Source organism: Giraffa tippelskirchi, chromosome 4 (genome assembly GCF_054371585.1).
Source record: "Giraffa tippelskirchi isolate mGirTip1 chromosome 4, T2T-mGirTip1v1.2.pri, whole genome shotgun sequence".
In the NCBI taxonomy this organism is placed as follows: domain Eukaryota; kingdom Metazoa; phylum Chordata; class Mammalia; order Artiodactyla; family Giraffidae; genus Giraffa; species Giraffa tippelskirchi.
This window is the reverse complement of record NC_137278.1, coordinates 24,116,319-24,260,497: the sequence shown is the minus strand read 5'-3', so window position 1 is coordinate 24,260,497 and position 144,179 is coordinate 24,116,319. Positions and strand designations below refer to the sequence as shown.

At 39.0% G+C, this 144,179-nt stretch overlaps 1 long non-coding RNA gene across 1 annotated transcript; it reads left to right on the top strand.

Annotated features, from left to right (window-relative positions):
- Window positions 1-53,447: 53,447 nt before the first annotated feature.
- On the top strand, window positions 53,448-103,460 carry LOC145545005 (uncharacterized). Its single transcript, XR_014081785.1, has 3 exons — window positions 53,448-53,556; window positions 96,992-97,185; window positions 99,953-103,460. It is a non-coding gene; the product is annotated as an uncharacterized LOC145545005 (long non-coding RNA).
- Window positions 103,461-144,179: the final 40,719 nt, after the last annotated feature.

The window sequence follows — 144,179 nt, the reverse complement described above, 5'->3', positions numbered from 1 at the left end:
ACAGAGAAACTTGGCAATACAATGAAGAGAACTTTCATTGTCGTTTCATTGAAAAGAGTATTTTTAAGCAGTTCCTTACTGGCTATTAAAAGTCATTCTCTTGCATGGATGGACCTAGTGGCTGTCATACAGAATGAGTTCAGTTCAGTTCAGTTCAGTCGCTCAGTCGTGTCTGACTCATTGCGACCCCATGAACCGCAGCACACCAGGCCTGTGAAGTAAGTCCCAAAGAGAAAAACAAATATTGTATATTAACGCATATAGGTAGAATCTAGAAAAATAATGTAGATAATCTTATTTGCAAAACACAGAGGCACAGACATAAAGAACAAATGTATGCACACCAAGGAGGGGAGGGGAGTAGGATAAGTTGGGAGATTGGGATTGACATATATATATTATTGACACTATGTATAAATATGTATAAATAGATAACTAATGAGAACTGACTGCATAGCACAGGAAACTCTACTCAGTGCTCTGTGGTGACCTAAATGGAAAAGGAATCCAAAAAAGAGGGGCTATATGTATACATCTACCTGATTCATTTAGCTGCACGGGAATAACTAACACAACATTGTAAAGCAAATATACGCCAATAAAAATTAAACAAAAGTCAGTCTCTTACCATAGGATTGGTTAAATAATTTATTCAGCTATGTGAAATGGATTGTCTTGTCCTCATAAATTCTTCTGTCTGTAAAGATTATGCCAGACTTAATTGTGTTAAAGATGTTTGTTTTTATGTTTCCTTGATTTTGAAAATATCATTTCAAAAGGAACATGATTTTGATGCATGGCTTTCATAGTGAGCGAGCTTTTTACCTCATCTCTCCTAGACATTACACAGGAGGCAGTTTAGGAGCAGCGGACCATGCTTTAGATCCTTGAGACAAGCTGACTTCAGTAACAACTGAATTCTGGGCTCATGGTGTGATTTCAAGAAAGGTATTGAGCCCATCCTTTTATTGAGGAGGTTAATTCATACCCAGTAAAGGTCTTATGATGATAATATGAAACAAGGTACCTAAAATACTTCTTGAAACATCTGTTAACATAGGAAGCATTAGTTAATCACAGCTGAATTGTAGCTTAAGTAGAAACCAGAGAGGTTTGTCTCTAACCTCCTATAACCTCCCTTAAGTGTTTGCTTTCTCACATGATTCTTTCTTACTAGGTTTCATGGACCAGGGAAAATGACAACAGTAAGTTCTCTTAAAATCAGTTCAGTTCAGTTCAGTTCAGTCGCTTAGTCATGTGCGACTCTTTGTGACCCCATGGACTGCAGCATACCAGGCCTCCCTGTCCATCACCAACTCCTGGGGCTTATTCAAAGTCATGTCCATCGAGTCAGTGATGCCATCCAACCAACTTGTCCTCTGTCATCCCCTTCTCCTTTTGCCTTAAATCTTTCCCAGCATCAGGGGCTTTTCCAATGAGTCAGTTCTTCGCATCAGGTGGCCAAAGTATTGGAGTTTCAGCTTCAACATCAGTCCTTCCGATGAATATTCAGGACTGATTTCCTTTACAATGGACTGGCTGGATCTCCTTGCAGTCTGAGGGACTCTCAAGAGTCTTCTCCAACACCACAGTTCAAAAGCATCAAATCTTTGGTCCAACTCTCATATCCATACATGACTATTGGAAAAACCACAGTTTTGACTAGATGGACCTTTGTTGGCAATATAATGTTTGTGCTTTTTAATATACTGTCTTGTTTGGTCATAACTTTTCTTCCAAGGAGCAAGTGTCTTTTAATTTCATGGCCGCAGTCACCATCTGCAGTGATTTTGGAGACCAAAAAAGTAAAGTCTGACACTGCTTCCATTGATTCTCCATCTATTTGCCATGAAGTGATGGGACTGGATGCCATGATCTTAGTTTTCTGAATGTTGAGTTTAAGCCAACATTTTCACTCTCCTCTTTCACAGTCATCAAGAGGCTCTTTAGTTCTTCTTCCCCCTCTGCCATAAAGGTGGTGTCAAGTGCATATCTGAGATTATTGATATTTCTCCCGGCAATCTTTATTCCAGCTTGTGCTTCCTCCAGCCCAGCATTTCTCATGATGTACTCTGCATATAAGTTAAATAAGCAGGGTGACAATATGCAGCCTTGACATGCTCCTTTCCCAATTTGGAACCAGTCTGTTGTTTCATGTCAGTTCTAACTGTTGCTTCCTGACCTGCATACAGATTTCTCAAGAGGCAGGTCAGGTGGTCTGGTATTCCCATCTCTTTCAGAATTTTCTACATTTTGTGGTGATCCACATAGTCAAAGGCTTTGGGATAGTCAATAAAGCAGAAATAGATGTTTTTCTGGAACTCTCTTGGTTTTTCAATGATCCAACGTATGTTGGCAATTTGACCTCTGGTTCCTCTGTCTTTTCTAAGACCAGCTTGAACATCTGGAAGTTCACCGTTCACGTATTGTTGAAGCCTGGTTTGGAGAATTTTGAGCATTACTTTACTAACATATGAGATGAGTGCATTGTGTGGTAGTTCGAGCATTCTTTGGCATTGCCTTTCTTTGGGATTGGAATGAAAACTGACCTGCAACAGTCCTGTGGCCACTGCTGAGTTTTCCAAATTTGCTGCCATATTGAGTGCAGTACTTTCACAGCATCATCTTCGAGGATTTGAAATAACTCAACTGGAATCCCATTACCTCCACTAGCTTTGTTCGTAGTGATGCTTCCCATGGCCCACTTGACTTCACATTCCAGGATGTCTGGCTCTAGGTGAGTGATCACACCATCGTGATTATCTGGGTCATGAAGATCTTTCGTGTACAGTTCTGTGTATTCTTGCCACCTCTTCTTAATATCTTCTGCTTCTGTTAGGTCCATACCATTTCTGTCCTTTATTGAGCCTATCTTTGCATGAAATGTTCCCTTGGTATCTCTAATTTTCTTGAAGAGATATCTAGTCTTTCCCATTCTATTGTTTTCCTCTATTTCTTTGCACTTATCACTGAGGAAGGCTTTCTTATCTCTCCTTGCTATTCTTTGGAACTCTGCCTTCAAATGGGCGTATCTTTCCTTTTCTCCTTTGCTTTTCCCTTCTCTTTTCACAGCTATTTGCAAGGCCTCCTCAGAGAGCCATTTTGCTTTTTTGCATTTGTTTTTCTTGAGGATGGTCTTGATCCCTGTCTCCTGTACAATGTCACGAACCTCTGTCCATAGTTCATCAGGCACTCTGTCTATCAGATCTAGTCCCTTAAATCTATTTCTCACCTCCACTGTATACTCATAAAGGATTTGATTTAGGTCATACCAGAATGGTCTAGTGGTTTTTTCCTACTTTCTTCAATTTCAGGCTGAATTTGGCAATAAGGAGTTCATGATCTGAGCCACAGTCAGCTCCCGGTCTTGTTTTTCCTGACTGTATAGAGCTTCTCCATCTTTGGCTGCAAAGAATATAATCAATCTGATTATGGTATTGATCATCTGGTGATGTCCATGTATAGAGTTTTCTTTTGTGTTGTTGGAAGAGGGTGTTTGCTATGACCAGTGCGTTCTCTTGGCAAAACTCTATTAGCTTTTGCCCTGCTTCATTCTGTACTCCAAGGCCAAATTTGCCTGTTAATCCAGGTGTTTCTTGACTTCTCTTAAAATAAAATACCTTTTTCATGTAGTGACTGTTCCTTACCACATTGCTCTGGGAGGCTTCCAGTGACCCTCAAAGTGGTAACTTGACTCACAGTTCAGATGATGCTTTTTTTTCTTGTCCCCAGGGACTCTGCAGAGACCTCATGCAGGGAATGGAGTGTTGTCCAGAGCTCCAATGCTGATGGGTACCTGTTGAAACAGATTATCTTTACCCATCAGGGATTGCCAGCCCTGTAGCTTATTAATATTTCCATTTCTATGTTTTATTTCTAGATAATGAAACCTGAAATTGACTCCTACAAAGCAAGTTCAAGAACATTACTTGCATTTGGTAAAATATTGATTATCTCTTCTCCCATATGTCCGCAATCCCAATCCATCAGAATGGGATGGAGGTAATAGAGAAGGGTTATATCTTTCCCTATATACTCATAATGCTGAGGGCACTGAAATTAAAGGGTTATTTTTAAGTCATCTAAGATTATCATGGACATATTGAGAAATAAAAGTAATGAGATACAATGATAAGATTGGGGTTTCTGGAGCCAGGGAGATGTAATTTGCATTCCAGTTCTCATCCTTACTAACTCAGTGGACTTAGACCACAAATGGACTCACAGTTTAAGTTTCATCATAAGCAAAATAGGGACAATAGCTGTGATCTCTCAAATTGATAGGAGGAAAAAAGATAATATGCAAAAGTGAGGAGCAAAGAACTTAACCAGTTGTGAGTGTGTTAAAATGAATGCTCTTATCCCTATATGTCACTGATAGAATAAAAAAGTGAAGGGCTCTGTCACCCTAGACATCATGCCCACTCTTCCAGCACATTCTCAATGCACCATTTGGACTTAAACAAAATCCCCAGGAGATTCATATGCACATTGAAGTTTGAGATGCGCTGATGACGCCTACATGATGGGGTCACTGTGAGGATCAAGTGAAGTGACACCAGTAAAGCAGTTGGAACCTGAAATAAATACTAAGTGATGAGTAAATATTAGCTATTATTTGCTTTCTTTTACATCAAGATACATCTAAAACGACGACTTTCTTTTTAAGCTTTCTGTAATCTTTCCATTATCCTCTTCTTATTTAATTGTTCCATTTGTTTGTGCTCCACAAAAATCTTCATAACTACTTTTGATAATTTTTTTTTGGACTCTTCCCTGTCAGACTCTTTAAGGACAAAAGAGTGTCTTTTATCTCCCTATTCTCTGGGGCCAGGACAGTGCAAGAATAGACCTTCAATAAACGTGAGCTGGATAAATGATATGCAAATACATACACCTAACAACAACAACGTATTGTGACAGTTCCAAGTGGATGATATGAAGAATACTTACCAGAAAGACTCAATGTGCTTTAAGACAAGTCCTTAGTAAGGTGAGATTTAAGCTCTTGAACAATATAGATGTTCTAGAGTTTAAGAGGAAGAAATGATGTAAATTCTACATGCAGGTAGTGATGTGAGTGAAACTTAAAAATGGATTGCAAGTAACAGGTTCACAGGAGCAAGAATCAATATGTATTTCTGAAACAGAAAGTTCTTTGTGAGTTGTGAATTCCCATACAAAAGAATCTTAGCTAAAAAAATTGAAAATGGAGAACTTCAGAAAGTTGTTGAGTTGGAAAGTAATGTGCTTAACATGTCTTTTTAGAAAGAGAAATAAAAAGTGTGTAAATCGCATCTGCTTTTTAAGTATCTCTCAAGAGCAGGACTAATGCCCACCCAGACTCACATAAACATTCTGTAAGAGGATGCATATGGTGGGGGGATAGGACAGCAATGACAGAGCCATGTATACTAGCAAAGCAGAGAGTCACTTCACTGCTGATATGCTGTCATTTGAATTTTTGCCAAATTTTCAAGAGGAACAAACGGCTATCAAGTCCCTGTGCTCGCTCATGAATTGTTTCAAAGTTTTTAAGTTTTAAAGTTTTTACTTGTCTCAGGTGGTATTGCTGTTTTCTGATTTGCAAATGTTCTGAAAGGTTATATTAATAATAATTTCCTGTACAAAGCTACAGTGAAGTATGACTGAGCAATTCAAGGACCATCTTTGGTCCTGAATTTGAGATACTGCGAAACTACTGGATGAATAGTGCAAAAACTGTGTTGGGCTGATGTAAATGGTGTGTGGTCAGCTGGTCTTACTGGCTTGTCTGGTCATTCTCTTTCAGATTTATTTCAGTTTGGTACTTTGGTAAATTTTCTAGCTTCTCCAGGCCATTGGTCAGTAGAGCATGAGAAAAGTTTGTAAATATGCTAAGGGTATTTTTTTCTGGATTTTTCAGGACGAAGTGAGGGCTTTACAATTTTTCCATTGGAGTTGACTTTGCTAAGAAAGAAATTCTAAGAACAACTGATTTGTCCTTAATATCCTATGTTTCCTTTGTGCTATAGATGAAACAGTAAGTCAAAAGGATCAGAACTAAGTCAAATCTCTTTTGAGTTATTCACCTAAACTGCTTATGTCTTTATCCTGTTGACTGACTGATTCTTTTCTGGATTATATTCCTTGCATTCATATGTATGACCTCCCCGCTTCCCCCTGCCCCTTGTTGTCCAAAAGACGTACAGACTAGACCTGAATATACACAAGGAGTTCAATAATAACCTACTAAATAGTTGATGTTCAAAAATGTTGCTAGTAAGCATCCGTTTTTCTGGGGGTACCGATAGTGCTCCTGGTTTTTATGCAAATGAAGCAACTGAGTAGCCTGCATTCCATCTTGGACTTTGAGTCCTTGAGGCTATAAATTTCCCTCCCAGATGCTCAGTTTTGCCCATGGAGAGACAATCTACAAGTTTCTTGGGAATGAACAGAATGACTGAACGACAGTGATGTGTCGAGGAACCATGCTAGAGAGTGGTGGTGAGGGACTCTGGGGTAAAGAATAATAACACACATTATTTTTATCTATAACGCAATTGAATATATTAAAATTAAGAGCTATATCTATTGTGTACACATTGCACACCAGCCATTTGTGTGGTAGTTCACTGGCATTTTCTCATTTATTATTGACAAAACTTTTGTAAGTAGGTATTAATATCTTTCTCAATTTAATGTAGAAAGACCCTGAAATCAGAGGTTATGCAATTCATTTGGATTCAAAGAGCTTAATAAAAATGAATTCTTATTTTAATTTGGATGATTTCTAGTGAATTTTCACAGGGATTCCCATGTACTTCTTAGACTTCTTTTTTCCAGATAAGTGACTTCTAGGATGCTTCCACATATAACATTTTATAATTACTGAAACATTTGCCCATAGGCTTTTCTGGATATTGATTTTTGAGAATGATAGTTCATTTGATAAATCAAAATTGAACTGCAAAGTTCAAGCTGCTTTATCTACTACAGTTAAAGGCCAAAGATATAAGCCTTTGTCAGAGGCAGATCATATGCGTACCTGACATATATATATATATATATATATATATATATAATTCCAGGGAAAAGAGCTAATAGCGAAAAAAGTGGGAATTTGTGTCAGTAGGGAGAAGAGGGTGTTTTAAAACCAGGAAGCAATTCACTTTATTGCCCTATCTTTTCAACCCATACCCATGGATAGTCTATACAGAGGGTAAGAATGTTGGTGAGAAGGGGAGACTTTGGCATATACTGTGAACTACATGACTGAGAAGAGAAACTATGGAAGTGATTGTCAGAACTTTCTGGATTTATTCTGCTTTTGACAGTCTTAAGAGCTTCAGATAAGCCATTTAAATTTCCTGCAACGTAGGTTTTGTCCTAGCAAATATGCCTTAAAACTGTGAGTTATGACTGGCCTTGGTTTAAAAGGAATATTATAATCAGCCCTCAAGTTGAAGTAGAGAGGCAATGCATGATCTAATGCTGCTGTTTTTTCAGTTGATCTTTATCGAGTTCCCACAGGATGCATGGATTTTTAATCTATAATTTACGTAGGTGGAACAGTGTCAGTTTATTAAGTTCATTTACAAAGCAAATGATAACAGCATCCATATGTTTCAAGTGAAGCATTTAATGTCAGTGTAAATCAGCTAGATGCCACCAAAATAGAATAGGAAACAGAGAATAGAAAATTTTTCCTTCTTCTGAAAAAGGTTTAATACCAGCATAATCTAGCTTGTTTTTCTTAGCATGGAATATCAAAAAGACTATAGAGAATCTGTTAGAAGTGGATGTGCTTACAAACAATGATAGACGAAGATTTGTTTCCTTGAATGAAGCAAAACGCTGAAGAAAGCAAAGCATTCAAAACTCATATAGGGAAATAACCTACAAAAATCATATTTGAAAATAATATGATGAAAGATGTACAGACCCTCGATACCATTGCTATTCAAAGTATGGTTCATTATTTCCTCTTTTACTCCTTAGCGATGGATTCGACTTGTTGAAAAGTATGTAAACCAGTTTGCTTATTGTTGAACTTAATTCATAAGTCACATCTGGTGCAAACTATGACCTAGTCATGAATAGTAGTTATGCATATTTTAACCTGAAATCATTACAAAACGAAACTGGTTCTGCATCACAGACACAAAGCCTAAAGAAATTTACTGGGTAAATTAACAAAACATAAATAAGAGCAGGGATAAACTATGCTCATGGGTTGAAAGATTCAGTATTTTGAAGATATTAATTTCTCTCAGATTAGTATATAAAATTAATTAAATTTCAAGTGGAAAAAAATCTTAGCAGATTTTGTATGTGTGTGTAAGTGGGGAGGGAGAGAAAATGACAAACTGAATCTTAATTTATATGGGCTAAAAATAATGAATGCAATAAAAAGAAGAAAAAGAAAACTGGAAGATATAAACTACCAGTTATCAGTATCTAGTATCAAATAAAGTAATTAATATAGTGTGAAAAAGACAATCTAATAATGGAACAGAATAAATACTCCAGAAACAGATTCCATACACACTGTGGTACAGTGGGAAAAGAGTAATCTTTTCAATAAACATGCTGAATCAATTGTTTTCAAAGGAAAAAAATAAAATTACCTTGGCCCTTACTTCAAACCACACAAAAAATTAGTCCTAGATCTATAATAAATGTAAAAATAGATCTATAATAAATGTAAAAGTTACAACAGATGAAAACATAGTTGAACATCTTTATAAACTTGAGGCGAACAAATATTTCTTAAACAGAACTCAGAAAGTATTAATCATAAAAGAAAAACTTAAAGTTATCCATATTAAAATTGATACAGACAGTTTCAGTTCTTCAAAACACAGCATTAAGAGAGTGTAAAAGCAACTCATTCAGAATAGGATAAAACATTTACAGGACATATGTTTAACAAATAATTCATATGCAGGATACATTTTTTGAAGTCCTAGATATCAATAAGAAAGTGACTGACAATCTAATTGAAAATGTGCAGATGATTAAAATGAATTTTCTGTAAACAATGATACCTAAACGGCCAATAAACTAATGAAAAAGTTCTTAACTTCATTAGTCAGAATGAAAATGCAAATTAAAGGTGTAAAATGTCAAGTGTTGGCAAACACTTGGGTAACCTGGAATTTACATGTAATTGCCAGTGAGAGGATGATGCTAGCAAAACTGTTTGGCTCCATCTGTATATCTAAACATGTACATAATCCACGAACAAGGAAATCATTTATTTCAACAAACTAGGCAATAGTAATCTGGGCTCTTCAAAGCCCAAAGAGTGGTTACTTTCAGTTCAGTTCAGTCGCTCAGTTGTGTCCGACTCTTTGTGACCCCATGGACTGCAGCACAGCAGGCCTCTCTGCCCATCACTAATGCCCAGAGTTTACTCAAACTCATGTCCATTGAGTCAGTGATGCCATCCAACCATCTCATCCTCTGTCGTCCCCTTCTCTTCCTGCCTTCAATCTTTTCCAGCATCAGGGTCTTTTCAAATAAGTCAGCTCTTCGCATCAGGTGGCCAAAGTGGTTACTTTAGGGAGAAATAATGACATAAAAGGAGTACCAGAGAAGCTTTTAAAATTTTTTATTTTTTATATTTTTCAAATTTTTTGGTTACATTGGGTCTTTGCTTCTGCGCACAGGCTTTCTCTAGCTGTGATGAGTAGAGGCTACTCTCTAGTTGTGATGCATGGCTTCTCATTTTGGTGGCTTCTCATGTTGCAGAACACAGACTCTGGGGCACTCAGGCTTAGCTGTTGTGGTGTGGAGACTCAGTATTTTTGACACATGGGCTTAGTTGCCCCTCAGCATGTGGACTCTTTCCAGACCAAGGATTTGAATCTGTGTCCCCTGCATTGGCAGGCTGAGTGCCAACTGCTGGACCACCAGGGAAATCCCCAGGGAAACTTTTAAGTGTTGGTAACTATGTATCTTAGGGCTTCCCTGGTAGTTCAGCTGGTAAAGAATCTGCCTGCAATGCAGGATTCTGGGTTCGATTCCTAGGTTAGGAAGATGCCCTGGAGAAGGGATAGGCTACCCATTCCAGTATTCTTGTGCCTCCCTGGTAACTCAGATGGTAAAGAATCAGCCTGCAATGCAGGAGACCTGGGTTCAATCCCTGGGTTGGAAAGATCCCCTGGAAGAGGGCATGGCAACCCACTCCAGTATTCTTGCCTGGAGAATCCCCATGGCCAGAGGAGCCTGGTGGGCTACAGTCCATGGGGCCGCAAAGAGTCAGACATGACTGAGTGACTAAGAACAGCACAACTATGGATCTCGATCTGGTTACACAAGTTTGGTTTGAGAACATTCACCCATTTGTGCTGTCTTATCTTTGTATGTTTTAGAAATCAGTCAATCTATTGATCAAACTCTGTATAAACACACATACAAGCAGAGAGAGAGAGAGACTGAGTTTTCAAATGAAGAAATAGTTGCAGCTTGGAGGAAAAAGTTGAGCAGGTAATAAGTTAGATTTCCAGTTCTGAGATTTCCTTGAAGTTGTGCTAACTCTGAGTTCACTGAATGTGTTTTAAGGGTCATATCCCTTTTAAAAAGAAAGGTATGAGCTGATAGATTCTCCAATGTACCAACTGCATTTTCCAATATAAATTTGGTACGTGTACCTAGCAATACAGAAGAAAAAACAGCAGGGACTCACTGTCAAATATATGAAACATAAAATGGTTCAGCAATTCTAGAATTCCCAGCTTGAATCTTTTTCATCCAAGAAAGTACACTGTTTCAAGCCAAGGAAACACTCCACTTACCACTGTTGCTGGTTTATTACAAGCCAGGGGCAATAGACTCTAACAGGATCATTGAAAGCCTAAATTGAGGCTCCACTTGTGAAGCAAAATGCTCTAAAGCATGAGTTATTTTTGGTCTTAGTTTAAAATGAATATAATACTTAGCTTTCCAGCTGCAATAAATGGAAGGTGCAGAAAAATGCTGTTACCTTAAAGTAATAAGCATATCAATTTAGTTTGGAATAGGTACCAGGATTATACTTCATCATGTCTAAAAATAAAAACCTTTAGAACACTGCATAGAAAAATACATGTATGGGCCAGGCTGATGGACACAGTCCTATGGCTTCATAAATTGCAGAAGATGAAAGGGTGCCTTGCTCAGGATTAGGAGGTGGTTGGAGGTAGTCTGCTGGAAGGTTTCTGCTTCCACTTCATACCTTCTGGAGTACTTCTCTTGATTAATCAAATTTAAGGTGCTCTTGTTAGATATTCAGAGAAGGCAATGGCAACCCACTCCAGTACTCTTGCCTGGAAAATTCCATGGATGGAAGAGCCTGATAGGCTGCAGTCCATGGTGTTGCTAGGAGTCGGACACGACTGAGTGACTTCACTTTCACCTTTCACTTTCATGCATTGGAGAAGGAAATGGCAACCCACTCCAGTGTTCTTGCCTGAAGAATCCCAGGGACGGGGAAGCCTGGTGGGCTGCAGTCTATGGGGTCACACAGAGTCGGACATGATGGAGGCGACTTAGCAGCAGCAACAGTTAGATATTAGCTTTCCCTGGGATAATGCTGTATATAAGCTATGCACTAACTTATTTTTGATAGATATGCATACTAGCTTTTACATGAATTTTACAATCATTAATTCAGTTATTTGTTTATTATTTTTATCATTTATTAATCAGTGACTGATATTTACTAATTGCAATGTATTAGGGGCTATGGAGATTGACAGATGTCTACAAAATAGCCCTTGCCTTCAAGGAGAATGAATACTAATAAAATTTTCATAAATATAAAAAAGAAATAGGATGCAGTAAGAATTAAGACTGGTAAAGGAGACAGGAAAAGACTCTGAAGTTGGGAAAAATTGAGGGCAGGAGAAGAAGGGAGGGTACAGAGGATGAGATGGTTGGATGGCATCACCAGCTCAAAAGATAAGAGTTTGGGCAAACCCTGGGAGAGAGTGAAGTACAGAGAAGTCTGGCATGGTACAGCTCATGGGGTTGCAAAGAGTTGGACATGACTTAGTGACTGAACAACAACAAAAGGAGACAAAAGCTTCCTTTCAGAGAAATTAAGCAAGGATTTGCAGAAGTCTTTTGCAGAAGTTGACTTCCCTGGTAGCTTAGGCAGTAAAGCATCTGCCTACAACGTGGGAGACTTGGGTTCAATCCCTGGGTCGGGAAGATCTCCTGGAGAAGGGAATGGCAGCCCACTCCAATATTCTTGCCTGGAAAATCCCATGGAGAGAGCAGCCTGGTGGGCTACAGTCCATGGGGTTGCAAAGAGTCACACACGACTGAGTGACTTCACTTTCATTTTGCAGAAGTTATGGTTCATGGCCACAAAAAGGAAAATGTTTTGGACAAGCTAGTTGAAAAGAAGTCCTAATTAGAGGGAAAAAGAGAATGAGGAAAAAAAAGTAGGAGATGAAGAGAACTCACCAGAAAATATATTGTTACATAGTTGGTGAAAAATGTAACCTATATATTCAGCATGGATTTTTTAAAATAGAGCAAATAGGATAAGTACTAACCTCTTGTATATGTACCATGATACTTCTTCCCTTTAGAAGACAGAACTTATGAATCTACACCAGAGTAATAAGAGGAGAATTACATATCTCTAGAGACACAAGAGTTGTGGGTTCAATCCCTGGGTCATGAAGACCCTCTGGAAAAGGAAATGGCAACCCACTCCAGTATTCTTGCCTGGAAAATCCCATGGAGAGAGCAGCCTGGTGGGCTGCAGTCCATGGGGTTGCAAAGAGTTGCACATGACTGAGTGACTGAGCACAAAAAATACAATGGAATATTACTAGATACAGGAATATTACTGTATACAGGAAGTTAGTGGATTAATCTATTTATTCAGAGACATCAGGCTGAGATAATAACTCTGCAGTTACATATGGCAAAGGTAGGAAGTTATTTTAAGGACTGAAGAGAGAGGGAGGCTGGTGGGAACATTTATAACTAGTCTCTATCTCTCCTAAGTCCAAAGTCTTCAGGCTCCCCAGTCCTGCAGTCTCAATTCTCACCTTCTGTAAGGAATCTATACATTCCACTACCACCTTCTCCTTTGTTTCTGATTCATAACTCCCTTTATCACAGCCTGAACTCTAGGCAACCTGGAGAATTGTTTCTCCCAATATATATCCACACTTGCCCATTTCCATAAATTTCTCATCCTGTTTCCTACTCCTGCTTCTAATTAGTTGTTAAAGTTTGAGCAAATCTCAGTCTTTAATAAAAATTACTTTTAATTCAGTATCTATTGCTTACCTACTTACAAGGCACTATTCCAGCTGCTGGACACAAGAATGCCCACCCTCCAGTATATCCCCTGGAGACATGGTAGAATTGATATATATGAGCTTGAATTGTTGAAATGGCACTTTTTCTTTTCTGCCTTCCACCTTCTCACGAGTCAGGCCAGAGCTTGCCTCTCAATGTCCTGATATTGTCTCATCCTCAGCCTCATTTTCAGATGACATTCTGGCTGCAGAGCCTGCCCAGTTGGAGACATCATCTGCAGACAGGTGAAATGTCAGGCTGACACCATTATAGGCAGGAAAGTTCACAGTTGCTTCTGTATGTTTTGCTGTCCTGGGAAATTGAATTCATTATCAAAAATAATTTTGTTTCTTCCAAAATATCCTACGTCGCCATCTTATTTGAGGACTCAGGGTTTCCTGAATACACAGCTCGGTGATTCAGAAAGTTCCTTCCTGCCTGCCTTCCTGCCCACCGACTGTTTATTCTTCCCTTTCCTTCTACACATTGTGTTGTTTAGATATTTGGAAATGACACTAACATAATGATTCTAAGCAGCACAATTTAAAATGTACCCAGCTTCAGTGAGAGTCATCTTTGATTAGCAAGAATATATAGTTCACAGATACTCAAAGTCACATGTAAGGGACACTCAGTTGTGACTCATTAAAAAAAATTGTGTCTGAATGTGTCTGTCTATGCTTTAATATCTTGGGGAAAAAAAATGAAAGTGTTAGTTGCTCAATCATGTCTGACTCCTTTTGACGCTATGGACTGTAGCCTGCCAGGCTTCTCTGTCCATGGGATTCTCCAGGCACGAATACCAGAATGGGTTGCCATGCCCTCCTCCAGGGGATCTTCCCCACCCAGGGAATGAGACCAGATGTTTAAATGATCCTGTCAGTGAACTGAGTAGAGCTGCATGGAAGGTAGGAGTACAATCATGAATAGATCTTTCACACTTGGCTGCACCCAGCATATAGAGTTTGACAAAATAAGGTGAAAGCATAGGAAGAAAAAAATCCAGGATAAAAGTACTTAATTAACTTCCTCTGCCTTCCTTTCTTCCCTCCTGTCCCTTCCCCAACATCTGCTCTCAGCTTTGTCTCCGGTATTGGCCCCATCCTCACTCATTATTTTCCTTTTCACGGTTTTTTGTGCTCATCATTAAAGAGGCTTGAAAAATGCCTTTTGTTACTGCCAGCACTTAGCACAGTCCCGCTGAGCAAGCCAGCTCCCAAGGGCCTGTCAACACGTTCTATCAGCAGCCAGCTTCCTTGCACAGTGGCAGTCAGACACATCCTCATGAAATGCAACTCTTCCTTGGAATCAGGACATAGAAACGAGGGAGCTGGACAGTGGGGCAGGATCCCTTGTAGGATTCTTAGTTAATGAGGTGGGCCTCTACAATTCGGATGGCTCTGTGTCAGAGTGGGGCCTGTGAACAAGTGGCGGATGAGGTACTGATTAACTCCTTTGGACTGGTTGATTAATTGGCAAAAAATCGAGACTGTGGGGGAAAAAGTAAGAAATATGGTTTAAAGATATTTTTGGAAAACTATTCTCAATTTCAGAAAATACAGCTATAATCATGGTGCAATAGAACTGGAAACAATTTCAGAAATTAGCTTTTCCAGCTATTTTACAGATGGATATACTGAGGAATGCTGGAGGAGGGCATGGCAACCCACTCCAGTATTCTTGCATGGAGAAGCCCTGGGACAGAGGAGCCTGGCGTACTATGTACGGTCCATAGAGTCACAAAGAGTTGGACACGACAGAAGCGACTTAAAATGCACAAATACTGGGGAAGAAAAAGACGGGGCTTTCCCAACACTATGCATTTTGTGGCTGAGATCCTTAACCTGAAATGGTATCACACAGAGGTTTTCAGCCTCAGCACTTGATAATTCTTTGTAGTGGAAGGCTGTCCTGTGTACAGTAGGATACTAATATACCAGCAGCATTCATGTCTTCTACCCTCCGAATGCCCAGAGTCATGCCCTCCAAAATCATGTTAACCAAAAATGTCTCTGTACTACTGTTTGCTTGTTGCTCACTGAGTTTGACTCTTTGCAACACTATGGACTGTAGCCTGCCGGGCTCCTCTGTCCATCAGATTCTCCAGGCAAGAATACAGGAGTGGATTGCCATGTCCTACTCCAGCAGAACCTCCAGATCCACAGATGGAACCTGTGTCTCCTGGGTCTCCTGCATTACAAGTGGATTCTTAACCAGTTAAGTCACTAGGGAAACCCCCAAAATGTCTCTGAGTATTGCAAAAGGTTTTGGAGGATAACAATCACCCCCAGTTGAGAACCACTGATCTATAATAGGCTGATGCTGAACCTCCTTGAGTAAAGAGTTGATGCAGGGCTTCTGTACTTGGTACTGGTCAGGATGTGTCTAAACTTCTCAAAGAGTCTTTCAACTAGGAGGACTCCAAAGGTAGATTATGATGGTGGTTGAGAAGAATGTCTGTCAAGTCACAATTGTTCATTTCACTTCTCTGTAAGGGCCGGGCTCTTCCCCCAAGACAAAGCATGAGCATGATGCCCTATGTAGAATCTATCTTGTCTCTGCCAGTAACTCATGGACAGGCTGACCTCAGAAATATTATGGGTTCAGGTTCCAGACTATCGTAATAAAGTAAATATCACAATAAAGTGAGGTAAACAAATTTTTTTCTTAGTGCACATAAAAGCTATGCTTACATTATACTGTAGTATATTAAGTATGAAACAGCATTATGTCTATAAAAGAATGTACACAGACCTTAACTTTAAAAACTTTATTACTAATAAATACTAACCATCATCTGAATCTTAAGCAAATCTAAATCTTTTTGTAATAGATTATCTTTTTGTCAAAGATAAGAGAAGGATCATGAGACTTCCCTGGTGGCTCAGACGGTATAACGTCTGCTTTCAATGCAGGAGACCCGGGTTCGATCCCTGGGTCGGGAAGATTTCTCTGGAGGAGGAAATGGCAACCCACTCCAGTACTCTTGCCTGGAAAATCCCATGGACGGAGGAGCGTGGTAGGCTACAGTCCACGGGATCACAAAGAGTTGGACATGACTGAGCGACTTCACTTTCACTTTCAAGGATCACGAAACAGTTTGAAATATTGTGTTACCAAAATGTGAGACAGAGACACAAAGTGAACAAATGCTGTTAGAAACATAGCACTGATAGACTTGCCCAGTGCTGCTGCTGCTGCTGCTGCTGCTAAGTCGCTTCAGTCGTGTCCGACTCTGTGCGACCCCACAGACGGCAGCCCACCAGGCTCCCCCGTCCCTGGGATTCTCCAGGCAAGAATACTGGAGTGGGTTGCCATTTCCTTCTCCAATGCATGAAAGTGAAAAGTGAAAGTGAAGTTGCTCAGTCGTGTCCGACTCTTTGCGACCCCGTGGACTGCAGCCTACCAGGCTCTTCCGTCCATGGGATTTTCCAGGCAAGAGTACTGGACAGGTTGCCATTGCCTTCTCCGTGCCCAATGCTGGGTTGCCACAAATCTTTAATTTGTAAAAAATGAAATATCTCTGAAGCACAATACAGCAAAGCACAATAATATGAGGCATGCCTGTAATTGCCAAAAGCCAGTCCTCACCACTCTGAGTACCAGTTTTCCTCTTGCTAAGTGAGAGTAACTGGGGAAAGCTTCCCACAACTCATCTAGCTTTGATTATGTCACCCATTCGTCTTCCAAAAATGAGAAGTAAGCAGTGGCTTCCAAATCAAGAGTGAACCTGTTCTCCATGCCCTTCTACATGTCAAGTCCTGAGGACTTTCCATCTCTGAATTGAGCATACTTTACCAAGCAAGTTTTAGATTTGGTTTCTGTCTAGGGGTCAGCTGAGCTGGAAAGAGAGCTGAGAGCTATTAGGTGTCCAAATCATTCACTAAAGCAACAAGCCAAAAACAAAAGTATAAATGAAGTCTTTAATCACTTACTGTTTCCATTCGATTTTATACTGATTATTTAGCTTAATTTTCCTCACAGGCTCTATTAGCTAGAAATATCAAAGCTGTGGACTGTAAGTGGTAATGTAGGAGATCCTTATCTTATTTCTGCTTTTAATGGAAGTAGCTTATTGCACCATTTATGCCAATATTCATTGCTAATGTTTGAAAATTGTCAGCCTGTGAGTTAACTTACTTAACATTTTTATTAGAAAAGGTTGCTGGATTATTTCAAGTCACTTTTCAGTATCTATTGATATGATTTTATGGTTGTTCAATTTTATGTAAGGCATTATGTTTATAGCTTTTTCTGATAGTAAACCATGATCGCATTCGTGGAATAAACCCTCTTAGTTTGATATGTTATGCTTTAATATGCTGTTGGATTTCATTTGAAAATATTTTGTTTAGAATTATTGCCCCATACTAGTAAGTTACACTGAATTGTAGTTTTTCTACTTTGCGCTCTCTCTATTATGTTCTCATTATAAAGGTACACTATCATCACAAAATGAATTTGGGAGTTCATCAGTTTTTCTGTGGTCTGAAATAGAATAATACTGAAGTTATTTATTCTTTATGATTTAAAGAGAGGTCAATGTACAGTTTTATGTAATCTCTGTGTTTACTGTCCAAAGATATTCCATGGAGTTTTTATAAAGGTGTTATTGATTGTAAGAAGCCCCATTATTTCATATACTACTAAGAAAAGAAAAAAAAATCCCATTATGTTAAGCTTTATTATAATATATGGTTTCCATTTTACAATCATTGAAATTTTTTAGCGATACAGGAAAAATTTTATCATATATGAATTGTATTCATAAGTGAAAAGAAATTGAACATAAATAATTTGCTAAAATTTATCCTAATTACCCTTCACATTCAGAGGTGACTGTTCTGAATCTTTATTTTTTATCTTGTGTCATTAATCTCTGTGTTGACTTATTAGCAGAGTTTCTTATATCCTTTCTTATTTCATTTCTATTTACTTTTTTTTCCATTTTTAATTTGCTTGTTCTGTGTAATACTTGGGGCTTTCCAGGTGGGTCAGTAGTAAAGAATCTGCCTGACAATGTAAGAGACCCAAGAGATGAGGGTTTGATCCCTGGATCAGGAAGATTCCCTGGAGTAGGAAACGGCAACCCACTCCAGTATTCTTGCCTGGGAAATCCCATGGACAGAGGAGCCTAGTGGGCTACAGTCTATGAAGTTGCAAAGAATCAGACACAACTGAGCGCACACACACCCTCCCACACACACATGTACTCATAATAGAATGCTTAGTAAAAGGCCATACTATGCTTGCTTCTTCTAAACTACAAATTTCATCACCATTAGTATTTCCTATTATACCTCTCTAACCTTCACTCAGAAAATAATCTCTAATCAGTCATTTTTATTTCTCTATGATATTTGTATAATAGTCTCTTCCTTGAAATTTGCCTTTAAGCTTAGATTCTCACTAAGACTTTATCACTTAATAAGAGGATTTCCGGCTTTAGTCAAGAAGACTTTATCTGGGTGTTATCATCCAAAATCAAATAAATGGAACCCATTTATACCTCTCCTTTTCACCCATGATGATAGCCAGCATATCCTTGCTTTTCGGTCTTTCTCAGATTCAGGTTCTCACCAAGTAAAAATAAGCTGTCATATTGTCTGAAAAAGAGATCAAGGTTTCCATGAGTGAGGAGTGAATGAAAGCAGAATATTCCATCTCCAGAGACTTGGTGGATTCTGAGATGCATGATGGATTTTTCCAATCCACTCTAAATCTTCTGTCTTCATGAAAGGGGAAGCTGGGGACACTGTTGTCTGGAATCCATTTTCCTTCCTACCATCATAATTTGCTGTCTTTTGCCAGCTATCCAGAGTGTGGAGATCCTGCCCATATCATCATGCCATAAAATAGAGTTCCTTTTCTATTTGCTGTCCTCCTTAAATTGTGTTGATATCTGAAGGTTATAAATTCAACAGTGGCAAGAAATAAAGGCTTACCTGGTGGCTCAGCAGTAAAGAATCCACCAGCAGTGCAAGAGTTGCAGGAGATGTGAGTTCAATCGCTGGGTTGGGAAGATCCCCTGGAAAAGGACATGGCAACCCACTCCAGTTTGCTTGCCTGGAGAATCCCATGGACAGAGGAGCTTGGTGGTCTACTGTCCATAAGGTCACAAAACGTTGGACATGACTGAAACGACTTAGCACACACACACTCATAAGAAATAAATAAGTCTAAGGTGACTATCATCAGAGCTCCTTCTACTCAGAAAAGAAATCTTCAGAGCCGTCACTATTTTGGGGAATTGCAACATGTAGGGTGTGAGGATATTCGGAGACTGCCCCATCCTACTCTCAGGATCAGTTTCCTATTTCCAGCAACCCCCAACTGGGGTTACCATGTTCACATACCTCAAGGTATGGCAGGAGTACTGCTTAAATTTCCTCACACTCAACTTCCTGAGAAAAGGAGGAAGGACAAATAGTGGCCTGGGGAGGTCAGCAGATGATGGTATTGGCTTATTCCTCAGGAATGTTTTCATGCTCAGAAGTGAGGAACCCGTCTTTAAGCATCCAAACACGTCTGAAGTACATTTACCTCTCAGGACATACGGTGTCTGCTTGGCAAGTGAGTGTGAGTCCTCTTTCCTCTCCTTATCCTAAAGTGCTTTACGTCTTCACGCCTCAGCTTCCTCCTGCAAACCGGGTCCAAGTCTGTCAAATGAAACAACAGAGAGCTCTTAAGAAAACAGACCTCACAGAGAAAGGAGTGAAGAAAATCGCCAAAAACAAGAAAGTCTGACCCCATGTGAACCGTGAGTTCACACTAGTGCTTTGAATACAAACCCAACACCATGAGCTTCCTTCTAAGTTTCACCCTTTCCTTCCATCTGTTGTTGAAAGTGGAAGTTGCTCAGTCATGTCTGACTCTTTGCGACCTCATGGACTATTCAGTCTATGGAATTCCCCAGGCCAGAATACTGGAGTGGGTAGCCTTTCCTTTCTCCGGGGGATCTTCCCGACCCAAGGATCGAATCAGGGTCTCCTGCTTTGCAGGTGGAATCTTTACCAACTGAGCTATCAAGGAAGCTCCATCTGTCATTATTCTCAACCTATTCACTTATTTGCTTTTCTCTCTAAATGTAATCAGTCTTCTGAGTCCACTGGGTTTCTGCCTCAATGGTTGCCTCCACACTTGGTCCAAGCTCCACCTCCCCACTGTCTTGTCTGGTCATTTTCCCTTGGAGCCCTGAATTTCTTCTACTCAATTGTCTGCTGGACAGGTCCTGGCCTCCGCTGGGACAAAGCATTGCTTCTTGCTCAGCCTAAGAGAACTTTTATCACCCCAAAGTCTTTGACACCAGAGAGCCAAGAAAGGGACCAGCTCCTCTAAATGTTGGTTTAAGATTAAATAATATGATTTTTTAAAAGACTTATTCTTAAGATTTTACCTGTTGCTTCAGAGATATGAAGTTGTGATTTACTCTCCAAGTTAATGCATATTCTATTTTATTACTACCATTTCTATAATGTGATTTTATATACACAAATATACATGTATATTTAAAACTTTAGCTAAAATTTATTTGGTTGTGCCAAGCTGGGAATTAGAATTTTTTCTCAATTTGTTCTTTAAATATCACTTAGTAGATAACCTTTCCTATCTTGTTTCAGTAAGATATTTAGCTTTTAGAAAGTTATTCTATTGGATAGATTCTATTTATAGATTTTTCTCTTCTGTTGCACCCATCTATATTTCTATTTTTAAGCCCTTACCACATCTTGATTTGTGGTCTTTATCATACCATTTAGCTATTTGACATTTCTTTTTCTAAATGTACTTTTATAATTATTTGTTAAGTATAATTTTCCTAATTAAAATTAAAAGCTTTTGCACAACAAAGGAAACTATAAACAAGGTGAAAAGACAGCCTTCAGAATGGGAGAAAATAATAGCAAATGAAGCAACAGACAAACAATTAATCTCAAAAATATACAAGCAACTTCTGCAGCTGAATTCCCGAAAAATAAATGACCCAATCAAAAAATGGGCCAAAGAACTAAACAGACATTTCTCCAAAGAAGACATACAGATGGCTAACAAACACATGAAAAGATGCTCAACATCACTCATTATTAGAGAAATGCAAATCAAAACCACAATGAGGTATCATTTCACACCAGTCAGAATGGCTGCTATCCAAAAGTCTACAAGCAATAAATGCTGGAGAGGGTGTGGAGAAAAGGGAACCCTCTTACACTGTTGGTGGGAATGCAAACTAGTACAGCCACTATGGAGAACAGTGTGGAGATTCCTTAAAAAACTGGGAATAGAACTGCCATATGACCCAGCAATCCCACTGCTGGGCATATACACCGAGGAAACCAGAATTGAAAGAGACGCGTGTACCCCAATGTTCATCGCAGCACTGTTTACAATAACCAGGACATGGAAGCAACCTAGATGTCCATCAGCAGATGAATGGATAAGGAAGCTGTGGTACATATACACAATGGAATATTACTCAGCCATTAAAAAAAATACATTTGAACCGGTTCTACTGAGATGGATGAAACTGGAGCCCATTATACAGAGTGAAGTAAGCCAGAAAGAAAAACAACAATACAGTATACTAATGCATATATATGGAATCTGAAAGATGGTAACGATAACCCTATATGCGGGACAGAATGAGAGACACAGATGCATGGAACAATTTTATGGACTCTGAGGGAGAAGGTGAGGGTGGGCCGTTCTGGGAGAATGGCATTGAGACATGTGTATTGTCATATGTGAAACAGAGCACCATTCCATGTTCGATGCATGTGACAAGGGCTCGGGGCCGGGGCAGTGGGATGATCCAGAGGGATGGGAGGGGGAGGGAGGTGGGTGGGGGGTTCGGGAAGGGGAACACATGTAAACCCATGGCTGATTCTTGTCAATGTATGGCAAAAACTATTACAATATTGTAAAGTAATTAGCCCCCAAGTAAAATAAATAAATTTATAAAAAAAAAAAATAAAATAAAATAAAATAAAATAAAAATTCCTACTCTGATATTAATATAAAACTGGTATAACACTAAAGAAATATGCAGTAAAATAAATACTATAATAATCATTTTCCCTATTCAGCAACAGGATTCTCTCTCCTTTTATTCAGATGGTCTTATAAATAGTATAACTCAAGACTATAGTTTTCCTCTTAAAGTTTACAGGTCTCTCTTTGAGTTTATTCGTAAGTATTTTATATTTTATTTCTTTGTTATTTTTTATTGAAAATGAAATCTCTTTTCCATGATTCATTCCCATTTAAGTTCTAGCATTATTTAAGTTCATATTTAATTTTAATTTTAATTTAAGTTCTAACAATATTGACAAGGAGTTTATTTCCTAAAGAAAAAGCAGCTTCTGGGCAAAAGCCCCAAGCAGTGCCTGTCACATAAATAGCAAGGCTAAGGAGAGAACCCAGAGAGCCCACTGCAGCTTTGAACTGAATCTTCGCACCTTAGTATCAGGATTTTAAGGTCTGTCAAAGCAATGGTTTTTCCAGTAGTCATGTACTGATCTGAGAGTTGGACCATAAAGAAGTCTGAGTGCCGAAGAATCAATGCTTTCGAATTGTGGTGCTGGAGAAGACTCTAGAGAGTCTCTTGGACAGCAAGGAGATAAACCAGCCAATCCTGAAGGAAATCAACCCTGAATATTCATTAGAAGGACTGATGGTGTAGGTGAAGAATCAATGCTTTGGCCACCTAATGCAAAGAGCCAACTCATTGAAAAAGATTTTGATGTTGGGAAGATTGACAGAAGGAGGAGAAGGGAGAAGGGACAGAGAATGAGATGGTTGGATGGCATCACTGGCTCAATAGACATGAGTTTGAGCAAATTCCAGGGAATAGTGAAGGACAGGGAAGCCTGGTGTGCTGCAGTCCATGAGGTCACAAAGACTCAGATAGGATTGAGCAACTGAACAACAACAATCAGAATTCTAACCACCAAGTTCAGGTTTTACTTTTTATTATTTGCAAGTGGTTTGCTGCTAACATGCAGCAACTTCTCTCATGAACAATGCCAAGAACTGGGCACTTCCCAGTCCTCTCAGCATGCTCATAGCTGGGTGGCACTGGTGACTCTTGAAGGTCCCACCCTCATGACCTTATTTAACCTTATTTACCTTGCGAAGGTCCCATCTCCAAACACCCTCACATTGTAGGAGAAGGCTTCGGAGAAGGTCCCCCTTTGGGGGACAGAAACATTCTGTTCACAACACCAGGCATACAGGCTAGCAACAACCTCTCTCCACCATCCTCTGAATTTTTTTTTTTTAATGTTCATGACTTTCCCAAGCCAGTCCGTCACCCTGAGAGCACAACAATTCACTCTGCACAGTGATGACAAGTCCATGAAATGATTAAGATTGGAAAGACAGAGAACATGCAGAAGCCATCAAGTAAAGGCTTTGCAGAAGGACTTGCAAACAGAGACCAGTTTGAGCCTGTAAGGTTGTCTTTTCACTTCCCTCATGCTGTTTAGGACACAGTCTCAGATGCAGAGAAAGAGCTTGTTCTTCCCTCGAGCTGTGATAATTAATGTCCTGTCTGCTAATTACAGAATGAGGGCTTGGCTGGCCTCCCGTTCGGGAAAATTACCTGGCCAACTTCCAAGACTCTTCTAGCATTGCCAAACTGAGGTCCACATGGTCCTGTAACTGAGGGAAAACCATGCAAAGCAAGCTTGTACCTGATGGCTATTTGCAGGATGCCCACTCTTGGATTACTAACTCCTTCACCAAAAGAGCCATATTTTTCTCTTTAACATCAAGTTACAGTGAAATAAGCCCAGACTTGGATCTCAAACAGTTCAAACCCCCAACTCCAGCAATCAAAAGCTGTGCAATACTAGTCAATTTGATTTATTTCTCTACATCCCAGTACTATATTCTGTAAAGTAGGAAAACTATATCTAACAAATGAAATGATTTATTTTAAGCATTTGGTACATAGCAGCAAAACCACGGCATGGAAAAATGGTTGGAAGCTTCTTAATCCCTTTCTTTTCATCATTCTCGTATTACCTTGTAGAAAATGTGCATGCATGTGTGTATGCTCAGTTGTGTCCAACTCTGCGACTTCATGAACTGTAGCCTGCTAGGTTCCTCTGCTCGTGAAATTTTCTAGACAAGAACACAGAGTGGGTTGTCATTTCCTACTCCAGGAGATCTTCACCATCCAGGGATTGAACCCAGATCTCTTGAGTCTCCTGCACTGGCAGGTGATTTCTTTCCTGGGAAGAAAATATGTATGTAGCAAATATTTGTTACTATATTTATATAGTAGGAACCATCACTGTGAACAAAGCTGGTAGAGGTGATGAAATTCCAGCTGAGCTGTTTCATATCCTAAAAGATGGTGCTATTGAAGTACTGTACTCAATTGCCAGCAAATTTGGAAAACTCAGCAGTGGCCACAGGACTGGAAAAGGTCAGTTTTCATTCCAGTCCCCAAGAAAGGCAAGCAATGCCAAAGAATGTTCAAACTACTGCACAATTACTTTCATTTCACATGTTAGCAAAGTAATGCCAAAATTCTCCAAGATAAGCTTCAACAGTATGTGAACCGAGAACTTACAGATGTACAAGCTGGATTTAGAAAAGTCAAAGGAACCAGAGATCATATTGCCAGCATCCGTTGGATCATAGAAAAAGAGAATTCCAGAAAAACAACTACTTCTGCTTCATTGACTACACTAAAGCCTTTGACAGTGTGGATCACAACAAACTGTGGAAAATTCTTAAAGAGATGGGAATACTAGACCACCTTACCTGCCTCCTGAGAAACCTGTATGAAGCTCAAGAAGAAACAGTTAGAACCGGACATGGAACAGAGTCAGGCACAACTGAGTGACTCAACAACAAAATATTTATTGAATGATGAGAACAGAATTGGGACAGGAGGTAGGAATATAACAAAAACTAAATAGAAACTCCAAGATCTCAGTTGTTAAAAACTGTCTTTACTTTCTTCCTATCCACATACTTTGGATACAAGTTAGTTCCCTTTTGGCTAGAAAGCAACATCTAAGAGGCTGTGCATACCTTCTCTTCATTTTAAAAGAAGACATCTTACTACCCAAAGCAATCTATAGATTCAATGCAATCCCTATCGAGCTACCAATGGTATTTTTCACAGAACTAGAACAAATCATCTCACAATTTGTATGGAAATATAAGAAACCTCGAATAGCCAAAGCAATCTTGAGGAAGAAGAATGGAACTGGAGGAATCAACCTGCCTGACTTCAGGCTCTGCTACAAAGCCACAGTCATCAAGACAGTATGGTACTGGCACAAAGATAGAAATATAGATCAATGGAACAAAATAGAAAGCCCAGAGATAAACCCACGCACATATGGACACCTTATCTTCGACAAAGGAGGCAAGAACATACAATGGAGAAAAGACAATCTCTTTAACAAGTGGTGCTGGGAAAACTGGTCAACCACTTGTAAAAGAAGGAAACTAGAACACTTCCTAACACCGTACACAAAAATAAACTCAAAATGGATTAAAGATCTAAACGTAAGACCAGAAACTATAAAACTCCTAGAGGAAAACATAGGCAAAACACTCTCCGACATAAATCACAGCAGGATCCTCCATGACCCACCTCCCAGAATATTGGAAATAAAAGCAAAAATAAACAAATGGGACCTAATTAAAATTAAAAGCTTTTGCACAACAAAGGAAACTATAAGCAAGGTGAAAAGACAGCCTTCAGAATGGGAGAAAATAATAGCAAACGAAGCAACAGACAAACAATTAATCTCAAAAATATACAAGCAACTTCTGCAGCTGAATTCCAGAAAAATAAACGACCCAATCAAAAAATGGGCCAAAGAACTAAACAGACATTTCTCCAAAGAAGACATACAGATGGCTAACAAACACATGAAAAGATGCTCAACATCACTCATTATTAGAGAAATGCAAATCAAAACCACAATGAGGTATCATTTCACACCAGTCAGAATGGCTGCTATCCAAAAGTCTACAAGCAATAAATGCTGGAGAGAGTGTGGAGAAAAGGGAACCCTCTTACACTGTTGGTTGGAATGCAAACTAGTACAGCCACTATGGAGAACAGTGTGGAGATTCCTTAAAAAACTGGGAATAGAACTGCCATATGACCCAGCAATCCCACTGCTGGGCATACACACCGAGGAAACCAGACTTGAAAGAGACGCATGTACCCCAATGTTCGTCGCAGCACTGTTTACAATAGCCAGGACATGGAAGCAACCTAGATGTCCATCAGCAGACGAATGGATAAGGAAGCTGTGGTACATATACACAATGGAATATTACTCAGCCATTAAAAAAAATACATTTGAATCGGTTCTACTGAGATGGATGAAACTGGAGCCCATTATACAGAGTGAAGTAAGCCAGAAAGAAAAGCAACAATACAGTATACTAATGCATATATATGGAATTTGAAAGATGGTAACGATAACCCTATATGCGAGACAGAATAAGACACACAGATGCATAGAACAATTTTATGGACTCTGAGGGAGAAGGTGAGGGTGGGACGTTCTGGGAGAATAGCATTGAAACATGTATATTATCGTATGTGAAACAGAACACCATTCCATGTTCGATGCATGAGACAAGGGCTCAGGGCCGGGGCAATGGGATGACCCAGAGGGATGGGATGGGGAGGGAGGTGGGTGGGGGGTCCAGGAAGGGGAACACATGTAAACCCATGGCTGATTCATGTCAATGTATGGCAAAAACTATTACAATAATGTAAAGTAATTAGCCCCCAACTAAAATAAATAAATTTATTAAAAAAAAAAAAAAAGAAGAGATCTTTGGAAAAGATTTGAGATAATTCTGTTCCCTCTCTCACCTTCATAGTTTCGAAGACACCAAAGGAACTTGTCAGAGAGACCTCATAACAGTACTGGACATGTTTCATGTTTCAGAGATGAAGGGATGCTGAAAGAAATGCAAAATATATTTGTGGAGGACATATTATCATGTTGCTCTCTCTGTTCTAGGCATGGGGAATAAAAGATAAATAAGGCTTGGCTCCTGCTCTGTAGAATCTCACAGTTTGCAGGGAGACAGTTAAAAATATAAAATAAATGCAAAATAAGATGTGCAATGTGCTGTGACAGAGATACATATAAAGTTCAGGGGCAGCAGAGAGAACAGAATTATAACAGCCTTGGGCTAGGAGGGTCCATAGAGGATGCCTCACAGAAGAGACTGCCTTTGAGATAAGCCTGGCAGGAGGAAGAGGAACTTATCAGAGAGAGGCAAGTGTATACTTGGGCAAAGGTTCCTTTCATTTAAGAGGGTTTAGGGAATGAGGAAAGGTAGGAGGAGGGAGTGTTTTTTTTTTTTAAGAGTAATGTTAACCCGACCAACTGTTATTGACCAAACAAAGTTCTGTAGTCATTACAAAGGTGCTACTTAGAGTAGGTTTCAGACACTATTCATGTTTTTAGTTTTCTGGATCTTCATGTAGCTCTTTGGCTTCAGAAGCTCTTTGGAACAAGTGGAGATGATTTCATCTCATGAGGTCTTTAAAATGGACCTTTCTAAAAGTGATTATATGAAAATCAAATCCATGACATATATCAGTGATACTACCAAGAAACACACCGTGAGACCTTGAACTAGTCCTTCGGCTTCTCTGTTCTTCTGGACCACAGGAGAAACTTAGTAAGACTTGCTAAGTCCTTTCCAAGTCTAAGATTCCATATGAATACATTTAGAATGTGTATAAGCATGAGGGAGCTTCAGGAATTTGGACTCATTGAAGACGGAACATTTTTGAATTAGTGAAAGCAATAGGGAAAACACTTTTAATAAAGTTTTATTGCTTTCAAGTACTCCAAGGAATTTCAAGAAGGCTAACCATGTAAGCAAGTGCTTTCATCCAGAGAATAAGCCTGATTTTGAAGCTCAGTTATTTATATTAATACACTGAAAAATTGTCTGAATCTGCTTGGGATGTGCCAGATTCCTCAAGTAAATTAAATCTCTAACAACAACAACAAATTCATCAATTGAGCTAACTCCATTTTTATAAAAGATCCAAAGAAAAGTTTTTCCCTAAATATTATGGATTTAAAATCCATTAATAGGCTATTTTTGGATAGTTTTAGACAATTTTAGAAAGTCTCACCCAAGAAGTACAGAACAACTGGTAGACTTAGTATCTTGTGAAGAAGGTATTCTTGAAAACTCATGCCCCTATCCTAAAGCAGAGCTAGGATTCAGGCTACTCTAAACACTCTGAATTAGCAGTGCATGTGATGACCATGCCTCAGGAACCATTGTTGAGTCCTGTCAGTTAAAAAGAATGGAGCGATGGTTCCATGCTGAATACCACACCAGAAAGGAACAAGAGACTATTTGAGAGAAACATACAAGGATGGGCATCAAATTACAACCACCAGTTGTGGGTTCTGGTCCCGATTCTACCACACATCACTGCAAGCCCTTGACAATTTTTCTCCTTCATTGGGTCTCAGTCTTCTCAGATACATGATGAAAGAAGTGGACTCCCACCTCTGCATTGATTCCCATAGCTTGTGGTCAGGAGACTCAAGCAAAATTGGGCTGGATTCATTCTTGCCATTAAATTCCCAGTGGTAAAACTATTTGGCTTGTCTATGAGGAAATAATATAGAATAATTCATCCATATCCCTGAAGTCAATATTTCTGATAATAGAGCTTTTCATGATCTGTCCAATGTCACACGACAGGTTGTGGCCAGAGCAGAAATCCTGTTTCATTCTCATTCACCTATCAGGTGGCCTGCTCAGGGATGTCAAGGTAATTGACTGGATCCCACAGAAATCACAGTAGATGAGGCAAAGCTTGCACAAATGATTTGGTTCTGTTTCCTCAACTCTTAACTTTTTCTTCTTTTAGTTTTGTTTTGTACTTTTGATCTCTCTTGTCTCAACAAACCTAGCTGCAATGTAAACTCAGTTATAGAAGTTTTCCAGAAATAACAATGACGGCTTCTTGATATGACTGTCCACAGCTCCAGTGACCAAATATCTGCTTCCTTAGTCTTATCCAGGAAGCTGTTTGTGGAACTATATACTATCCCTGATGGGTAAAGAACAGAGAGAGCTCTCATCTCATCAATTAGTGAGAGTTGTGAGCTTTTGGGGGCCATATATTTTTCATGTTGTCAATTTGATTTCTCCCTCAAAAATGGAACATCAGCAGGAATAAAGGGAAAACAGGCTACATACTGCTATCAACAAAGAACACAAAGAAAACACAAAAAACCCTAGTTTAAAAAATACAGCACTATAGAACTAAGTCAGTTTCAAAGTTCTGGAGTGCATTTATGTTGGATAAAAATAATGCAATAAACACCCCTGCCCCAACTCAAACAGCAAGTCAAAAATATAGAATGAGAATTGGCTATAACAGTGAAAAGAGAGAAATATATAGGGAGAGACTGATATGAAAGAATTGATGGAACTTGGAACTAAATGAGGAGGGCATGTGTGGGTATGAAGATAATAATCAACTCCTTCACAATTCATAAAGCAAACTTATCCATTTAGTCATTCTTTAGTTATGCATTTACTACAGGCTCACTGTGAGCCAAGTGCTCTTTTTTTTTTCTAGCTCTGTGTACAAATGTATCAGTTCACAAGATAGACAAAATCTGTGCTTTTGACCTAATGGTGGGTTGAAGACAGCTGTTAAGACAGCTATCAAATCCATAAACAAATAGATCAACAAGGTAATTTCTCATAGTGAAAAATGCAATGACACAGCTAAACTTAGAACAGTGACAACACCAATTGCTGGCAAAGATATGGAGCATCAGAAATTCTCATTCATTGCTGACGGAAATGTTCAAAATGGTTCAGCCAATGTGGAAGACAGTTCGACAGTTTCTTAGAAAGCTAAACATAGTCTTACCATATGACCCAGCAGTCACACTACTCGGTGTTACTCAAATGAGTTGAAAACATATGTCCACATAAAAACCTGATTACAAGTGTTTATAGAAATTTTATTCTGCTAAAAACTGGAAGCAACAAAGTGCCCTTCAATAGGTTAATGGATAAACAAACTCTGTTGCATTTGTATAATGGGATATTACTCAGAAATTTAAGGAAATAAACTACCAAGCTACAAAAAGATATAGAATAGCCTTAAATGCATATTATAAAGAAAAAAAAAGTCAATCTGCATAGGCTACATATCGTATGATTTCAACTATATGATTTCTGAAAAGGTGAAACTGTAGAAATAGTAAAAAGATCAGGGGTTACCAGGAGTTGCAGTGGATGGAGAGATGAACAGGTGGGACACAAAGAATTTTAAGGGCAGTGAAACCATTCTACGTAATATTGTAATAAAGGATATATGGCATTATGCATTGGTCAACATGTACCAAACCGATATTATTTCGTCAGTTGTCACAATGTTTGGACTCATTTAGATATGCTTATTAGTGAATAATATGCAGTGTAAATATTGATGATAATGAGTCTTAAACCTTAATAAAAATTTCTGAAAGCACCCTAGAGTTTTGCTGCTGCTAAGTCGCTTCAGTCATGCCCGACTCTGTGCGACCCCATAGATGGCAGCCCACCAGGCCCCGCTGTCCCTGGGATTCTTCAGGCAAGAACACTGGCGTGGGTTGCCATTTCCTCCTCCAATGCATGAAAGTGAAAGTGAAAGTGAAGTCGCTCAGTCATGTCCGACTCTTAGCAACCCCATGGATTGCAGCCTACCAGCCTCCTCCATCCACGGGATTTTCCAGGCAAGAGTACTGTAGTGGGGTGCCATTGCCTTCTCCGAGAGTTTTGCTGCTATCTGTGATTTTTATAGGGAAAGCAAGCCAGTGTGCATTAGAGGAGGAAATATTTAGCTGGAATCAGGAGACAAAAGTTCTTGTCCTGATTCTGACCCTGATTTGATGATTTTGAATAAGTCATTTTCCCATCCTCACCCCCAGTTCCTGAATCAATAAAACAATGGATTGGATCAGGTCATTTCAATGGTATTTTGCAGCTTTATCACTGAATATAAATCATCTATTTCACCACTGCTGAATGAAAATGAAGAGGTGATCAATAGACTCATGAATTTATTACACAGTGGAAATCAGCACACCCAAATGTTGTGACCTGTTCAAGGTTATGCAGTGACTTGTGGCTGAATAGGGATATGGGCCAAGGTTTCCTCAATCCTAGTGTTGTGTCACTCCCTACGTCACACTCTTGGAAGACAGTCATTTAATATCCACCTAAGTAAAATATGGTGGTGGCTTAGTCGCTAAGTGGTATCCGACTCCTGTGACCCATTGGACTGTAGCCCACCAGGCTCCTTTGTCCTCTGTCCATGGAATTTCCCAGGCAAGAATACTGGAGTAGATTGCCATTTCCTTCTCCAGGGGAACCTTCCCAACCCAGGGGTTGAACCTGGATTTCCTGCATTGCAGGCAGATTCTTTTCTGGCTGAGCCACCAGGGAAGCCCAAGTAAGAAATGAAATTATCAAAATGTGCTAGCCTCTGATGGATAATCTTCAGATTGGGACATTTTTTAACTGCAGAAACACTTGGATTTCCACAAAAGAATAATACATAGAAATTTCTAGTAGAGAGTAAAATTTAAAAGAGTAACATGTATTTAATTCTCTCAGCCAGGCATGATGGGAAATAAGGGGACAGAATGGATGAGCACTGACTCTGGTGACAGTGTCACTTTCCCCCTCTGTGCTTCAGGTTTTCCACCTGACTAATGGAAATAATGATAATGTGTTTGGTGTCCGGTTATGGGAAGTAAGGAATAGAACATGGAAGGCACTTGGCACAGCAGCCTGGCGAGATCATGCTTAATAAGTATTAGCTTTTACTAACCCAAGTTTACACATGAGAAGACAGCCTCACAGTGGGGCTATGAGTCCAGGAACTCTCAGTGAAGTAAAAAAGAATTCTTTCTTTCCAGAACCTTCTACCCAGTCACAGAAGAACTAGGGTGCATGAAGAAAGCATACAGTTTGGATCTAGAAGACCCAGGTATGAATCCCTTTCCTTCTCTGTCCTCAACTTGTAACATTGAACACATTACTTCAGTGCTCTGATCCTTGTTCGATTCATCTATAAAAAGAGTTGACGGTGATATCTGTTCTACAAGTTGGCTATGAGGATCAAACTGCAAGGTTCCTATTACAGTGTCAGTTATTGTCGTCATCACTGTTAACAGTCTAACCGGCTTATGGAGTCAGACGTGGTGAAGTGAGGGTGTCCCCTGACCTGGTGGCCATGGAGATGACTCAGTAGAATAGCCCTGCCAGTGCCGCTGGGTACAGAGGGTCCACAGTCACCAGCACAGTCCCCAGTGTGAGCGTGCTCTTCAAAGCACAGGGGAAGGACAGCTCAGTTAGGCAGGGAGAGGGACTCACACAGACAGATAAGTTATGAGAGATCTTTCAGCAGCTTTCAAGTAGCTCAAACCACCCGGCCTTGATGAAAGACATCTGAGGCTTGTGTGATGGGGCCGCTGCATTCCTGGGGTAGATCCTTGAAGATCTATAGACAGTAGCAGGGTCTCCAGTTAGTTCTCTATGATATAGAATGATTTTTATGTAAATTTGCCCAAACACCCCTTCATAGAACTCTTCAATGGCATGTAGGGGCTCAAGGGATAAAGACAAACTCTTTCACAAGGAGTACACAACTGACTTTTCCAGCATGTTTGAGGCCCTGCCTACCTCTCCCCTTGATCTGGCATCTTCCTTCCCTTACACTCTCCAGACAGTCTGTCTTAGCACTTCCTCCATCACAGCCCCTTTCATGTTCTGCTTTCTCTGAAAAGCAACTCTCCTCTCCTTCCCCCTTCTTGGTTCACTCCTGCATTACCCTGACAACTCAGATGGATCATTACTTTGTCACTAAATGTTCATTTTTTTCCGAGTTATAGAATTGTGGATGATTTGTGGCTTTTTTATTTTTACATTAATGTATTTATTTTTAAAAATAAATGATACAGTCATTTATTTATTCAATTTTATACAGTAAATATTCATTGTACACCTTCTTTGGGATAGCATTATTCTAAAGCATACAATAGTAAGTATAGAAAGGGACAAAACAAATATTTGCTTTTATGACACTTGTATCCTAGTGGAAGAAACAGACAGCAAACAGTTAAAGGAACTAAAATATCAGGCAGTGGGAATCAGGAATTTAAATACTAATTTATTACTGAAACCAGAAAAGAAAGGCCACTGAACAACTAACACATTTTGGCTTCCGTGATAGCTCAGCTGGTAAAGAATCCACCTGCAGTACAGAAGATCCTGGCTCGATTCCTGAGTTGGGAAGATCCCCTGCAGAAGGCATAGGGTACACTCCAGTATTCTTGGGCTTCCCTGGTGGCTCAGATGATAAAGAATCCGCCTGCAATGGAGGAGACCCAGGTTTGATCCCTGGGTTGGGAAGATCCCCTGGAAATGGAAAGGCTACCCACTACAGTATTTTTGCCTGGAGAATTCCATGGACAGAGGAGACTGGTGGGCTACAGTCCGTGGGGTCGCAGAGAGTCAGACATGACTGAAAGACTTTCACTTTCACAACACATTTAAAAGATGGTTGTACAAGACAGTTTACTTGAATTATGAGTTTTTATGAAGCAGTTCAAAGATCTGAGAAGGTTTATCTTGGCAAAGAAGAAATATGTTGTTGTTTAGTTGCTCAGTCACGTCCAACTCTCTGCAGTCCCATGAACTGTAGCCTGCCAGGTTCCTCTGTCCGTAGAATTCTCCAGGCAAGAATACAGGAGTGGGTTGCTATTTTCTTCTGCAGGGGATCTTCCTGACCCAATACTAACTGAAGAGTCATCATTTGAAGAAGTAGAAACTGATCTTTGCAAATCCAAAGAGCAGATTTCAAACCATGGGTTCCAAGTTTCAGGAAGACAATATTTGATTCATAATTTAGAACAGCACAGTGATTACAGCCGTTGGAATATATAACATCCTGCCTTAGTAATGAGGAAACTTAATCATAAATGGAATCAACACTGGGGGCAAAGTGGTACAGGAACTCATATGTCTTTTGGACACTCTCCTGGATAATACGCCATACTTATTTTCATAAGAGTCTACCCTTCCATCAAGTAAATCCATATCCTGTCACATAAGAATTCATGGACATGATGAGAAGAGAAAGATATTGATTATATATCCATAATGTTGTATCTATGAAAGTATTATTCTACAAGTGTTGCACATATACCTAGGATTTATGTGTATTTATTTTAGAATTAACAGCAACAAATATGTATTTTTCTGTTTTAAATTGAATTAGAGTAAAAATCCAGCCCACAGCTGAATTGCTTTTTGTTTTCCTATTAATCAACGGGGTGTAGAACTACTTTGATTTTCACCAATAATTTAAATGACTTAGGGTTTGCTAAGAATTTTTTTCTTTTTTACTTTTAACTGTAGATTTCAAGGGAAAGGTTGTTTTTAATAATGAAAGTAGCTTAATTATTAAAACAGTCTGCTCTTTGCCACAAGTAGAACTTCAGCCTTGGAAATAATTGTCTTTATTCTTTTTAGTCCTCCCAAAACAAACTCAGAGAAATACCCTACAGATTATAGAGAATTCAGATCGTTGTATTCAGACTCAGCTATGCTTTTTTTAAAACTAAATGTATTTATTTTCCGTTGAAGGATAACTTCTATACAATGTTGTGTTGGTTTCTGCCATACATCAACGTGAATTAGCATAGGTGTACAAATGTTCCCTCCCTTTGAAACTCCCTCCCACCTCCCACCCCATCCCACCCCTCCACGTTGTCACAGAGCTCCAGGTTGAGCTCCTGGTGTTATACAGCAACTTCCCAGTGGCTATCTATTTTGCATTTGGTAATGTGTGTATTTCAGTGCTACTCTCTCAATTTGTCCATAATCGTGTTCTCCTACCCCTGCTGTGTCCACGAGTCTGTTCTCTATGCCTGAGTCTCTATTTCTGCCCTGCAGATAGGTTCATCAGTACCATTTTTCTAGATTCCATATATATATGTTAACATATGATATTTGTTTTTCTCTTTCTGACTTACTTCATTCTGTGTATCTGGCTCTGTCGACAGACATAGACTTAGTCATTCTTGAGACAGGAGAAAAATAACTTTTAGCATTCCATCCTGTCCATCTTCTCACATATACTAAGTGGTAGGCTTAAGAGTTGGAGTCCTGCCACCTGGCTTCCTGGCCAGGATGTTGCCCATTTCACTTGGCCAAGTAAAATTTTACTTGGCCAAGTAAAACAGCTAAAGGCTGTTGAGTTTAGAGGGCATGAGAGGAAGCTTTGGGGTTTTCTCATGATCAGTGCTTGGAGGGTCAGCCTATAGCTCGTCTTTTCTCTCCTCCAAGGTGCTAGCAGAGGGAGGGTACAATCAAGGAAAACTAGCAGGTATCAGAAACCATCTATATTAATGGCTGGTAATACAAGATAGCCCATAAATGTTTGTCTCTCTGGAAAAAGCCAAAGTGGAAAACAGGAGTTTTCCTGGGATTGATGTGGATTCTCCTTCTGTACATTGTAACATGCAGTCCTTCATACAAAGGTAATGAGAGGTCCATCTGGGTCTAGAGCCCAAATGTAGTTCCCATATTGCTGCATGGACTGAGACAGAAGTCGGCTTCACACCAGTCATTGTCAGGGCAGAGGCAGGAGGAATGGTAACTTCATTCCAAAAAGAGCCACTGCCTGAGCTGTGGGCAAATGTGGTCGGTCAGTGACCCTCCCCACCTTGAAAAGAGACTGTGAAAGGGAGGAAAATTTGAGTGTGGTATGTGAAATGAAATATTGTCTGCTCTACTCTCTACCAGTAAACAAGTCTATTCCAAATGCAAATTTCTGAGCCCAGGTGAAACAAAGCCAGCTATCTGGAAGCCATCAGCTACTTCCTCCCCTTAAGTGCCAAGGAGCTGGGGGGATGTGAGAAGCTGCCATTCACCACATCTGTCGTCTCTTATGGTGAATGAGAAATTAGTATGTAAACAATAAAGAAAGCATTACTGGCCCCAGATAGCTAGATGCATATGAAAGAAAGAATTTCAGGAAGCCTAGAGGCTTGCACCTTCCCATACATAGAAGATCACTAAGTCTCTTCATGTGGGAGATTTAGTTTTCTCTTACTTAGCAGTAATCTTTTCATATTCAGATTACCTGCCCCTTGCTGCAAATTTGTATATAGCCTGGCTGTTCCCTGCCTCCTAGGAGTCAGCTTTCTCGGGGTCACCTGAGATACTGTCTCCTGGGCTCCAGTCCTAACATTCTCACTGAATAAAAACTCTCAACTTTTAGGCCTCGCGTATTTTTCAGGGGTCAGGTAAGAGCAAACCCAGAGAGGGAAGGACTGGCCCTCTCCTTACATTGCTGTTCCATCCCTGAATGGATTATTGGTCTGAGAAATTATCTTTTGGGAAATTAAAAAGAAAAAGAAATGCTAACTTTTCAGTAACAGACCTTTGAATCCCACCAAAGTGAAAAACTTCCATCTGAATAGATGCATTTTTAAAAAATGTTTTGTTCTGGCTGGAAAGAAAAGCTTATACATCGCAAAAAGGTATACAATGGAGCTTTAAAGGAAAGGAGCTTTAAAAATATTTATTTGAATTTGCTTTTTTTGTCCCCTTTGCATTTTAAAAATGAGGAAACTGGTCTAGATGGAAAGCAACCTGCTCAGTGTAACCAGTTAATTAACATCAGAGCTGGATCTAGACCTGGGTTCTTTCTAGACAAAATTTGTAAGCTCTGGATGAAATCTTTTCATTAGAGAATACCTAAATCCACATTGATCCTGATGACACTGACCTCCACTTGTCATTTTAAACCATGCTATTTTTATTTCACTACAAAATTTCTCATTTCCAAAATAAATAATTTATTAACTGAGCAGAGCCAAAACAAAATTCTCCCTGATTTAAATGCTGGCATGACAGTGACCAGCAGATAAGACTGGGTTTCCACTGAAGGATTGAGTTTCCTTTTCCAACTATAAATTCCCCTTTTCCCCAAGACTATTTAATTGCTCAGTCCAGAAGTTCAGATGACAGAGTTTATAAGAAATATGGCTCTGGGGTATAATCTAGTGAAGCTTTTTTTCTCAAGGAGAACTGAAGCCTGTTATTAAGCTGTGAGAAGACTTATGTTGAAAGGCCTTTCTTTTTCCCCTAATGAGATCAGGAGCTTCTTTTAGGGCCCCGAGTATCCCCTAACATAAAACTTCAAAGGGATCAATTACTGATATTCAGAGCTTCTATCTCTTTTTTTGTAGTTTCAGACTGAGTATTTTTAGCTTTTGGATGCCCTTTTTCTTTTATTTTCCCTCTTCAAGCTATAAGAGAGTAGGAAACAGGAAGCCCCACAGTAACCACTGTAGACACATCAATCAAGAGAGGGCTGCATGGACTCTTTTCTACCATCAAACCATTTTTTCTCCCAGGTTACTTATGCCTCGGTTGTCAATCTTTACATTACGCAATGAAATTCAGCATTGCATGTTGAAAGTAAAAGAGATTGTCTATATTTTCCCACTTATTTTTGAATCCCAAGCATCTTTACTACATTTATAATTATGAGGATGTTCAGAATTACAAAGAAAATGGCAACACAACTAACATTTTCATACTGTTTATGTATTTGGGGACCAGGAAAAGGCTTTTATTCATTCATTTCATCGATGTGTGCTGAGGACTGGATGTGTGCCAGGCAGGGTCTAGGACTGAAAGTAAAGCAGCAAATAAAATGAAAATAAAAAGTGCCTTCCTTTTTTGTGGCACTTACATTCCAGTGAAATCTGATACATGTATGACCTTGTTTATTTGAATGAATATACTCATTTAGGTAAAGAATCTTCCTGCAATGCACCCACCCCCTGGGTCTGGAAGATGCCCCGGAGAAGAGAATGGCTACCCATGCCAGTATTCTTGCCTAGAGAATTCCATGGAGAGAGGAGCCTGGTGGGCTTCAGTCTATGGGGTCACATAGAGTAGGACATGACTAAACAACTAATATTTTCACTTTTTTTTTCACTCATCTAGTCCCTACCAGAAAGTTCAGGTGCAGGTATGACTGTTTCTTCAGTTTTATAGAAGAGGAAACTTAGACTCAAAGAAGCTAAATACTGTGTCCAAGATTCCAAAGTTAAAATGAGATCAAGCTGAGATTTGAGCCCAGAAATAGGATTTTACAGCCTATGCTCTGAACCACATTTTCTCCTTGAATCCTCAGTATCATCTTCCCCGTGATTGCCTAATCACTACATTTTACATATGACAAAATGAAAGGTTAAGTTACTATCCCAGAATGACACATCTAGGATTTGATTACTATAGATTTGTAGTACAGTCTAAAGTCAGGAAGTGTGATACCTCTAGCAATGTTCTTTTTTCTCAAGATTGCTTTGGTTATTCGGGGTCTTTTATGTTTCCATGTAAACTGCTGGATAGTTTGTTCTCGTTCTGTGAAAAATGTCATGAGTATTTTGATAGGGATTGCATTAAATCTGTAGATTGCTTTGTGTAATATGAATATTTTAGCAATATTAATTCTCCCAATCTATGAACACAAGGTATCTTTCTATTTCTTCATATTATCTTCAATTTCCTTTAACAATGTTTTATAGTTTTCAAAGTATAGATCTTTAATCTCCTTAGTTAAGTTTATTCTTAGGTATTTATTCTTTTTGATATGACTTTGAAGGGGATATGTTTTTGTTGTTTTCTCTTTCCAATAGTTCAACATTAGTGGGGATTTGAATTTAGGACTTCTGTGGTTTAATCCACTCATTATTCCATCAGACATGTAGGGGCACACATACACATGGGCACACACACACACAAACAGCTTCTACCTCTATTATGCTTTTAACATATAAATGGTAGGGATCAGGAGGAACATAAATTCTTTGTGAAAATGGCTGGGGCTATCATTTATAAATGAAGAAAACAATCTCCCTGTCCCATTTTTCATATCAGAGATGTTATTTCTGCATGCTATATTATTAATTTGAAATACAGTAGGATTCATTTGCTTATGTTCACATTTTTAGATTTTTTTCTTTCATTCCAACTTTTTTGATTTCACTGTATGTATGTTTTAATCTATAGAGCATTCAATTCCATTCAGTTCAGTCTCTCAGTCCTGTCCGACTCTTTGTGACCCCATGAACTGCAGCATGCCAGGCCTCCCTGTCCATCACAAACTCCCGGAATTTATCCAAACTCATGTCCATTGAGTCAGTGATGCCATCCAACCATCTCATCCTCTGTCGTCCCCTTCTCCTCCTGCCTTCAATCTTTCCCAACATCAGGGTCTTTTCAAATAAGTCAGCTCTTCTCATCAGGTGGCCAAAATATTGGAGTTTCAGCTTCAACATCAGTCCTTCCAATGGACACCCAGGACTGATTTCCCTTAGGATGGACTGGTTGGATCTCCTTGCAGTTCAAGGGGATCTCAAGAGTCTTCTCCAATACCACAGTTCAAAAGCATCGATTCTTCTGTGCTCAGCCCTCTTTATAGTCCAACTCTCACATCCATACATGACTACTTGAAAAACTATAGCCTTGACTAGACAGACCTTTGTTGACAAAGTAATGTCTCTACTTTTTAATATGCTGTCTAGATTGGTCATAACTTTCCTTCCAAGGAGTAAGCGTCTTTTAATTTCATGGCTGCGGTCACCATCTGCAGTAATTTTGGAGCCCAAAAGAATGAAGCATTAACATGTTCTAAAAGTCAAAACTATGCAAAAAAATACATTCAGATAAACTCTTCCACTTAGTTTTTCTTTCATCTCCTGCAGATAACAAATTTGCTTTTTGGGTATTTGTTTGTTTATTTGTTTGTTTATTCTTTCTATATTTCATCTTGCAACAATAAGTAGATATGTGATCTTATTTTATTTTACCTTCTTTTTTACCCCAAAGTTATCACATTATACATATGTTGTGTTTTTTCACTTAAGAATATATCCCAGAAGTCACTCCATATCAGTTCATAGATTCCTTCCTTATTAATCCTTACAGCTGTGTAGAATTCCATCCTGTAGATGGAGCAGTGTATTTAATCAGTATCCTATATATGAGCATTTAGGTTAATTCTAACATCTTGCAATTACCGATGATATTGCCAGTAGTAGCCATGTGTGTGTGTGCTCAGTCCCTCAGTCATGTCTGACTCTTTGAAACCCCATGGACTGTAGCCCACCAGGTTTCTCAGTCCATGGGATTTTCCAGGTAAGAATACTGGAGTGGATTGCCATTTCCTTCTCCAGGCAATTTTCCTGACCCAGAGATCAAATCTGTGACTCCTACTTGGCAGATGGATTCTTTACCACTGAGCCACCAGGGAAGCCAAAATAATAGCTATATGCAAATTTATTTTCATAGTGTTGGACATTTATCATCAGTTAAATTTTTAGAAGATTTTTACATTTAGAGGAAAATTCTTAGTGGATTTTGTAATAAAGAAGTAAATGAACATGTAGTATTATTAGACATTGCTAAATTTCTCTCCACTGTTACATCAATTTTATTTTCAACAACATTGTATTGTCAACTCGTTCTCTACAGTTTTTGAGAGTGGATTTTTATCAAGCTTTTGAATGTCTTGCCAATCTAATTGGTTAGAAATGATATTTTTGTGTAGATTTTACTTTGCATTTCTTATACTATGAAGGATATTGAATACTTTTTCATATGTTTCAGTTCAGTTCAGTTGCTCAGTCGTGTTTGACTCTTTGCAACCCCATGGATTGCAACACACCAGGCTTCCTTGTCCATCACCACTCCCGGAGCTTGCTCAAACTCATGTGGACATGAGTCAGTGATGTCATCCAACCATCTTATCTTCTGTTGTCCCTTTCTTCTTCCTTCACTCTTTCCCAGCATCAGGCTCTTTTCCAGTGGGTCAGTTCTTCACATCAGATAGCCAAAGTATTGCAGCTTCAGCTTCAGCATCAGTCCTTCCAATGAATATTCAGGACTGATCTCCTTTAGGATGGACTGGTTGGATCTCCTCACAGTCCAAGGGACTCTCAAGAGTCTTCTCCAGCATCACAGTTCAAAAGAATCAATTCTGTGGCACTCAGCCTTCTTTATGGTCCGACTCTTACAACCATACATGACTACTGGAAAAAACATAGTCTTCACTATACGGACCTTTCTTGGAAAAGTAACGTTTCTGCTTTTTAATATGCTATCTATGTTTGACACAGCTTTTCTTCCAAGAAGCAAGCATCTTTTAAAAGCCATTTAATGTATTTTTGGGCTTTTTAATGTATCTTGCAATTTTTGGTTTTTCTCTTCACAATTAAAAATAAAATCTTTGTATGCAACGATTACATTAAAAAAGAAACAAAGTCTTTATGTTTCAGTGTTACTAGTCATCTAGAATATACACTACAATTTTTTTCTCCCAATACATTCATTTTCTTTTGACTTTATTTTACTTACCATGATTTTTCACATTTTTAAGATTTTAATGGCAAATTTATCTTTAAAAAAATAGTGATGGGTTTAGTGTCATGGATAGCCTTTCCTTATATTCAGGTTATAAAAGAATTTTCTTCTAATACTTGGATAGTTGTATATTTGGTACATTTGTTTGTTCTAGTAGGAATTTACTCTTACATATGATGTGAGAAAATGATATAATTTATACTTTTCAAAAGGATATTCAGTTATTTTAAAACAATCTATTAAAAACTTCTTTCCCCATTAATATGGGATACTACCTTGTAAGGAAAGTTATGACCAACCTAGACAGCATATTAAAAAGCAGAGACATTACTTTGTCAACAAAGGTCCATCTAGTCAGGGCTATGGTTTTTCCAGTAGTCATGTATGGATGTGAGAGCTGGAGTATAAAGAGGGCTGAGCACAGAAGAATTGATGCTTTTGAACTGTGATGTTGGAGAAGACTCTTGAGAGTCCCTTGGACTGCAAGGAGATCCAACCAGTCCATCCTAAGGGAAATCAGTCCTGAGTGTCCATTGGAAGGACTGATGTTGAAGCTGAAACTCCAATATTTTGGCCACCTGATGCGAAGAGCTGACTCATTTGAAAAGACCCTGATGTTGGGAAAGATTGAAGGCAGGAGGAGAAGGGGACAACAGAGGATGAGATGGTTGGATGGCAACACTGACTCAATGGAAATGAGTTTGGATAAACTCTGGGAGTTGGTGATGGACAGGGAGGCCTGGCATGCTGCGATTCATGGGGTCGCAAAGAGTCGGACAGGACTGAGCAACTGAAGTGAACTGAACTGAATCTTGTTTATATACTAAATTTTCATATATAATTCAATGTGTTTCTAGACTTGTTTCATTCCTTTGGCATTCTGTCTATTCATGCATTAGTATGTTAATAGGCATGGCTGTATGTTTCAGTTGTCCCACAACTTCTTTATCCATTCATCTGTCAATGGATGTGGAGGTTGCTTCCATGTCCTAGCTATTGTAAACAGTGCTGCTATGAACATTGGGGGTACATATGTCTTTTTCAATTATGGTTTTCTCAGTGTATATGCCCAGCAGTGGGGTTGCCGAGTCATATGGTAGTTTTATTCCTAGTTCTTTAAGGAGTCTCCATACTCTTCTCCATAGAGGCTATATCAATTTACAGTACATGTAAACAATGGAATATTACTCAGACACAAAAAGGAACGCATTTGAGTCAGTTCTAGTGAAGTGGATAAACCTAGAGCCAGTTATACAGAGTGAAGAAAGTCAGAAAAAGAAAAACAAATATCATATATTAGCACACACATATGTGTGTGTGTGTATATATATGTATATATATATGGAATCTAGAAAAAATTTTGATAATGAACCTGCTTACAGGACAGAAATAGAGAGGCAGATATAGGGAGCAACTTTCCAACACAGTAGGGGAAGGAGAGGGTGGAATAAATTTAAAGAGTAGCATTGACACATATACATTACCATATACACAATAAAAAGCTAATGGGAATTGCTATCTATAATGGGAATTATAGGGAAGTTGCCCTATAATATAGGGAACTCAACCTGGTGCTCTGTTACAATCTAGAGGGGTAAAATTGGGTGGGTAGTGGGAGAGAGGTTCAAGAAGGAGTAGACATATGTATACTTATGGCTGATTCACATTGTTGTATGGCAGAAGCCAACACAATATTATAAAGCAACTATCCTCTAATTAAAAATAAAGTTAAAAAGGAAAATAAAAAAACTTAGAAAAAAAACTAGTTCTCCCTCCCCATGGTCTTTCAATATTGTTATAACTATTACTATATGTTTATTTTCTCCATATGGATTTTAGTATCAACTTGTCCAGCTATAGTAAAAGAAAAGAAAAAAGAAAAAAAAATGTATAGTTGCTAGTTACGTCTGACTCTTTGCGATTCCATGGACTGTAGCCCACCAGGCCCCTCTGGGTTTCCATTCCCTTCTCCAGGGGATCTTCCCAACCTAGGAATCAAACCCAGGTCTTCTGCATTGCGGGCGGATTCTTTACCATCTGAGCCACCAGGAAAACCCATAGTAAAAGAGTTTGTATCTTTATTGGAATAAATTAAAATTTCTCCCAGTCAATCTTTAGTTTCTTAGAGCCCATCCTTTAATATATGCCTCAGAAAGAGCTCAAGAATATGGTATTCCTTGAGTTCTTATCAATACGTGTTCAAAACCAGCCTTGTTACTTGAATAACGGCTTGTCCTTTTGTCCTTGAGTTACTTATAAAACTCCCACTGAAGCATTGCTTTATATTTGTTCTTGAGAAGTCTGAAGAATAGATATCGTAGACTTGTCCAAATCCACAGAATGTATAAACCAGGAGTGAACTATAGTGTAAAGTGTGGGCTTTGGGTGATTATTTGTGTCAAAACAGGTTCATTATTTGTAACAAATACACCACTTTGGTGAAAGTGTTAGTGTTAGTCGCTCAGTTGTGTCTGACTCTTTGTGACCCCATGAACTGTAGCCTGCCAGTCCTCTGTCCATGGAATTCTCCAGGCAAGAATACTGGAGTGGGTAACCATTCCCTTCTCCAGTGGATCTTCCTGACCTAGGGATTGAACCCAGATCTCCCGCATTGCAGGCAGATTCTTTACCATCTGAGCCACAGGTCGGGGATGTTAATTATGGGAAAGGCTAGGCATGCATGGAGGTGGTGGTATATGGGAAATCTGTGTACCCTCCTCTACATGTTGCTGTGAACCTAAAACTGCCCTAAACAAAGTGTTAATCTAAAAAATCACTCTGGTTACTAGAATTAGGGTGGAAGCAGATATTCCAGCGAGGATGCTGTTACTGTAGCAACCCAAGAGATGATGGAGGTTTAGACAAGTATGTAATTAAGAATACAGTGAGAGGAATATTTTCAGATGCTTGATTAAGAAATCTGGCACATTCTATGCATCAAGCTTTTGAAACAACCATAAAATAAGTTAGCATTAGTCATCTGTCTCAGGGGGGTACCTGTACTTTCATCTTATATTTAATTTTCAAGTAATATTTTAGATGAATTACATATCAGAGCTGAGGAGAATCTTAGTGGTTCAGACTTTATAACTGGAATCAGTCATCTTTAGTAGAACTTGGAGAGGAGAGGGACTTGGTAAAACTCATCATGAATCTGAACAGTTCAGTCATAAGCTAATTATCAGGTTGCACAGAGCTTCTCGAAGAAGCAGCCTGACAGTTTCAGAACAAATTGTGCCTGTCTTGAAATTCTAATAGGGATCTTACTTCCTCCAATTCTGCCTCCTTCATTCTAGATAAATGCCGGAACTTGCACTATGCAATATAGAATAATGAGCCATAAAATTTTGTCAAATCCCTACTTGGAGCTAGAGGGCTGGAATAACTAAGTTTGAAACTGTGTACAGTCTGTACAGGCTTGTCTTGGTGGAAAGAATTGAAAAATAGGATACACTTTATGAGATTTTTTTCTCTTCCTTATTTTTAACTGAAGACTCAAATCATTCTCTAGAGTAATCACTTATAGTTTAGTGCTCACCAGCAACTTTCAATTTTGCCCTGTTATTTGTAGGCATGTTTGATAAATAGACACAGTAAAGTGTTTTAATACTTAGAGATGTATGATGATGAGTAAAGGAGAAGAAAAGAAACTGAAAATATAATGTACAATATAAGCAAAGATATAATAAAACTGGAATATTCATGTATGTCCTGCCCATGGTGTTGGACATTGGCAATTCATTCTAAAAGTCATGAAAATTGATGCATATCCAGAAGTACTCAGTAAATTTGTTTCTGGGACTTTATCATAAGGAAATAACTTAAAGCTAGAAAATAGAGGGAAAATAGTACTGTAATCCTGGGCATATTTAATTATAAGCTTTTATGAAGAAAGCAGCCCAAGCTCCGTATTGTCCCAGTCAAACATGAATATGTAGGGTATGGTGAAGGAAGACACCCATCCCTAGCACTTCATTTTTGTCTAATCATCAGGGACTCCCACTTAGTGTTTTTTTTTTTGTTTGATTTTTCTTGGTTTGTCCCACTATTTATGACCAACCTAGATAGCATATTCAAAAGCAGAGACATTACTTTGCCAACAAAGGTCTGTCTAGTCAAGGCTATGGTTTTTCCAGTGGTCATGTATGGATGTGACAGTTGGATGGTTAAGAAAGCTGAGCACCGAAGAATTGATGCCTTTGAACTGTGGTGTTGGAGAAGACTCTTGAGAGTCTGCAAGGAGATCCAACAAGTCCATCCTAAAGGAGATCAGTCCTGGGTGTTCCTTGGAAGGACTGATGTTGAAGCTGAAACTCCAATACTTTGGCCACCTGATGTGACGAGTTGACTCATTGGAAAAGACCCTGATGCTGGGAAGGATTGGGGGCAGGAGGAGAAGGGGACGACAGAGGATGAGATGGTTGGATGGCATCACTGACTCAATGGACATTGCTGGGAGCCAGCCCACGAGATCCCACCCATGACAGAGTCATGGGAAAGAGGAATGATTGAGCACGGCTTCTCAGGCCTCAGGGATTCTTGGAAGGCTGCCTCAGCACTCACCTTGAAGATATCTGTCTTTCTGATGCTTACTATAAAAAACCTCTTCTTATTTTCTATGACTTAAGCAAAAGGCCTTTCCCGATTTCCTTCTAAAATAGATCATTCTGAAACTTCAAATCAACAAGGCCCCTGAACGGTAGCACCCTAAATAAAATTATCTGGGATATAGAATATGCTGATCTAAATTCCTTTTGCTTACATATTGGTTTGTTTAATAAGTGTACCTGTGCCTTTGGAGCTAATGTGCATAACTGTTCCTTAATAATAAAATAACATTGATGAAACTGTTACTTAGTCTATATTCTCTCACTATGTTTTTACTCTTAACGTATCTAGCCTATATAATGAAAGCATAATAGTTAAAAATTTATATAAATAAAAGTTTAGCTTTAATACAAATAATAAGACAATTGTAGATTTAACTGATGATTCTTACTTAGAGCTGACCTTCAGCTTGCTCTTCTATGACTTTATGGGACCACATTCTTTTCTGTTAAGCTCAAGGCGTAGAGTAAATTACCAAAAACAGGTTTTACCTTGAAACTTTCTATTGACAAATTCTTTCCTGCTGTGCCTGATACAAAAGTGTTCTGACTGATCAACCCTTATCAATAGGAGAGTCACAAGATGTTAGCAGGCCCCCGGGCCAGAAGATGATGTAAACAAAATGAACTAAGATATGCAAACGATGTCGGTAAAGGTCAACACTGTTGACCCATTAAGCTGATTTGATATGACTCTATACATTTGTTTCTATGTACCACTAAAAATATAAAAGCTGTCTTAAAAAAACAATAAAGGCAGAAGACACTTGGAAACACCGAGACTCGCTGTGTCTTCTCATTTGTATCGCCGACGCCGTCCATCCTGAGGGAACCCCTGGACCTGCTGGAGCTGGACTCCGGCAGGACATGGGTTTGGGTAGACTCCGGGAGTTGGTGATGGACAGGGAGGCCTGGCGTTCATGGGGTCACAAAGAGTCGGACACAACTGTGCGACTAAACTGAACTGTCCCACTATATAAATTTCATGTGTGTCATATTATGTTTAAAGTTCTGTGCTACAGTCCATAGGGTCACAAAGAGTCGGACATGACAAAAGTGAATTGCTTAGCAAGCACGCACACATACTCTACAGCATGCTCACCTTCAATAGTTTAGTTTCCACCTGTCACCATATTGTCCACCACTTTTCCCTCCCTACTTACCCCACCCCCCTTCCCTTCTGGTCACCACTACTTTCTTCTCTTCATCTATGCATTTGCTTTTATTTGGTTTGGTTTATTAATATATGATGTTTCTTTTATTTACTATATGTCACATATGAGTGAAATCATATGGCATTTGTCTCTCTCCATTTGACTTACTCCACTTAGCATAATACCCTCAAAGTCCATGTATGTTGTAACCAGTGGCAAGATTTCATCTCTTATTATGGTTGAGTAGTATTCAGATATATATATACACACACACACATATGTTTATCCTTCATACACTGAGGGGCACTTAAGTTGTTTCCATATCTTGGCTAATGTAAACAATGTTGTAGTAAACATAGGGGTGCATGTATATGTATACATATATATATTTTATTTTAAACTTTTTATTTTATATTGAAGTATAGCTGATTAACAATGTTCTGATGGTTTCAGGTGGACAGCAAAGGGACTCAGCCATACATATACATGTATCTGAATGTGTGTATGCTCAGTCATGTCTGACTCTTTGCAACCCTATGGACTGTAGCCCACCAGGCTCCTCTGTCCATGGGGATTCTTCAGGCAAGGATACTGGAATGGGTTGCCATGACATCCTCCAGGGGATCTTCGCAATCTAGGGATCTTCCTGACCAGGGATCAAACCTGCATTGGCAGGTGGTTTCTTTACCACTAGCTCCACTTGGGAAACCCTTACATGTATCTATTCTCCCCCAAACCCCGTTCCCATTCAGTCTGCCATGTAACACTGAGCAGAGTTGCATATGCTATACAGTAGGTGTTTGTTGGTTATCCATTTTAAATATAGCAGTGTGTAATTTGATCCCATACTCCCCAACTAACCCTTCTCCCCATCTTTCCACCCCAGTAACCATAAGTTCGTTCTCTAAGTCTGTGAGTCTGTTTTGGATTTATAAATAAGTTCATTTGTATCATTTCATTTTAGATTCCATATATAAGCATGTCATGATATTTTTCCTTCTCTGTCTGATGTCACTCTAGGCCCATCCCTGGATGACAATCTCTAGGCCTATCCATGTTGCTACAAATGGCATTATTTTATTCTTTTTAATTGCTGAGTAATAGTCCATCTTATATATGTGCTACATCTTCTTTATCCATTCCTCTGTTGATGGACATTTAGGCTGCTTCCATGTCTTGGCTATTGTGAACAGTGCTACAATGAACACTGGGGTGCATGTGTCTTTTGGACTGTGTTTTCTTCTTGATATATGCTCAGGTGGGAATGCAGGATCATATGGTAACTTTATTTCTAATTTTTTAAGGAACCTCCATACTGTTCTCCATAGTGGCTGTACCAATTTACATTCCCATCAACAATGTAGGAGGATTCCCTTCTCTCTATATCCTCTCCAGCATTTTATATTTTTGAATTAGTGTTTTCATATTCTTTGGATAAAATACCTAGAAATGGAATAGCTTGGATCATATAGTAGTTCTATTCTTGATTTTTTGAAAAATCTCCATACTGTTTTCCATATGACACAGTGGCTTTCTGTATGTAAAATAGCTGCACAAATTTACATTCCCACCAACAGTGTATGAGAGTTCCCTTTTCTCCAGACACTCTCTACCATTTGTTATTTCTTGCCTTTTTGATAACATTCTAACAGGTATGAGGTGATATCCAATTGTAGTTTTGATTTGCATTTCCTTAATTATTAGTTATGTTGGGTATCTCTCCATATGCCTTTGGCCATCTGTACATCATCTTTGGAAAAAAAATGTCTAACAGATCCTCTTTTCATTTTTTAATCAGGTTGTTTGTATGTTTGCTGCTGATTTGTATGAGTTCTTTATACATTTTGGATATGAATCCCTTATTAGAATGTGATTTGTAGATATCTTCTCCCATTTGGTAGGTTGCCTTTTCATTTTGTTGATTGTTTTCTTTGCTGTGCGGAAGCTTTTTAGTTTGATATAGTCTCATTTGATAATTTTTTATTTTTGTTTCCCTTGCCTGAGGAGATGTATCCAGAAAGATACTGGTTAAGACTCATGTCGAAGAGCACATACCTAAGTTTTCTTCTGGGGGTCTTATGGTTTTAGATCTTACTTTCAAGTCTTTAATCAATTTTGAGTTGATTTTTGGGCATGCTGTGAGATAGTGGTCTAGTTTTATTCTCTTGCATGTGGCTGTCCAGTTTTCCAAACACCATTTATTGACAAGACTATCCTCTCTCCGTGGTATGTTCTTTGCTCCTTGGTTGTAAATTAATTGTCTACATACACGTGGGTTTATTTCTGAGCTCTCAGTTGTGTTTTGTAGAGCTATGCTTTTCTGCCAATAATCAATCTGTTTTGATTATCACAGTTTTGTACTATAATTGGAAACCAGTGAGTGTGGTATCTCCTGTTTTGTTCTTTTTTTTCTCAGAATTGCTTTGGCTATTTGGGGTTTTCTTTTGGTTCCATGTAGATTTTCAGGTTTTTCTATTGTGACTATTTGCTCACAAAGAGCTGGATATGACTTAGTGACTGAACAACGGCATCGACATTGTTGATGGGTGGGTATTTGACCAAAGACCAGTGAATCCATGGTCAAAGGTCAGTCTTTATGCAATGGCCTCATTCACATATATGAGCTAGATAAATTTCATGTTTCATGAAACTGAACTTAGAACTTTAAGAGAATTAGGCAGCTGATCCAGGAGGAAGTGAGGCCAGAGACACCACGATGGGTGCAGTAAAACAAGGACTCTGTGAGCCAAAACCATGATGACCCTGGGAACTTGTGTTTTTCTTTTTCTTTTATATGTTTAGATATGAGGAATGTAATGAGGGAACTGAAGTTCAGAGGTTTTAACTTCTTCAAAGCTATACAATCAGAGTGGAAACTTGACCCTAGCTTGTTTGGTTGAAGTAGCTTGGTTCCAGCAGTGCCCAAACAGTGCCAGGTGAAACAACAGAATTACAAGAAAATGAGAGTGAAGTGACATCTAGAGAGCAGTAAACTCTTCAAGGTAACAGAAAAGCTATTTTATTCTTTTGAAAAAAACTTAGATTTCAGTAAGCTATTATTCTTTACTAATTCACATTAATTGGAGGAAAAGCTGATTATAATTTATGGAAACAGAAGTTTGTCTCATTTTTGCAGGAATGAAATTTTGTTAAATGTAGCACTTGAGGTAACCACAAATAGTGTATGTGTCCTTGGGCAGTGTCTTTAGTGATTCAGTAGGAATAGTATGTGCATTTAAACATGATCTAGGATGCCTAGAACATTTGTTTGATGAACTTAAAAATCACAAATGGTTTACATATTAATGCCATCTTGGTGTTGTTTGGATTTCAGAGTGTACATGTAATGGCAGTTTCCTGGCTTAAAATAAAAAAAAAAAAAAAAACTAATAAGTTTGAGCATTGACTATATGCCAGAAACTGTGCTAAGTATTTTACACATCTTTATGTTGCCCCTCATTTAATCCTTACAACAGCTTCACATGATAACTGTTGCTGCCTTCCCTCTTCTTACACTTAAGGAAATTTAGGGTCAGAGAAATTAAGCGACATTTTCTTAATCACAAAGTTCCTAGAGCTTGGATTTAAACACATATCTTCCTGACTCCAGAAGCTTTATTTGCTTTGATTAATCACCAGTTGATATCTCAGGGTAGTAAGATTTTTTTTTTTCCCCAAATTTTACTATTATCAGAGATAACAACATTTTCCCACAAGTCACTAGAACTGTTTGCCCAACAAAGTGCATTTACTGAGTCTAGGATTCTGGGTCATTGTGTCTTTTTTCCCTAGCCCAACTATCAATGTTCTAGTTCATTTCTTTCTTTGAGAAAAGCAGCAGCCTCTTAACTGGTCTCTTTGTCCTCAGTATCAAACTCTGCAATCCATTCTCCTTATACTATGCAGAATTATCTTCAACTACCTCAGCCTCTCTATTTTTTTTGTTTTTCTTTTCAGGATAATTATCTAAGCATTCTTGTGCACAAGAGCCTTCATTCCCAGGCCTTGCTGACTTAGCTGAGAGGGTGCAGCCCATCTCCTTGTTCCATACTTGACATTTTCATAAGACAGAACTTCTTATATTTACCTGAACGTCTTTCCAATACTTTGGCACCCAATGTGAAAAACTGACTCATTGGGAAAGACTCTGATTCTGGGAAAGATTGAAAGCAAAAGGAGAAGGGGGTGGCAGAGGATGAGATGGTTTGATAGCATTACCAACTCAATGGACATGAATTTGAGCAAACTTCCAGAGATTGTGGAAGACAGAGAAGCCTGTCGTGCTGCAGTCCATGGGGTTGCAAAGAGTCGGACATGACTTAGCGACTGAACAACAATGGACATCTTTCAGCACCTATTTTGCTCAATCTATTGCTTCTACCTAGCATTTCATCTCTCCACATCCCCAGATTCTTAGAAATTCTAAAGACTCTGCTCAGGTGTCAGCTTTCTCTAACCCAAAAGCTATCTTAAATATGCATATTTGCTCACTTATTAACCTGTGTTACACATTAAGTTAATTGCACAGTCATGTCTGACTCTTTGCGATCCCATGAGGTGCAGCCTGCCCCACTCCTATGTCCATGGAATTCTCCAAGCAAGACTACTGGAGTGGGTTGCCATTTCCTTCTCTAGGGGATCTTCCCCACCCAGATATCAAACTCGGATATCATTACAGGCAGATTCTTTACCAACTGAGCCACTAGGGAAGAGCTACACATTATCCAGGCCTTATTTCCAGTGGGATGATTTTGCCTGTACTAATTTGTCTTTCATCTCTTTATCCACCGTGTTTAACTTAGTGCCTGACACAAGGTAAACTCTCAGTTAAATTTTGCTCGATTGTCTCTGATATGACCAAAGACCAAAGTCTCTAACCTGGCCACAGCGATTCATTCAGTACACAGTTTGTTGAGAGGCGATTCCTCCTGGAGTTTCTACACATCTTCTATCAGCTTTTGTTCCAGAAGTTTCTTTCAAGGATGTCTGTGCAGCAAACAACCTTGAAAGATAGTGGTAATGTCTCCTTCTAAGATAAAAGGCAGATTTGTTTCCTGACCAAGTCATCTACCTCTGGGGAAAATGCTGGGGAGACTTGCTAAATAGGCTTGTAAGCAGTCTCTTACAAGACTAGGGGCTTCCTAAGCTTGATTCCTCAGCAGTGACCCAAACCCAGTCTGTGCAGCATCCACTGGGGGCCCTTCACTTCACCTTTGTAGGACTGGGGGAGCAAGAGGCACTAATACAGTCATGAAACTCCTGAGCCTGATGTGCTGTGAACAATAAAGCCCTTTGTCTCTGACCCAGGAATCACATTTTCTGCCAAGAGGTATGGAACAGTGGCAGGCTCATTTGTTGGCTTTGGGGTGAAATTTCAGATGCTCCACAGTTCTGTACAGGGCTGGTCTCTAATGTGTCAAATGGAAAAGTACCTCCCCTCCAGAGCCACAGACATCTTAGATCTGTCAAGATATTATTCCAACTCTTTCACTTTTATGGAGATCCAGAGAGGTGAAATGATTTTTCCAAGGTTACACAGCTCATTAACTGTTATGTGGAAGCTGAACAGTGTTTTGCAAAGAAGATTGACTCTGGGATCATTTCAGATCACAGTAATGTCACTTATTAGCTTCAGGTATTTATTTAACCTCTCTGAGCTGTGGCTTACTCATCTGTAAAATGGGGTTAATAGATTTCTGTCAGAGGGTTGTTGAGAGAAAAGAGTCAAATGTGCTGAACTATGAAGCTGACTAATGGGATAATCTAGCGTCTTAAGTCTTTTCTTTCTTGGCAGGTGTAAAAATAAAACTCAGCTCTAGTGAGGTCATCTGAAATTTCTGTGTCCTGCTTTTCTGTTAAAACTGAAACAAAGTCTTCATTCTCATTGATTCTAGTTCTGTTCTACAGGCTCCCGATCATTCCTCAGAAGGAGCAGAAGGGATGTTGATCAGAACATCATAAATGAAGCTGTCTGAAATGGATTCTATGGGAGTAAGCCCTGTGTTTTACCCTGCAAAGAATCTCAGGTAAGGCTGACTTCTGGCCGATTCTGTTTCTCTCAGATTCTATGACTCTGAGCCGTTTAATTCCTCTCTGTCTTCAGTATAAATGGAATTGAAAGGACTAATTTGTCTAATAGAAGTGTTAAATGCATTAATTAAGAGCTTTGATAATTCACAGGATTTCACTAAAATTGGCTAAAATTCCAGTATGTGTGGGGCCCACACTGAGTTCCAGGTGTGTCTTTTTCCTATATTTTTCTTTCTTCCTGTTTTAAACAGAGATGCAATTCTTGTCAGCTCTGAGGCATGTCCTGCCATTTTCACCTACTGAGAAACTCAGTCTTAATAAATTCTGAAAGCAGATTAGTTCTCTCTCATGGTGGATTTCATTGTCAGTTCTCAAGGGAACAAGGTGGAACATACTCCACTGTGATTTTCTTACATTTCACAGCTTTAAGAAAAGCCATGACTCCCCCAAACTCCTAGACTTTCAAATCTGTTACAATTTTTCTGTAGAATTTACTCCCTAGAAGCTACAACTTTTGCTGGAATTTCTCCTAAAATTCTGAACACAGTCAGCCAAACTAAAAAAATAGATCTTTCTGTGGAGGAGAGTGAACTTTGTTCTTCCTAACTTAGGAGGAATAATGACCAAAGTATGAAGTTTGACCTGGAGAAGGGAATGGCTACCCACTCCAGTATTCTTGCCTGGAGAATCCCATGGACAGAGGAGCCTGACAGGCTACAGTACATGGGGTCACAAAGAGTTAAACACGACTGAATGACTAACGACAACAACAAATGAAGTTCAACCAATCATCCATTTGTGCCCTTTTCTGCATGAACCCCAATGGCAAGTGTCCTTCATAAACCAAAGTTTAGGCTGGTCCTTGGACCAACATGGAGTAATTGAGAAAATCCCAGAGGGGCAACCTCTTGGGTCCTTGAAGTGAAAAGGAGAAACTTTAAACTCAGTTCTTCTCCTGCATAAGCTTGCAGTCAAGGTTGTAGAAAAATAAAATGGACGTAATAAATTGCAATACTCTACTGCTGCTGCTGCTAAGTCGCTTCAGTCATGTCTGACTCTGTGTGACCCCAGGGACAGCAGCCCACCAGGCTCCTCTGTCCACAGGATTCTCTAGGCAACAATACTGGAGTGGGTTGCCATTTCCTTCTCCCGCAATACTCTATGGAAGGCTGCTAATTGCCAGTGATTCTCTGGGACCCTCCTCCATAGTGGCCCCAAAGATGAGGGAGTTATCCCAGGTGACATGCAAGACAAGAGGAAGAAATGAATTCCTCTCATTATAGGCAAAACCTATACATCATTTAATTCAAAAGATTTTTATAGCAACAATCATCATGTACAGTTTTTAGAAAGGCACCAGAGAATGTTTGCTTATTTAAATTGAATGGAACTGAACTGAAACAATACCTTTGTAGGTTATCTAAATGTAAGTGGAGATGTATATTCACTGCTTTACATAAATATAATTTTAAACATTTTCTCAAGACAAGTTCCTAGTACGTTTCTGGTCCCAGAATGAGGGAGCGGAAGGCAAGTGTGAGGTTGAATTATATGAGTTTCCAGGACTCCACAAACTATAGGCGAGGAATTTGAATTTCTGTGCAGGTTGCCTCTACCTATGAAAATCTCTGGCTATTTTTTGTTGTTGCTGTTGTTTAGTCGCTACGTCGTGTCTGACTCTTTTGTGACCCCACAGATGTAGCCTTCCAGGCTCCTCTTCCATGGGATTTCCCAGACAAGTATACTGGTGTGGGTAGTCATTTCCATCTCCGGGGGATCTTCCTAGACTAGGGATTGAACCTGGGTCTCCTGCTTGGCAGGCAGATTCTTTATCACTGAGCCACCTGGGAAGATGTTAGCTATTTTTACCTTCCTTTTCTCTGTGATTTTTGCTTTAATGAACCACAGAAAACAGTATCCTTCAGGAAGACAAAATGTCTCTCTCCTTTTGAAACTTGCGGCTTCAAACCATACACTGGGCCAACTCCAAATGCATAGTCAAGCCATACTCACCGGTAAAACTCTAAAACTGGTGAAATTTCTTTGAGTTGCCTAAGGATTTCACTGGCCTCTTCATCATCAGCCATGATACTCAATTAAGTTCCTTTAGACATTTATTTTCCTGATCATGAAATCATCCTATAGTAAAAGCTGCAAAATGATAACCCGCAAAGTAAAACTACTCTGCAAATGTGTTGTGTTTGGTCTTCATAAATGTTTTTTAATGGAGTTATTTAAGATTATTTATAAATCTAGAGATAATTAGATATTAGATATTTAGGTATTTAGAAGGAGAAGAGGGCATCAGAGGATAAGATGGCTGGATGGCATCACTGAGGCAATGGACATGAATTTGGGCAAATATGGGGAGATGGTGAGGGACAGGGAGGCATAGAGTGCTGCAGTCCACTGGGGTCACAAAGAGTCTGACACGACTGGGCAACTGAACAACAACAGCATAAATCTAGAGATATCACTTAAGAATGTGAGCCTGGGACTTCTTAGTATATTAAAATATAACATCACATTAGACTTATCTTCCTTCAGGTAACTGTTGGCTGGTGCTAAACAGAGGCATCTCCTTTGCATGAGATCTGTACTGTTCTAATCTCCAGAAATCCTTCTAATCCTTAATGTCCCCATAGCAGGGTTGGATATCGATTTTAATTTGTTGTAATGATGGGTTGTTTTCTTCATGTAGTAGAGTTCGGTGGAAAGCAAAATGATTCTTTTATCTGTACTTCTACCGAAAGTAAGAAAAAAGAAGATAGGCTGTAAACATATTTAACTAATATTTCCAAAGTAGTAGTGATTAATCCAAGTACATGGTGGCTAGCAGGGAATGAAAGAAAAGTATGTTCGTGGAACTGACATTCAAGTGGGGATTTAGACAACAGACAAGTAAACCAGTAATTAAGAGAATTTGAGGGAACAGAAGAGTGCTATAAAGAAAATAAAATAGAATAATGTGGAATGAAAAATAATGGGAAAAGTAGAGGCGCTGATATCAGAAAGGAAGTGGAAGAAGACAGAAAGCTCAAGAAGCAACTTGCCAGGACAGAGTTCGAATTATATTCAAAGTGTAGTGAGCAACTATTGTAAAATTTTTAAAAGTAGAAACAACTGGACCTGATTTGTTCTTTGAAACATCACTGTGCTTGATATGATAGAAGGGACTCTCAAGGGGAAACAGAAGAGCTGATAGTCCAGAGAGACAAGGTGGTAGTTTGTGCTAGTCTTATAGATGGTGAGAAATGATCAGATCAGAGGTATGTTCTGGAGATATTACCAATAAAGCTTACTGTTGGACTGAACTCAGTGTATATAAGAAAGAGAAAGATGAAGTAGTGATGCTTTGGGCTTGAGCACCTGGATGGGCGAGATGAGAAATGCTAAAATGGGAGCGGCAGTGAGGCTCGATGGGACAGAAGGAGATTTGAGGAATGGTGGAAACACTGACACTCTCGCAGCCATATAGGCCAGAGATGGTTATTACACACCAAAGTGTGGATGTTGAGTGTGCAGTAGGGTATCAGAATGTGAAACTCAAGGAAGAGGTTTGGGCTGAAGGAATTTAAGGTTTGGGGTTGAGTGAGATTACTTAGGAAAGGGTGTAAAGAAAAAAGAAAAAAAAAATTGTGGGTAGAGAAAATATTCTTGGGTCCTCCCAATGTTTAAAGTGAAAGATGAGGCTCAGAAGATTCACTGGGATAGGACAACCAATTGAGGAGAGCCCTGGGGAGGAAGAGATTTTCTATCCTTCTAAGTTCTTCTGGCTGGTCTGGGAATTAGACGGATGTGAGATAGTGAGATAGAGTTACAGGAGAAAATCAAACAAAAGTATAATAACATGCATATTTGGGAGAAACTAGGAAAACTGAGTAACTTGCCAAAATGGCCTAAATCCTCACTTTAAATATTATCTTTAGCTAAAGACAGAAGAGGATATTGGGGGATGTTGGGACTTTAAAGGGAAGTAAGGCAATTCACATGAAAAAGGTTTGGTAAACAAGCTTTTACTGGGCTATTTAGAGACAATGGGACACAGATAACTCTGGAATAGCTATCATACATCATACATCTGGAGAGGAGAGTCAGACTTTCAGAAACATTCAGTTTTATTGTTGAGCCAACCAACCCCAAAATAGCTTACCTCCGTGTTTCATTATCTGAGATAATGTTCCTAGACTTTAAACAAACTGGGTTTTCGATATGTATGATTCCTAGCTAATATACTTTCCATGACCACCCTAGATACATTAGCCAAGTTCCTGCCCCCACAACCCCAAGTTAATTTTTTCTTCTTTGCTTGTAATTATCTGATATTCCTGGAGAAGATAATGGCTATACACTCTAGTATTCTTGCCTGGAAAATCCCATGGACAGAGGAGCCTGGTAGGCTATAGTCCATGGGGTTACAAAGAGTCGGATATTTTCTGATATCACTGTGTTTGTTTAAGTGGTTTTGGTCCCGCTTCCTCTTATTGAAATGAAACTCCCAAGAAGCAGATATCAGCCTGCTTTCTATATTCCTGAGACCTCTGGGCCTAGGATCTTACCTGCCAAGTGTATGGATGTGTGCAGAGGTAAAAAGGAACTGAGAATCAGAAGTCCAGAAGCATTCTTAGTCAGGTCCATGCTGCCCAGTAGCTGCATGACACTGGGAAAGTCTCTGAACCTCTCAGAACTTAACTACCTCGTCCACACAGAACTATAATGAGGGTCAGATGAAAGGTCTCAGGAGAGGGCTTTATAAATGGAATGGCAAAGTACAAATGCAGAAGAGTATTACTTTTCCTTTATGACTAACACATGGTTTTCATCTCAAATAATTCAGTACTATTATTGTTTAAGGTCATAAAAGAATGTCCCTTAAGAAAAACATTCAAATTGAACTTTCCAAATACATAATTGACATGAATTAGAAATGCCATACCATTCTAGTGTTGTCAAGTTTGCTTTTCTGGAGTATTAAGTGTAGATTTTTTCACTTTTCTGGACACTATAATGAGTTTTTTCTCCTAAGGTATTCTGTAAGAAGTTTTTAAATTCCTGACAAAAAGGTCAGACTTACCAAGGGCAGCAATAGATCTGAAGGGGAAAGAAGGTTTTGTCATTCCTCCTCTACTGGCAACAGAAATCTATTGTTTTTGTTTTTTTTTTTTTAAATCATATCTTGATGTCTTCCCTGTGATTTCTATTTTTAAAAATTCAAATCCAGTCCTCATTAGGGTAATGGGGCAGGGAGAACAGAACATTTCTCTTAACATTTGCTTTTATTCACCAATTCACAGATCAGACTAACCCACACAGGCCAAGTGGATATTTATTTTTACCAGTGGCCCTGAGGGTGATAGTATTCCTGATGTAATAATTGCCATATAATCCCTCAATAAGGTAGATTAAAGAGGGAGAAAATAGTATCTTATGTATAGCTAATACAGGAATCAACTAAGCCTACTTAGGAACAAGCCCTATTGTAGTTTGGGGTTCTAGGTGTTTTCATTGGTGTGATCTCCCAGGTAGGCAACCCTTTATAAGGCTATCATTTGTATTAGATTATTGCAAATGACGTGCTTATGAAGAAATTATTTTTATTTTTAACGCTAATATGCTTGTTAAAATTTAGCTAAATATTTCTCAGATACCAGATGGCAAGTTTAAAATAAAACAATACATTTTTTTATCCAGGTGTTTAATCTGGAGCATAGCTGTGATCTGTGAAGTCCACACAGAAGCACATGCACTTTGTTTATAGGAAAGATCATCAGAAACTTATTCTAAATTCATGCATTTGTACTCTAGAAGTAGTTATAATAAGAAGCAGCTTTGTCCCTATGTGAACAAATATCAGCAACTTCAGAATCTCTTCATTTAACTCTCCCTTTTATACTGAAGGAGAGTGAGGTAGATGTGTTCTGATGTATTAGTGACATTTGATGGAAATGAGACCAAAATTTAGGGCAAATGCAGCCCTACAGCTCTTCTCTTAGAGATTCCAGATTGATCTCTGTGAAAACAGCAGAAAATAAAGTGAAAAAATAGTAATAATCCTGCCTCCTTATTAGCTGCGTTGGTACTCAGATGGTCTTTCTGAGACAGGGCACTGGTTTCCACCTTCCACCAGGGCTTGGGTCCAAGTGTTACCATTCTCTTTCTTCCTCACAGAATAAGGAAAATGGAGATAGAAGGAGCTGATCATGCTGCAAGGGGGCCCTCAAGTCTGTATGTACCACTACTTAATGCACATTGGATCTCTCGACTAATGAAAGTGAAGTCGCTCAGTCGTGTACTACTCTTTGTGACCCTGTGGACTGTAGCCTACCAGGCTCGTCTGTCCATTGGATTCTCCAGGCAAGAATACTGGAACGGGTTTCTATTTTCTTCTCCAGAGGATCTTCCTGACCCAGGGAATCGAACCCAGGTCTCCCACATTGAGGGCAGACGATTTTCCCTCTGAGCCACCAGGGAAGCCCTCTCGACTAATAATTGGGGCAGAATTAAGACTCCAGCCTTTTTGCCATTTGATGGGAAGCTCTCCTCTCCTGAGAGGTGGAGGAACCTCGGGTTGCGTGGGCAGACAGGAGGATAAAGGAAGTATGCTCTCTCCCTTCTACGGATGTCCCTGCTTTCATTGTGAAGATGAGAAAGCAGAACCTCAGAAGAGGCACAGATTTTTTTCTCTACGGTTCACAGCAGGTAAGAGGCAGAGACGGAGTTTGCAGTCTGGTCTGCATGATTCTAATTGACTCCAAATGGCCCAGCTTGTCTTCCTCCCCTGGCCTGCGCTGTTTCCCCACATTACCCTTTATGTGGCTTCCTAATGTGCAGTGATTGAGGGACAAAATATGACAGGTGGTGAAGGGATTGCTGCAGGCGCGCACAGACAGCTGCCCAGAGGGGCCGAGATGTCACACCAGATCCCTCTGAATGACACACAGCTACCCATGGGATTTTATTTTTATAAACATACAGAAGAACTACCCCCACTACCACCCACGCATGTCACTACTTGGCATTTACTGTAGGAAGAAACGATTCCATATTCTTCCACAACATCTAAGGTCATCCATCATGTTACAACGCAAAATAATATTGATAACCAAAAATAATATTGGCTACGAAGAGGATTAGCAGAGTTTATTTTAAAAGGCAAGAAGGGTTATAGCAAAGAGATTCTATAAGCATATTTCATGACATACAAGTAATTCAAAATTGAATTTCTGAACAGAAGAGGGTTTACTGGCCAGATAAGGTTTTGAACTACTACATTTTATGTAACCTTTTAGGTGATTCATACTGCATATTAACATATGAAACAATAAATATGATAATAAATAAGCCTTTTTTATTTTTGCATTGCCCAAATTTGTTTGACCTTAAAAAACCTTTCATCACCCTCATAATACAAGTCACGGAATTAGATTTCAAGAGAATACACTGTGGAAAGTGAAGTATAATAAATTATAGAAATATTTAACTCAGAATGTGTAAATCTAAATTTTCTCCTTTAAAATCTTTTTAGAAAGGAAAGTTCTGGTACTTAACAGAGTAAACTCCAGGAGCATTCCCTAGATGGCATGTCTGTTTGACCTCAAGGACCTTTCTCATTTTTTTCCAGATAAAATAGTTACAGAAACTTTACATATTTACTCTAGAGGCTGTTCCTCTCATTCTTAAAATACGTATGTTTAGCCTCAGTTCTCAGACCTGTCCCTCAGTCCATAAAAGGACTGACTGGCCTGACATGGTAATTATTGTACCAGAAAGAAAAGAAAGAAAGAACATTACATTTAAACTGTAGTGAACATCAAGAAGAAAATGAATAAACACTATTTTCTGCATTTTAAGCAAATGCCACATCAAGGAATCTCATAGACCATCACAAAACCAGGAATCAAAGGCCAGGCACCTTTCCTTGGCTGTATTCAGTGCTTTCTGTTGTGAATAAATGCAATGAAGCATTTGAAGCTGCCAAGTGAACAGCCCAGAAAATACACGAGATCTTTTTTTATCTCTCTCTACAGCAAATCAGTGACTCTGTGTTCCTCTCTTACACTTTGTCTGACAAGCAGCATCTTTTATATAAAAGACAGATGAACGAGTTAATGAATGTTGTACAGATGCAGTGTAGATAGTTACCTGCCAGCTGTGTGAAACTGAGGAGAAGATGAAAGCTTAGCATCTGAGTAACCCTTATCACTCAAACCAGAGGGTTTTGAAATGGTAGTGATTTTTCATGTCTGATGGCAGAAGGTCCCAGTGATTCTTTATTGTTACCAGGGAGCAATAACCCCTTGAATCTACCAGTGAAACAACTCCCAAGCTCCTTGTCCCTGGAATATTTTATCTACAGGGCACTCCAGCCTGCTAAGAAGTCCTATTTATGTCAGGGAAGTAGATGTCATTGTGGAGAGGCCAGAGTTAGTGCCCATCAGAAACTTGCCAGGATGTTTGATGCTGCCATGAATGATCCCAGAACTGAATTCTCTTCTTATTTTTCCATGCCCTATTTTAGACAAAATTTCTAGGACATGCTGGCTCTCTCTCTCTCTCTCGACACCCCCACCATCCTGAACTAAAATTGTCACTGGTCTGTTACCTGGGAAGCCTTTGATTCTCCATACCTGGTCCAAGGCTGGAAAGGATCTGAGGTTAGATTTGCTGTCTGTCCATGGGGACTGCAGTTCTGTGCCTTTAGGAAGTGTCACTAACTTCCTGTTGAACTCCTCCTCCTCCCAGCATGCCGCTGAATTGGTGCTGCACTGTAGAATGTTCCAGTCTCCCGTGGGAAGCTAGTGCAGAGAGCAGGGTAGGGCGGCAGAGAGAACAAGGCTGGGCACAGATCATTGTACGGCACAGAAAACACTTCAGATACCATGCTCACAAGGAGGTATCAGAGGTTGTGAAATCCTGGGATCTGGAACTGAGATAAGGCCCAAACCAAACTGATGCAGGTAGGCTGTGAATAGACTAATGGCATTTTGCGACTGTATAAAACAGCCCCATAGTGCCTTTTGCTGGGCGGTTAAAGTCACACTTGGGTGATACACTAGCTTAAAGATACAATGCCCAGAATAAACATACAAAATAAATTCCTAAAAGAGGGAATGGAAGTCTGTGACTCTCTTTCTGTTTTGTAAGTTGATTTGTATCATTTCTTAGAAAACGAAATTATGATTGTTTGAGGGAAGGGATTGGGGATGGACATGTGCACACTGCTACATTTAAAATGGATAACCAATAAGGGTCTAGTGTATAGCAGTGGAACTCTGCTCAATGTTATGTGGCAGCCTGGCTGGGAGGGTGCCTTGGGGGAGAATGAAAACATGTATATGTATGGCTGAGTCCCTTCGCTGTTAAACTGAAACTATCACAACGTTGTTAATTTGCTATACAACATAAAAAGTTCCAAAGAAAAAAAAAAGATGAGAACAGAATTCTGGGAAAGCAGTCTTTGAGTGAAAGGATGATAGAGCAAAGAAAGTTAGTATAGGCAGACCTCATTTTGTTGAGCTTCACTTTATTGCTCTTTGCAGATATTGCATTTTTCTTTTTTAAAAATTGAAGATTTGTAGCAAACCTTCATTGAGCAAATCTATTGGAATCATTTTTTTCCAACAGCATTTTCTGATTTTGTGCCTCAGCATCACAGTAATTCTCAGAATATTTCAGATTTTTTAATGATCGGTTTATTTGTTTCAGTGATTAGTGATCTTTGACACTATGTATAATTGTTTTGGGGCCCCACAAACCTTGCCCCACAAACCTTGATAGTGAGACAAATGGGTATGTGTTCTGACTGCTCCACCCACTAGCCATTCCTTGTCTGTCCCCCTCTTCTAGGGCCTCCTTATCTCCGGAGACGTAATTATATTGAAATTAGGCCAGCTAATAACAATGGTTTCTAAGTCTACAAGTGAAAAGAAGAGTCACATGTCTTGATTTAAATCAAAAGCTGGAAATTATTAAGCTTAGTGAGGAAGATATGTCAAAAGGACAAAGCTGTTTAAGATGGTTGTAGCCACTTGGTTATTTCAGAAGCTCTCTTATTCTCTTCATCTGGTTTATTCCTCGGGCAAATTGGAAATAACCCACTGACCCAAGGTAATCAAAAAAATGTTAAAGTAGATCCCTGGGTTCCTTGTGCCCATGAATTAACTTTCCAGGTGTGCAAAATATATATTAAGAATGTGAGGGAAAGGAGAAACTCACCCTGTGTGGAAGGCCTTCTTAATAACTTTGTCAAAAGGAGGTGTGGAAACCTTAATTCAGATGAAATTGCCAGGCAGAATGTGCAGAGCATACCTGAATCTTTAAGATTTCCATTTCCAGATTAGAAAACAATTCAAGTTAGCTGTTAGGTCTATCAATATAAAATAGATTTCAGAGACCTGATTTGATTTTAAAATATCAGACTCCAGAAACCAATTTATGGAGGGATATTGGTGTGAATAACAAGCCCTAATCTTATAAGCTTGTGGATGAGGTATTCTTTCATCCGATTCTTCTCACTGTTTTATATTAAAGCCTGTTACAAAATACTTGCTATGTATTCATGTAGACAGATTTTACCTTGCTTTGGTAAGAATTATTTTGTATCTTATACAAATCTCTTCTTTATGAGAACTGCATCTTCTTAGGCACTAACATGATAGTCTGGGCCATCCTAATGTGGTGTGGAAAGGGGCAACGTATGAACAGAGCAGTGTTAATGAATCTCTAGCTTCCTCATGTAGAAACATCTGGAAGAACTGAGGCCACAGTTTTGCAGGCACTTTTAGGTATCATTGGTCTTTTTTTTTTTTTTTTTTTAACTTTTATTGTTTTTGTATTGGATTATAGCCAATTAGCAATGTGATATTTTCAGGAAACTATCAAAACAGCAAAGGGATTCACCCATACATATACATAGGATAGTGAAGATATATCAGGGCCCTGTGGTTTCAGAAAATACCCTGGATATTTTGTGTATTGTATGCAAGTGTTGCAAATTATCTCTGCTGTTCCACACTCCTGATGCAATGACAGCAATGGGACCACCTTTCAGTATGTCAGCAGTGGTTGTGAAAACATCTCTCTTCCTTCCTGCAAGGAAGCTCTAGCTTCTGACCTTCTTCCTAACCCTCTGCTCCCCCTATTTCCAGTCACAAAGACTGTCACCTGGTTCTCAAAGCAGCTGCAACATCTCTGCCTCTCTGGTTTTTCCACACCTTTCCTGCCATCTCCATGATAGTCTTGAGTGTTTTCTTTCCAGGAACAGTATTTATAGTCTGTGTTTCAACACCACTAATGCTTTCCCACTCCTAGAGCCTCTCTGTCTGTTTAGTGTGAATGAACTGTCTTTTTCACTTTGTGGATATTTCCTTTGATTCTGAGTATCTGTTTGTAGTGCTAAAACCTCTTAATTCTAATCTACTGGGCTAGGCCCCTCCTTTCTCTGTCGTTGTTGTTGTTAAGTTGCTCAGTCATGTCCGACTCTGCCACCCCATGGATTGCAGCACTCCAGACTTCTCTGTCTTTCAGTATCACCGGGACTTTGATCAAACTCATGTCCATTGAGTCGATGATGCCATCCAACCATCTTATCCTCTGTCACTCCCTTCTCCTCTTCCCTCAATCTTCCCCAGCAACAGGGTCTTTTCCAATAAGTCAACTTTTCACATCAGGTGGCCAAAGTATTGGAGCTTCAGCATCAGTCCTTCCAAGGAATATTCAGGATTGATTTCCTTTAGAATTGACTGTTTTGATCTCATTACTGTCCAAGGCACTCTTAAGAGTCTTCTCCAACACCACAGTTCAAAAATATCAATTGTTTGGCCCTCAGCCTTCTTTACGGTCCAAATCTCACATTCATCCGTGACTACTGGAAAAACCATAGCTTTGACTAAATAGACCTTTGTTGGCAAAGTGATGTCTCTGCCTTTTGATGCACTGTCTAGGTTTGTTATAGCTTTTGTTCCAAGGAGCAAGTGTCCTTTAATTTCGTGTTTGCAGTTACCATCTGCAGTGATTTTGGAGCCCTCCCAAAATAAAATCTGTCTCTGTTTCCACTTTTTTTCCCATCTATTTGCAATGAAATGATAGGACCATATGCCATGATTTCAGTTTTTTGAATGTTGAGTATTAAGCCAGGTTTTTCACTCTCCTCTTTCACTTTCATCAAGAGGGTCTTTAGTTCCTCTTCACTTTCTGTCATTAAAATGGTATCATACGCATATCTGAGACTGTGATAGATTGCCAGCATTCAATTTTCCTTCCATGTGGGAGTTGTGGTGCAACTAATGGAGTTGACTAATGAAAAAGGAATTGATGTGTTAATTTTCCATGCTTCATTGGTATATTTCTGAAGCAGTTCTATCACCTGATTATACCTTGCTTAGGCTAGCACTAAAATTTATATTACATAATTAGGAAAGGCATGGTTGCCAAGAAACTGGATAAGATATGAAGACAAACTTCCTGGTACTGAGGTTAGAATGGACAGGAGTGAAGATGATGGAGAAGAATCTTTACTTGTTCTGTTATTGTGATATTGAGATTAGGTTTTCATTTCACTGATTTGATGTTGGTTCCTATGTGGCAGGGACACTATGCTTTAAAGCCAAGATCAATCTCTACATCATGCATACCTGTGAATCTCTGAATTAATTCATGTTTTACTCAAGTGGTAGTTATACAGCATAACAAGTGAAAAGCTTGGAAGAGATATTGTGATACAGAGTTCTTAGTGCAATAGCAGCCTCTCTCTGTTGGAAGAAATGCATCTTAAGGATTGAACTCTCATCATGTAGCCTCCACATCTGTCAGGCACGGTGCTGAAGACATTCACACACATTTTATCATGGAAAACTCAAAAGTTTTTCAGAAGAGGTATTAGTGTTCCAGTTTTACAGAGAAGGAAACTGAAGATCAGAAAATAGTACTTATATGAATCACACTGCTAGTTGATAGGTAAAATCAGGACCCAAATCCAGGACTTTCTGTCAAAGTCTGCACTCTTTTCACTGCAAAAAACTCCATGGAAATCTTGAGTTTGTTGAGTCCTGCCTGACTTGTACAAGTGCTGTGTGAGTGCAAGGAAGTAAGACACCACTGGAGGATTCATGCACAAGAAAGCATGATTGTGATAGCAATACAAAGAGAAAGAGAAGGAGGACACTTGAGGAAAAGGCATGGGCATCAAGAGAGCCATTTGATGAGTGACTTTTCAATACAATGTGACCAAGGGAATTAATCCTCTCTTCCCTCTTAGGTCTCTTCTTGGAACTCAAGGCTAGTGTGGTCTGGCAGCAGCTGTCTCAGTCCTTTGATGCACCTCACTGGTCAAGTTGAGTTTCTTGATGTAATTTTCATTTGCCGTGTGGATAAATGGCATCTCATGACTGCTGGTCTGTTTCACTATAGTATTTCTTTCTTCATCTCATCCAGCCTTGGACATCATCCAGGAACTTGTGGGCACTGTGTCTCTCAGCTCTGTGGATAGGCAGAGAAGAATGAGATGTAGTCACATTCCCTCCTCTCTCAATCCTTAATTAAACTACTGAAGCCCCTATGTTTTCTTTAGCAGTTTAGGCCAATGAAGAAGCATCTGTCCTCTAGAGAAGTGCTGACTACTAGAACTTTCTGTGAGAATAGAAATATCTTATATAGGTGTTGCCCAATTAGATAGCCACCAACCACATGTGGCGACTGAGTACTTAAACTCTTACAGATAATTTTAATAATATTTCATTTTAATTAACCCGAGTTAAATTTAAATAGCTATATGTGGTTAGTGGCTGCCATATTGGTCAGTGCAGTTTAAGGGATCCTGATTATTGATATAGTCTGTCTTCTACAGGTATCTGGAGAGTGATATTTACCCCAACAATGTTAACCTTCCTTTTGTAAATAGTTCATTGTTTCCCTATGCCTGGAAAGATCTGAAGACACATGCTAATTTCAAATTCTGCACTGCCATAGTTTGCTGCTCCAAAGACAATGACCTTGATGTTACCAAATTCTATGATCTCTACTTTACGCTTAACTTACTCAAACTCTCAGAAACATTTATGTCCAACTCTTTGCGACCCCATGGACTGTAGCCTACCAAGTTCCTCTGTCCATGAGACTTCCCAGACAAGAATACTGCAGTGGATGCCGTTCCCTTCTCCAGGGATCTTCTCTACTCAGGGTTTGAACTCGGGTCTCCAGCATTGGCAGGCGAGTTCTTTACCGCTGAGCCATCAGGGAAGCCCATTACATTGACTATTCTGTCCTTATTGAAATCCATCATGCCCTCGACTTTGGGGACACTATACTCTTCTTATTCTCCCTCTATTTCCCTGACTCTTCTTTCTTAGTCTTCTCTAATTTTTTTTTTTATTCTCAATTTTAACCCAATTGTAACAGCCAAAACATCAATCTTTGTTAACACTCCAATTCACTTAGCATTGAATAATATCTATTTGTTGATGATCTAATACTTATTCCCAGCTCCAACCTCTTCCAGGAGGCAGACTCAGACTAGTATATGTGAGGCCTTCTTGACATATCCATTTAAATGTCAAATATGCATCTAAAAATGAATATTTGAAACAGAACTCTTGGTTTTTCCCCAAATGCTACTTCTACCCATTCTAAAACAGTACTTCTATCCATTCTGTTCTCTCCTATCTCAGTGAATGGTTTCACCATCCTTCCAGTTTCTTAAGACAAAACTTTGGTGTTATCCTTGATTACTCATTTCACACACTTCTGCATGAGCAATGCAACATCAAGTCCTCTTGACTTTACATCCAAAACACTTTGCTAATAAAGCCTCTTCTCTTCATTTCTAGTGCTATGACCCAAATTTAAGCCACCACCATTTCTCTTCTCACTTCACCATTTCTTACTTGGACTATTGAAATAATATCCCAAGTGCTTAGGTGCTCCATGGCTTCTATTTATCTCTTAAAAAGAAAATCCAATGTCTTTCTCTGGGGCAGGAAGTCCTTCACAGTCCAGTTTCCAGTTTCCTCTCTCCAACCTCATCTCCTGCCAGTTCTCTACTCTCTCACACAACTTTAGTCACATTCATTTGCTTTCCATTCTTTGGTCACATGAAATTCATACTCACCACGAGCCTTAAACCTGCTGTTCCTCTGACTGCAACGCTTTATACCCTCATCTTGTGTGGCTGATTCCATTTTATGATTAGGATCTTGGAAGAAAAACAAAGTCCTTGTCATGGCCACTGATGACCACAGAGTCTAGGGAGCACCTTGGTTTCTCTCAATAACCTCACCTCAACAGCACTTGTCACCTGAGCTATTTTGATTGTGTTTGTTTTATGTCTTCCTCCTCCCACCAGAACATAAGCTTAAGATAAGTAAGAATCTTGTCTTGGTCACAAGCTATATCCTCAAAGACTAAGTGCCTAACACAATGGCACTAAATATTAAATATTTATTGAATAAGTAAACTAATGAATCTTGAATGCAGAAAGAATTTAATAAAATTTATAAAAATCCTCTGAACTACTGCATCATTTAATTTGTAAAAACATCTTGTAGGTCAGCCAACTATTATGCACATGTTGAGCTCAGAGAAGCCTTGTGATGGTCCCAAATTCAAAAATCTTGATGCGTGAGGGACATGGTCATAGTTTTTCTCCATTTAATATTAATTTCAAATAGTATTTAGCTTAAAAGACAACACTTAGTATGCACTTAAAATATGTACACTGATGGAGTAATTATATCATAGTGAAAAAACTGGGCCATGCCTTCTTATCAGAGAAAGTGAAAGTGAAAGTGAAGGCTCTCAGTCGTGTCCAACTCTTCGCGACCCCATGGACGGTAGCCTACCAGGCTCCTCAGTCCATGGGATTTTCCAGGCAAGAATACTGGAGTGGGTTGCAGTTTCCTTCTCCAGGGGATCTTTCCGACCCAGGGATCGAACCCGGGTCTCCCACATTGTAGGCAGACGCTTTACCATTTGAGGTACCAGGGAAGCCCTCTTATCAGAGAAGGCAATGGCAACCCACTCCAGTACTCTTGCCTGGAAAATCCCATGGACGGAGGAGCCTGGTAGGCTGCAGTCCATGGGGTCGCACAGAGTCAGACACGACTGAAGTGACTTAGCAGCAGCAGCAGCAGCCTTCTTATTTTCCTAATTCACAGTACAGTGTAATTAGTACATAGTCATGTACATTTAATGTAAGATTGAATAAAAAAGTGAACTAATGAATATGTTACTTAGTTTCTTCCATCTGTAATATTTAATCTTTCTACATCATGCTTTAAAATGGTTACTTATTAATTATAATTTGTTATCTAATTGAATTAGTTTTGGCAACATTTTTAAACAGACTATCATGATACCTTTTGAGACAAGTGAATTATCAGGATTACAGATTAGGTATTCACTGATCCAATATATGTAGAACTTCAGCAACAATGCCAGGATATGAATTAAAAGTTAGACTAATTGGAGAGAATTCTGGGAATGTGGCTATAGCAAAGAAACATTTTTTTTTAATTTTAATCTGAATACCCACATGAAAACCAATAGAAATATTAGATAACAAAACCAAAGCGTGAAAGTCACTCAGTCATGTCTGACTCTTTAAGACCACATGTACTGTAGCCTGCCAGGCTCCTCTGTCCATGGAATTCTCCAGGCCAGAATACTGGAGTGGGTAATCATTCCCTTCTCCAGGGGATCTTCCAAACCCAGGGATCGAACCCCAGTCTCCCTCATTGCAGGCAGATTCTTAACATCTGAGCTACCAGGGAAGTCCAAGGATACTGGAGTGGGTAGCCTATCCCTTTTCCAGTGGATCTTCCCAATCTAGAAATCAAACTGGGGTCTCTTGCAATGCAGGTGGATTCTTTACCAGCTGAGCTACCAAGGAAGCCCCAGTGGACAAAATTTATAACAAAACTGAGTAACAGATATTCCCACAATTCCCAGAATCCAACCCTGCAAGGACAATTCATCAACAGCTATGGACCAGAGTAGCATCAACATCAGTAGGCAGAGGCAAAGACAACAGCAGAGAGAAGCAGCAAGGCTTCTGAAGGACCTGAGACTACAGTCTCAAACTAGCCAAAAGGTATTTGCTTTAAAATGCTGTAAACCAATTTGAGAACAGCAGCTGAGGCTGACGTAGTACCACCCACTGTAGTAGCAGAATCTGTAGTAATGCCTAAAGGAACTGTTCCATTTTCACTGCCATGAAAATTTAAAACCAAGCCACCATGGCACAGTTCCTGGATAAAGCACCACACCACTGAGATGATTCAGTGTTGAGCGGGTTAGAAATAAGAGGGGAAGATGTAAAAATTCTAAATAAAGTACTAGGGAAAAGTACCAAGAGGTCTCAGAAAGAAGGCTGCCATATCTTTGAACACTCCATGAAAATATGAGAGGAGGGTGCTGTGAGTAAATATTCTGAATGCCATCTCTTTCTAATATTTGAAGGAAAGGATCAAGTATTTATTCTAACTAATCTATATGAACTATAACCATAAGTTTACAGAAAGTTTATGAGACATTTTCTCTTCATAAAAATATCCCAACTAATAAATGAAAAGAAAATAAAGAAATAGGATATCAGTCCTTAGCAATCCCCAATGAATTGATGGATATAGGTGTTGGCCATTAATATTTGCTGATATCATAATAAGAGTAAAACCCAGGCATCATGTGCCTACTTATGAAAGAGTATCACACCACCTCTAGTCTTACCAAAGGTACTGAATATGAAACAAATCAAGCTTCTGAATGCAGATGCTAATTTGCAAGAAGTACAAAGGACAGAAGTTGTTGAACTGCACCATGAGTATACAATCAGCAAAATCTAGACTATGGGAAACGCTACAAGCGAAATGACTCGGTTTTTTCACCAGATTTAAGGAAATGGAAAAGATAGAGGGTGAAAACTGTAGATTAAAATAGACTGAAGGATATCACGTAGTTTTAGACTAAAAGATTAAGCTATAGATTATAAGGATGTGCAGGCTTCTCAGGTGGCTCAGTGGTAAAGAATCTGCCTGCAGGAGACACAGGTTCTGTCTCGGGTCAAGAAGATCCCCTAGAGTAAGAAATGACAATCCACCCCAGTATTCTTGCCTGGGAAATCCCATGGACAGAGGAGCCTAGTGGGCTACAGTCCATGGGGTCGCAGAGAGTTGAACACGACTTAGTGATTGAGCATGTATGCATAAGGATGTGCACTTGGATAATAGCATTAAAAGGAAGCGATTATGAAAATGAAATCAGGGGAGAAGGTTTGGGTTATCATTGAAATGAGGGGCAAGGTCTGGGTTAGCTGGTAAAGTTTTCTTTTCTTTCATGACCTAGATTGTCGTTAGTGTGTGTGTGTGTGTGTGTGTGTGTGTGCGTGCTCAGATGTGTCCCACTCATTTCAACTTCATGGACCGTAACCTGCTAGGCTACCTTATAATAACTCATTAAGTGATACATTTTACAATTTTTTTGTGTTAATATATTTTATATTACCAAAAAAAAAAAGATTTAAAAAATGTATTAATCAATGTTTTAGATTTCTGAGAAATGGTGAGAACTATAGAAAGATTTCCAGAGCCAAGGTGATTCTATTTGATTCTTGGATACTGTAAACATTAGAGAGAACCTTGGGGACCTGAGTGAATAAATGACCACTGGAAGAGGCCAAAGCACTGCTGTGTCTTCATTCATTGTCTCCTAGAGGTCTTTGGGGCTGATACTGTGTGATAAACATTTTGAGAGGGGTGAGGAAAGCTCTGCCTAAAAAGGATGCTGGGGGCTAATCACTGTGCTTTTCCAAAGGAAAGTCAGCAGGTATTCAAAGGAAGAAGCCTGAAGAGGCTGAAGGAGGTGCTGAGTCACTGAGAAATGCACCTAATTAGTGTGCCAGGCTCTCCACCAGGTCCCTTAGAAATGCAAAAACTCAGGGCTGCTGTAATTTGTCGGTAAGATTCCAAGGGTCAGCTTCTCTTTTCCTGAAGCATAAACAAGTCACAGAGAAGACAGTTCTCTCTGAGAGTATAATTACCTAATACTTCGGTGCTGGGGAGAAGAAAACGTAGGACGATGAGTAAACCAAACTTCTCCGAAGAGTCTATCTTTAATTAGTTGACTAGGATGATCCTGAACGTAATCACTGGCCCAGACTCAGATGTAGCTTTGATCAATTCCATGAAATGGTGCCACCATTTCTCAACTCACATCTCCGGAATCTCTTGCATTGAGGTGGATTCTTTACTGCTGACCCACTGGGGAAGCCTCCCTATAGCAGCATAGTAAGACCAAAATCTTTGGAATCTGAGTTTAAATCTTAGCTCTGCCATTAGCTAGCTGGGTGACTTTGAGCAAGATAGTTAGCTTGTCTATTGCTTAATTTTCTTTTCTGTTAAATGGGACAAATAACTGTACCTACCATAATGGGTGATGGCAAATATCAATGACTAACACTTGGAAAGTGCTACAAAAAGGCATTTACATAGTAAGCATTCAACATAGCTACTAACATTCTTTAGAAGGTGCAAGAAAATCTGTGTTTTCATGTGATGTTGATGTGGGACCCTGAGAACTTTATGATTCTTTAGAAAGCTTGTGGCAATCTGTATCATGATCATAAAATATTTTCACACTTCAACCTGCTCATTAGCTCTGGGACTGTTTCAAAGAGACATAAGTATGAATGTGCTCATTGAGGTATTACTTCCAATAGTAAATAATTGGAACCATGATCAATATTTTAAAACACACCGAAACTAATAGCTGTCTAGTGGAGTATTTTGATGTTACTCCTAAAAGTTATGCAGACTACATAAAAACATGAAAAAAACCTCCGTAATAGGAAATAAAAATTCAGGATTTGTTTATTTTTTACCAAACTTACAGCTTTATTTATTTACATATATGTATATAAAAATTCAAGATTTAATGAGGCAAAAATTACATAGATTTATGTAAGTTTGAAATTTGTATGATCTAGTTCATATTTGATGATGAATACTTAGATAAAATGTTCAAGTACAGAAGATATGAATGTACACAGTATCTAATACTTATTAAATGCTCTATAAATATTAGATTGAAAATGATTGAACCAATGGTAATCCAGCATGTGATTACATAGCTATGACTACCAGTGGGAACTGTAGCTCAGCATTTAAAATTGCATTGTCAGGGATTTCCATGGTGGTCTAGTGGTTAAGACTGTTCTTCCAGTGCAGGGGACGCAGGTTCAATCCCTGGTCTGAAAACTAAGATCCTGCTGGCTACGCAGCACAAACCCCCTCCCATCCCCAACAAAAATTGCATTGTAATGAAGCAGGGGTTCTCAACTGGGAGTGAATTACCCCATTTCCTCACCCCAGGAACATTTGGCACTGTTTGGAGAAGTTTCTGATTGTTGAAACTGGCATGCGTGCATGCTAAGTCACTTGGGTTGTGTCCAACTCTTTGAGACCCCATTGACTGTAGCCTGTCAGGCTCCTCTGTCCATGGTATTCTCCAGGCAAGAATATTGGAGTGGGTTGTCATGCCATCCTCCAGGGGATCTTCCCGACCCGGGAATCCAACCTGTGTCTCCTTTGTCTCCTGCATTGCAGGCAGATTCTTTACTGCTGAATCACCAGAGAAGCCAGGGTGTTGTTATTGGCATATAGCATGAATAGGTCAGAAATACTGTTAAACATCCATCAATTCACAGGAATATCCTCCACAACAAATAATCCATTTCCAAATATCCATATTCCTGCTGCTTAGAATCCGTGCAGTATGGGTACACCTCCATCTATCAGAGTACCACAGGGATCAAGTTAGGGCTTCCCTGGTGGCTCAGATGGTAAAGAGTCTGCCTGCAATTCTGGAGACCTGGGTTCGATTCCTGGGATTGGGAAGATCCCCTGGAGAAGGAAATGGCAACCCACTCTGGTATTCTTGCCTGGAAAATTCCATGGACAAAGGAGCCTGGCGGACTACAGTCCATGGGGTCTCAAAGAGTCGGACATGACTGCCAACTAACAAGTTATCACTGGAAGGAAAAGGCAATTCTGTTAAAAAGAAATCTAGTTCTTTGGGAAATGTTATAGAAACTCGGGAGTTATTGAATTTATCTGGTGGCTCAGGTGTAATTCAACTTGGGTATATCACATTGGCATTGTGATATAATGGGGTACTTAATTCAGATTTTGAATCTCCCATTAATTTATCTCTTGATGAGACAGACCACAAACTAAACCACCCTGACTTCCAGCAGCCACTATGCTTAAGTCCTCCTGGGCTGAGCACTTCAGAGCTTTGCCCACACAATCTCCTCCTTGACCTTGTCCTGCCCCAGCCTCAAGGACAGCCTGCCCAGAGGCAGAGAGTAGAGGAAAGAGGCATTTTTTTGTTTGTTTTTTTGTTTTAGTTTTATTTATTTATTTTTTCCATTTGAAGGATAACTGCTTTACAGAATTTTGTTGTTTTCTGTCAAACATCAACATGAATCAGCCATATATGTACAGAGGCTTTATAAAAGAGAAATTATTGCACTTTGAAACTTTCCTTTAAGAGAATAAGCACCTCCTGTTCTTCTAGCTCCAGATTGGAGGTCTTGCTCCAACCTCCTGTTCAGAAGCCACTTGTGGGATCCAGAGCGGGGACAAATGCCCCCTTTGTCTCTTCTCCCTGCCAGGTCAGTGCTATCTGGATGCCTTCTGTCCTTTCTCTCTTGACACCCTCCCCCTCCACTAGCATTGATTGTGTGAGTACATATGTGTGTGTCAACACAGAAACATACTCATAAGGGACACAGACACACACAAAAGGCCATTTTTTTCAGTTGCAAAGTTGTGAGTCATAAATATATGTGTTCTCGAAGAAATATGTGGAAAGAAATGTCCTTAGGTTTCCTGACACTTTGCTTTTCACCTCTCTTCCAGTCTCCTCACCAGGCAAGACACACGTGCGCGCGCGCACACACACACACACACACACACACACAGTTGAGTAGTCATGGGCATGTCATTTCTCCTTTCTTTGCCTCATTAATCTATATAGAGAGTGGAGTACAGCTTTCCCGCCGGTCAATTCTTGCTTAATAAATGTGTATGTGTGTGTGTGTATGTGTCCACAGGGCACACTGTAACCATAGATACAGAATCTGTATCTCTGTGAGTCTCCTTTATTACACTTAATACCTAAATTTCTCACTGTGGAGAAATCCATCTTAATAAGATAAGATTATTGGCTCAACTTTATGGATCTTCCTTTGGCCTTTGTGTATGAACAGGAATTAGTTATGACTGACCTTCAGGAGCTCAATAAAGGCTCTTAACTGATGGTACTCATTCAGAACCGGTATCTTCGGACTATATAGGGGAGCAGGGTCAATGCAAATTTCCCTTATCAGGCAACGATATCAGAAAATGTTCTATCATTATTTAAAATGCATTCCTTTGTGATAGGATACCACTTTGGAGTGATAACACATGTTCTCCTGTTTTAGATAATAGAAACAAAATCATCTTTTTATATGCAGATTTTATAGTTTTGTTATCACAAATTCAAAGGATATCATATAGTCAATAGCTGCTGCTGTCATGGTTCTGCCACAAAAAGTGTTTGTTAGTTGCTCAGTCGTGTCCCCAACTCTGTGCACTGTAACCCTCCAAGCTTCTCTGTCCATGGGCTTTTTCCAGGCAAGAATACTAGAGTGGGCTGCTATTTCCTTCTCCAGGGGATCTTTCTGACTCAGCGATCGAACCCGGGTCTCTTGCATTACAGGCAGTTTCTTTACAGTCTGAGTCATCAGGGAAGCACTCTGCCACAAAAGGGGTCTACAAATCAACTTGACCAAGACAAAAGTCATTGTTCATGAAAGCTGTGACGGATTTTTAACTATTATGTTGCTAATAACACACTGAAAGTTAATTGACCCAGTTATTATTAGGAATCTTTTGCAACTGCTAACATTGGTGTGTACAGCAGAGTGCTTAGTCTGTGGGTGTAGGACTCATACTTTTAAAGTTCAAATCTTTGTTCACTTCTTAACGACTGTGCAAACTTGGGCAATACATTAAATCTCACTGAGCTACAATTTCCTTCTCTTCACAATAGGGATATTAATAACTCATACCTCACAGGGTTGTGAGGATTAAATATGTTAATGATACAAGGCTATTACTGCAATGCTGAAAAGTTATCAGTTATTCTTATTGTGGTGCTCCAGCTGAGAAGATCTTGCTTGGAGAGAACAGTGAACAGTAAAATCAGTGAATTGAAAAGCTCTTTGGAAACCTGAATAGTTTTGTTAGGAATACAGCAAATCAATGTTGAAGAAATCTTCTTATGTCCTTTCATCACCTTGAATTTGCACCTCATCTATGGCCTATCACTTTCCGTTTGATTTTTACTTCTCTGTTGTCTTTGATGTCCTGTTAGACATTCATCCATGGAAAGAATGGATTCTTTTTCATCATTAGATCCCTACATTTCCTTGGTCAAAATCTCAAACATAATTAGTAAATATGTGTAGATCTGACTTTTCAGTATTATCACTAAGAACTTTATATTTATGTGTTTTATTTCAGCTATTATTATTTGAGCTATCTTAAAATATTACTACGTAGACCACGGTAATGATCAAAGCAAACTGCGTAGAATCCTCCTGCCTCTCTAATTATGATGATTTAACTATCTTCAGTATAATATGTACTGCTTAGAAAAAGTTTTCTTATATTGTGTATTTTTGTCAAATATGGCGTATTGATTAGTTGTGCTTGTCCTAGGCATGTTCAGATAAGGTCAGCCAGTCATACATTAGAACACTAGTTCCCATATGGTATATGAACATACCACCCTTCAAACCTCTGATTCCTGAAGAAGCAGGAAAGTTAGACTCTAATATTGCTCCACCACAGATTAGCTCTGTGACCTTGAGTATGTCACTTAAATTTTCGGAGCCTTGAATTTCTCATTGATAAAAGGGTATAGGATGAACAGATTTCTCAATTATATTCTCACTTCAGTATATTTTGATTATTAATTATATGGGATGAAAACTTTAAAAGAATCATTTGCAGGGGTGTGTATTCTATCGAATTGTGACAGTTGAAGGAAAAACAATTTCTTCAGTCTCTAAGCCATGTCTGACACTTTGCCATCCTGTCCTCCACTATCTCCTGGAGTTTACTCAAATTAATGTCCATTGAGTTGGTGATGCTATCTAACCATCTCATCCTCTGCTGCCCTCTTCTCCTTTTGCCTTAAGTCTTTCCCAGTACCAGGGTCTTTTCCAATGAGTCGGCTCTTCACATCAGGTGACCTAAGTATTGGATGGAGCTTCAGCTTCAGCATCAGTCCTTCCAATGAATGTTCAGGATTGATTTCCTTTAGGATTGACTGGTTTGATCTCTTTGCTGTCCAAGGGAGTCTCAAGAGTCTTCTCTGGTACCTCAACTTGAAAACATCAATTCTGTGCTCAGCCTTGTTTATGGCCCAACTCTCACATCCATACATGACTACCATCCGTACATGACTACTATGGAAAAAACCATAGCTTTGTCATAGCTTTTCTTCCAAGGAGCAAGTGTCTTTTAAATAAAATTAACAGACATACTATTTAGGTATACTGGTGGTGTTTTAGCTTTATAACCAACATATCTGAGTTTGAATTATTTTCAGGATAATTGGTACCGATTTAAATTTTAAACATGATATGATTTATATGGGAGTTTTGATAGAATCTACGGAAATGAAAAAAAGATGATTTATTGTTCTAATTTTTCTAGGAACTCAAGCCTACAGCATATTAGGATTTCTAATATATGCCTTTCCCACAAAGATTTGCAGATGGAGATTTTGAAGGGAGAGGTCTTAGGTCATCTAAATGTTCTTGAGGCACATATCTCGCCAATGGTTAGATCTTCGGCATTTTCATTCCCCAATCAAGCAAAAGGAGCTATAACTGGCTATGCATGTGTGTCCTCGTGCATGTGCAAAGTTTCATCAGTCATCCATGCTTTGAATGCTTATCCTCGAAAGAAACAAAATACAACATACAAATCAATGAAGGGAAATTTGATATTAAGTCTAAAGGATTTTTCTAAGAATTGTTTGTATCAGCAACAGAGGGAAATGTTAGTAACCTCAAACTACAACTCACTTAAAAACATTTTTCAAATAAGAAGAAATCTTTCAACAAGCAGAATCCTCTTTTGTATGAAATTATGGAAAACTATGGAAGGAAAGATTATTAGGGGTAAGTTAAGCATCCCAAAATGTTTGTAAAACTTGCCTTAGACCGAAGGGTGAACAGCAGAGAAACATAAAGATGCAAAACGGTTAGTGAGATAGTTGAAACAATTGTTATAGGCCTTAATACTCACCTCTTGCCAAGAATCTGGTACCCTTCTGATGGAGGAGAAAAGCCATCTCCTCCAATTCCTTTCTTCTTCCTGATGTCTGTCCTGTATCAAGTGGGGAAAGGCATACCCTGAGTTCAGAGATATCCTTCTTAGGAAGTTCTGCGATATCCTCTTTGTTTTGCTTATGTAAATAATGGTTTAGGAAAGAGGTTGAGCCAAGTACTGCTGTAAACAATATACAGAGAGAACTATCCTGAAAAAATCTAGTTGCCACCAATGAGAATGTTCTCATATATGTTCTTTGAAGGTACCAGGAGCTGACTGTCAGTCACAGCCTAAATGTAGATGAGTTTAAGGAAGTAAGTTGAGGGAAGTGTGCAGTATGAGGATTTCTATATACGAAGAAAGCACACATGCTGGCTCTACCTCCAAAAGTTAACAAAATGACACTAGTCCATAGTCGTGTTATGACAGACCATTAACTTTGCCTCTCTAAGCCCCAATCTATTCTGTAAAAGATAAATGCCACCTACTTCAGAGGATAGTATATTAGGTAGCTAAAAATGCCATAATAACACGCTAGACAAGGTGGCTTAAAACAACAGAAATGTAGGTTTTCACAGTTCTGGAAGTCCAAGATCAAGATATTGACAGGGTTGGTTTCTGATGAGACTTCTTTTCCTGATTTGTGTTTAGACAGTTGCCTTCTCTCTGTGTCCTCACAGGCCCTTATCTCTGGGTACACATGTTTCTGAGTCTTTCCCTCTTCTTAAAAGGACACCAGTCCTATAGGATTAGGGCCCCACTCTCATGGCCTCATTTAACCTTAATTCCCTCCTGAAAGGCCCTGTCTCTAAATATGGTCACAATGGGGATAAAGACCTTAACATATGAATTTCAGTGAGACATATTTCAGTTCATAACTGAGATTATGTGGACTATAGGGAAAACATATGCAAAGTACCTAAAACAGTGCCTCATGCATTACAGATTGACCCTCAATGATACTGACATTTTTATTTAAAAACTTGACAGCAATTAAAACATGCAGGTCTAAGCGTCAAACTTTGGACAATAGTGACCCCATGATAGCAAGGCCATACAATTTGTAGTTATAATTATCCCTCATTTGATAGGAGTATAATTGGGTTTGTTAGTAGATCCCAGGGCTCATAAGGTCACAGTCAGCTTCTGAGTCAATTAGGCTCTTTCCAGAGCCCTGGATCTGTTAATTCCATCTCAGGCCTGAAGTACCATATTCAATTATCATTTTACCGTAGAGCCACCCATCCCAGGGGACAGCCGCTGCCATTTGTCTTCGCTGAAGCTTGACCACACTTGAAGGAAGGTCTGCAAAGTGGTCATCTACCAGACAGAGAGCTTTGATAGAAAACTTTGGTCACAGACCTTGGTTCCATATCCGTGGGAACTGTTCCAACCATAGAGATATGTGGGCTGATTAAAAAAATTGTACAGCGCTGTGAAAATTGAAGATTGAAGATAGTACATATGAGAGCTAGGAATACCTCATTTGTCTTTAAATTTGATTTGTCCTCTGATTGCAAAACTCCTAGCATAAAACCACTTAACCATGAAAAGCTAATATTCACACTCTCAGTCAGATGCTGACCAGAAAATGGTTGTTTAAGCCTCAGGCTTGGAGGGGCAGATATGAAGCCTAGGAGTGCACACATTCTTTTGGCTCCCTGAGTTGCTCTCTAGGGAAGATCAGACTGAACACTCAAGCAGAACCTGCATCGTCTGGACACTTAAAGGTAGTTAACTCCAGCCTCCTCATTCTTTACTCTTTTTTTCTCATCTCAATTATACCTCAGAACGTATAAATTATTGAGCCAAAGAACCTAAGGGCTAGAAGGGAAACTGGTGATAGTATGTTCAATATATCAAGAAGGAATAGAAACTCAGTAAGATGTGGTGTACTCTCTGAGAATGCCCAACATCTCAGCATGAAGCAGGGATGTGATTAAAAAGCACATCTCCTGAGTCCCAGACCAGAACTCTGCTTTAGGCTGTGGTTATACACAGTGAGAACTAGGTTTAATTTATTCCGTGCACCAAGCCTATTATAACTTGCATTATTAAGAGAAAAATTTTTTAAAAAATTATTCATGAGAATTAAACAGAGAAATGCACTAGATCATTGTACTTGTTTGAAAATTCTTTTCAAACGATTGTAGACAGACCTCTCAGAGAGTCCCCAAGATTCCCTCCCCATATAACTCTTTCCCTTTGAGTGTGGGCAGGATCTGTGACAATGATGGGGTATCACTCCTAAGAGTAGCCTGGAAGTAGCTTTGCAAGGCGAAGCTTAAGGAATTTTGCAGATGTAATTAAGGTCTCTAATCTGATTCTGAGTCCATCAAAAGGGATATTGTCCTCATTAAGCCTAACCTTGTCAGGTGAATTGTTAAGGAAGTTAAAGGGATCTGAAGGGAGATTCTCTTGCTGGACTTCAAAAAGCAGGCCACTCTTAAGTTCTACAGATTCAAGAAGAGTTCTTTCAACAATCATGTGAGATGAGAAGACAACCTGAGTATCAAATGAGACCATAGTCCTGCCTGACCCCTTGTGAGACCCTGAGAAGAGGACTAAGCTAAGTCATGCTCAGACTCCTGACCCACAGAAACTGAGGGGTAATAAATGGAAACTGTTTTAGCTTCTAATTTTATGATAATGTATTACACAGTAATTCACAACTAAACCAGATTTTGGCAACTAGAAGTGGAGTGGTGCTGTAGCACAAATCTAAAAAGACATGAGAGTGGCTTTGGAATTAGGCAATTGACAGAAACTGGAAGAATTTTGAGGAGTATAACAGAGAAAGCCTGAATTTTCTTGAACAGATTGTTGGAAGAATTATAAATTTTGAGGGTGCTCCTACTGAGGGCTTAGAAGGAAATACATAACATGCTACCAAAAACTGGAGGAGGGCTGCTCCTTATTATGTAGCAGCAGAAAACTTAGTGAAATTGCCTTGGGGTTACATGGAAAGTGAACTCACCAGTGTTATACCTGATTACTCACAAAGGAAATTTCCAAGATGCAGCCTATTTTCTTCTTCTTGCTCATAGTAAAATATGAGAGGAGAGAGATAAATTGAGGGATGAACTGTTAAGACTAAAATAAGACTGTATGATTTTGAAAATTTGGCCTGAAACAGGTTCTGTTCAACTCTTGAGCTAGGAATGGTTTTTATATTTTTAAAGAACTGATTTTTTAAAAGAAAAAGAAAACAAAAAGGAAGAATATGCCACATATGTGACTTGCAAAATCTAAAATAATTACTATCTAGCCCTTTACAGAAATGGTTTGGCCACCTCTGTTCTAGAAGATGAAAGTAAAACCTCTCAGAGTAAGGCAGCATGTCTCTGGGATGCCTCTATAGTCATAGCAGGGTGGAAAAGAAAGGTAATGGATGATGTATTCTGAACAAAGAAGAGAGAACCAGAATCTTAATAGCTTCAACTCTAGTGATGGGAGGAAATTTTAGGAAACTCTGGCCCATTTTCCAGCCATTAGTTAGAGCTGTATCTAATCCATTTGGGTAAATTCTAGAACAAGGACAGCCTGTCACACAGCATCTTCTTGTATCTGTCAATTTCCAGAACATAAATCCTACAGTGTTTAATCTGGAGACACCCTTAAGGATTTTGTTCAAACCACTTCACTTAACTGATTAGAAATCTGTGGACAAGGGTGGAGGAGACTAGCCTATTATTTAGGGTTTATGCTCAGCTGCTGTAACAAAAGACTCAACAAAACAGAAATGGCTTAAATGAAACAATTATATTTTTTCATTTTATGGAAGTGTAAGACTGGATAGCTCAGAGCCTGAGGAGCTACTCTTATGCTATTTCCAACAAGAGACTTCTATCTGTAGTCTAGCCTGTCCCTAGACATCTGCTCTAGGCAGTGGTGGAAGGGGAAAGAGGAAGTGAAAAGTAAACAGCTTCTTCCTTAAGCAGCAACATTTCACCTTAATCACCCAACAGTAACATTTCACATTTGCCAGATTATAATGACATAGCCACACCTAGTTGCAAAGGAGTCTGGGTATATAATGTCTATCTAGGAAACTCTGCTAAAACTTGGAAAGTTTTACTACTTAAGAAATAAAAAGGGAGTGGGTGCTAGGATGCATTTGATCTCTGTCACAAAACAAAATTCTGAAAGTAAAGGGTAAAGTTTAAGACTTTTTGTGCTCATTTCACATCCTTGGAAGTAGAATCTGAATTTCCTGAACCACAGAATAGAGGAACTTGAAGATTATTAAAGGTCATTGAGATCAAGAGCCTCAACTTTTGACTACATCTAAAAAATAAAAAATGACTTGATTGATATCCCACTGTCAGACAATGGTAGAGCTGATGATTGTCTATAAGGCTATGCCTCCACCATTGCACATACAGACCATGGCACATAGCATAGGGCACTACTATAAATATTCAAAAAAATTTTAAAGAAAGGATGGAAGAAAAATGAACAAAATGGAAAGAAAAGGAAGAAGAGAAGGATAGAAAGAATAATGAAAAGAATAAGTGGAAACACTGGCAGAGATGATATGCTTTTTGGAGACACACCTGTTTTTCCCTTTCCTGCTTGTCCGATTTACCCTGAGCATGGCTGCACCATGGCATCAGGGTATCCCTAGGGCAAGTTGTAGTCTGGCTTTCAGCTGACTAGATGAGGTGGCTCATCATGTACCACAAAGGACTTACTGCAGGATGGATTAGTCTCAATCAATGATGCTACCAGATATGGCAGCGGACACTGGAATGTGGTGGCCATCATCCATGTGAGAGAACTCCATATGGTGGTAGCCACTGGAATATGATGGGCACACTTTGGTCACATAAATCAGGGTGAATAATCAAAACTCCTAAGACAAGGGAATAATGGGTATGCGGAAGGGCTAGCTCAGGAATTCAGGCAGGTCTGATTAATATTTCATCTTGAGATTGATCTGACCAATGAGGAAGCTGAACTAATGATAACCAGATATCCTCAGAAAGAATCTTCTGGACTTAAAGGGGCCATGAGCTCTAAATGGACAAGATTTCTACTTAAAGCTAAAGCTCTCAGAAAGTTCAAGACATATAGAGATTCACTGGAGATAATTCATAATTCATAACTCAAAAATCCATTCTTTCTTTCCATATCACTGCCCTGGGTCCTGGATTCTGAAGCATGAAGAATTTAAGTCAGTGGAGAGGAGAAGAGGGGCAAATTTGGTTTAAAGGGACAGAAGAAAGTACACAATGAAGACTTTGGCATTTTAATCAGAGGAACTCTTTGTGACCCCAGGAGAGATCTAAACACTGAGACAGTCCTTCATCCTTCTGGAAACCCCAGGGAGACTCCAGAGGTAGTGGTGAATCGTGGGTGTCAGATTCCAAACCAGAGTTCTCAGTGTGCCAAAAGAGATCATATTCATACACATCCTAACAGGAACACTATGAGACAGCAGGAATGTTTGATGAGAAAAAGTAATCAACCAAACTAAATGTCCCTCTAAATCTCAATTGCTCTTAATAATAGCTAGTAACAATTTCTTACCAATTGTAGTCACTGTTCTAAGTACTTCACGTGTACCACTTTGAAGTAACCATATGATCTCCATATTTTAAATGAAATTATTGCACAGTGGTTAAGTAAAAACTCTAGCCTGGAGTTATTTGGTTATTAAGTAGTGAAGCTGGGATTTGAACCTACTTGGCTCTACAACTTGCCTGCCAGGCCACTAAACTCTTCTGCTTGTCAGAACTGATAATCTTTTTCTGTTTGGGGGTCTTTTCATGCATCGATCATTTTCTTTAGCCTGTTCTGTCTCCTTGGTAAAAGGTAAGCCATTCAATGTCAGGGACTGTGTTCATTCCCCTCAGGCCTTTTACCTAGTGCCAATCATAGAGTTGGTATCTTGGAAATGCTTGAATGATCAATTACTGAAGTTAAACTTTCACAGTCTGGTTAAACGTTCTCTGCACATTATTGTTCAAAGGCAAATGTGAGCTCATCCCCACCAATTTCCTTTTCTACTTACCAGTAAATTGCCCAGGCATTATATTAAGAGCTAACAGCATAAGCTCCCATCCCATCTCCGTAGCTAATAAAGAGGTCAGAGTGCCGTCATCAATAATGAGGGCACTGCAACACGGTTCTGACCTGAGCTGACACCAATGAGCCATCCTTGAAGAGTGAGTTTCTTTTTGGCTTCTTTTATTGGCAGCATTTCACCTTGTAGTCAGCTTCATCCTTTACTCTCTGGGATATTGCATTGCTGAGACCTAAGATTAGTTGCTCGTGAAAGAACGAGTGGGTGTTTGCAGCAGGCTCTGTTAAAATCATTACCCATTCTCTTCCCAGCACCGCCTGGACCAAATGCCTAGATTCGTGACTGTGTTGAAAAAGCGGTGCTCAAATCCATTAATCCCATCCTTTAAAATAGATCTTTCCAGATGAAGAAGAAAAGTAGAAAACATTTTCTTTGCAGTTATTTTTGGAAAGTGACCTGAGAATATAAAGGGCACTCAATAACTTTTTGTTGAATAAACGTGTGAACAGAAAACCATTTGCAGAATTCTACATTACGAAGACCCCATTCCCAAAGGATTGGTCTTTTGCCAAGGATAATTCCCCCACGTTCGCCCACTTAATACCCTATGACCTTCCTCTTGTAAAATCTACCAACTCCAGCATGTATTTCTTCATTCACTCATTCATGATTCACTTAGTAAAGGCTTTTATTGATCAAAACCTATGTGAAGTGGCAATGCAAAGTTGACATAGATAAGGTCCTAGTGCCCAAAATGATCTGTTGGCATCTATTCCTTGACTTCATGTTTCTGCATGAAATTGTTGATTTGCATGCATATTTTAGGAAGACCTTGAAAATTCCTGAAGCTCCTTGCCCCTAAATGGCAAAAGTGGTCACGGGAAGAGCCTTTCTCATCTCAAGAACTTGATACCCTGGCCACAGTTTATCAGACTAAAGATGTGTGGCTGTTTATAGATTAGAGCACTCCTCAGATTGTATCTTGTGGGAAATCTAAAGAGTGGGTTAGTCAGCAAAAATAAAAGTGGGTAGAAAAGTTATATAATTCGCTCACTCCACTAAAAAAAGAAAAAAATGAGTAGGCATCTTTATTAGTCAGGAAAAGTTATGCTATTCTGCAATAACAAATAAGTCCAATATCTCAGGGTGACTTAACAAAGGTCTGTTTCCTATAAACACTTTTTATCTAGTTCTCTGGTGTATACAGCTGTGGATGGCTTTACCGCCTTATAGCTACATCATCTAGAACATGCAGATGTGGCCATGAGGCATGGCTATAGCCAAGGGAGCCTGTAAAATTATGCATAGACTTTTCATTACTTCAAGCTGAAGACAACATGTGTCACTTCTACTCAGATTTTATTCCCTAGGACTAGTCAAATGAATCCACTTAATTGCATAAGGCTGAGAAATGTAAGGAATCAATATCTGATAAGTATTACTCTCTCTGTCACATACAACAGATACTATATATTTATAACTTAGATGGCTACCATAATTTATAATATACATTATCAGAACACCATTCAAAATTTAAAAATATAAGTGATGAGATTTTTAAAAATGTAAAAGATGTTCTAGTACATTTTCTCCTTGCACCCTGTTTAGTCTTGCACATCCATTGGAGACCATGATTCCAGAGTTACTAACATATCATGATGTAGAGAGGGTCTCTGTAAGGCACGGTTGTATCACTGATGAAAAGAATTTCTCTTTTTTTGCCTTTCCCTATTCTCCTTACAATGAATTGCATTTTTGGAGATAATCTGAGTTTACTTTTGTTTCAGATGGCTTGAAAGAATTAAGCTAACAAAACTCTCCTCTGCCTAGCCTCTCTGGGACCCATTAGAACAATCTAATCTAGACATGCCATTAGCTGCTTTCTGACTCCAGAGAAAAAGCAATGTTATGGTTTCTTGTTCTTTATTGAATGTTCCCCCAAATCCATGGGGATCCCTTATGCATATTTTTCTTGCCCTTCCCAGCACGGTGTCTGGCACACGCTATTTATTCAAAGATAATTCATTGACTTAATGGACATGAGTTTGAGCAAACTCTGGGAGATAGTGAAGGACAAGGAAGTCTGATGTGCTGCAGTTCATAGGGTCACAAAGATTCTGATGCAACTTAATGACTGAACAACAAAAACAATCCAATGATGATCATTCAGCCTCAAGGCCAGGTTGATTCACAGGACAGTAGTTCTTCCTACTTGTTGCCCTTCACACATGGTATCATGGATTTTTTTTTTCCAAGAAGGAAAGGACCTTGGATTTAATTCAGTACAAAACTTTTATCACCCAGATGAGGAAATTAGCAAATTGAGACCCAAGTATGCTGAATAACTGGCCTAAGTTCAACCATTGATCTTAGTAGCAAAACCCATTATATAGTTGAGTTGTTTTGTCTCTTAGAACTTGGCAGGGATGGTGAGGGAGGGAGAACATAAAAAAGAAACACAAAATGTAAAAACAAACCATGATTTTACTTAGTCTTTGTTTAGACCTTTCTCTGTCTTTTATGAAAATTGACATCAAAGATACAATGCTAATTAGAACATAGCATAAAAATAAGGATAATAGAATGTTTGATGGAAGACTGGAAAACAAAATACTGTTTGAAGCAACCCTTCCATCTGTTTCAGAGAAGTCCAACATAATAAGCCCACCAGCATCTTCCTGCCACATAATCTTAAATTAATCCAGGCAGTAAACTTCATATTTATAGTGCAGACTATAGGGAAGAGAGTTCATTTCCAAGGACTTCACCAAAATGAGGACTTGATTTTACAAACCATCTAATTTTTCTGGACGATTCTTGAAAATCTTCTGAGAATTTAATGATATTTGTAAGTCTCATTAAATGTTAAGTTATACCTATATTTAATGGAATTCTAACATTCGTTGAATGACCAACTAAATTGAAATTTTATAATGAATGACAGAATGTATTAATTCATTCACTCAACAAATATTCAATGGGAATTTATTCTGTGAAGACACTGTTCTAAGTGCTGAGGATAAAACAATGAACAAGGCAGGTATGTGTCTGTCCTTATCAATCTTACAGTCTTAGTCCCTGGGGATCCAAGTTTTGATTTCTCTGAATCTCTGGAGTCCATGTGAGACCTCCATCCTGTGCCTCAGTAAATCTTCAAGGGCAAATTTTGCACTTAATATTATAGTCTAGCTTCCTGGTACAGAGTTTAGAAGAAATGGCTTTGAAGTGATAACATCTGGGTGTGAATCCTAGCTCTGCTACTTACTAGCTCTATTTCTTTAGTTACTTTGGTTACATACAAACCCTGTCAGTTAGCTATTGCTGCACAAGACAGCAGCCCACAACTTAATAGTTTAGCAAAGCAAACATTGATTATTTTCCTCAGGAGCTCATGGCTCAGTCGGGGCTCAACTGGGGCTCCATTGATCTGGGAACACCTGCTAGCCTGAGCAAGTTCTTCTCATGGAGATAGAAAAGTTTCAAGAGCTCCTAATCCGCAGGACTGGGTAAGATGACGTGAATGTGCATGTTAGTTGCTCAGTCGTGTCTGACTCTTTGTGACCCAATGGACTGTAGCCTGCCAGGCTCCTCTGTCCATGGGATTCTCCAGGCAGGAATACTGGAGTAGGTTGCCATTTCCTTCTCCAGGGAATCTTCCCGAACCAGGGATCGAACACAGGTCTCATGCATTACGGGCAGACTCTTTACCATCTGAACCACCAGGGAAGGCTTGATGTGTATGCTCACACCATATTCTCCACCAGCGGCAGTTGTTGTTATCCTTCAAGTTTTCCCTTTGACATTTGAACAACTTCCTTGAATGTTATGTTGGTCTACTGTTCACTGACTCTTCCCTGCCTCAAACCTTTTTACTACTCTGTTGAAGCTCCCACTTCCTCTGATTAAACCAACTCCTGCCTCTTGATAAGGGTCTAGACTTGGGATTTGTAATTACAGGACATTCTCTGAATCACCTCTGGAGGAACCTCTTGCCCAAACTCCATATCTTCCTTTCTAGGGCTTTCTGTCCCAGCTTGAGCATGGATACAGTGACCAGTTCCCCTCCAAGAGCCCATCCGAGAGGCAAAATTCACAAACTGTGATGCTAAAGAAGAGTAAGATCACTCCTGTTGTGAATGCATGGTATAGATTTTCAAAACTTATCTTCACAGCAGTGTGTAAGGTCATTTACTACTCCCATCCAATAGATGAAGAAATTATTGGCAGGTATTAACTTTGTGAACTTTAAATTTAAATTAGAATGAAATAATATTTTCTGGGTTTTAGGGAATTAAAAAAATAACATCCCTCTTTTCCACTCACATATTCTGTATCAATGAGAGATAGATGAAGAAGTCAGATGAATGGAGATCTAAACACTAGCTTTAAAACTGACAGATGTGGGAAGGTGGCTAATAAATTTAGCAATGATTGTTTACTACTACTGATTCCTAAGCTTAGACTGCAATAAGCTCTAGTAAAATCTATTGTGGAAAATATCAGGTCTCCTTCTCAGGGGCAAGTCCTTCCACTTATGAGGAAAAGGAGACCAGAGATAAGCATATCCTAGAAAGAGTGGGAGGAGTTTAGTTTGTGCAGCTTCTGTTTCCAGATTTGCCAGGCAGTTGATTCCTCCTCCAGCAGAGAGGAATGACAGGGGATCTGCAGAGATACAAGGGAGATTTTACTGTAAAGTCTCTCTAGGTAGACCTGAAACAGAGAAAAGAAGATGCCCCATCGCTCCTATTCCAACAGCCAAAGCAGATCAGAGCACTTTAGAATTCTCTTCATTTTCCATTGACTCTTGGGAATGTGACAATTACCCTAACACAGAAGGTGTATATGTTCCATCATCTTCATATTATCCCCCATTAGTCATTCCATTAATAAAGATCTATCCTGTGGATATACTTTTATGACCTGATAAGGAATTCATTTTCCATTTTATAAATACAATTTGGATAGCTTACACTTTCATAGGCAAGGATGATATTATTTTCCACCTCTACATTTCTGTGATTGTCAGAAACACTGTTATTGTTGCTGTTTTTCAGTCTCTCAGTCATGTCTGACACTTGGCAACCCCATGGACTGCAGCACACCAGGCTCCCCTGTCCTTCACTATCTCCCGTAGTTTGTTCAAATTCATGTCCATTGAGTCGATGATGCTATCCAACCATCTCATCCTCTGTCACCCTCTTCTCCTTTGCCCTCAATCTTTCCCAGTGTCAAGGTCTTTTCCAATAATTCAACTCTTCACATCAGGTGGCCCAAGTAAGAAACACGGATACCATGAAATAATACATGAGTATACAAAAGATAGGGCTTCCCAGGTGGTTCCAGGGATAAAGAATCAGCCTTCAATGCAGGAGACATGGGTTTGATCCCTGGGTTGGAAAGATCCCCTGGAGGAAGGCATGGTATCCCACTCCAGCATTCTTGCCTGGAGAACCCCATGGACAAAGGAGCCTGGCGGGCTACAGTGCATAGGGTCGCACAGAGTTGGACACGACTGAAGCAATGTAGCACGCATACAAAAGATAAACATTTATGCCTACTCCCCTGCTGTACACTGAGGAAAGGGAATCCTTCCAATGCTCACTTGAATATGGGCCAAAATACAATGCCTTAAACATGTGTTAACGGGGATCTTCTCCTCCTCCATGAAACCTTTTGAATTCACAAGGATAATGAAACTTCCCTTGAATTGTGCCCTGCTTGTGTCTTTGGTAGCTAGGGAGCTTCCCTGGTAGCTCAGTTGGTAAAGAATCTGCCTGCAATGCAGGAGATCCCGGTTCAATTCCTGGGTTGGGAAGATCCGCTGGAGAAGGGATAGGCTACCCAATCCAGTATTCTTGGGCTTCCCTAGTGGCTCAGCTGGTAAAGAATTCACCTGCAATGGGAGACCTGGGTTCGATCCCTGGGTTGGGGAGATCCCCTGGAGAAGAGAACAGCAACCCACTTCAGTATTCAGGTCTGGAGAATTCTATGGACTGTATAGTCCATGGGATTGCAAAGAATCGGACACGACTGAGCGACTTTCACTTGTGTCTTTGTCTTTTCTGAGTAATCATGTGATCCTTGAACAACCATGACTTCTAGGGAGGAGAGTACTGGTCATATTAGCAGTGGAGGCTTACAGAGATTACCTGACTTGCTCAAGTTCACCATGGAAGTAAATTGCAAAGCTGGGATTCAAATCTACAGCAATCTGATTCCAAATGTGGTTCTTTTAGCCAACAGCATATTTCAATAGTTATTCTTCTTCACCCAAATCATCCAATTGTTGATGTTCTGAGGCAATAAATAATTTGGAAATGAAGATGGATGTTTGGAGAATGAAACCCATAATGTGTATAAGATACACATGCCTCTCTTGCTTAACCGGTCCCCCTTCTAAAGGCAGGGGATGAAAAGGGCATTATTTAGCAAAATCAGACAAACATCAGCTGAGCAAGCTTTTTCTCCCTGCAAGCCCCAGTGTAAGTTTTCAAAGCAGGGGGCTGCAGTTTTCTTCACAGGCAGGAATTTTGTATCATCAGTTTCTCAGTTGTATCAACTGGAATTGCTGGGGTGAGAAGTAAACGTGGAAATTATTCATCCTCTTCATGACAGCCTGTCACTATGACCCCAGACTGCTCAGAATGACCAGCACCCAACACACTAGGCAGAAAGGGATTGTATACACACTTTGCTGAGCACCTACTGTCAAACAAGTGTGGGCACTGTTATCTTGCAGTGACAGGGGACATGGGGACAGCAGAAAGCAGCCTTTCCAATGTCTTCTTGGCCTTTCCTGGAAACATGCCTGTGAGCTCTTCTTATCTTCTCAACACAGTTGGGTTGCATTTGGAAGCTTAAGAGGTGAAGTGGTCTGCTCAAATTTACCCCCCAAAGGAGTGGGTCCCTAGTAGCTTGATGCTGTGCAGAGGTATAAGCCCCTAGGACACACACACACACATACACACAACCTCTCTATTCCTGGAAATTCCTTCTTTGTATTCCTTTATTATGCTTTCTCTGATGCTTACAAAGCTTAAGCACAGGCATGATCTTAACCATGAAGATGGTTAGCCCCTTGGACAGGCAAGGGGACCAAGTGGATCGGTACTCTCCTCCCTAGAAATCATGGCTGTTTAAGGACCACGTGATTATTTAGAAAAGACAAAGACACAGACAGGCACAGCTCAAGGGACATGTCATTATTTTTTGTCAAAGATCTGTGCTTTCACCTAGGGCAGTGGAGTGGTAAGTGAGAGGAGTCTCAGAGGCTTGAGTTTTCACTCTTCAAATACTGTATGCTGGAGCTTCACCCCAATTCTCCAAGGTGAAAAACAAGCAAGCTTGTTTTAATGAATAGCCCTCCCTTTTTTCTAACCGCAGATTTCCTCAAGCCTCCAGAATGAATTCAGGAGAGCATGTGTTCTGAAAGGAAGCCACCTTATTGGGAAGTTTGATATAGGGTAATGAGAAAACTCTATTGGAATGCCTTACTCCAGGAAAACAAGTAAACAAAGCCATCACTGTTTCTTTTCTAAAAAGAGAATCCAAAATGAAAAAGATAAACCCAATTTGTAAGCCAGTGCTTTCTGCCCAACTTCCTCAGTCTGAGTCGGCTATGGAGACTGCTTTCTTAATAAAACCTTGTTTGCCCTTCTAGAATCAAAATAATCTTGTCTTTAATTGCGGAGGAAAAAACAGGACACCTTGTTCTGACAGTCTTTCTGATGCTTCATAACACACTCTGTGACAGAGGACTAAACTGCTAATCTCCACCTGATTCCACTCTTCCTCCCTCCCTCCCTTGCTCCCAGGCTTCAACACCCAGGGACCAGGCCATGTGCTCTGTCTGATTCTAAACAGGGCACCACGCCTTAGGGAAAATAGGCAGATGGCTTTTTATAAAATCACCATGTCTTTATTTATGATCCTGTCTCCTTCTAGAACCCTGCCCTCAAATCTTCATTGACAAGTTTCTTTCGATTATTCAAAGACCTCTCCCAATTCCACCTCATTGGGAATGTTAGATGCTCAGTGCGTTGGCCAGAGAGTTTAGCCTTGTTGTGACCTGCAAGGAACAGCAGTGTAAAAGTGACACGTAGGCAACAAATAGTCTAATAATGTACCTTGTTTGGAATATGGGTGGTGTGTTATTTTCTCAGTCAATTTATCAATTGACCATTAAGAGCCCTGAGAGGCAGTTAACATCATGGTCTGAGTTTTTATGAATAAGCAATAAGTCAATTAGCATGATGGAGATAGAGAGAGGAGAACAGCTATGAATAATTTAGCTGGTTAGAGAAATCGCAGGTTCTAGATGAGGGACTATCTGAGGAAGGTGTTTATGTGAGAACGCGTTTCAATATCAAGTGACACTAGAAACAGTGTCTAAAAGTGTGGGTCATAATGAAGTATGTGAGGTGCACATGTGCACACGCACGCTGGCCTGAACAGGAGTGTGATGGGGTTCTTATACTTTCCATAATCAAAGTTCCACTTCCCATGCATTAAAATACAAGAACATGCCTTCAAAACTCAATTTATTTGAGTTAATTGTATTTTGCTTCATAAAGCAGTTGTTATTGCTCAGAATCTCAGCTTTACCTTCTAATCAGAGCTCTTTTATGGCTTTAGAGAGGAAGAGAAGAGACAAAAAGGATACTGGATGTGGACAGATTCCAGGACAGCATATAGGAACTGTGGTTTATGATGGGCTCCCAGCTCTCTTGATGTTTTCCCATTTCTTTTTTAAATAGAAGAGAAAAGACAAAACCCATATGCTTTCTGATCGTTTTTCTCTTGGATAAAAATGATCTGCCTTCACACATTGCCCGTGATGGAGACAGATGGACCTTTCCATGTCGGAACTTACTCAGTCTATCCAATAACTCTGAAATAGGTATGAGCATCATTCCCATTTCACACAGGAGGGATCTGAGACACACTGTTCAAATTAATTCACCAAAGCCTCACAGCTGCAAACAGCAAAGTTGGGATTCAAACATGCCAAATGGTGCTTTGGTTTGTGGCCTTAACCATTACGCAGCACTGCCCTTCATCCTGAGTTCCAACAACTGGCTGGCTGACCATGTTCTTCTCCATGCCTGCACTGAGGGTAACAAACATCTCATATGTTATTGCTGAGCAAGAGGCAAGGGAGCAGAGCCCCCTGCCTAAAAGAATATTAGCTGCTTTCTTGTTTTGATAATTAACAGTCCCACTAGGTCACTTTGATGCTATATTTACCTATATATCTATGCCTGCCTGCTAAGTCGCTTCAGTCTTGTCCAACTCTTTGTGACCCCATGGATTGTAGCCCACCAGGCTCCTCTGTTCATCAGATTTCCCAGGCAAGAATAACGGAGTGGGTTGCCATGACATCCTTCAAGGGATCTTACCGACCGAAAGATCAAACCCGTGTCTCTTACCTCTCCTGCATTGGCAGGTGGATTCTTTATCACTAAGGCCACCTGGGAAGCCCTGGATAGCTATTTAGGTAGCTATTGTTATCTATTAGCTATGTAAGTATCTTTGACCATTTTTGACTTGATTTGTACTGCAGTCCCATTTGTTGTTGTTGTTCAGTCACTAAGTCATATCCAATTCTTTGTAACCCCATGGATTGCAGCACACTGGCCTCCATGTCCCTCGCTATCACCCAGAGTTTGCCCAAGTTCATATCCATTGAGGCAGTGATGCTATCCAACCATCTCATCCTCTGCTGACCTAGTCTCCTTCAGTCTTTCCCAGCATCAGGGTCTTTCCTAGTTAATCCCAGCATCAGTATTCTTTCCTGGTTAATCCCCTGGACCGAGGAGCCTGATGGGCTACAGTCCATAAGATCACAAAGAGTCAGACACGGCTGAAATGACTGAGCACACAATCATAATTATCAACAGGTAAATAATTTCAGACTGTTTGACTAATTGTTAAATAGTCATTAAAGTTTTCTGACTTCCTATTAATTTGGCATGTGTTTCATCTTTAAATGGTCAAGAAATGCACTGTATTAACTTTAATAGTGGCGAAATAAACTAAAAGGCCAGGCTTCACATTATAGAAATTTTAATAACATTTTGTCACTACCCTCCAAAGAGAGCCCTTTGAGGTAGCATTCTTTAGATTTCTAATTGACTCAGAGAGAACTCAGCTTCAAAATTAAAGGAATAAAGACAGTAAGAAGGAGAAAAACTTGGAGAAGGGAAAGATGTAATGAATGTGTTTATGTGTATGTTGTATGTTTCTACACACACATATATGCTTTACTTCATTTACAATATATTTGCCTTTTTACAATTTGGGGTATTTGAGAAGTATATGAATGCATGACTTATTGTAAAACATTATGGAATATTACAGTTGTAATCACAATACTTGGTCTTTTATGAAACACAGATGAGGTATTTATGAACATTTAGCATAGAATTGGGGATTTTGAGTCCTGGGACCTAGGACTAAAATTTGTCCATATATGAGTAGCTCTGTGAACTTAGGCAAGTTTCTTTTTTGCAATTTTTCTATACCTTATATCTTTTTTCTATAGAAACTGGATAACTATGTATTTGCGGAGCTTCTCTGGTGCCTCAAATGGTAAAGAATCTGCCCCTCCCACCACCACCCCCACTCCAGCATTCTTGTCCATGTGGAGAATCCCGTGGAGAATCCCGTGGGCAGAGGAGCCTGGTGGGCTACAGTCCATGGAGTCACTAAGAGTCAGACATGACTGAGTGACTAACACAGAACTATGTATTTTTACCTTTGAATATCAAAATAGATTAATATGAAAGAATAAATTTTGAAAAGGAAAATACCTTCCTTACATTCAGAGGACTATTATTATGCATTGAAATAATATGGCATAGAATACTCATCCCAGAGTGAATTCAAATACACAACATCACTTAGTGTTCACACTCTGAACCTGTTCAACTTCAGAATATCCAGGGAGTGGCAAAGGCTGTTTGCTGGTAGACCTCCATCTTTAAAGGAGAATCTAGAAAGAATCGGGATTGTATCCATTCCTATTTTGGCCTTAGGAAGGTATAAGAAATAAGTTTGCTCCTAAGGTCTGGCAAGCCGGAGAAAGGAGTTTTTTGTTTGATTGATTGATTTTTGGTGAGGTTTAGTGTCACACTCCAAATTAGTAAGTGAAGAAAAATAGAAGCATGACTATGGATCACTAGAAGTACGTGAACTTCATCTTTCAGAAAGTATGTACTTGGATAAAAGTAGAGACATAATTCTACTTTGCTAAAAAAAGATCAGTTTTCTATTTATACATTATGGCCAGTGAATAGATATTTCTGCAGGTTGAGATCTAAACTTATCCAAATATGTATATGTGTGTTTGTTACTAGAACAAACTAGATTTCCGAGGCATCTACATCATTAGAATGAGGAAGAGAATTTGAGTCCATATGTTCACAACTGCTTATCACCCAGAAGAATAGCAGATGCATATCTTCACAATAAATAAAATCCTATTTCTATTCATATAATCTCTATTACAAGCTTAATAAAGCATTTGCATACTGTTCAAAGAGAAATGAGAAAGACATTGAATAAGATGCTAGGAGGTTTAGCAAATCAGAGATAAATTTGAATACATTTGGAATGATATTTGTATAATTATCCTTTTTTATCTGGTATCTATGGAAACAAACATATATTAATACCCAGAATAGATAATCATGTCTTCGTTAATTTAGGACAGAACCCACCTCTTCCTGACACTACCACAGCTTCAGAGCCTGAAGCTCAGGTCTCCTTTCCAAAGGTCAGCCTTGGACCTAAAGGAAGATGACACAGTCTTGGTATTTGATCAATTTGACCACGCCCTTTCAGACTGTGTGAGTCTAGGGTCTTGTTTGCAGGTTTTCCAAAGGCTAAAATGCGAATTTCAACAAAAAGGACAACAAGTACCAACAGGAGTCTTGTATCAGTGTGGGTAAATGAAAGACTCAGTGGCAGGTTAGGTAAGCTTAGGAGGTTTCTTTGATGATCCCTATTTCTTTAACCACACAGATGTTGGAGCTGGCAATCAGTGCCCAGAGAACAGGTGGAAAAGGAAGCAAAGATGGCGGTCTGCTGATGAGAAGGATCTACATCGACAGCTCCTGACCTCCAGCTGTTGATTGGTTTGTTAATATGAGTTTCACCATTTCTCCAGCTCTGGAAGTCTTCTCCATTCAAAGTAATCTCTGACCACCTAACAACTGGTGAGTCAAAACATGAGATAATGATTTTCTTTTCCAGTCATTAGCATGCAAGGAAGGGCTGGTGAATTCAACCAAACTTCCAGCAGCAGGGAGATTTTGATGTTTTCTTGCTTCCAATATAACTTTGTTTGGACCTGTGCTGGTAACTAGAGGTACCCTCAGGAATTTAAAATCTATGTATTATTCAAAGAAAGCAAAAAACGGTATAGCTCATTTACCTAAGCATGTTGTTGAGGGCCTTTTCCATGGCTATAAGTGACCAGTCTAAGATGAAAGAGCAAGCTATTCTATGCCATCTTGGAGGTTCATAATGAAGATGACAGCATGTGTGTGTCGGTGTGTGTATATGTGTGTGTATGTGTGTGTGTACACCTGCATGCATGTGGATGGTGGTAGGGGATACAGAACATCAGATACTTACCTTTAGGGTTACTATAATTTATGAAGATGCATTATTTTACCCTTTTAAAAAATATTTTTTTGAATATCTACCAAATACTAGCAGTCCTCTAAGCATTAAGGATACAGCAGTGATAGAAACAAGCACATTCTCTGCTCTTAGGAAGCTTGCATTCTAGAGGATGTGCTGGGACAATAAACCAGTAAGTAAATAAATGTATGAGATAGGAGATGCTGGGCAGTGCTATAAAGGAACAGAATGCTGGGCAAAAGGCAAGAGAATGACCAGGGTGTCTTTTCAGTAAGGGTGGCCAGTGAAGTCCTCTCTAATTAGGCGCCATGTGAACAGAGACCTGAATGAACTGAGAGAACCAGCCCCGTGAGCATCTCAGGGAAAATGTTTCCAGGCAGAGGGACCAGTAAGTGTGAAAGGATGTGAGGACACGCTTGTGGGAGGGGTATGAATCTGTCAGGTTCCAAGTAAGTTGTTTCAGGCAAGTCTGCTGTCTGATGAGGACTGCAGTTTTGTAAGGGAGTTAGAACTGACTCAATATTCTTGCTCCAGGACACATAAAAGGTCTCATGTTCTACCAGCTGGCAATGCGTTCCCATCCTTTACCTTCCACTCTAGATTTACATGGTTCAAACAAAGTGTAAACAGAAAAAGTATATAGATATCATGTGCACAAAAAGAGAGGCTTCCTCTAAAAGGGATTGTGCAAATCAAAACTGAGCAGTCATAGGAGATAAATAATACAAGTCGTAGCATGCAGGAAGGAACAAGGAAGATGGCTTTGCTCCTGTCACATCTGCACACGGGTGATAGTATTTCTGAGCCCTTCCCAGTACAGGGCACTGTGCTCTATGCTAAAGGAGGGAAAGCAAAAGGAATGCGTAATCTATGTCCCTGTGGAGTTAATGCCTGCTTGGAATGACAACAGTGCTGGGATATCGTCAAGCTGTCTCAGAGGAGAACAGCCATTGCAGTCTCTGAAGGCACACAGAAAACAGTTCAGAGCCCAATTCTACCATCTCTAACCTGTCAGGCCAAAAGTGACCTTTCAACATGGCAGAAACTCAAGAGTTAAACTCTGTCCTTATACGTACCTCTCAGGCTTGTTAGAATGCGTTAGTTCATGTGTGTAAAGCAACTAGGACCGTCCGTGCTAGATGTTTCCTTCTGGAATGGGAAGGTTATTTATTACTAGGAAGCTGGGAATAGCCTTCAAAATAGACTTTACATAATGGGCAATTTATAGTGTCATGATTTAGTAGTCATTCAGAAGCCTAGATATATCGATGCAGTACAATGGGAATGAATTTGGCATGACTTGTGAACTTTATATATAGCTATAATGTAATCATGTCTGTACTTGCAGACATTCATTAAATGTATCAATCCATTCCCACCTAGAATGCATGCTCATTAAATCTTTCATTTGCCAAAGAAAGCTCAGAACATATGGATATAATAAATTCTTACATCTGATCAATTAGCCATCTCACATATGTTAACTTAAATTTAGTGTATGCCAAATCCTGGACGTATAAAATCTAACTGGATCCTACTTTCCAGGAAAACACACTTTAGTCATGGGGCAGGAGATGTAAACAATATTTGCAACACATTGTGATAATCACTGATACAGAAACACCCTCACTTATCTTGAAAGCTAAGATAAGTGAGGAATTTGCTCCTTTTAGGTGTTGGTGGTGCCTGAGGGAGTCTGAACTTTAAGAAAACATTTTATTGGAGCATAGTTGATTTACAATGTTGTGTTACTTTTAGGTGTACAGCAAAATGAATCAGTTATACGTTTACATATATCCACTTTTTTAGATTCTCTTCCCATATCAGTCATTATGTAGTACTGAGTAGAGTTCCCTGTGTTATACAGTAGGTCCTTATTAGTTATCTATCTCTCTATATATATATAGTAGTGTATATACGTCAGTCCTAGAGGTGAGAATGAAAATAGTATTTGGAAATGCTTATGTTAGGTAGATGAGATTAGTCTGGAAGGGTTTGTGGAGTAAATACAGAGAAAGAGGGGTGACAAGAGAGGAAAGTTGTTGGAGGAACCTAAAGAGCAGATAAAAATGAGGAAAAAAAATGATGAGAGAAGAGAGAGAGATCCAATACAGAAAATCTTGGATCCATTTACCCACATTATGCCATTGAGGACCTTTTGAGCCTCTTACACAGCTTAATGCTGGAGATGGAGAACTGAATGTTGTATGACCACAGGAATGGATGTCACTGACCCCTACCTTGTTTTCCTTGAACGCATTGTCACTAGTGTTTAAGGGAATGTCTTGCCAGACTTCCCTACTGCAAAACAAATCTTTATCTGTTAATTTTTCACAGGGAAGAACGTATGAGGCGGAAAAGTTTGGAGTCAGTGGTTCCAAAGCATTGTTATAAACCAGAAAGTGGATGTTGCAAGATGCTAAAAGAAGTGAAGATGAGCTTTACAGCTGGCAAAGTGATACTTTGGACATCCAAATAGGAAGATGGACCAACTAAGCCTTCTCAGCAGAGACACACAGGGTTCTCCAACTGAACAAACGTGATGTGTTTTATAATATGGAGAGAAAGAAAGAGATTAATTTATTTTAAGACTGATGTAATTTGAGGGACATGAGTGACATTTGCAGGGTAGGCCAGCAGTCTGGAGATCTAGGGAAGAGTTGAATTCTCAGCTCAAGAATGAAGACAGTCTGGAAGCAGAATTCTTTTTTTGGAGGATACTCAGTCTCTGCTCTTAATGTCTTCAGATGACTGGATGAGATCTACCTATGTTATGGAGGGTAATGTGTTTACTCAGAGTTCACTGATTTAAAAAAAATACTTTCATAGCAACATCTGGTCTGGATTTGACCAAATGACTGGGCACCATACCCTTGCCAAGCTGACACATATAATTAACCCTCACAGATCTCAATACAGTTTTAGCCCCTTAGAAGAACTTAAGGGAATGATTCTCTAAACTGGTGCCAAATTTTAAGGCAATAGCTTCATTGGCTGCTAACACTGATGCAGATGATGCCAACCATCAGCAGTCACTTTAATTCCATTTATTTATTTATTCTTTTGATAAACATTTATTGAGAGCATCCTATTTGTCACATCCTGTCATTAGAGAGAAATCAATATGCTGTTAACCTGTCCCAATAAGCCTAAAATTAGAAATAAATATCAAAGCTAGAATAACCCTTAGAAATAATTTAATCCAGAGAAATGGGTTGGGGGGCGTACTCTAGCTTGTGATCATACAGTGTATGAATTGCAGAGCTGGAGTTAGGATTCAGAAAGTCTAATTTCCACTTAGTGTTCTTTTCCTTGAACGAGAATTTAGACACTGCCCATATTTCTGGGCTTAACTTCATGTACCAACCATGGTGTAAACGTCCTGAGAGTGTCTGGGTCTCATTGCACAATCAAACGAGTCACATTAGAATTTTTAGAAGTATGATCATGTGTAGAATGATCCAGGAAAGCAAGAAGACTTTATTTGCTCCTTAGGTGGGCCTCTGAACAGTAGATCTTAAACACAAACAACAAACGGGTCTTTACTCTTCACCTCCCCACTGAGAAATAAGGAAGAGTTAAAAGAGCAGCCATGTGACTCCAGAACAATGTTACAGGAATAAGGCAAAGCCCAAGGAAGAGGGTCCTCTTGGGCAGGGGTGCCATCCTACTATGTAAGTTGTCATGGCTGGTATGAATCTTGTTTTCCATTCCTAACCAGGAAACCAGTCAGCTCAGGCTTTTGAAAGCATCTACCCTGACTGCATGACTGAATAACTCACTAAAATGAAACATACATAAATAAATAACAAGCTCTCCATTTAACATTTAGCTTCTTCTGAGAAACAGGAGACTTAATAAAACTAAATGAAAATGCACTGTTTTTCCAATTTCCTGCCTTGTTCTTATTAATCTATTTTTAGGGAGGTTTTATTTATCTCTAAGTAAGGCAAGAATAGTTGTTGGTGCTTTAGGAAGCAGCCCAGGTGTGTTCTGCCCCACCGAAGTACTTGCACGCTGGTCTGTCTCAATGGACAGTGAATTGGGACAGTGAGGGCACCCTGTCTAGAGGCAGGCAACTTCTTATGCTAGTCAACCTTCTGTGGAGTGTCTTAATGAAGAATAGCCTCAAGCATAGTTGAAAGATAGAAATAGAAAGACACAATTTCATTGTTGTCTGTTCCAGAACTACTTGTTCAAGTAGCCATTATGCACTGTGATTCTCTCTTGATCAATAGAAAAATGAGACACAGATAATTCCAGCACACAGACTGATGGCTGTGCAAAATCTCTGGCCTGGCATTCAAGAACATCTTCTTAAACACAGCTTATAACAGCTAGGTGGAAACTTTATCCAGCTACATCCTGTCATAATCCTCTCCTAGTTGCAGTCACTCTCTACCATCATGTCAGCTGAACACATTATTAGTAGAAGTAATTGGCCTGCCTTTGTGACCTTATTCTCTGGGACTATTTCTTGTGAGTGATATTTTCCAATCTTTTAGAAATCTATTTGTGTCTTCTGACATTCATCATGCTATCTTGGCATTTAGAGCTCTGCTTACATGCAGTGTCAATAAATCAAGCTTCATAGAGAAGGGTGCCAATTGTGTTCTTGAAAAGCAATTAAAAGCTGAGCATGGAGAATCGGTGCTGTTTCAGAAGGAAAAAACTACCATTACTATCCATTTGCTATAATTAATCCACCATCTCCTCAACTCTCCTTTAGTAGCTAGAAAAACCAGATAAGTGTTGTGGTGTTTACAAGTAAAAATAGAGGTTAATTTGATTAGAAGGTGGGGCTTCTTTGGGGCTTTATTAGATTTAATTCTTTGTAAAGAACAGAACAGAACAAAAAACTGGAGTCGTGGGTTGCATCATACCTATCTTGCCCCTGGTGAACTCATCTCCCAGAAAAGGGAAGGAGAAATTTTTGAGATTCACAGAGATCTCGTTTTTAGTAGCTCAGTGAGAAGCAGGGATATGATATAATATCTGCCAATAGCTATAGAAGCAGAGACGAGTATGAGGCGGTGGAAACCAGGACTGCTCTGAAGTCACACACTTTGAAAATAGGTTTCAAAATCGCTGTTGTTTGCTTTATTTTGCTTGTGTGTGCGTACTTTAGCCATTCAGTCATGTCCAACTCTTTGTGACCCAATGGACTGTGGCCCACCAGGCTCCTCTGTCCATTGGATTATCCCAGCAAGAATACTAGAGCGGATTACCATGCCTTCCTCCAGGGGATCTTCCCGACCCAGGGATCAGACTCAGTCTCCTGCATTGCAAGGCAGATTCTTTACCACCTGAGCTACCAGGGAAGCCTTTTATTTTGCTTGGTATACCTCAATCTGAGGAGCTCTTTTCCTGGAACACTGAAATAAGTTTGCTTATTTTCTTGCAGTGTGTGTGTGTATGCTTATGTGCATATGCGTGTGTACACATGTACACGCTTATTTGCCCTTGCATAAATGTGTTTCTTGTAGGAAAGGAAGTCATTTTTCAAACTATACAATATACAGAACAATTGTTAATAGAGAATGGAGAACCTAGTCATCTACTCCAAAAATCATGGACTCTTTAAATCTCTTTTTCTCAGTAAAATGACTTCCAAGAAATTGACTTCTGTGAACATCTCAAGTTTGTACTTTGTACAAGGATTTTTGTCCCTGAACTTTAGTAAGGCCTTCTTTTACTCAAGCCTCCTTTGCTCCCCTGATTTAATTTCCACTTCATTATCCAGGGTTCCCTTTCTGGACATCTAGTAATGCTCCTGAACCCACCAGTTCACTGATTACTCAGACAAGATCGGATTCCCATTTCCACACACCCCTCTCCCCAACCTTCCCTAGATTCACTGAGTGATGAGGTACACTGAATAAGGAACCATATGCAAATAAGAGACAGTCTGTGTTCTTTTACATATATATATATATTATTTATTTTTAATTGGAGGATAATTGCTTCACAATGCTGTGTTGGTTTCTGTAGTATAACAACACGAATCAGCCATAAGTATACATATAACCCCTCCCTTTTGAGCCTTCCTCCCACTCACTCCCCCTAACCCATCCCTCTATCTAGGTCGTCACAGAATACCAGGCTGAGCTCCCTGTGTTTCATAGCAATTTTCCACTATCTATGTATGTTTCACATGACCATGTGTAAATTTCAGTGCCACTCTCTCAATTTGTCCCACCCTCTCCTTCCCCTGCTGTGGCCACAAGTCCATTCTCTACATCTGCACGTCTATTCCTACCCTGCAAATAGATTCATCAGTACCATTTTTCTTTTTCTCTTCCTTACTGATTCTTTCTATAACAGGTTCTAGGTTCATCTGTGTTCAGTCTATATTCTTTGACCTTCAATTCTAGGTTCCTGTCTAGGATAATTCAGAAAGGGTTCCATCCATAAGAAAGCCTGGTAGAATTTCATTTGCCATTAAAATAAATAGATTAAGACTAGAGTTGTGAGTAAGAATTAATCTTTATTTAAAGAAACGCACCTCAGACTATAATGATGTGCACCTTATACCTTTGAGGAGAAGCATCCTAAAATCAGACATGACTTAGCAACTAAACAACAATTCTGCCTCTGACTAAGCCACTTGTTTTAGTGACAGGCTCCTTTGGTGAAAGCCATGGGAGCATATCAAGTGCAAGGGTGGCAGCTGACCACAGGAGAAGTTTGCTAACTTTTAAAGCTTCTACAGTTTAGCAGCCCTGGGAAAACCAATCCATATCACAGAGAATCATGTTTAGATAGCACCAGAATGGATCGGATGTCTACACTGAGAGGTGTAGAGGACATTGTGCTAAATGAAACAAGCAAGGCACAGAAAGACAAGTACTGCATAATCTTATTTACACTGCATGCATGCTAAGTCACTTCAGTTGTGTCCGACCCTTTGTGATGCTCTGGACTATAGCCCACCAGGCTCCTCTGTCCATGGAATTCTCCAGGCAAGAATACTGGAGTGGGTAGCCATTCCCTTCTCCAGGGGATCTTCCTGACCCAGAGATAGAACCTGAGTCTCCTGCATTGCAGGTGGATTCTTTACCACCTGAGCCACCAGGGAAGCCCTTTAAGAGTGTATAAATGACAATGTGTGTGTGCTTAGTCACTCAGTCATGTCAGACTCTTTGTGACCCCATGGACTGTAACCTGCTAGGCTCCTCTGTCCATGGGATTCTCCAGGCAAGAATACTGGAGTGGGTTACCATGCCCTCCTCCAGGGTATCTTCCACACCCAGGGATTGAATCTGAGTCTCGTGGATCTCCTGCATTGGCAGGTGGGTTCTTTACCACTAGCGCCACCTGGAATGGGAAGCCCGATCTCACTTATATGTGGAATCTAAAAAAGTTGAACATGTAGAAGCAGAGAATTGAAGAGTGGTCGCCAGGGATGGGGAAGAGGGGGGAAATGGAAGGTATTGGTCAAAGGCTACAAAGTTGCAGCTATATAAGAAGAATAAGCCTAGTGATCTTATGTACAGCAGGATGACTGTAGTTAACAATACTGTATTGAAGACAGGAAATATGCTAAGAGCAGATTTCAGGGCTCTCATCACCGATACCAAGCGGTAACTATATGAGAATATGACATGTTAACCACTTATTACTGTAGTAATCTTTTCACTCTGGGTATGTGTTCCAAATCATCATGTTGTATTCAAGTTTATACAGTTATTATTAAAATAAAATATTTTTAAAATGTGGACCAAGAAGAATGTCAAAAACTTACTTCAGGCAAGTCTTCTTTCCTTCCTTCCTTCCTTTCTTTCTTTCAACATGTCTACAGTATAAAAAGGTACCAGAGAGAAGATTTCAGGAGATACAAGGAAAATAGATCCTCCAAGAGAAATATTATTGTCCAAAGAGAAGAGATTTGTCAAAGGAAAAGTGCTATACTCTCCTTGCCTTTCGCAAACATAAAAGTTCTGTAAATTATCAGTATATTTATGGAAAGATACAAAAAAAAAGTGAATAAAGTTGATGGCTACTATAGGTTGAAGAGGCCCAGAAGGAGGAGGGGAGTGAATCACTGGGCTGTGTTCCCTGGCCTTTGATGACAGTGGGAGGAAGCGTGTATGTAATAAGCTCTCATGGTATCAGTTAAGCTAGTGCTTTGAAGAAGGAAAGTTTTGACAGTTTTTGTGAATCCATCATTGGGTTAAAGTGAAACTTTGTCTTTCAATTAAAATCTTTGGAGAATGGCATTGAAACATGTAAATTATCATATGTGAAACAAATCGCCAGTCCAGGTTCAATGCATGATACAGGGTGCTCGGGGCTGGTGCACCGGGATGACCCAGTGGGATGGGGTGGGGAGGGAGGTGGGAGGGGGGTTCGGGATGGGGAACACATATACACCCATGGCAGATTCATGTCAATGTATGGCAAAACCACTACAATATTGTAAAGTAAAAAATAAATAAATAAAAGAATATATTCTCTGGCAACAAATAAATAAAATCTTTGATTTAGCTCTGCTTGTATTTCACGCATTCCTGGGAGTTCTAGTAAAGAGGGCATTTGGGCATGCTGTCCTGGCCACAGGAAATTAAAATATAATCTTGGTAGACATATTGGAAATGGTACCAAGACAGATCCTATAATTTTATGGTACATGGCCACTTTCTGGCATGCAGATCTCTCTGTAGGAGCCAGACAAATTCATTTGGAGGCAGTAACATTCTCTCAAGGGTAACATCCTGAATTGCACTCAGGCCACAGAAACAAAAATACTTGATTCAGATACAGCACAGTTCACTCTTGAATTTAAAATTTTAATTTGAATGTTCCTCTTGCAATGAATAAGTGCCCCCAGTCTAGCATGTGAAAGCATATGGTAACATCTCTCACATAAGCTTCCCGTCTCTTGCAGGCTGTCAGAATTAATCACAATAAAAATAACAGCTTGTTGGTGTTTGAATGGTTTACACAATTCCTTCACGTGTGTCACCCCATTAGACTTTCATAACAAACTTATGTGGTAGGTAGTGCAGGGGATAAAATTATGCTGTTTGTACAGGTGTGGAAACTGAGACCCAAGTTAGTTAACCAGCCAGTCCCACATCACATCATGGGTCGGTGAAGTGACATAGCCAGATGACAGGTCCATACTGTGGTTGTCTGTTTCAGTGCTGCAGTCAATTCCGTGGTGGTGCCATTGACACAGCAATGTGATTCTGTGCCTCCCGAGAGAGAGAGAATTCTTCAAAGCCCAAAGACCATATGCACTTACCTCTAGGAATAATATTAAACCAAGAGGCTGGGGAAATGCATCCTACAGCACAGTCAGGCTTTAGGGGCAGATGTAGTGGAAGCAGCTCTAAAGATAGAAGGAAAGCTAGCTGGGGCCCTCACCTGAGCTGGGGAGGAAGGGCAGTGCTGGGTCTGCCTGAGTCACTAATTATCTGCAAACATTGAATTTAAAGACAGAGGAATGAGCCTTGCTGTTCTCAATACTCTTGAAAATTGGTGAATAAATGGTTAAAGAAGGATCTGTAATCTATATCAACCTTAGCCTCATGCCCTCTTCTCTCAGCCATGTGGCCAATGTCTATTACCTTATGCAGATTGGAGGTTGCTTCTGCACTAGAAATAACTGCTGACCTCACAGAAGCGCCAACTTCCTTCCAAATGTCAATATGACATCTCTTTTTGGTGTCATGATCTTGTTATCATCATTCCTGTATTAGCAGTCTGAAGTACTTGGGTACTTGAAGTATTCAAGAATACTCAAGGACTAGGGTACTGAAGTTCTCTTACTTCTCTTAGTTACCACCCAGCAGGGGAGCCCACAATCATAAGAGTGCTGAACTACTAAAATAATCATAAATAGCTACTGTTTATTCAACAAATATTTACTGAGTGCTACTAGGTTCTAAGAACTGTTCAAAAGATGTCATCAGTATTTGTTAATCTTCACAATGACAGTATGAGACTGAAATCAGTTCAGTTCATGTGATTCTCTATTCTATACATGGAGAAACTGAAGTGCAGAAAAGTTAACTTGCCCAAGGTTATAAGCAGATGTTAGGGACCACAGATTCCCAAACCAGGAACTCTGATTCCTAAGCAAAACTAAAGTTCTAGAAAACAAACGGACGTATAAACCCATCTTCAGGTGTAATTAAAGGGCAAGTACAAGAGTGTCCAGTCTTCTGGGATGGAAGAATTTCCCCAGCTAGAGTGGTCAGATTTCCCTAATGAAAATACAGCATTCTCTGTTCAATTTTAACTTCAAGTAAACCCAACAATTCAACATTTTTTTTCAGGATAAGTATAAATTATACATACCTGGGACATACTTATCACCCCCTCCCCCCAAAAAAATTTTTTGTTGATCTGTAATTCAAATTTAACTGAGCATTTTGTATTTTATTTGGCAACCCTACCCACAACCCACCACTGCCACCTGCTTGGTGAGTCAAGCCCTCCTTATTTAGATGCTCTTGCAGTTCGGCAGTTCTGCCTCTTCCTGCTTCCTGGATCATTTCTGTGGGATCTTTATCAATCAAAATGAGTAAGGCTAACTAAATTTAACCCTCTGGGGTTTCTTCACAGGCCTTCCCAAGGAGGGCTTTGGATGTCTTCACACCTCCCCCCAGTCAGCTCCCTGACTGAGAGGTATATCCTACCTTCACCCCCAGGCAAATAAAGACCTTGAAGGGGGTGGCTTGGACAATGTTTTCTTCCCGAATGCTATTTTCCCAAAAATGAGATTTATCAAAGTCAGAATTTTAATGTGTTGTGTCTCTTTTCCTATTTAGCAGCTAACCTTGTTTAGAATCTTTCTCTTTAGAATTTGCTGTGAGGTACTGAAAGAAAGACTTCCCTGGTGGCTCAGACGGTAAAGTGTCTGCCTACAATGTGGGAGACCTGGGTTCAATCCCTGAGTTGGGAAGATCTCCTGGAGAAGGAAATGGCAACCCACTGCAGTATTCTTGCCTGGAAAATCCCATGGACGGAGGAACCTGGTAGGCTACAGGCCATGGGGTTGCAAAGAGTCAGACACGACTGAGCAACTTCACTTTCACTGAAAGAAAAGTAAAAGCGTTAGTTGCTCAGTTGTATCTGACTCTTTCCAACCCCATAGACTATAAGCTGTCTCAGTCCATGGAATTCTCCAGGCAAGAATGCTGGAGTGAGGTGCCATTCTCTTCTCCAGGGGATCTCCCCAACGCAGGGATCAAACTCAGGTCTCATGCATTGCAAGCAGATACTTTACCAACTGAACCACTCGAGAAGCCCATAGAATATGAAAATCTTAGCATCTACCCAAGCATCTGAGACTTCTTGATCCTGTCCTTTCTGGAAAAAGTCAGTAAGAACTGACCTCTCTAAAATCAACTTCCTGCCATCTGTGAAATTTTCCAGGAAGTGAGACACTTCCTGTTTTTAGCCTCCAAGCAGGTTGATGGGTCGTGCATTTCACTCTCCAAAGTGTATGTCACCTTTGACACCAGGAGGTCCGACAAGCTGAATGTGAACAGAGACTTATGCCCCTTCTGGCATTTGAGTAAGAATTCAGTTTAGCAAAACTGGGTTTTCTGTCCTGTGTTTATAGTCCAAGGTCACCCAAGGTTTCCACACCAGGCATACAGTGAGCATCCAGGAACACGTAGGAAGAAGAAGGGAAGTAAGAGAAAGAAAGTGTGTTAGTCACTCAGTTGTGTCTGACTCTTTGCGACCCCATAGACTGTAGCCCACCAGGTTCATCTGTTCAAGGGATTCTCCAGGCAAGAATACAAAGTGGGCTGACAGGAGGAAAAAAGAGACTATGAAATTGCAGAAATGAATATTAGTTTTCTATCACATTTAAAACCTTTCCAAGTTGGCTAATTAAATTATACCTTCCAACAGAGAATGCAAACACAATTTCAGGTTCTAAACTCTCAGTAATCAAGCATTCTATTATTAATGTCCTCTTCCTTTTTCTGGGCTTAATTGCTCATTGTACTACATGTGGCATTGATTAGCAGTAGGAAGACTGTGTTCTGTTTGGTTGGCTTGTGAGGAAACTGGCTATAAAAAGACATTGAATCAGAAAGCAAAGCAAGCTCTATCCAGCTGTGATGTGGTGAGTGGGGGGTCTGTGTCTGAAGAAGCAAAGCCAGCCAGCTTGTTTAGTTTGAAACAACAGCATAAAGTTCCATATCTGCCTTGATCAAACTATTCTTGATCAAACATGACCGTAAATCGACAGAGAACTTTAACAACAATGATCTGTGTGGAGCTTTACAGTTTATAACATTCTGTTTTACAGGTATCATTTTAGTTAATTGGGACCATAAATCTGTGAGTTAAATTTTCTTACCCAGACTTTGCAGATGAGAAGTCTGATGCTTAGCAACGTTAAGTAACTTTGTTCAAATCAAATAGTGTAATGAAGATAGAATTTAAACACAGACATTGTAAGTTCAAATCTTGTGCTCTTATAGGACACTGTCTCTCAGTAATAGGGAGTCAACTCAATGTACTTTAACAAACATTGGGCAAATACTACAATCCATAAAACAAGCGATGCTGCTGCTGCTGCTGCTAAGTTGCTTCAGTCGTGTCCGACTCTGTGCGACCCCATAGATGGCAGCCCACCAGGCTCCCCTGTCCCTGGGATTCTCCAGATAAGAACACTGGAGTGGGTTGCCATTTCCTTCTCCAATGCCTGAAGGTGAAAAGGGAAAGTGAAGTTGCTCAGTCGTGTCCGACTCTTAGCGACCCCATGGACTGCAACCTACCAAGCTCCTCCGTCCATGGGATTTTCCAGGCAGGAGTACTGGAGTGGGTTGCCATTGCCTTCTCCAAAAACAAGCAATGCACACTGAGAGAAAAAAAAAATTGGTACAGGCACACAACTCTAACAAGACATGTGTTTGATGAGTTGTATTACAGATACAACTAATCTGTGCAACTAATGAAATACAAGAATCAAGGGGGAAAAATGTATTCAGGAAGGAAAAATCTTTAAAGAGGAAGAGTTATTTCAGTTGATCTTTGAAAGATAAGACATATTTTGATAACCAGAAAAGGGGAAGAGAATAGAGAAAACATTTAGTGGAGAGATATGGTAAGAAAGGTCTTATATTATGAAAAATATAATTTTTATAAAAGTGTAAATTACCTGAGAGACTGATTGAAATGCAAACTGAGCTCATGTGAAGGAAATTAACTTCATTGTGTAAACAACACAAAATTTGGAATATTTCTCCAGAAATATCACTAATACAAAGGGTTTCCAAATTGACTTTTTTACCATATGTAATAAGAGTGCCATTAAACACAAGTGTGCCACTACTATAGCTTGTAACTAGTGGTGTGACAGTGTGCTTGGACATAACCCCTCTAACAGGAATGTGCATTTTTACACATCGAGTCTCAGCAGCAAATGCACATTCACTTTGCCACTAGTACCTGGGGCTGCAGTTTTCTATTCTGGGTTGTTGTTCAGTTGGTAAGTTGTGTCTGCCTCTTTGCAACCTCATGGACTGTAGCACGCCAGCCTTCCCTGTCCTTCACTATCCCCTGGAGTGTGCTCAAACTCATGTCCATTGAATCAGTGATGCCATCTAACCATCTCACCCCGGTCACTCTCATCTCCTCCTGCCTTCAATCTTTCCCAGCATCTGGGTCTTTCCAATGAGTTGGCTCTTTGCATCAGGTGACCAAAGTATTGAGGCTTCAGCTTCAGCATCAGTCCTTCCAATGAATATTTAGGGTTGATTTTCTTATTTCCTTATGGTAATCTCTATGGTTCCCTCCAACTCCAACATTTAGTTCTTTATTTCCATAATCTAGATCAGTTTTGGAGAAGGCATTGGCACCGCACTCCAGTACTCTTGCCTGGAAAGTCTCATGGATGGAGGAGCCTGGTAGGCTGCAGTCCATGGGGTCGCTAAGAGTCGGACACGACTGAGCGACTTCACTTTAACTTTTCCCTTTCATGCACTGGGGAAGGAAATGGCAACCCACTCCAGTATTCTTGCCTGGAGAATCCTAGGGACGGCGGAGTCTAGTGGGCTGCCGTCCATAGGGTCACACAGAGTCAGACACGACTGAAGCGATTTAGCAGCAGCAGCAGCAGCAGATCAGTTTTAGGAAGCCAAACCTAATGGCTCCATTTGGTTTCTGACTGTAGAATAACTGCGTAGAGTGCAGAGAGCAGAAAGGCATGAGTGCCTTTCTGCATTGGAGGCAGAAAGGTATGAGGCAGATCTGTGTGTCTTTGAGGAAATATCAGTGATGTACCACTAATGGCAGCTCCATTTGTATATATTCTACCTGAATGACACCCATGTGTCAATCTCTTTCAATGACTTAACTGGTATATTGAAAAGCACTTGGGATTTTCCTGATTTGCAGTAGACGGTCAAGCTAATGGAGAACAGCATCTTTTCCTAACTTTCCTTACCAAATTCCTGTTCCTAATTGCATTGCTTCCCCAGATGCAGATGAGACCTGCCGCTCTGGTCTGCAGAGCCCTGTTCCAAATATCACGAATCATAACGAAACTAGGAAGGAGGCTGAAGGCTGGAAACCTAGAGCTTCCACGCTTGTTATCTTTCCTTCTGAACAGGATGGATCTTACAGCTTCTGGCATTGTCTCATGGCTCAGTTATTAATTAAATGTTTCTTTACCCTATGCATCTAGCACTCTCCCAAGTGCTGTGGGAGGTTATAGACAGTGAGAGAAAGCCTTCAGTAGTGGTAGAATGCATATAATCCAGATCCAGACTGTGTTTAAGTGGTAATTCTCTGTATGGCTTTGGCAAGAATACTCAGCCTTTCTGGCCCTCGGTTTCCTCATCTGTGAAATGAAGTGGGTAATATAATTACCTTTCTCATAATTCTTAGGACTATCATTAGCAAATAAATTGAGATATACATGTATGACTCAGAACTGTATTTGACACAGAAGAAAAGTTGCATACATTTTAGACACTGTTTATCATTATTAGGTTAAGTAATAAGACCAATAACCGGAATAAAAGACAGAAATGGCAATCATTACTGTAGGCTCAGTAAATAATGTGAGAATTAAAATAGTTTGATGGAGAGAAATCAGAGAATTTACTAAGGAGGGAGTATTTGAATAAATGTTGCATGGATCTGTGTTCTAATCCCTTTCGTTTAAAAGTCCTGAGGATTCCTTCGACTTCCTCCTCTTTTATAGCACCTAATCCATGGAGAGTCAAGTCCTCAAACTATGTGACATTTGAGAGCTCTGTTACTGTAGAAATAAGGGATCTGCTTATTATTCTTTTGTTATAGATGAAAGTTGAGTATTTTAATTGCTTCGTACGTGTGCTACTAAAATATAAAGACACCTTAAAGAGACCAGCATTTTTGTCTTTTCTAAGAGATGATGTATTTTTATATATCTTTTTTTAGAAAAGAGAATTCATTATCTTTGTCATGATTTTTAGACTTCTCCCATGTTAGTACTGATATAGTAGTACAAAGTTTTCATCCTAGCGTGCTGTTGCTGTATCTTCCAATATTCATCACTACTGTGGAAACTCAGAATTCAAATTTTGACAGTCTTACCCTAACTAAAAACATCATCATCCTACACAATTCACATTAAACTTATTACTAGACCCTGGCTTACAAAGCTGTCTTCCTCTTTATCCTGCCTACCACTGCCTGGTATCGACTGCTATTATGTCTCATCTGAATAATTACAATAATTTTTAACTGACTTTTCACTTCATTTTCCTCACTTGTGTTATCTTTCTAATAATGATTATATGGTTAAGTCACTCTCAAATTCTTTGGAAATTCCCTGTCTTCTTTCAGAATAGCTTCTAAATTGCTTAGTATGGTATGGTACACAAAGTTCTTCCATTTAAAAAAAAAAAAAACACTTTTGTTTTGGGGTATAGCCATTTAACAATGTTGTGATAGTTTTAGGTGGACAGTAAAGGGACTCAGCCATACATATACACGTATATCCATTCTCTCCCAAATTCCCCTCCCATCTAGACTGCCATGTAACATTGAGCAGAATTCCATGTGCTATAAATACAGTAAGTCCTTGTTGGTTATCAATTTTAAATATAGCAATGTATACATGTCCGTCCCAAACTCCCTGACTATCCCATACCCCTGTTTTTCCCCCGGCAACCATAAGTTTGTTCTCTAAGACTGTGAGTCTCTTTTCTTGTTCATAAGTAAGTTCATTTGTATCATTTCTTTTTAGAAAAAAAAAAAATTCTTCCGCTTTTGTTCCAACTTATCTCATTAGCTAAATGTTAGAATCTCCTACCATGGTAGCCTATACATACTGTATTTCAACTATATGTACATTTTTGCCTTTTCCAAATGCAGCCAAGACATTTCAAGCCATGTTCATGTGCAATATATTGTACCAGCCTGATAAACTCCTCTTCATCTTTTAAAATATATCTCAAGTATGATTTCAACAATTGGAAGCTTTTTGAAATGCACTCAAGCACATCATGGTTATTTTCTTTGTGATCATGTAGCACTTTAATATGCACTGCCATGTTGCACTTAATATGCTGTATTGTTTTAATTTGTACATCTTTAATGATGAGCAAGGGCAAGCATATTTAATATGTTCTTCCATCGTTTATATTGTTAAATTAATAAATTGTGTAGTTCTTTTTGCCCACTATTCTGTTCTTTGGTTGACCTTTTCCTTATTGATTGGAAAGAACTCTATACATTAAGAAAATCAGTCTTTGTAATAAGTTTCCATGCTGTTGTTGTTCAGTCGCTAAGTCATGTCCAACTCCTTGTGACCCCTTGGACTGCAGCACTCCAGTCTTCCTTGTCCTTCACTATCTCCTGGAGTGTGCTCAAACTCATTTCCATAGAGTCAGTGATGCCATCCAACCATCTCATCCTCTGCTGCCCTCTTCTTTTGAGTTCAATATTTCCCAGCATCAGGGTCTTTTCCAATGAGTCAGCTCTTTGCATCACATGGCCAAAGCATTGGAGCTTCAGCTTCAGCATCAGTCCTTCCAATGCATATTCAGGATTGATTTTCTTTAAGATTGACTGGTTTGATCTCCTTTCAGTCCAAGGGACTCTCAAGAGTCTTCTCCAACACCACAATTCCAAAGAACTCAGTGCTCAGCCTTCTTTACTGTCCAGCTCTCACATCTGTACGTTCCATGTAGTCATCTGCTTTTTCTTTTCTCTTTTTCTTTTTTTTAAATTTGGGGTAATATTCGTATAACTATTTTTAAAAACAACATGGAGTTAAACATATCAAACTTATAACAAAATTATGGTACCATGAAAACTGGGTCATTTGTTTACTAGTTTGCCTCAGTCACTGCATAGTGGGCTTTTTTGACAGGCACCATATTTACTATTCTTTTAACAATAACACTTAACACACTTAAGATATATATTTCAAAAATTTTTGTCAATTTTGAAACTCAATATGAATGTTGAATGAATGTGTTTAAAACATCACAGATTATCACTGACAGAAAATAGATAAGTAGTTTTGGTTTAAAATACAAAATACATCATATTTGGCAACCATAACACATTTAATTGCTTCTGCCACTTTCTTAGAAGACCACATTAAAGTGTGATCACATTAAAGATCACAATTAAATGTGAATGTACTTTTTTCTGTTTGACTTTATCATTTTTAATTTTATTATAAAAGAAAACCCAGATGCACAAGACCACACAAATATATATATATTTCACTAAATTATTATAAGATAATAATAATGATTATCTCATCAACCAGTTTAAGAAATAGATCTTTGCCAGCCATCTCAGAATTTCCCTCCATCGCCTCACCCCAGTCTCTCCTCTCTTTCAAAATTAGCCACTATTCTAATGTTAATAGTAGCCACTACCTTGTAGTTGTTTATAGTTATATCGTACAAGTGTATATTACATATATACATAAAAAAATACCTTAATAGTGTTCATTTTACCTATGTGCCAAAAAGATTTGTCTTTACTCTTTAAAACCCAGTACATTTAGACTGCTGTTGGTTCTTCTCTATTATTTTCAGGTTCATGTTGAATTCTATCCATCATGTTAAATATAATGAGGGGAGATAGTTTTCATATTCCTTTCCAATCTGTATTCATTTGATTTATTTCTATTGCCTTATTCCACTGAATAAGGCATCAAGTATAGTGTTAAATAGAAGTTACAGCAGAATTCTTGATTTGTTCTCAACCTTCAGTAGGAAACATTTGGCTTAGTGTCATTAAGGATGATTTTATTTAGCAGTAGGTTTTTGTAGGTACTCTTTCCTGGGTTGAGAAAGATTTCTTTTATTCCTGTTCAGCTGAGAGTTTGTGTAAGAGGGAGGGGATGTTGAAATACATCAGTGCTTTTCTCTGTTTATTGAAATGAACATATAATTTTGGATTGGGCACTGGATGTTGTGAATATGATGCTTCCAAGTGTCTGGATTTTGTTGTCTTCCTTTAAAGAGTATTAAATTTGCCTTTGGCAGGAAATTGATTTACTGAGAGATCAACTTCAAAAATTTCTCAAAATTCAATTTTTAGCTTTTCTAAAGTCTGTTGTAGAGCTGTTTTATTCCTACTTCTAAGGTATAATAAGATGTGATCTTTCTTGGAGGTTTGAAGTTGAACACTTCCTAACCCTGTGTTAGCTCCAGTTTTGTTCAGCTTATTCTTCTCCAGTAGTTGCTCTTTCCCTTGTACTTGTTCTTTGCCTAGTCTCTTGGAGTCTAATCCTAAAGAAATGAAGCTTCTCATTCAGCCAACGACTCAAGAGAATCCCAATGTTCATTTCTGGAGCTCTTTCTCTACATTGTTCTCTTCTCTCTTGCTCTAAGCATCACTTCCACTGCAGTCTTCAGTGAAAACTAATTCCTTGGTTACTCAACTTAGGAAAAAAAAAACAAAACTAGTCTTATCTCGTTGGATTCTTCTACATATACCTTGGTCCAGAAAGTCCCCCCAAGCAGAAAACTAGGGTGTTATTAAAGTTTACTTTGCTGTTTTCCTCAATTAAGAATCACATGCTACACTACCTACTGTTCAATGTCTGAAAACAACTGCTTTGTTTTTGTTCCATTTCCACCCGCCTCCAGAACTCTTCTGGTTCATAGAACTTCATCATCCCTAAACTGTGTACTCTTTCAAAGCAATATCAAACTTTTGATATTATTTTAGGAAGCTTTTCTTGAGTTATAGCTTATTTAATATGTGTTTTATTGCTTTGGCTCTCTTTTTCAGGGACTCGTAGTATTCATGTGTTGGATTGCCTTTGCCTAACTTTAATAACTGTCACTTTTCTCACATCTCTTTCTCTTTTCTTCTTCAGTTTTTAAAATTTCCATAGGGTCAAAATTTGACATTTTATTTGTGTCAAAGTATTGTTTTTTCCTCTTTGTATTCCCTAGTTAGTTCACTCTTCAGAAGCATCTGTCTTTAATTTTTCTATGTTCCTGCAACAGCTGTTTCTCTGCCTGATTATCTTTCTGGAGCTAAGTCTAAATGAATAATGTATTCTTTATTTTAACTGTCACTGGCTGAATTTTTGACTTTGCCCATTTTGAAAACTTCTACCTTCAGGATTTGTGACATTAATCTTAATTGATGCTCTTATATTTCTGGCCATTTCTTCTCAGACTCCTTCCTGAACACTGCTTCCTCCATCTCACATTCAATTTGGGGAGTTCCATTCTTGCTTCACAGTTCTAATTACTCCACTGTGCCTCATGTGAGTTCATATATCCCTATGCATTTATGAATTTTGTATTTACTATTAACTGTATGTTTCCTGCAAGAGCACTTCTCCAATCACTCCATAGCATCTTCACCAATCGTGTGTGTGTGTGTGTGTGTGTGTGTGTGAATGCATGCAAACTTTGCCAGGTCTTCTAAGTGGTCTTTCCACTTCTAGTCTAGGTACCCTTAAATGAATTCTCCACATGAGTAATTGATCTAAAATACAAATACAACCTTTTCACTGTCATCTATAAAAATCTTTCAGGTGCTCCCCATGTCCTTAATAATAGGATGTTGTTGTTTAGTCACTCAGTTGTGTCCAACTCCATAGACTGTAGCCTGCCAGGCTTCTCTGTCCATGGAATTTCCTGGTCAAAATACTGGAATGGGTTGTCAGTTCCTTCCCCAGGGTATCTTCCTGACTCAGGGACCGAACCCACATGTCCTGCAAGTCTCCTGCATTGCACATAATTCTTTACTGCTGAGCCATCAGGAACGCCCAACAATAGAATATTACATGGTCGTAAAAACAACCTACCTCTCCAGCTTCTCCTACCTCTTACCACTTTCAGCTTTGTATTGAGAAATACTGGGCTACTTCTCATTTCCTGTGCACAGCATGCTTTTTCACACTTTTTTTACTTCTCAAGCTGTTCCTTCTGCTGGTGTGCTCCAATCCTTCCTCTTTACACCTTGCTAACACACTTGAAAATTCAGCACAGGCATTATTTCTTCCGTGAAGCATCCTCCGGACACCCAGCTCAGTGCCACCTCAGTGCTATCACCACATCCTATCCTTTTAGCTCTATGTCTGCAGTTAGGACACTTCCTGGAGTAACGGTTCCTTGGCAGTATCCCCCCCCGCATTGTACAGTCTTGCCAAGAGCTGCTTTTAAATCTAAAGCCTATAACAAGGTCTGATCCACAATGTGTTCTCAGTAATGTTTATTGAGCAATGTACCTATGTAACGTGAGTCATATGTCCTTAGGAACATATAAGAAGACTAATGAATATGTAAGAAAACTAAGGATCAGTAAATACAACCCTCTAATTTTACAGATGATATATCCTGAACTGAAATCAGAATATTTTGGTTTTTAATCAGGTAATATTTCCAGGTATACCATTCTGGGTATTTTGGAAGTTATAAAATATTTTTCCTTCACGTCATTAATTTTAAAAATTCCGGTCAGGCTCTGTTACAGCTTAGTAGTTAACATAACAGTGTCCTTTAATTTTATTTTTTTCATTCTTTAAGTTATATTCACTTGTATTTATAGCATTATATTTTATCCTATACTTTAAAATTATCCAAATTACAATATGATTTTATCCTGAAATTATTGTTTTGATCCTTAACCAAAGCAATAATAAGTTGGCTTTTTAAAAAATAATTGTACTGTTTGGCAAAATGTGATGGTTTCTCTATCATGTATCTTTTACAAATACTAGAGGGAGATTATTTGCCAAAAATATATTTATGCTTTTTTCTAGTAAAGACACTGAGTCCCAAAAGTAAAGTTTCTGTTTTCCTATTTTGAGAAATCAACTCTAACCTTAACCTTAATGCTAACTGTAATTTGACTTCCCTGGCAACACTAGTGGTAAGGAATCCTCCTGTAAATGCAAGATATGTGAGATACATGGATTTGATCCACTGGTTGAGAAGATCCCTTGGAGAAGGAGATGGCAACCCACACCAGTATTTTTGCCTGAAAAATCCCATGGATAGAGGAGCCTGGAAGATTACAGTCCATGTGGTTGCAAAGAGTTGAAAAAGACTGAGTGTGCACAGCACACACACCCATGCAACAATAATCATCAGTTGATCTTGATTAGAATTTAAGAGTTAAAATATCTAGTCAGAGAAAAAAGAATCTTAAACAGATCCATAGCAACAGAGAAAAAATGGGTGGTTGCCAGAAGGGAAGGGCTTGAGGGGATAGGCAACAGAGGTGAAGGGGATTATGCAGTGCAGATATCCAGTTATAAAATAGATAAGCCACAGAGAGGTAATATACAGCATAAGAAATATAGTCAATAATTATTGTTATAAGTTTGTATGGGCACAGACGATTACTAGGCATATCACAGTGATCATTTCATAAGGTACGCTAATGTACCATACCCTATGTAGTATACCTGAAACTAACACAATATTGTACATCAAGGATGCTTCTTTTAAAAAAGAATTCTAAGAAAATAAACAAACAAACAGATGTTTCTTTATATTGAGTATGTTAGGTATGGAATTTCAGTTTTGAATTAACTATTAGGAAAAATTAACTATTAGGAAACTATAGTTAAAAGAGCTAATGAAAGGATTTGACAATTCATCTGAGGAAATAAAAATTCTAAATAACTCTGACTTCTACTAAGCTCTGCACTGTAACAGACCAGCTGCTACCAAAGCAATGTATGTGTATTTTATTAGCTTTATTTCTTGAAAAAATACCCCCAGTGAATTATGGCTCACTTAAAATTGCTTGAATATTACATTCTCATCTATATCATAAAATAATAATATCTCTCTCACAGACACTGTCATAAAATCTAAGTAAGATGACACATGTGAAATTATTGTGTTAACTTTGGATGTATGTTTACTATCTTAATTATGCTACAGAGAGTAGTAAGAAGTGTAGTATAAATCTTCCCAGTGTTTCTTCCTGTTTTTCACCGTTTAGAACTGTGATTGTTTATTTCAGTGGCTTAGCAAAAAAGAGAGAGAGAGAGAGAAAATAATTCTCCCTGAAATATAGTAATCATTTCACAGCTCCACTTCAGTGCAACTGGGGTTTTCTCTCCAGGCTGTGAAGTTTTGCACCATTTCTTCCGTAATTCACTGCTGACTTGGACAACAGGCCTATATTTTGGGGGGAGTTAACAAGTGCCTTTCCCAAAAAGCATTTACTGGAGGAGAAATCACATCTCTCACATTTACTCTCCCTGGTAATCTTTTCAGATAGCCTTGTCTCAACATTTGGGGAGGGTTTCTGGGTGCTCTGGGATTATTTCCATTCTCACTTACAGAAAGATGATTTAAATTCTCTACTTTCAAAGCTGCAGTCACTGTGGGATTTCTCTGTATGGACAGAACCTCAGTGAAAAAGAGTTCTGTGATTCATTGTGCTTCAAGAAAATTAGAGATACCAAAGGAACATTTCATGCAAAGATAGGCTCGATAAAGGACAGAAATGGTATGGACCTAACAGAAGCAGAAGATATTAAGAAGAGGTGGCAAGAATACACAGAAGAACTGTACAAAAAAGATCTTCACGACCCAGATAATCACGATGGTGTGATCACTCACCTAGAGCCAGACATCCTGGAATGGGAAGTCAAGTGGGCCTTAGAAAGCATCACTATGAACAAAGCTAGTGGAGGTGATGGAATTCCAGTTGAGCTATTTCAAATCCTCAAAGGTGATGCTGTGAAAGTGCTGCACTCGATATGCCAGCAAATTTGGACAACTCAGCAGTGGCCACAGGACTGGAAAAGGTCAGTTTTCGTTCCAATCCCAAAGAAAGGCAATGCCAAAGAATGCTCAAACTACCGCACAATTGCACTCATCTCACATGCTAGTAAAGTAATGCTCAAAATTCTCCAAGCCAGGCTTCAGCAATACGTGAACCGTGAACTTCCAGATGTTCAAGCTGGTTTTCGAAAAGGCAGAGGAACCAGAGATCAAATTGCCAATATCCGCTGGATCATCGAAAAAGCAAGAGAGTTCCAGAAAAACATCTATTTCTGCTTTATTGACTATGCCAAAGCCTTTGACTGTGTGGATCACAATAAACTGTGGAAAATTCTGAAAGAGATGGGAACACCAGACCATCTGACCTGTCTCTTGAGAAACCTGTATGCAGGTCAGGAAGCAACAGTTAGAACTGGACATGGAACAACAGACTGGTTCCAAATAGGAAAAGAAGTACGTCAAGGCTGTATATTGTCACCCTGCTTATTTAACTTATATGCAGAGTACATCATGAGAAACGCTGGTCTGGAAGAAACACAAGCTGGAATCAAGATTGCTGGGAGAAATATCAATAACCTCAGATATGTGGATGACACCACCTTATGGCAGAAAGTGAAGAAGAACTAAAGAGCCTCTTGATGAAGGTGAAGGAGGAGAGTGAAAAAGTTGGCTTAAAACTCAACGTTCAGAAAACTAAGATCATGGCATCTGGTCCCATCACTCCATGGGAAATAGATGGGGAAACAGTGGAAACAGTGTCAGAGTTTACTTTTTTGGGCTCCAGAATCACTGCTGATGGTGACTGCAGCCATGAAATTAAAAGACGCTTACTCCTTGGAAGGAAGGTTATGGCCAACCTAGATAGCATATTTAAAAGCGGAGACATTACTTTGCCAACAAAAGTCCGTCTAGTCAAAGCCATGGTTTTTCCAGTGGTCATGTATGGATGTGAGAGTTGGACGGTGAAGAAAGCTGAGCGCCGCAGAATTGATGCTTTTGAACTGTGGTGTTGGAGAAGACTCTTGAGAGTCCCTTGGACTGCAAGGAGATCCAATCAATCCATCCTAAAAGACATCAATCCTGGGTGTTCATTGGAAGGTCTGATGTTGAAGCTGAAGCTCCAATACTTTGGCCACCTCATGCGAAGGGTTGACTCATTGGAAAAGACCCTAATGCTGGGTAGGATTGGGGGCGGGAGGAGAAGGGGACGACAGAGGATGAGATGGTTGGATGGCATCACCGACTCGATGAACATGGGTTTGGGTAGACTCCGGGAGTTGGTGATGGACAGAGAGGCCTGGTGTGCTGCAATTCATGGGGTCGCAGAGAGTCGGACACTACTGAGAGACTGAACTGAACTGAACTGAAAAGGTCTGCTCACCAAGAAATGTGTCCTGAATAAGGATAGAGAATCAGTCTTTCTCTTTCTCGGTCTAGCTCATCTCTCTCAATATATTTCCTTCTCTCCCTCCTTGCATCCTCCCCTCCCTTCCTTCCTCATAATAGTTAAATACATGTATGATGGCGCAAGTGGTAAAGAACCCACCTGCCAAAGCAGGAGATGTAAGAGATTTAGGTTCAGTCCCTAGGTCAGGAAGATTCCCTGGAGAAAGAAATGGCAACCCACTCCAGTATTCTTGCCTGGGAAATGCCATGGACAGAGGAGCTTGGTGGACTATAATCCATAGAGCCACAAAGAGTCAGACACGACTGAAGTGACTTAGAACACTCATGTTAATTTTGAGACCTGTCCAAATTCTTTGAAAGACCTGTCCAAAAAAATTTTTTTTCGTCATTTAGCAGGATTGTCAATGTCACTATGTTTCCTGTAGGCATTTATCCTCAGTTCTACATGAAGAGTTATCGAGCAGAAAGGCAAGTACAACCTGCCCTAGAGGCTGAAATTATGTATGTCCCTGCTCAGAATTACCCAACAAGCTATTGGGAAGGATGATGACTCTTAAAATATTGAAATAGAAATTTGTGCTGTGTGCGTGGGTTCAGTACCAGCTCCACCACTTATGAGCTATTTGACTTTGACTGAGATAGTTTTAATTGCCTTAAGCCTCAGTTGTCTTGGGCTTCCCTGGTGGCTCAGACAGTAAAAGCGTCTGCCTGCAATGTGGGAGACCCTGGGTTCGATCCCTGGATTAGGAAGATCCCCTGGGGAAGGAAATGGCAACCCACTCCAGTACTCTTGCCTGGAAAATTCAGTGGGCAGAGGAACCTGGTGGGCCCCAGTCCATGGGGTCACAAAGAGTCAGACACGACTGGGGGACTTCACTTTCACTTTCAGTTGTCTTATCTTCAATTAGGAGGAAGTAACAACTTTGTGAGACAGGTAGGGTGGGACTGAGCAATTGCAGCTACTTCCTGAATAGAAAGCACTGCTGCTCCCACATCTTTACCAAAGAACAGAGTTATATTTTCACAAGATGCTTTTGTGACTTTTCTCTATTTCACACCTTTTTGCAAGTGTTGACAATGAATTCTCCAGCTCTGTCATGAGATAGTCAAGAGTTGATAGCTGGCTATTCTCTCAGCTTCCAACAGAAGCCTCTCATTATGTGTGTATAAATAAGGGTTCTCTCCTAATTCTTTTGGACACATGTCAACAGATTGGACCAGACACCCTGTGTCTCTGTACTGTATTTTAACACCACATGGACAGATCAGTCCGTTCACACAGTGATCAGGCAAACTGTACCAGTAATCTGAGGAATTCTTAATAAAAGGATATGATCTCTCAATAGCTCCTTTGAATCTGTTCTACACAACTCTTGCTCAGATAACTTCTTCCCTCTAGAAAGGAGTTCTACAAATATAAAATAATTAATGAGTAAATTTTAGAAATAGTTATGAAGGAAGAAGCATTTTTCCTCCCTCCCTTCCTACTTCCTTCCTTCCCTCTTTCTTTCTTTTCTTCCTTCCTTTCTTTCCTTACCTCTTTCTTTTTCTCTCCCTCCTTCTCTCTCTGTCATCTCCATTTCCTTTCAGAATGAGCTAACATCAAGGCTTGAGACAGTTGTGAGTTGCCAGCAATTAGCAAAATGGAGAAAAGGGGTGGTAAGGAATTTTGGCCAACATAGTTAGGGTGTAGTTGATGCTTACTTAAATTATGGGTTTTATTATTTTGAAAATTCAGATGCTACTTAAAGCTACAATCACTTATGCAAGAAAAATAAGTGATAATTAGATGAAATTGTTTGTTGTGACAATTAAAAACAGATTGTGCAAGTTTGAAAAAAAATCTCAGAAGGTTGAGACAAGTGAAAATATTAGCTCAAGTTAAAAAACTATCAGTACAAACAAAGTGACCAAAAAATAAATATATATTGACACTACCTCTAAAGTCAGTTTCAGAATTAAATTAGAAGTGAATTTGACATCAGAAGAGAAATATCATGATGTCATAGATACGCCTAAATCTATTTTAGATGAAAAAGAACTGTGCAGATTGAAAGCATCCATCAAGGACAGCTTGAAAAATAAAGTTTTACTTGCTTTATTGTGGGTCTAAAGTTAAGTTAGCAGAACAAATGTATGGACAGTGAAGATTTACTAATTTTATTGAACTTCTTTATTTCATTTTTAATGATGTAATTTGCAAAACATACTAATCCTTAATGTTCTTGTGGGCAAAAAATCAGTAAAGAAATTTAACACTTAACAAGATTTATGAGTTGTTTTTTTTTTTTTTTCCCCACTTTGAGACAAATCCAAGATTAAAAAAAAAGTGGGATGTTTTCTGATTGGTCAGAAAACACACCATCATTCAGGGCACCTCACCTCCATGAATTAGAGATTTTCTCTTTGAGTCTTAGAGTTCAATAGGCCATTATGAGCAATGCAATTTCTTTAGAAAATACCGTCTCTATTAATTCATTCTTAATGAAACAGGAACTGATTTTGAAAGCCAGCTACTTGTGAGATTTTCTGAACTCTGTATTGATTTTTTTCTCAATCGTAAAATTATCAAAAATAATAAAGTGGTTTGATTCATTTTTAATTTTAGCAATAAGGAGGGGTTCCTAAAATTAACTTTTTCCATATTGAACTATTTTAATCAATAATTCCAGAGCAAAATTGTTAATGATTTTGCTGCCCATGAAAAGAGAGCTGCTATAAAAATGATACTTGCAAAAAGATGGAGACACTGGATTGTGGAGGAGTATCTTGAAAAATTTAGATCATTTACATGTGATTCAAATTAAGTATTAATGATAAGCATGGAAGTGATTCAGTGAGACTTCACTTAAAATGTCTTTTTGTGAAGGTTTTCTTGTCATAGTAGAGAAAAGTGACTCATAACTTAAAAAGAAACCTAGCACAATTATATCACAATAGATCTGAATTTCAGTAAAAAGACACACTAATTGAAATTTCCATCAAAGGAGTATGAAAATATTGCATCATTACCCCTGCTCGACAGAACTCAGAACTTCACTTCTCACTAATTCTAGGGCAGTTAAAAAAAAATGTTGTCAATATAGCCACACATATAAGTGACCTTGAATTTATGAAAATTGACTAATCACAAACTGGTACATGTTTTCTGCCCTCTTTGTAACTCTGTGTCATTCTTCCTGTTAATTCACAAAATTATGTATTAAACTTTGTTTTATTCCAAATAATCAGTCTGAAAATTTTTTTCACATTGAAAAAAATGTTTAATATCTATACGCAGAAGCCCATAAAGTAATACCAAATAGTTACTTTTGGAGGGAGGACTATAAAAACTTATATTTTATACTTTATGGACTCCTATATTTGAAATACTTTGTGCAGAATATATAAAATTTATGGTGAAAATTTTAGTTTAAAATATATATTAAAAAAGCTGATTTTGAAAGTAAAACATGAATAGTAAAGTATAATAGAAAAGATGCTTCCAGTTGCAAAACAATTATTTTAGGATGTTCCTTTAGGCCCTTATGCTATTTCTTCCATTGAGTCTATTCTGTCTTTCAAAGAAACTTTATTGCACATTTTGAAAATACTTTCATATGCTTTGTTGACTTTAACTGAAAATTCATTAAAAGAGTATATGACATATTGCAAGGGAGAAGTGGTCAATTTGTATCAGCACAAAAAATTAGTTCAGTTCAGTTCAGTCACTCAGTCATGTCTGACTCTTTATGAACCCATGAATCGCAGCGCTCCAGGCCTCCCTGTCCATTACCAACTCCCGGAGTCCACCCAAACCCATGTCCTTTGAGTCGGTGATGCCATCCAACCATCTCATCCTCTGTCATCCCCTTCTCCTCCTGCACTCAATCCTTCCCAGCATCAGGGTCTTTTCAAATGAATCAGCTCTTCACATCAGGTGGCCAAAGTATTGGAGTTTCAGCTTCAACATCAGTCTTTCCAATGAACACCCAGGACTGATCTCTTTTAGGATGGACTGGTTGGATCTCCTTGCAGTCCAAGGGACTCTCAAGAGTCTTCTCCAACACCACAGTTCAAAAGCATCAATTCTTCGGCGCTCAGCTTTCTTCATTGTCCAGCTCTTGACTACTGGAAAAACCACAGCCTTGACTAGATGGGCCTTTGTTGGCAAAGTAATGTCTCTGCTAATTAATATGCTATCTAGGGTGGTCATAACTTTCCTTCCAAGGAGTAAGCGTCTTTTAATTTCACTGTTGCAATCACCATCTGCAGTGATTTTGGAGACCAGAAAAATAAAGTCAGCCACTGTTTCCACTGTTTCCCCATCTATTTCCCATGAAGTGATGGGACCAGATGCCATGATCTTAGTTTTCTGAACGTTGAATTTTAAGCCAACTTTTTCACTCTCCACTTTCACTTTCATCAAGAGGCTCTTTAGTTCTTCTTCACTTTCTGCCATAAGGGTGGTGCCATCTACATATCTGAGGTTATTGATATTTCTCCTGGCAATCTTGATTCCAGCTTGTGCTTTCTGCATCCCAGCATTTCTCATGATACATTGTGCATATAAGTTAAATAAGCAGGGTGACAATATACAGCCTTGACGGACTCCTTTTCCTATTTGGAACCAGTCTGTTGTTCCATGTCCAGTTCTAACTGTTGCTTTCTGACCTGCATACAGGTTTCTCAAGAGGCAGGTCAGATGGTCTGGTATTCCCATCTCTTTCAGAATTTTCCCCAGTTTATTGTGATCCACACAGTCAAAGGCTTTGGCATAGTCAATAAAGCAGAAATAGATGTTTTTCTGGAACTCTCTTGCTTTTTTGATGATCCAGTGCATGTTGGCAATTTGATCTCTGGTTCCTCTGCCTTTTCTAAAACCAACTTGAACATCTGGAATTTCATGGTCCATGTATTGCTGAAGCCAGACTTGGAGAATTTTGAGTATTAATTTGCTAGCATGTGAGATGAGTGCAGTTGTGCTGTCGTTTGAGCATTCTTTGGCATTGCCTTTCTTAGGGATTGGAATGAAAACTGACATTTTCCAGTCTTGTGGCCACTGTTGAGTTTTCCAAATTTGCTGGCATATTGAGTGCAGCACTTTCACAGCATCATCTTGTAGGATTTGAAATAGCTCAACTGGAATTCCATCACCTCCACTAGCTTTGTTCGTAGTGATGCTTTCTAAGGCCCACTTGACTTCACATTCCAGGATGTCTGGCTCTAGGTGAGTGATCACACCATCATGATTATCTGGGTCATGAAGATCTTTTTTGTACAGTTCTTCTGTGTATTCTTGCCACCTCTTCTAATATCTTCTGCTTCTGTTAGGTCCATACCATTTCTGTCCTTTATTGAGCCCATCTTTGCATGAAATGTTCCCTTGGTATCTCTAATTTTCTTGAGATCTCTAGTCTTTCCCATTCTGTTGTTTTTCTCTATTTCTTTGCACTGATCACTGAAGAAGGCTTTCTTATCTCTCCTTGCTATTCTTTGGAACTCTGCCTTCAAATGGGTGTATCTTTCCTTTTCTCCTTCGCTTTTCGCTTCTCTTCTTTTTACAGCTATTTGTAAGGCCTCCTTAGACAGCCATTTTGCTTTCTTCCATTTCTATTTCCTGGGGATGATCTTGATCTCTGTATCCTGTACAGTGTCACGAACCTCCATCCATAGCTCATCAGGCACTTTGTCTATCAGATCTAGTCCCTTAAATCTATTTCTCACTTTCACCGTATAGTCATATGGGATTTGATTTAGGTCATATCTGAATGGACTGGTGGTTTTCCCTACTTTCTTCAATTTAAGTCTGAATTTGGCAATAAGCAGTTCATGATCTGAGCCACAGTCAGCTCCTGGTCTTGTTTTTGCTGTCTGTTTAGAGCTTCTCCATCTTTGGCTGCTAAGAATAAAATCAATCTGATTTCAGTGTTAACCATCTGGTGATGTCCATGGGTAGAGTCTTCCTTGTGTTGTTGGAAGAGGGTGTTTTCTATGACCAGTATATTCTCTTGGCAGAACTCTATTAGCTTTTGCCTTGCTTCATTCTATACTCCAAGGCCAAATTTGCCTGTTATTCCAGGTGTTTCTTGACTTCCTCCTTTTGCATTCCAGGCCCTATAATGAAAAGGACATCTTTTTTGGGTGTTAGGTCTAGAAGGTCTTGTAGGTCTTCATAGAACCATTCAATTTCAGCTCTTCAGCATTACTGGTCAGGGCATAGACTTCGGTTACTATGATATTGAATGGTTTGCCTTGGAGATGAACAGAGATCATTCTGTCATTTTTGAGATTGCATCCAAGTACTGCATTTCAGACTCTTTTGTTGACCATGATGGCTACTCCATTTCTTCTGGGGGATTCCTGCCCACAATAGTAGGTATAATGGTCATCTGAGTTAAATTCACCCATTCCAGTCCATTTTAGTTCGTTGATTCCTAAAATGTCGACATTCCATCTTGCCATCCCCTGTTTGACCACTACTAATTTGCCTTGATTCATGGACCTAACATTCCAGGTTCCTATGCAATATTGCTCTTTACAGCATCGAACCTTGCTTCTATCACCAGTCCCGTCCACAACTGGGTGTTGTTTTTCCTTTGGCTCCATCCCTTCATTCTTTCTGAAGTTATTTCTCCACTGATCTCCAGTAGCATATTGGGCACCTACCGACCTGGGGAGTTCATCTTTCAGTGTCCTATCTTTTTGCCTTTTCATACTGTTCATGGAGTTCTCAAGGCAAGAATCCTGAAGTGGTTTGCCATTCCCTTCTCCAGTGGACCACATTCTGTCAGACCTCTCCACCATGACCCGTCCGTCATGAGTGGCCCTACATGGCATGACTTAGTTCCTAAACCCTCCATATTGCCTTTTTACATTTTCTGCTGCCCACTAAAATCCAACCAACATAACCCCCTTACTCCTAATCAGGGATACTTGTGCTCATTTAAGTCATGACTGTGGTCATTCTCTAGATGTCTAACCTTTAATCTTCAACCTTTTCAATATATACCGTTTCTTCTAGTGATATCTATCTTTAATTTAAAAGCCTCCTGTTGTTCAGAGACCATCAAGAGGGACATGCATTGCCTCATTGTCCATTAAAGGTAATTCAAAAGGAAGCTTCATAAAACCTTTGCACACAGTCAATTACCAAGTATCTGGATTGTCCTATACCTAATTTATCTAGTAAATACTGGTCTGCCACAGTACTATGTTCTGTGGTTGATTAAAAACAAAAAAAAATGAAATGCACATTAATTCCTCTTCACTAAAGGCAGCTATTTGTCCCCCAGTATCCATTCCCCCCTGCTTTCAGAGTAACAGAAACTGTATTTCTTAGCAGGACATGTGGCCATCTAGAAGACTACATTTTTCACTTTCGTTAGGATAAATATGTGTCTATATGACTAATTTATAGTCAATATGATATAAGGGGGAAGTGATATTTCCAACTCTTCCCTTTGTGCTGGCTCTAATCAAGATGGAGTATCTCTCTTAAATGAAGAATTGACCTTGACAATGAAGTAGCCATCTTAGATGAAGACGTAAACTTAAGAATAACAGTCACATTGCAGAGCCATAAAACTGAAGAATTAGGGTCCTTAACACAAAGGAGCACCAATTTATACCTGAATTACCTACCCAGAGAAATAAAATTATTTCTTATTTAAACCACAGTTATTTTTCAGTCTACCTATAGCCAAGCTTAATCCTTAGTTAAATAGCCATTAAAATAATTTATCTGAGATTTGTTTTCTAAGAAATCTTATATAAAATATTTTGGATATAATACTTTTCAGTGCTTCTTTTTCTTTCACCAACAAGTTAAATGAAAACTTTTACTAAAGTAGTATTTTAAATTTTTTGTTAACTGCCAATACGTTGGAGAACAGCTATAGCTGTAATTCCAATTTTAGTGGCATTTAATCCTCAATCTACTCCTATCCTATAACCTGGCTCAGAGTTTCTTTAAATATTTCTCTCTACTTCAGTGAGTCTCATCTTTCAGCACCACAGAATTTAATAGGGAACACAGAGCTGGAAGTAGGTAAAGCAGAATTAGGTCCCTACCTTACTATTTGATGATATTAGGCAAATTATTTTCTCTCTCTTGATTAGAAACAACTATTCTGCCTTCATGATAAAATCCTCATTAACTTTATTTTTTTATTTTATTTTATTTTATTTTTTTCAGAAAAATGAAGTTTATTTATTTACAAAATTATCAAATAACTTGTCATATAAATGTGAATTGCATTATAACCAATGAGGTAAGCTGATGAGTTGTTCACAGTTCAAAATATTGAATTCACAGTCGTTCACAGTTCAGTCATAATTAATTGTAAGGTCATTTTCTGTCAACTAGGACATTTTCAAAACAAAACCAAATACAGTCCTGTTATTCAATTTAAAAACATTAAATGAGAAAATGCTGAATGTGCTTAAAATTTTTAAATAGCTCCATTAATTTTACAGAGTATATAAATTCAAATTAAATATAAATAAAAATAATATTTTATGGACAACCTAAATGAATTTTTTGGCCAACCCACTATACTTCAGGAATAAATAAAACATATAATTACACTGAAAAGGAAAGGAAAGATATTGATACCTCTATTTCACCAAGTCTATTGCAACTGATCATCCCTGAATGAATGGAGAATAGATATTGAGAATTAAATATTTCTGACTTTTAATATCATGCTAAACAATTCCAGATGACATCAGATTTCTAATACAAAATACTAGATACTTAAGAAAATAAACAAGATATTTAGGAAGAAAATAAAGCATTTCAGATTCTTTGTTTCTAATCAATTATATATACATATGGGAAAAAATATTGAACTCATAAATTTTCATGTCATCTTCATGCTTGATTGATGTAAAGTTATCATGGTGCAGGATATAAAACTTGATGTTAAGAAAATAAATACATGTGTACAAGTTATATGATACTGACTCTGTAACATTCTTATTACCAAGTGTGTTACTGACTCTACAAAAGAAAATTAAATCACTGAATAAGTACATTGAAAGTTTAACAATCAAGTGAATATTGGGCTTCCCTTGTGGCTCAGCTGGTAAAGAATCCACCTGCAATGCGAGAGACCTGGGTTTGATCCCTGGGTTGGGAAGATTCCCTGGAGAAGGGAAAGGCTACCCACTCCAGTATTCTGACCTGCAGAATTCCATGGACTATGCAGTCCATGGAGTCACAAACTTTCACTGTCATTTCACTTTGAAAATATTTCAAATATGAAACATTAATGAGTGTCATATTCATAACTACATACTTAAAATTGTTTCTTTTTTTTAAATAAATTTATTTATTTTAGTTGGGGGTTAATTACTTTACGATATTGTAATAGTTTTTGCCATACATTGACATGAATCAGCCATGGGTCTACATGTGTTCCCCTTCCTGGACCCCCCACCCACCTCCCTCCCCATCCCATCCCTCTGGGCCATCCCATTGCCCCGGCCCTGAGCCCTTGTCTCATGCATCGAACATGGAATGGTGTTCTATTTCACATATGATAATATACATGTTTCAGTGCTATTCTCCCAGAACATCCCACCCTCACCTTCTCCCTCAGAGTCCATAAAATTGTTCTATGCATCTGTGTCTCTTATTCTGTCTCGCATATAGGGTTATCGTTACCATCTTTCAAATTCCATATATATGCATTAGTATACTGTATTGGTGTTTTTCTTTCTGGCTTACTTCACTCTGTATAATGGGCTCCAGTTTCATCCATCTCAGTAGAACCGATTCAAATGTATTTTTTTTAATGGCTGAGTAATATTCCATTGTGTATATGTACCACGGCTTCCTTATCCATTCGTCTGCTGATGGACATCTAGGTTGCTTCCATGTCCTGGCTATTGTAAACAGTGCTGCGATGAACATTGGGGTACACGCGTCTCTTTCAATTCTGGTTTCTTCGGTGTGTATGCCCAGCAGTGGGATTGCTGGGTCATATGGCAGTTCTATTCCCAGTTTTTTAAGGAATCTCCACACTGTTCTCCATAGTGGCTGTACTAGTTTGCATTCCCACCAACAGTGTAAGAGGGTTCCCTTTTCTCCACACCCTCTCCAGCATTTATTGCTTGTAGACTTTTGGATAGCAGCCATTCTGACTGGTGTGAAATGATACCTCATTGTGGTTTTGATTTGCATTTCTCTAATAATGAGTGATGCTGAGCATCTTTTCATGTGTTTGTTAGCCATCTGTATATCTTCTTTGGAGAAATGTCTGTTTAGTTCTTTGGCCCATTTTTTGATTGGGTCATTTATTTTTCTGGAATTCAGCTGCAGAAGTTGCTTGTATATTTTTGAGATTAATTGTTTGTCTGTTGCTTCATTTGCTATTATTTTCTCCCATTCTGAAGGCTGTCTTTTCACCTTGCTTATAGTTTCCTTTGTTGTGCAAAAGCTCATTAACTTTAAATGCATTCTCTATTTTAGTGTAGCAAACTAGGCAGTACTATGCAGTCATGAGTTGTGTATATCCTAGTCTTTTTATCCTTCTGCTCCAATTTTTATTAAAAATATTTTAAAGCATGGAAACATATGAATGAATATATATAGTATATACGTCAATGGACTTCCCTGGTGGCGCAGTTGGTAAAGAATCTGCCTGCAATTCAGGAGGCCCAGGTTCAATCTGTGGGTGGGGAAAATACCCTGGAGAAAGAAGTGACAACCCACTCTAGTATTCTTCCCTGGAAAATCACATGGACAGAGGAGCCTGGTGGGCTACAGCCCATGGGGTCATAAAGAGTCAGACATGATTTAGCAACTAAATCAGTATATAGGTCACCTATGAACAAAGTGGGCTTCCCAGGTGGCACAATGGTAAAGAATTCGTCTGCCAGTGTAGGATACACAAGAGATGTGGATTCAGTCCCTGAGTTGAGAAGATTCCCTGGCATAAGAATGGGCAACCTGGTCCAGCATTCTTCCCTGGAAAATTCCATGGACAGATGAGCCTGGTGGGCTGCAATCCATGGGGATGCAAAGAGTTGAACATGGCTAAGTGACTGATCACACACACATGAAGCAAAGAAATTTTAAAAACACTTACGAACATATCATTATTTAAAGACATAGAACATTACAAAATTCTAGAATCTATCTCTGTGTTTCTTCTCTATCCTAACCTACCTCTCTCCAGAAGAAATAGCTACTGTGATTTTTGTTTTTATCATCCTCAGGTTGCCTTTATTTTTCAAACAGTTTTAACATTTTCATGTATTCATGTAAGAATATATTGTTTAGCTTTGGTTATTTTGAACTCTTTATGAATGGAATCATTATACATATTTTTCTGTTTTCATTGATCATTGTTTCTAAAACTCATCTGTGCTGCTGTGTGTGACTACAGGGCATTCATTTTTTTGATGTATACTAATTTAGCTTATACACAGAGTACATCATGAGAAACGCTGGGCTGGAAGAAGCACAAGCTGGAATCAAGATTGCCTGGAGAAATATCAATAACCTCAGATATGCAGATGACACCACCCTTATGGCAGAAAGTGAAGAGGAACTAAAAAGCCTCTTGATGAAAGCGAGAGAGGAGAGTGAAACAGTTGGCTTAAATCTCAACATTCAGAAAACTAAGATCATGGCATCTGGTCCCATCACTTCATGGGAAATAGATGGGGAAACAGTGGAAACAGTGTCAGACTTTATTTTTTTGGGCTCCAAAACCACTGCAGATGATGATTGCAGCCATGAAATTAAAAGACAATTACTCCTTGGAAGGAAAGTTATGACCAACCTAGATAGCATATTAAAAAGCTGAGACATTACTTTGCCAACAAAGATCCATCTAGTCAAGGCTATGGTTTTTCCAGTAGTCATGTATGGATGTGAGAGTTGGACTGTGAAGAAAGCTGAGTACCAAAGAATGATGCTTTGGAACTGTGGTGTTGGAGAAGACTCTTGAGACTCCCCTGGACTGCAAGGAGATCCAACCAGTCCATCCAAAGGAGATCAGTCCTGGGTGTTCATTGGAAGGACTGATGTTGAAGCTGAAACTCCAATCCTTTGGCCACCTGATGCAAAGAGCTGACTTATTGGAAAAGACCCTTATGCTGGGAAGGACTGGGGGCAGGAGGAGAAGGGGAAGACAGAGGATGAGATGGCTGGATGGCATCACTGACTCGATGAACATGAGTTTGGGTAAACTCCGGGAATTGGTGATGGGCAGGGAGGCCTGGCGTGCTGTGATTCATGGGATCACAAAGAGTCGGACACGACTGAGAGACTGAACTGAACTGAACTGAACTGAACTGATGTACAAATAGACCACAAAGCATTCATTCTTCTTTTGATGGATATATTGTTTTGTTTTTTCATTAAAAAACAATCTGCTGTGAGCATTCTTACACATCCCCTAGTGCACATGTGTAGGAACTTCTCTAGAGTATATAATTCTAGAAATAGAATTGCTGTGCTGTAATTGCTTTCCAAAGTGCCTTACACTTTTTTGATCCTCAGAATTGTGTGTAGTAGGAAACCTTTCGCACATTTGACTTAACAGATTTCTCAATTTCAACCAATATAATGGGAGGAAAATAATACCTCATTGTGGCTTTAACTTGTATTTCTCTGATTGATAGCGATACACATTATTCTATGTTTTATTAATTTGTGTTTCCTATGGAAAGACTATTCATATCTTTTGCTCATGTTTTCTATTGCATTATTCATCTTTTCCTTGTTGATAAGTAGGATTTTTTAAAAATATTTAAGGTATTTTTAATATTATCCTTTCTCATTTCACAAAATATCTTTTTCAAATTGTAACTTGTCATCTAATTCTTTTTTGGGGAACTTTAGTGGAATAAAAGTTGTTTATTTTAAAATAGCAAAATTTGACAATCTTTCTTTAATGCTATCACTTTTATACTCTTATTTTAGTGATCCTCCATTTTTTTCAAGCAATCCTCAGATGATAAATAAAGGTTGTCTTCTATATTTCTTTCTAAATGTTTAAGTTGTTTCTTTCATATTTGAATCCTTATTCACTTGGAATTGATTTGTACATTTGGTGAGATTAGAATACAATTTCAGTTTTCTGTTATTTATTTAGGTAATTAATTGTTCAAGCACCATTCATTGAGAACTCCATATTATTAAAATAATCAGCAACATTAACTCTGTTATATACCATGCTTCCCTAAATCTTTGGATGTGGTTCTGAGCTCATTAGCCTGTTTGTTTGGCAATTTTTTATTGGATAAATGTCACTGTATTAATTTCTAGAGAAATACATTTTACTATTTGGTAGGGCAATGTTTATCTTGTCACAAGAACTGCTTTAGAACTTCTTGGGCTTGTTCTACCATGTAAATTTTAAACTCAACTCTACCATGTTAATTTGAAGATCAACTTAGCAGAACTAGCAACCAACAATAGCAATGAAAAATGTGTTCGTTGAAATTTTATTAAATATAAATATAAAATTCATGGAGAATTAGTAACTTCAGGTGAATATCACTAAGGCTTTTTACTAACTTCTCAGTAGAAATAATGAAAACTAGAAGACAATGTAAGGATATACTCAAAGTCCTGAGAGAAAATAACTGCCAAGACAGAGGCATACCGAGATCTCATCACCAGCAAGCACGCACTTGAGGAAACGTTAATGTGTATTCTTCTGACATAAGATAAATGATCCAAAGTGGAAATATGAAGATGGAAGAAGTGAAGAAAATGAAAAAAGTGACTATATAGTAAACCTAAATGAATTTGACTATACTATATTATGGAATTTAAAATAGAGAGTATGAAGATAACTAGCTTAAAAAATTGAAGGAATATCAAAATACTAAACTCTGTATTTTCTAAGAAATATTAAAAGTTCTAATTTAAATTAGATCTTAAAAACCAAAAATATGTATTATAATTCCTAGAGATATCACAAAGAAAAAAGAGTAAGGAATATTCAATCATCAAATCAATAGAGATGGAAATGGAATAATAAAGATAGAAGGTATAAAAGAGGGAAAAGTTCTAGCATTCTCATACTGTTCAAGATGGGCGAGGGAGTCATAATACATCCATTCATTAACTTCAGAATTTTTAATATATGCATGGTAAAATTCACAAAAGTAATGACTACACATAAGTTCTAATTTTTAGGGGGTAGGATGAATGGAATAATGAAAAAATAAAAACTATCAAAATGTATAAAAGAAGACAAGTTACACAGAATCAGTAAGAAAACAGAAATGACTGAAAAAGATTTTTAAATGTTCAAATACATCAATCACAATAGTTCAGATGAGTCAAATTAATAATCACAATGATTCAAATGAGCTGAACTGGCAAATTAGAGGAAATTGCTGGATTAGATTTAAAATAGAAACAAACCTAGCTGTACAGGGTTTTAGGAGATACACATAGCTTCTTCAGTGTCTAACCAGGCTCCCTTTAGTTCACTTGGAGAAGATGACTCAACAAAGGGGATTCTACTGGTGGCTCTGGACTTGGGCTGTGAAAGTTCTGGTGGGCATCTGCCTCCTGGCAACACACCTTTGAACTTACTAGCATATAGCTCACACTATCTGCGCTAGTTCTAGCTTAGTGAATGCTTTTCTTTTTTTCTTTGTTGGCTTAAATCATTTCTCTTTTAACTTCGGAGATGTCCGTTTCTTTCTAATGAGCTCAGTAATGAAGTTTATCTCTTGAAATACATCTGGGATATAGCTTTATTTAACTGGAGAGGTTATCAAATTATCAAACTCGTCATACTGAAAATTATCAGTTTCATTACAAAAAGAATTCAGTTGGCCAAAAGTTTGTTTGGATTTTTCTGTATCATCATACGAAATTTTTTGGCCAACCTAACATAATGTGTATCAAACATTTTGTTGGACAATAAAGTTTTAAGACAGGCGATTAATAGTTTTTCCCTCAAGGACTGCCCCGGAAAGTGAAATACAAGCTTCATGAGAGCAGGATCTGCATCTATTTTGTTTAATGACTGGAGCACGACTCATGCTCCCTAATGCTATGAATATTGGCTTGAATCCTTCGGGAGAACCCTAGTTAAGGAATAATTTCAACTACTCAGTTTCTGAATGGTAATATTGAGGAAGAAAATGAAATTCCCTATTACTGTTTGAATAGCACTTGAACCAAACATTGGTCTGCTAATTAGAAGCACAGCAAAGCTCATCTACTGACACAGAGTTGGGGTGAAGGAAAGCAAGCACATATTGCAGGGTGCCAAGCAGGGAGGAAGGGTGGCTCATGTTCAAAACTCTCCGACAGCTTTCAGGGGAGGGTTTTAAAGACAGTGTGTGGGAGAGGGTTTGGAGTGTGATCAGCTCACGCACAATTCTCTGGGGGGTGGGGTGTGACAAGATGATGTTTGCATGGGTGCATCCTAAGTTGCTTCAGTTGTGTCTGACTCTTTGTGACCCTATGGACTAACCCACCAGGCTCCTCTGTCCATAGGATTCTCCAGGTAAGAATACTGGAGTGGGTTCCCATGCTCTCCTCCAGGGCATCCTCCCAGCCCAGGGATCAAACCAGTGTCTCCTGCAGCTCCTGCACTGCAAGCAGATTCTTTGGCACTGAGTCACTGGCGAAGCCCGTGTTAATGTTTGGGGAATCTCAATGATCAGTTTTCTAGTTCCAACCAGTGTGCGGTTTATGTGCTGGTGGTTAGCATGCAGTTAACTTCTCCCACCTGGTGGGGCTTTTAGTAACTGCAAACAATTCAAGAAGACGGTTCAGGATAGTTATTGATAGACCTGGAGAAGGAGCTAAAGGTCATTGACTTTGATTTATGTCTAAACTATTATTATTTGTCTTTCCTGACTGTTTTCCTTTGTTTCTGCATTTTCTTTCTGCTATGATTCAATTTGCTCTTTGAAACTCAGGGGAGGTCTGGGGAGCTAACACGAATGAGGAGGGCATTTGTCCACAAGAAGGCCCCACGGGGTCCTGCTCAGTTTCACCTGTACTTAGATAAGACACCAAAGAGAATGAAAGAGAAAAAGCCCCAAGGAGCTTCCTTTCACAGGGATGTACACCCAGGTAACCTTATGAGCTTATTTAAGTATTTTTTCACCACAGTGGTCTCGTACAGCTGATTCATTCCACCTCATTCCTAATGTCCAGCCTTTATAAAATGCTCCAAGGAGAATTCGATCTTTTCAAATACCCAAACTCAGAGCCTGCTGATATGCAATGCAGAAGTGAGTCAGTAACAGGAAGATGAGGTTTTTGTGGCTTTCAAAATGTGCTTCTAGCTTATCAATTGTCCGATGCCTATAGGTGAATTCAAAATGTGTCCTTTGTGAGTATTTAGCTGGTCATATATGAGGCAGGAAAATAGAGAAATGTCTCTCAAGCAAGGAAAAAAAAAGAATTCTAATTTTTTTAAAGTGATGAATCCAGAAGGCAAGTTGGCCTCTCTCTAGGTGATAAAATAGAAAGGTACTCATCCATGAAATAGAAATAGCTGAAGACTGCTGCTTCTGACATTTCATTTCTGTTTCTGCAGATAAATGTTTGTTACCATGAAATCACTAAGGAGGAGATGGGTCTGGCATTTTAAGATTTGAGGAGTAACTTAAACAAGTGGCAGATCCTCAAATAAGATATACCTTTCTTTCCACACTTCTGTCTAGGCCAGAATCTACCTCATCCTTCAGTGGGTGGAATAAACAGAACTGAAACTGCTTGTAATCCAGTATCCTCATCTTTCCAGAAATGTAGGCATTTTCTTCCTTTGGAATAGAATCTACCTGCCAGCTTCCAAATGTAGCGGTCAATAAGAAAATAACCTCAGAATCTCTTATATATTGTGAGAAAAAAGTCAGGCTGATGAATTTAGTCGTAGGCTGTACAGGAAATCAAATCCTCATAATTACCGCTAACCTAGACTATTGAAGTAGACTCCCAAGTAGGGCAGGATCTACCTAGCTCCTGGCCACGAGGCTCCCCCTCTCTCCAAGCTTTTCCTAATCCCCAAAATAATCACTTCCAGCTTCACAATCTGATTTTGGGGTTGCCCAAAACATTCTTTTTTTTTTTTTTATTGTTTGGGTTTTTCCCCCTGTAATGGCTCTGGTAGCACTTAGCTGTCTTTAACTTCATTTGCGACAATTTTGTTAGAATGCTTTGTGACAGCTGTCATATCAGTGTGCTTCTAAATAAGAACTTACCAAAATTGGTAGCCATTTTTATTGAAGATGGAAGACAAAAAGCAACATTTTTGACATATTATGCCTTATTTTTTCAAGAAGGGTAAAAACAACTGGAATGCAAAAAAAAAAAAAAAGATTTGTGCAATGTATGAAGAAGGTGCTATAACTGATCGAACATGTCAAAAGTAGCTTGAGAAATTTCACGCTGGAAATTTCTCAGTGGACAATGCTCCACAGTCAAATAGACTAGTTGCAGTTGATAGCAATCAAACAGAGACATTAACTGAGATCAACATTAGGCTTCCCTGGTGATTCTGCTGGTAAAGAACCCACCTGCAATGCAGGAGACCTGGGTTCGATCTCTGAGTTGGGAAGATCCCTAGAATGATGGCATGGCAACCCACCCCAGTATTGTTGCCTGGAGAATCTCCATGGACAGAGGAGCCTGGTGGGCTACAGTCCATGGGATTGCAAAGAGTCGGACACAACTGAGCGACTAAGCACATAATAGCACACAACGTTATACCTCATAGGAGATAGCCAACATACTCAAATGAGTTGAAAATCATTTATACCAGCTTAGTTATGTTAATTACTTTGATGTTTGGGTTCCACATAAGTTAAGCAAAAAAAAAAAAAAAAAACTTTCTTGACTGTATTTCTGCATGTGATTCTCTACTTAAACATAACAAAATTGTTCCATTTTTAAAACAAATTGTGATGGCAATGACAAGTGGATACTGGACAATAATGTGGAACAGAAGAGTTTATGGGGCAAGTGAAATGAACCACCACCAATCACACCAAAGGCCAGTCTTCATCCAAAGAAAATGATGTTGTGTATAGGGTGGGATTGGAAGGGCGTTCTCTATTATGAGCTCTTTCTGGAAAATGAAGTGATTAATTTCAACTAGTACTGCACCCGTTTAGACCAACTGAAAGCAGCACTCCATGAAAAGCATCCAGTATTAGTCAACAGAAATTGTATAATCTTCCATCAGGACAATGTAAGACTGTATGTTTCTTTGATGACCAGGTAAAAACTGTTACAGCTTAGCTGGAAGTTCTGATTCATACACTGTATTCACCAGACATTGCACCTTTGTATTTCCATTTATTTTCAGTCTTTACAAAATAATCTTAATCTTAATGGAAAAAATGTCAATTCCCTGGAAGACTGAAAAGGTACCCAGAACAGTTCTTTCTTAAAAAGATAAAAAAGTTTTAGAAAGGTGGAATTATGAAGTTGCCTGATAAATGGCAGAAGGTGGTGGAATACAATGGTACACTGTTCAATAAAATTCTTGGTGGAAATGAAAAATATATTTTTTATTTTTACTTAAAAAAACTGAAGGAAATTTTTGGCTAGCCCCAAAATACATAACACTAAATACATACTTACTCTGTTCTTGACCTTGATCACAAACTTGGTAACTGGGCTGCTACCATACATAAGACCCACCTTGTACCAGTTATGGTGAGTGTTTCTGGTCTTCTTTTCCTCGGTCCAAGTATTTTTCTTGATTAACCTGCTTCATAAAATAGCTTATACTACAGTCTGCATTGGGGCTTCCCTGGTGGTTCAACGGTAAAGCATTCACCTGTCAATGGAGGAGACACAGGTTCAATCCCTGGTCCAGGAAGATCCCCCTGGGGAAGGAAATAGCAACCCGTTCCACTATTCTTGCCTGGGAAATCTCATGGACAGAAGAGCCTGGGGGGCTACTGTCCATGGGGTTACAAAGAGTTGGACATGATTTAGTGACTGGACAATAGCATCAACAGTCTACATTATCCTTGCAAACTTTTTCTCAAACTAGAGATTTGATCTGTGGAGTTCAGATGCTAATTCAGAGACTGGGATCCTTCTCCTTACAGACAAACCATGCTGAGTCTTGCCACATGTCCAAATATGTGACCTGAGTTTGTTTCCCTGAATCTACACCAGCAGCATCTCGAGATCTGCTGTGTCTAGATGAGGTTAAGCAGTTATTACTTCACATGGGATTGAACTGGTATCCCCTCTACCATCAAAATCTGGGGACAATACTAGATATAAATCCAAGATCTTCCCTATTTTTATCTCCCACTGTATTTAACTGACTAAGAATCCCTAGAAATAAAGCTCAAAGGAAATATCCCTATCCCAATTACATAGGGTTTAAAAGATTTTCATTTCTATTTATGTCTATTTCAGTATTATTTCTATTATTGTCAATTCAATAACAGATTACATTTTCAATTAAAGTGATATTGACTTTGGTCACAATGGCTTTTAAAATAAGATTTAGCTTTAGAAGAATACATATAAAATCTACTTATTTTCAGGTAAATACTTAGTGAATGTCAGTTTGGTCTTATGAGAGAAGCTACGCTCTTGGCCTGAATTTTGTTCTTCATTACATTAGGTATTATGAAGATATCTTTAATGTAAAGAATTTTACTTCACAAAAAATTCCCCCACGTCACAAGGGCAGAAATGATTGTATGCAGTTTGGTTTCTCTCAACAAAAGAGATATCAATATGAAATTTCTGCTCCAATGATTTTAAGACACTGAAGGAAGAACATGAGTTTTGATGTAAACAGAAAGGAAATTGATTTTTGCTCAAGAACTCAGCAGTATGGTTATTAGGAATAAATCAAACAGTTAAAGAAATGTGTGCCGTCTCCATTTGCTTATCTTCTTTAGGAGTAATGTCAGAATTACCTTAAGGATCGTCAAGGGGGAAGGTGCTTAGCTGTCTTCATACAACTAACATCCCCTTCACGTCTACTCCATGCCAGGCATTGCTCTGATGCCCATGGGATTGCAGGATTAGTAGGACAAGGCCCTGGAGGAGGAGAAGCTTTGCTTTCAGTACAGAGATGGGCCAGACTCCCACTGCTTCCCTCTTCTGCTATTACCACCCTACCCACTCCCCTGTCCAACCTGGGAGGCATTGTTATCCCCTAAGGCAAGTACACAGTTCACAGTCACCCTAGGGACTTTCCCCTTCAATGAGAAATTGAGAGGAGAATTAAAAAAAACACCAAAAAAGAAAGGAAAACAATAATGAAAGGAAGGAGGGAATGAAGAAAGGAATGAAAGAAGGAAGGAAGGGGAGGGGGACAAAGGGAAGGAGGGAGAAAAGAAAGAAAGAAGGAAGAGGGAAATAAACTTATTGCTGTCCTGAAAATACTGAGTATCATTTTACACTGGTTTTTGCTGATGCAAAAGAATTTTTATTATTAATCTTTCATCCAGAAAACTGGGTGAAGATTCTTATTAAGTATAGTATTTTGTCCATAGAATCTTGAATTTTCTGGGTGCATAAAAAGTTGCTGCAGTCGTGTCCAACTCTTGCAATCCCATGGATCCAGTAGCCTGCCAAACTCCTGGGTCCATGCGATTCTCCAAACAAGAATCCTGGAGTGGGTTGCCATGCCCTCCTCCAGGGGATGTTCCCCACCCAGGGATCAAATCTGCATCTCCTGTGGCTACTGCATTGCAGGCAGATTCTTTACTGCAGAGCAACTCGGAAAGCCCCAAATTTTCTGGGAAGAAAGTAATAATTGGCAAATAACTGTTATTTTATCTTTTTACTTTCAATTCTTATTCTCATTTCTGTCTCTCACACAATGGTTATGACTGACCTCTCAAACCTTGTTCAATAGTTGCAGTAAATATGGGCATATATTTTTCATAATTGTAATGGAAATGTTTTTAAAGGTTTTTCACTAAATATAACTTTCTGTGTGTCTTTCTTGCAGACCTTTTATCTGATAATGGCAATATCCTTCTAGTTTTTTACAAGTGAGACCATTTCTTAAATATAAATTATTTATAAGATATTTTTCCATATATATATGTGTGTGTGTGTGTGTATATATATATATATATATGGTTAAGTGTGTATTATTTTTTCTTAAAAAGACATTCTAGTGATGGAGTCTTTTTGAATTTCTGTGATGCATTTGATCTTTCCGTCAACATATATACATTTTATATCTATATACTGACAAATGATTGCTCAATAATTTTTCTTGTTGCCTTGTCAGGTGTTGATAGTAAACTTTTATAAAATACTTATTTAGTCTCAGGATAGAAAAAATGTATGTAAGTAAGATATTAGTTTTTGAAGATTCAATAACATTGCCTCGTAAATATTTCATTGTTTTTGAGTGAGAGACATTTTGCTATGGTTTCAATTTGTTAAGTGTTTACTGTGTGTGTGTGTGTTTGTGTGTGTGTGTGTTGGACAAGCACACTCAGTCATGCCTAACTCTTTGCAACCCCATGGACTGTAGCCTGCTAGGTTTCTCTGTCCATGGGATTTTCCCAGGCCAGAATACTGAAGTGGATTTTCATTTCCTTTTCCAGCAAATCTTCCCAACCCAGGGATCAAACCTTTGTCTCCTGCATCTCCTGCTTTGCAGCCACTGGGGAAGCCCTTGGTCAATCTGTATTGTCTATCTCTATCTAAAGTCACCACAGATAACTTAAAATGTTCAAGAAAATTCATTTTATCACATATTCCCGTATCATTTTTAATCTCAAATTTATAACTTTATATACTTCTTTTGAATTCTGAATATTGCTTATTATTTGCTTTTTTTTCCAAGTCAATTTTGACTCAGCTTTGTCTCCTTTACCTTCTTTTTAAGAACCAAGCATTTCTTGTTTTGTAAATCACTTTTATATTTTCTCTGTTGACTTTCTGATTTTATCTTTATTAATTCCTGTCTTCTATGGCTTATTTATCTCACTGCTTTTCCTTTTATTTTGCCTTATTTCTGTGCTCTTTTCAACTGATCTTT